The sequence below is a fragment of the Coenobita brevimanus genome, chromosome 1, assembly GCF_032717465.1.
Source record: "Coenobita brevimanus isolate Jiangsu-jjx chromosome 1, ASM3271746v2, whole genome shotgun sequence".
NCBI lineage: Eukaryota > Metazoa > Arthropoda > Malacostraca > Decapoda > Coenobitidae > Coenobita > Coenobita brevimanus.
The window spans coordinates 58,566,309-58,686,035 of NC_136954.1; the positions used below are offsets into that span (position 1 = coordinate 58,566,309).

At 40.8% G+C, this 119,727-nt stretch overlaps 2 protein-coding genes and 1 non-coding gene across 3 annotated transcripts in view; 2 read left to right on the forward strand and 1 right to left on the reverse strand.

The window, feature by feature from the left end:
• The window catches only part of RpL18A (ribosomal protein L18A), a 26,436-nt gene extending 9,047 nt beyond the window's left edge, over positions 1-17,389 (reverse strand). The window contains exons 1-2 of the mRNA XM_080269267.1: positions 17,313-17,389; positions 11,079-11,258 (exon numbers count right to left, since the gene is read on the reverse strand). Of these exons, the coding sequence (XP_080125393.1) occupies positions 11,079-11,258; positions 17,313-17,330 (198 nt within the window). The 5' untranslated portion in view covers positions 17,331-17,389. The remainder of the gene's footprint in view (positions 1-11,078; positions 11,259-17,312) is intronic.
• An 11,409-nt stretch (positions 17,390-28,798) lies between these two features.
• LOC145404584 (exportin-T-like) lies at positions 28,799-106,966 on the forward strand. Its single transcript, XM_080276134.1, has 16 exons — positions 28,799-28,858; positions 32,942-33,058; positions 41,466-41,585; positions 43,821-43,982; positions 47,823-47,939; positions 48,480-48,580; positions 55,885-56,053; positions 67,736-67,815; positions 68,121-68,262; positions 80,152-80,358; positions 82,698-82,880; positions 89,181-89,381; positions 97,788-98,438; positions 101,101-101,310; positions 101,978-102,124; positions 105,927-106,966. Exons 1-16 carry the CDS (start codon positions 28,799-28,801, stop codon positions 106,194-106,196), a joined length of 2,937 nt encoding a protein of 978 aa, XP_080132260.1. The 3' UTR covers positions 106,197-106,966.
• LOC145390419 (5S ribosomal RNA) lies at positions 77,255-77,373 on the forward strand. The gene has a single exon (XR_013895624.1). It is a non-coding gene; the product is annotated as a 5S ribosomal RNA (ribosomal RNA).
• Positions 106,967-119,727: the final 12,761 nt, after the last annotated feature.

The window sequence follows — 119,727 nt, forward strand, 5'->3', positions numbered from 1 at the left end:
AGGAGAGATGGCTATGACGTGGTTCACCAGATTGTTTAACAAAATCCTGGAGGGTGAGAGGATGCCGGAGGAGTGGAGAAAAAGTATTCTAGTTTCGATTTTCAAGAACAAGGGTGATGTGCAGTGCTGCAGCAACTACAGAGGTATAAAGCCGATCAGCCATGCAATGAAGATATAGGAAAGAGTGGTGAAAGCTAGGCTGAGAAGAGAAGTGAGGATCTGCGAGGAGCAATTTGGTTTCATGCCAGGGAGAAGTACTATAGATGCCATATTTGCTTTGAGAATGGTGATGGAGAAGTACAGAGAAGGCCAGAAGGAGTTGCATCGTGTGTTTATAGACTTGGAGAAGGCTTATGATAGGGTACCGAGAGAGGAGCTGTGGTACTGTATGAGAAAGTCAGGAGTGGCAGAGAAATATGTGAGGGTGGTGAAGGACATGTACGACGATAGTCTAACAGCAGTGAGATGTGCAGCAGGAATAACTGAGGGTTTCAAGATGGAGGTGGGATTGCATCAAGGATCAACTTTGACTTTGAACCCTTTCTTGTTTGCAACGGTGATGGACAGACTGACGGATGAGATTAGACAGGAGCCTCCGTGGACAATGATGTTTGCGGACGACATTGTGATATGTAGTGTGAGCCGGGAGGAAGCTAAGGCAGAGCTTGAGAGATGAAGATATGCACTGGAGAGAAGGGGAAAGAAAGTAAGCAGAAGCAAGACTCAGTACATGTGTGTAAATGAGAGAGATGACAGGAGAACTGTGAGGCTGCAAGGTGTAGAGGTGGCAAAAGTAGATGAATTCAAATACTTGGGGTCAACTGTACAAAGTAACGAAGTGTGGTTTAAAAAAAAAAAAAAAAAAAAAAAAAAAAAAAAAAAAAGTGCAGGCGGGATGGAGTGGGTGGACAAAGGTGACAGGAATGATCTGTGACAGAAGGGTCTCTGCAGAAATGAAAGGGAAAGTTTATAAGACTAGTGAGGCCAGCCATGTTGTATGGAATGGAGACAGTACCACTGACAAAAAGACTGGAGGCACAGTTGGAGGTAGCAGAATTGATGTTATTGCGTTTTCACCAGAAGTGACGAGGTTGGACAAAATTAGAAATGAACATATTAGAGGGACAGCGCACGTAAGTCAGTTTGGGGACAAAGCTAGAGAGACGAGACTGAGATGGTTTGGACATGCGCGGAGGAGGGATGAGGAGTATGTCAGGAGGAGGATGCTGGAATTGGAGTTACCAGGCAGGAGAAAGAGTGGAAGGCCAAAGAGAAGGTTTATGGATGTAGTGAAGGACATGTGGGTGGTAGGTTGTAAGAGAAGTAGATGCAGAAGAGAGAGTAAGATGGAGACGGGTGATCTGCTGTGGCGACCCCTAAGGGGAGAGCCGGAAGGAGAAGAAGATATATATAAATACAGGTAAGCCCTTAATTCACGCGAACTTTTTTCACACGATTTCAGTTATCCACGAATTTTTCGTACAATAATTAAAACATAAAATTATAGTATTCAAATAAATAATTTTAATATACAAGAGAAATAAATAAAATACAAAAATGCCTACCTGCTGCCCGTGTGCATAAATATGTGTGTGTGTGTGTGTGTGTGTGTGTGGGAGGTCGGTCTACCACGCACCACACAGTCAGTTTGAATCCAACGGTCGAACCATGAGTGACTCGCGAATCGTTATTTGTGGCTTCTTTTTCTGCCTTCCAGTGATTGCTTGCCTTGTCTGCCAACATGGGGCCCAAGCGTAGTGCTAGTGATGCATATGGTAACACACCAAAACGGACTAGTAAAGTGATGTTGCTGACAGAGAAAGTTAAAGTGCTGGACAAACTTAAGGGAGGAATGTCAGCGACAATTCTTCATCAGGACAATTCTCCGTCATTTATTTACATACCAGTCTATTTAGCAAGTACAGTACACTAGTTTTTTAATTATATGAGTTATAAAATCCCCCTGAAAATTAGTTATTAAAGTATTAATTAATTCATTCATTCACTGCCAGACGCCATGTATCCCAAACGGGGTGGCCAAGGGCTTAGAGTTAATTGTTTTACAGGGAGGGGCACTAATCCTCCACCATTAATCAATAATAATTATATTTATACAATGACAGGAAATCATCCATGTTTTGATGGTGAATTGACTTCGTGATGAATTGTCTTGGAGCCGTGTGTTTGGGGTGAGTCAACTGTTCTTACAATAAAGAAGGCAGAACGTAGCATACGGGAGGCAATGAGGGCTAGTGCACCAGACTGTGCTGAATTGTCTCCACCTACGTCTGTGAACTAGCTCGGAACCGTATGTTTGGGGTGAACGAGTCAACTGTTTGGACAATAAAGAAGGCAGAATGTAGCATATGGGAGGCAGTGAGGGCTTGTGCACCAGACTGCTGAAGTGTCTCCACCTACGCCTGTGCTTGTCAGGTTTCAGTGTTAAATTTCTTACATTTTTGTTGTTTTTCATACGTTATGCTAGTTTATAAGGTGTATGTAGTGCATAAACAGTATTATTCAGATGTAGACATGCGTAATTATGTGCACACAAGAGCAGAACATATACGCGAATTTACCACAAATGCGAAGGGTCTGGGAACGTAACCCTCGCATGAATTAAGGGCTTACCTGTATATATATATATATATATATATATATATCCATCCATCATCAAATCCTACATTGCCCCATGAGGAGCGTTGGAGCCCGGGACTAGGCAGTTGGTCCTGAAAATTAAGATGAGAGTGACCAGCCTCACTCATCCCTGAGTGGCATTACATGAGTAATCAACCCCAACCACCCCTTGGATATAAACCCTCACTGGCTCAGTCCGATTGGAGTGCAATAATACTAAGCCATCAGGCACCAAAATTTGGTTATACTGTATGGTTACCACCCTACGCTCCTCATGGGGCAACGTAGGATTGGATGATGGATGGATGGATGGATATATATATATATACAGTACAAGTCCCATTATTCGGCATCTATGGGACCAGGATGATGCCGAGAAATTAGATTTGCCGAATAACCAAAAACCTACCCACTCAGTACCTTAAAAATATTGGTGAACACTTATCACCACTTATGGTACGGTATTACAACTGTGTTTGGAGAGAGTACTGTATACTGTACAATACTGCAATCAATACTGTACTCTACCTGAATCTGAAATATATATATATATTAGTGAACATATACAAGGGTTATGACACAGTAGGCCTACAAGTCAGATAACAGTTCCTGGATGGCCGAAATGATACGGAATATTACCTACCAGCTCAGTACATCACTTGTATTGGTGAACTCATCACTACTTATTACAAATATGTTTGGAGTGAGTACTGTATATAGTACTTTTTCCGAACAAAATAAAATAGTCGGAAAATTGCATAAAATAAAGGGATCTGAACTGGTAAGGTCTTTCTGATGAAAGTCATAAATTACATTTAGCACTCACTCTTTTTTTTTTTTTTTTTTTTTTTTAAACATGTGAAAGGAGAGTACTGATGGAAACAGTAATGTATTCCATGAACCCCTTAATAACCTCCGACATTGAACAACCCTTTAAAGTACCGATGTCGAGTTAGTGAGCTATGGAAAAACTGTGAACAATTATGGGAATGGAACGAAGGTCACTGGTATGTTTACACGACTCTATGCTACGATTCCAAGCAGTCAGGGGGTCAGTTAATCTCAGATGTTTTCGCCAATTTGGTAAATGCACCTTAACTTTATCAATTCTCCAGTCAATCATAGCGAATCATAGCATGGGTTTAGGGAGCTAAATAACACATTTCTAGGTGCGCCAGACGATTATTTTCACATCTTATAAGAAAATGGAAGAAATTAAATCCCTCTCTGAGTACGTAAAGTTCTTCCATTCTTCTGAAATCAATTTATTTTTCTTAAAGATGGGAAGATAATCGTCTGGCTCATCTAGCAATGTGATACTTAGCTTCCTAAACCCATGCTATGATTCGCTATGAGTCACAGAAAGATTGATAAAGTTACGGTGTATTTACCAAATGGGCGAAAACATCTGAGATTAACCGATCGCCTAACTGCTTGGAATCGTAGCGTAGTCATGTAAACATACCACTGACCTTCGTTCCCTCCCCATAATTGTTCAGTTTTCTTTATAGCTCACACTAACTTAACATCACTGACATCGGTACTGTAAAAGGTTGTTCAGTGCCGGAGGTTATTAAAGGATTAATGGGATATATTACTGTTTGCATCAATGCTCTCTCTTTCACGTTAAGCACAAAAACAAACAAAAGAATGAGCACTAAATGTACGTTTAACTTTCATCAGAGAGACCTTAGAAATTCATATTCCTCCAGTTTATTTTAAAGTATTTTTCTGACTTTAGGTTAGGTTAGGTTTGGTTAAATTATAAGGTACAGTTAAACTCGGTTAGGTTAGGTTCAGTTAAACAGGACAGTCCCTTCCACCATTATGCTGAGGAATAAAAATACTAGAGCTGTCACAGCCATACAGCTAAAAATAACAGGGAAACTGATTTAACAAGTAACATTCATTTATGGGTAATGCATTACAGTGTCAGTGGTTCATGGGCTACTCAATTACCGGTGTCATTTTCAGGAAGGCATCAAGAATGAAAGAATTTCAAGAATTAGCGTGGGGGCTTGGAACGTAACCCTCACTAATATGGTGGGGGTGGTTACTGTAGTGTATGATACTGTGCAATATTGTAATCAATACAGTACTATACCTGAATCTGAATAAAAATATAGAAATTAGTGAACACACAGAAGTATAATGAAACATTAGGCCTACAAGCCACAGATAACACTTCCTAGACTGCCGAGATGATTCCGGACATCTGCCGAACAATCAATGATTTTCGTAAATGGGACTATTTCTCAAAACTGCCGAAATGTCGGATCTACCGAACAATCAGCTGCCGAATAATAGGACTTTTACTGTATATATATACAGCAATCCCTGTACTATCCGGACGCCCACTTTCCGGACATCCCCACTTACCGGACATTGTGGGCCTGGACCTTCGTAACCCAAAAATGGCCAAAAAAAGAAAAAAATCCCCCCCAAATCCTAATTTTTTCCCACCCGTAATTTGAAACTGCCGCGTGGTGCCGAACAGCTGTTACACCACAGACCCTCATCCCCTCCTTCCTCTCCCCTCCACTGTCAGGGTTGCCATTTGGTATTTTTCATTACTAAATGTGGGCCAATTTGGTCATAAAAAATTCATTTGGTAATGAATCAGAGTAATGCATTACCAAACGGATTTTTCACATGCATGAGGATACACAGGATGGAGATGGTGGATTGTTTGGTCTCTCTGATTAATCTGCTAACATACATAGCGTGAAAATAACCAACATGCTGTTAATTATATAGAGTGATTACATGTATTTCTATCTATCTATCTATCTATAGCCCGACGCCCTAATCCCGCAAAGGGTGGCCGCAGACAAAACGCCTCCAAGTCACTCTGTCACCCACCATTTGACTCCCCTCCCCCCAACTCATCCCCCCCTCCCTCATATACCTCTCAACTCCATCCCTCCACCTCATCCTCGGTCTACCCCTCCCTCTCCCTCCCTCCACCTCACCCACATACACCCTCTTAGTCAGTCTTTCACTCTCCATCCTCTCCACATGTCCAAACCACCTCAGTGTATTTCTCCTAATCTTTTCAACCACATCCACATCTACCCCACAACGTTCCTTCACTTCTTCATTCGTCAACCTGTCCCTCCATGTCACTCCACATGCTCCTCTCAAGTAACTCATTTCCACTGCTCTCACTCTTGACTTGTTCCCCTCTTGCAAGGTCCACGCCTCGCTTCCATACGTCAGGGTAGGGATCACAATACCATCATGCAGAGACTTCTTAACTTCCATACTCACTTCCCTATTTCTCATTACTGCTTTCAGCATGCTCTACAACCTTCCTTCCCTGCTGTACCCTTTCACGCACTTCATCCCCCAAAGTTCCATCCTTACTCATCACACTACCCAAGTACTTGAATGCACTCACATTCTCCATATCCTCACCACCATCCAACCTCACTGCACACTCTGTGACTTCATTCCTCTCAAACACCATAACTTTACTTTTGTTTACATTAACTTTCAGCTTCCTCCTCCTACACACTGTCCCAAATTCATTCACCAAACCTTGCAACTCCCATTCATCTTCACTCAACAATACTGTATCATCAGCAAACAGCAACACCGGGAAGCTTACAAATCTCACCCTCATTCGTTAGGGCCACCCCCCACAACCACTGCCCTACCTTGTACCTCCTTTACGACCCCATCCATATATATATTAAACAGCCATGGAGACATTACACACCCCTGTTTCAGTCCCACATTGAGATCAAAGAACTCACTCAGCTCACCAACCACTCGCACCGTAGCCCTAGCTCCCTCGTACATACTCTTCACAGCACTCAACAATTTCCCCTCCACTCCATATATTCTTAATACCTTCCACATACCTTTCCTATCTATTCTGTCATAAGCTTTCTCCAAGTCCATGAAGGCAGCGTACACTTTCCTTCCCTTCTCTAGATACTTCTCCACTAAACATCTTAGAACAAATATCTGATCTACACACCCTTTTCCCTTCCTAAATCCCCCTTGTTCTTCTCCAACTAGCTCCTCTGTCATATGCCTAACCCTATCAATGAGTATTCTACCATATATTTTACCAGTCACACTAAGAAGGCAAATACCCCTATGGTTACCACATACTTCTCTCTCCCCCTTTTCCTTTGTACAGAGGAACAATTATACCTGATTTCCAGTCCTCTGGAACCCTTCCCTCTTCCCAAGCCAATCTACACAACTTCCATATCCACTCCACAACAATCTCACCCCCATACCTAAGCATTTCACCACATACTCCATCAATTCCTGGGGCCTTTCCCAGCTTAATCTTCTTCATCGCTTCCACTACTTCCGACCTACTGATCTCTTCCTCCCTCCTCTCATCTCTTCTCCCAGCCATTCCCCAACCACTTATACTCACACTGCTCTCACTCTCTACATTCAACAAATCCTCAAAGTGCTCCTTCCATCTCCTCAATTTCTCTCTCTTCTCTACCAACAATCTATTATTCCTATCTTTCACTCCCCTACTATTTCCCCTTTCACACATCCTTACTTTCTTTACCTCCTTCCAAAACAATTTCTTACTCTCCCTCCATTTCACACTCAGATTCCTCCCAAACTCTTCATCCACTTTCTTCTTACTCTCCTTCACCAGTCTCTTAACCTCCCTTCTCCTGCTCACATATACCTCTCTCTTCTCTCTCTCATCTTCTCCCCTACCTCTACTCGCCAACCATTCACCATATGCCTTCTTCTTTTGTTCCACAGCTCGTTTCACCTCATCATTCCACCATGCTGTCCCTTGCACACCCTTGCATCTCCTCCTCACTCCACAAACCACCTCACACGCTGCGCTTATCTCTTCCGTGAATATCTTACATACGTCTTCCACCCCTTCCATCTGCTCTAGCTCATACCTTCCCAATCTTTCTTCCACTATGCTCTTATACTCTGTCCTCTTCTCACTATCTTGCAATTTCTCCACTCTTCTCACAGGAGCTGTTTCCTCCTGTCTTCCCCTTACGCCTCCTCAACCACTTTCTTTGCAGCTCTACCTTGGCCATCACTAAGTGATGGTCCGTGACTCCATTCCCCCACCCTCTCCACACCCTTGCATCCAACACTTGTCTTCTCATTCGCTCATCCACACACACGTAGTCTATCATTGCCTTCGTTCAACAAGTTCACCATCCATCCTCCTCATTACTCTCCATGTATACCGGTGGATCATCTTATGACGAAAGTAGGTGTTGGCTATTGCCAACCCCTTACCAGCACAGATGTCCACCAAAGCACTACCATTCCCATCTACTTCTGCTGGCACACCCCACTGACCAACCACTCCATCCACTCGTACATTCCCCGACTTTGCCATTCATGTCTCCAATCAACAGCACTCTCTCGCTCCTCTCAAACTTGTCCATACATGCTTCTACTCTCGCCCAAAACTCATCTTTCACTCTTGCCACTCGATCCTCTGTTGGAGCATACACACATACAATCGCCCATGCTTGTATACCTACTTTCATCCTCACCCATACAATCCTTGCACCCACTGTTCCATACTCTCTTATATTCTCCTTCCACTTCTTGCTTATCATCAGACATACTCCCTCTCTTGCCCTCTCATTCTCACTGACTCCCGCACATATACCTACACCGTATTCCCATTCTCTCATCCTTTCACCTTTCCATTTAGTTTCAGTCAATCCACATATATCCACTTTTGCATCCTCAAGCACCTGGACAATCTCTCTCTCTTTCACTTCATCATTCACTCCTCTCACATTCCACGTTCCTACTCTCAGAATGTCCTTTGTCCGTTCCTTAGTCGTCAACGTATGGTCCGTCCGGGTCCGAGGCGCTTTATTTGCTTTTTTTAGTTAGTTCTTTTTACGGGGTGGGGCACTAACCCACCACCAACCCTTTTAGTCGCCTCGTACGACAAGCAGGGATACTGGGGGAGTATTCTTGAAACCCCCCTACCCCCAGGGGTATATATAATTGTGAAGAATAAATGCTAGCATTACAAATTTGGTAATGAAAATTGAGGCGTTTGGTAATGTTGCCGTTGCGATCTGACAACTCTGTTTCCCCCTCGCACACCAACACCGAAACAGTTATTGCCTAACTTCGATCACGAGTGGTAGCATGTTGTAATGGGAGCCACACGTGCTCATTTTTGTTTGAATAAACAGTGAATAAACTGCAATACCTCGCCACTAGACCACATGGGAATTTACAATATTGTGCAGTGTTAAGAAATTAGAATTTAGAGTGCAAAGGATTAACTGTGGAGTGCAAATGGTGGTTGGAAGTGGCCTGGTGCAATTAACAATGTGCAGTGTTAAACAGTTATAACTCACAGAGCAAAGAATTACTGTAAGTGCAGCACAACACTGGATTACTGTATGTGCTTCAAGAGCATTTTCACCACTGCCAAAACCTTACAAAAGGCAGCCACAAACGTGCTGTAATTACCTTGGATGAGGTACAGTCACTTCTAATTCCTCATTCTTTGGTTCCTTTTCATTTATTTCAAGCTTTATGTCCAATATTGGTGTGAATACCATCTTAAGTAGGTTTAAATATGTGCTATGCATATCCGGTAGGGAGTTATTTATGTGGCTTTCAAAATTAGGCTGGGTTAGGGTCCATAAGTACCAGTCCAGGAGCCAGGGACTTGTAAGTACCCAAAATGTTTAATATTGTATAAACTCACCTCTAAAACCTCATTTTGTGGTTCTTTTGCATTTATTTCAGTCTTTTATGTCCCTTATTGGTGTGATTTGGGTCTTAAATAGATGCTATACATGTCCAGAGGGAGTTGTATAGGTGTTTTTCTGAGTTAGTGTCCATAAGTACAAGTCCAGGAGGCTAGGGCCCACTATCCGGACATGCCTTTGGCTCTATTACATCGGATAGTGGAGGGATTACTATGTATATATATATATATATATATATATATATATATATATATATATATATATACACACCGGTATATATATATATATACATACACACACAGTAAGACCTCACTATAATGGGCTAATTGGGGCTGACCATTCCGAAAAATGCGAAATTCCGATAAAAGCGACATCCGGACTTTCCCCTGCTAACTCGGATATTTTCCGATACATAAGACATTAGTCCAGATCGCATGAACGGTTATTAAAATGTTTTGACTACCTTTGCAGTACTGTACTGTGGTATAACTTCACTACATTAATCAAATGGGATAATATATCTAATAATACTGTATTGTACACTGATAAACATGTATTTTATTTACCTTATCATGGTGAACATAGCTGAAGTGGTCAGGCAGTCCGGACTGCTTCTGTCTTTATCGGACTTTTTCTGACATAAAGGATTTTAGTCTGGTAGCTCCTCCAGTCCGATAAAAGCGAATTCTGGTCTACTGAAGTCTGTCATATTGAGGTTTTACTGTATATATATTATCCCCACAACAGTTGCAAATTATGTGCGATTACTTGTTTATTAACACTAAACTAAAGAAGCATTTAAACAGCAATAAAAATAAACAGTAGAAACAATTAAGTGCTTCTCATAAGCTAAGCTAAGCTAGGATAGGAGGCTCCATAGGTGGAGGATGCAACAGTCAGTCAATTACATTAAGTTCTGCACCTTACAATCCATCTATCTACCTAGCTATTGCTAGACGCCTTAGTCCCGTAAGGGGTGGCCACAAACAAATCGCCTCCATGTCACCCTGTCCCCCGCCATTCCACTGCCTTGCTCCCAGCTCACACCCCCCTCTCTCATATACCTCTCCACTCCATCCCTCCTTCTCATTCTTGGTAATCAATTACACTAAAATGTAACAATTGGAATATAATAAACTAAAATGTAGTACTGTACTTGAAATATAAGAAACTAAAATGTAACCCTTTAAATAAACACTAAGTCACATTTCAATCAGAGTTCAACTTAGCAGAAATTCCGCCCTCTGCAGGGTTGACTTACTGAGGTTTTACTGTATGTATATCACACACACACAGCTATACTGTTTAAATACATTATCTAAAACTGACTTAAGAGTTGTGTAATCACATGACAAAGTAACACAAAAATATAACTTATACCTTTCATATTTTTCTTTTCATCACTTGTTTGTTCCCTTTCTAAGGCATCTTGGTTAAGCCAAGTAACCAACTCTCGAGAACTGACACAAGAAACATTACCAGCATGAGTTTCAGAACGAAAACCAGTGCTGGATATTCCAAGTGCCTTAATCTGCCACATCATTAACGCAAGAAGAGCTACACAAACTCAACTGCTGACTTTGACATGGCATGAAGATATGTTACTGCACATAGCTATATACAACACCTTACAATGACCTGAGGAGAACAAGTGGCAGTTGTTCTATAGTTTTCCAAATGCTACTGTTCATCTTAAAAAATTATCTTATAAAATATGATATTAGTTAACCTTACCAAGTTGATGGAGACAATCTCACCGCTGGCCTTCTTCATCTTCTTCAGCTTGGAGAGGAAATACCAGAAGCGTGACTTGGCTGTTACTCGATCCGGAGCAAAGATACGCATTTTGTACAGCTGGGGCTCAGGATCACTGTCTGAGGGCAGTTTGCGCCCAATCACACTGTACTCTTTCAACTGAAATAATGGGATATGTTTTTTAGTATGGTACTAGTGTACATAGTGAATGCAGCAATATGATGAAATATTACCAAAATAAAGTCAAGCCAGGGTCTACAGCTGCAGACTGACATTATGAAGCCCTAAATCCCTCCTCATGGGAGATTGAATAAAATTATTCTAGACACACACACACAAATACAATGAAAATGATTATCTTCGGCCAAAGGTTATGTAATTTGTATTTAAAAAAAAAAAAAAAAAAAAAAAAAAAAATTCATATCTTTTTATAATTTGTCCCAGATGCCTTGTGGCACAGTACGAGTCTTACTGATTCATTAAAATGACTGCTTGGGGGGGGAAAAAAAAAAGCATAACAAGCAACTGAGGAAGTCTACTCTCTGAACAGAAAAGACATTTCCCTCACATCAAACACAATACTTTAAGCAGATTACTGGAATCATCATCTGCCTGAAAATTTGGTGCCTTAATGGAAAAGGTGTAGTATAGGCTTCTTCAGCCACCGCTGGAGATGGATGCAATCACAGGGTAAAGGAAGAACATCATGACTGGTGAAACTACTTATAGGATGATACTGAAACCTCCATAATGATACATTTGCGACGGAGATGCCATAGAGAAGACCCCCCCCCTAATATGGCGGTACAGTAAAACCTCAATATAACGGACTTCAGTAGACCGCAATTCACTTTTATCAGACTCGAGGAGCTACCAGACTATATTCCTATATATTGGAAAAAGTTTGATAAAGCCAGAAGCAGTCCAGACTGCCTGACCACTTCAGCTATGTTCACCACAATAAGGTAAAAAAAGGGCATGTTTATCACTGTACAGTACAGTATTGTTATATATATTACAGTATACCATTTGATTAATGTAGTGAAGTTATAATACAGTACAGTACCACAATGGAGGGATGGAGTGGAGAGGTATATGAGAGAGGGGGGTGTGAGTTGGGAGCAGGGCAGTGAAATGGCGGGGGACAGGGCGACTTGGAGGCGATTTGTTTGTGGCCACCCCAAACGGGATTGAGGCGTCTGGCAATAGACAGATAGATAGTACCACAATGGTAGTCAAAACAGTTTAAAAACTGTTCATGCAATCCGGACTAATGTCTGATATATCGGAAAAAGTCCGGATTAGCAGGGGGAAGTCCGGATGTCACTTTTATCAGAATTTCACATTTTTCGGAATGGTTTGGCCCCAATTAGTCCGTTTTAGTGAGGTCTTACTGTATAATGTCACAGGGCACACATGTAATAGATGGATGTGAGTGCAACAAACTAAAACAATTGTTAAACAACTGAATGTAAAATTATATTCGCTAAGAACTTGCTGGTGGATGATAAATATGAAAACAGCTGCTCAAGTGCTTAAGAACAGAAGTGGGCATACAGGGAATGAGGAAGGAGGTAAGAGGTTGCCTATTATACTGACAATTATTATTAGATTTAGGTATAAAATTAGATTGTATATAGTACATACAGTATATGGTCTAGCATCTTATGTCTGGGTGCAATACTAGTGGTGATTTGGCAGCCATATGGGTTTATTGCTACTATAGGGTCCATGGGGTGGGGGTGGGGGTGGGGGGTAATGACCATTATACTGTACACTGAAATTTGGTACTCTTGCGAATCTCTCAGATGTGACTTCTGCACAAAGGGAGGGAGTACTGCAAATGGTTTCCTGGGTTACAAGAAACTATTAGGCTTGTCACTCAGTGTTAATAGTGGAAAGAAGAGTAATAAAATGGACTGGAAGAAAAGGACAAAATAGGAAGGGAGGAGGGCACACACAGAAAGAGGAAACAAGTACAGTAGGCAGTATTACATTGGGTGCATAATGGTTGCCACCACCTACCACCTAATGAGATGGGTAGGATTCGGAAATACAACCACAAAGACATAAATACAAATTACTGTATATGAACAGTACAGTACTTGATACTTATTCTGAGGTAACACTGCCATGTTTAAATGTCAAGTAATTGTTAACAATTTCCCACTAACAATGATGTGGCAGGATTCAGAAATTCATTCATCATCCAACCCTACATTGCCCCATGAGGAGCGTAGGAGCCCGGGGCTAGGCAGTTGGTCCCGACATTTAAGATGAGAGTGACCAGCCTTACTCATCCCTGAGTGGCATTACATGAGCAATCAACCCCAACCATCCCTTGGATATAAACCTTCACCGGCTCAATCCAATTAGAGTGCAATAATTACCCACTAAACCACCAGGTGCCAAAATTTGGTTATATGGTTACCACCCAGCATAGTACATGGTTTCCTGGTGCACAGGAAACCATTTGGCTTGTCACTCAGTGTAGTTACCCACAGGCTGAAAAAAGTGGAAAGAATGAAGGAAAGATACATGCATGAAAATAAAACAATGACTAAGTTAACCATTGTTTTAATTGTTTCATCTTGATTCACTCCAGATGCCATATTTGGCAAAAGGAGGCGACAAGATGTAATGATCTGTGCACAAAGTTAAAGGTCATTGATGATTAGCACCAGGACCAAACAAACTGTGCATCACCAGAGAATTAAAAATCATATGATGTTGTATGCTGATAAAAAGTATCAAACTCTGCAAGCAAAAGAGCTGATTCGGTACCTGATTGCCCCTTCATAATTTGTTGCACTGGTACGGTACTTCTCTTATGTAACTATGCGGGGGAGGGGGGGGGTGTAGTGTAGTGTATAATACTTGGTCACAATATCTACATGGCATGATAATATAAGTCTCGGGTTGGAGCTGACAGCATGTTGACTTAAATACCAGAGTTTGAGTCAAAAGATGGCTAGAGGTTTTCCTAGCATGTAAATGCTGCTAGGGATATACGAAGCTTCCCTATGGCTTAAATCATCTGAACTACAGCAACATTATCTTAAACCCTACTGTCCCAAGAGGCAATATGGACCAACTGATAATGTTTACAGAATTGCTGTCAATGCAGTAATGACTTAGACTTAAAATCATCATTATAAGAGTACTGATCATGGAAAGGAGGTAGAGTTTGCACTGTAAGTTTTGGTGAAAAGAGCTGCTGCAATGTGTTTTGCTACTACAGCTCCATCATTCATCATAAGAAAATATCCAGAGAGAGGGCCTTCCCTTATGCATAAACACTCAACTGCCCTCCCAAAGATACACTGTATTAGAAGGGAAAAGGCAGTGGAAACAAGGGTGAGTCTCCAGAGATAAAGGACCAATGGACCACATAGCTCTGCCAGGTAAGAGAGATCTTTGGAGAGATTGCTACATCTCTCACCAAAAATACACTACCCTGGTGCAGGCTTGAACTGTCAACCCTACGGTTGTGACGCGCAAGTGCTACTGCTGAGCTATTCTGGCCATGGAAAGGTGGAAAGAGTGGGATTTAAGTACTGTATGCCTGCATATAAGAAAAACTGAGGGATTACTGAAGAAGCTGGAAAAGGTGTTGAATATGTAAACACTAGTTGCGAGAATGGAGACAACAGATGCATGTTTAGGAGTAACTGTGAAGATGCCTAAATCAAAACTGAGAGAAATGAGGATGGAATTAGAATTCTGTACCCATGGCACCTTCAGAGTGCCTTCAAGGAGCATCTCATATTATATTACGATGCTACTATATGGTAAAAAAAAAAAAAAAAAAAAAAAAAAAAAAGAAAAGGGGGGATGCTTTAAGCTAGAGGTGGGAAACGTTCGGCCTTCGGGCTGTATAAGGCCCGCAAGACCATTTGATCAAACCTGTGAGGCAATTCATAAACTCGCGAACAAATTATATATATATATATATATATATATATATATATATATATATATCTCTCTCTCTCTCTCTCTCTCTCTATCTATCTATTGCCAGACGCCTGAATCCCATTCGGGGTGGCCACAAACAAATTGCCTCCACGTCGCCCTGTCCCTCGCCATTTCACTGCCCCGCTTCCAACTCACACCCCCCTCTCTCATATACCTCTCCACCCCATCCCTCCATCTCATCCTCGGCCTCCCCCTCCACCTCACTCACATACACTCTCTCTGTCAGTCTTTCACCCTCCATCCTCTCCACATGGCCAAACCACCTCAGTGTATTCCTCCTAACACTTCCTATCACATCCACATCCACACCACAACGCTCCTTCATTGTCTCATTGGTCAGCCTGTCTCTCCCATGTGACTCCACAGGCTCCTTTTAAATAACTCATTTCCACTCCTTGACACGTAGGGATGCCAACAGCATCTGGTGTTCCCCGGCGGTCACCCATCCAAGTACTAACCAGACCCTATGTGTCAAGTGGGGTTGGTGGAGGATTAGTGCCCCTCCCTGTAAAACAATTAACTCTAAGCCCTTGGCCACCCCGTTTGGGATACATGGCGTCAGGCAATGAATGAAAAAGGATGAATGATTTCCACTCCTCACTCTTGACTTGTGTCCTTCCAACAACGTCCAAGCTTCACTTCCATACGTTAGAGTTGGTATCACAATACTGTCATGTAGTAATGTGATACCAACTCTAACGTTTGGAAGTGAAGCTTGGACGTTGCTGGAAGGACACAAGTGTGTGTGTATATATATATATATATATATATATATATAAAATGTACTGGGCTACAGTTGATTTTAAGCTGATAATCTTGTAGCCTATTGCCCACAAATGATGTTAAAAATATCCTAATGGCCCTTAATAGGAGAAAGGTTCCCCATTCCTGCTTTAAGCAATAGAAGGACCTTACTAAATCAATTCTTCCTGATAGTCTTATATTTTTCTTATTATTTTTGGGGTTGTAAACAAACGTTTCTTGTTAAATCTACTTCCCCGCCAATTTTAGCTATGTTCCACTGTGATAACTCGTCTGAATCATCAGCGACTGTCCTAACCTAACGGTTTAACAACCTAAATTAGCTTAACTGTACCTAACAATTTAAACTAACCTAACCCAATCTCCATTTGGGTAATGGCAAACAAAATACATTTTAGAGTAAGTCGAATGTTGGTTCCATTGGGCCAGAAATAAATGATCGTAGGTCCAGCTTAAGGAACGTGAGGATAATAGGAAAGTTTTCATCAGAAGCAAGTAATTTACCACCCTGAACACTCAGCAAAATACATTAAAAAAACTAGAGGAATAAGAAATGAATTGGTAAGGTTTTTCTGCTGCTTAAAGTGTACATTTAACAATAAAGTTTGTCCAATCTCCACTGTCATATTTTACAGTGTCTCGCACATTCACGGTTACTCCTAGGAACTCTCCAAAGACAGTGGTAAAGATGATGGGACTTAGAAGATAAAAGAAAAAATTGCTAGTAGTGATTAAAGGCGTGGACATGAAGGAAACTAGACATCACTAATATCATCATAATGACTGAACAATTGGTGAAACAAAATATCAAGGGTGTCCAGCGATATATAGGTAGACTGGTAGTGCAGCTAACAAATTCGTAAGCACCTCTAAGTGTTTCCTCGCAGTTAAATAATGTAACTATCCTAGAGCTGAACTTGTGCTGAATATTTTGTCTGCTAATATAAATACATGAGCTGGTTATGCAAGTAAATTTGTATGACTTTGAAACATATTTTGATTTCTTAATAACTCAACTACTTTCATAAAATGTACTGTACTTCTGAATGACCTACAATAAAAACCCATAACGCTTGTCTGAGTACTGCTTATATGGTGCCAGAATTGCATTTTGAAGTTCTTGCCATACATAAACAGTAGAAAAAACACTCACTCAACCAACAAATATCTCAATCATCCTTGAAAAATGGGCTTGCCAAATATAAAATTTATGCAGTTTAAAATCTCTGTAATGTTTATGTCCTCAGTTTAGCATGAAGTATGTGTAGCTTACAATAACAGCTACAGATAACTGCACACGTGAATTTCACAAACCACCTCTTCAACTTTCAATAAAATTAGCAGCATTATATTCTTTATCTTGTGGCCTGGCTTCATTCAATGAACAGAAAACACACTGAAGAATGCGAGTGTACTGGCAATCACCCTATATCCAGTAATATCCTAAGCAGTAAGTGAAAAAATTTGATTGCATACCAGACCGGAGGCCTTCATTGTCGCGGATCTGTTGAGGAAGGCCTGACTCTGGACGGTCGCCGGAGTTAATCTTCATCCTGTAAGTAAAGTGTTCAAAATAAATGAAAATAAAATCATATCCATGCCATATTACAATAAATGTTAAAAATAATTTATCTTCGGAAACTGCTATTACAATCAAAATAACTAACATCATCCATATAAAATCTGATTGAACTTTCATGCATATAATTGCACTTGCACAGAAAATATATTTTTGCTTTTGTGAGCATACTTTTCCAGATAATTGTAAGTTTTTGTCCGCCAAAATTAAAGTGGAGCGAATCATAGCACTATCGATAATAATCAAGTTGTGTCCATGTAACAAAATATTGCACCATCAACGTTACTGGAACGTAGAAGTGACAACATGGAAAAGCAACGGAACCTCGTGTGGCCGATATAACAACCAATATGACTTCTTGACAAGCCATTTTAAATACTTACAGAAGCTTCACAAGGTTAGGATATACTCCCTGGTGTTTTTAGTATAGACTTTGCCAGTGTGTTTGTGTTATTGATTGAACAAGATGCAGGTTTGTTTACGTCAGGCAGGAGTAAGAAACAGCTGACTGGTGGAAGTCAAGAGGTCAGCAAGTTTGTTTTGCCCATGTTATATTATAGTTGTCAAATTATTACCAGTTCATGCACTTTTTATTAATGGTAAAGGAATTTAGTATTGCTATGAAGTAAAAAACGGTAAATAGGAATCTAAAGGTACAGTAGACTGACAATAACACTAAAAAGGTTACAATAATGCAGTTTGCTTTTGTCAGCTGTTATTTTTAGGATTTGTATTTGGCAAGTAATTGTAAGTACTATAGTTAGTATAGGTTACAGTAATTGTAGAAAAGAGCACTACAATTTTTCAAATAGTTGATTACTGAAGTTTCTTTTGTGAACATGTTCCAATTTATGTTAAGGAATTTGTGTGTGGAGCAAATACCCAGAATTTTATTATTTCAGTAAAATTATCGTTCAAGCCCCTAACCTCCCTTTTCTTTTCTAACCTATCCTAACCAAACCAATCCAACCTAACCTATATGAGGCTGTGCTGTAATAACTGAAGTACCTGGTACTCAAAATTCTTGTCATTGGGAGAACTCTCCATTGGAGAACAGAAAAATGATGAATTCCATCATGGGTTGAAACGATAATAGAACCATCATTTCTTTTTCTTTATTTTTTTCCTTGACATTAATTCATCCAACGAACAGGCTTCTCTAAAACACTCAGTGAAAATCAGCCGACTTAATCTAGTATTACCTTTGAGCAAACTAACCCAGCCCAGTCTTTTCTAACCTAACCTGACCCACAGCCCATAAATAGGTATGATTTTGTTACGTGTTTTTTTCACATTGTCCGACAGAAATCTGGTTTATCTTCTCTAACTTTTCAGTAACTGTTTTGTTTAGTACTTCAGCTAGTAAATAAGGAAGGGAGGGTGAATCTCTGGCTCCTAGCTCTGTGTATCTGTTTAATATATTTTTTTACCTGACTTAATTGAATGTAAGTTATCCTGACGGGTCAAATTTCAACGTAGATGCAATAGTGTTTAGGCTGAGCAAGGAGCTGGAGAACTCTCCCCCATCATAAGTACGGTACTAAGTATCAAGCAAAGCACTCATAACAGAAAAGTCAGAGAAGATCTCTTAATTGGAAAATGTCAGCAAATGTGGGGGGGGGGAAAGGAAGGACTAAAACTTGTAAATTCTATACCGGTAGATTTTGTACATTAACCCCCTTCAAGTCAGAGGACATCATTTGATTTTTATTCTGCCAGATGAAATACTTGTGTGTGTGTGTGTGTGTGTGTGTATATATATATATATATATATATATATATATATATATATTTATAGGGAGGGTGGTGGCTGAATCTGTAGAAAGGCGGCCTGCAGTCCTGATGAACCCAGGTTCGAATCCCGGCCGGGGCAGGGAACAGTTTAAGGATTTGAATTTCATAAAAAAAGCAGACTTTCCTGATCTACCAGAAGACCCGCTGACATGTAAAAGTATCCCCGCTAATACCAGTACACCAGTCCTGTGTATTCAATATGGCCAGTGGGTGTTAGCACCAAAGTGGTGACATGTGGAGGTGTAGGAGGACGACTGGGCCTTGGGATAGGCCACTACCCTCAAGAAATAGGCCCTGAAGCCTTTGCCCAGAGTAAAACACATAGAAAAATATATATATATCATCATCATCAGCCATAACTAGTCCACTGCTGAACAAAGGCCTCCCCCAACCTTTTCCACGAATTCCGTGACTGAGCCAATCTTTGCCACGTTTTCCCTGCAAATTTCTCTATCTCATATCTTCATCTTCTGTCTGGCCTTTTTCTGCTGCGCTTACATTCTTTAGGTGTCCAGTCCGTCAGCCTCTTACTCCATGGGTTATCCCTGATTCATGCTATATGGCCTGCCCACCTCCATTTCTGTTCTTTTATAACTTCTATAATATCTTTGACTTTAGTCTGCTCTCTTACCCAAGTTGATCTTTTCCTGTCTCTTAAAGATATTCCCAACATTGACCTTTCCAATGCTCTCTGAGAATGGATTAGTTTATTTTCCATTGATTTTGTCAGTTTCCAGGTCTCACAACCATATGTCATAGCTGGAATTATACATATACTGTATATATAATTTTTGTTTTCGAAGACTCCATCATGCTTGCATGCATCGTCCTTGGTCACCTAATGGCAGCTCTCCTTGCTGCTCGATCTGTGGCAGCCTCCCTGTTCAGTCCCTTAACCTTGAGGTCACACTCTATGACCTCATCCCAAGTCTTTTTCGGTCTACCCCTCACAACCCCACCCCCAATATTAACACTTCTCACTTTCTGCACCCAGTTATCATCCCCCATCCTCTCCATGTGCCCAAAACATCTCAGTCTACCTCTCCTCATCACAGCACCAATACACTCTAGTCCCATCCTACCTCTCAACTCTTCCAACGTAAACCCAGCCCCACCAGGTCTTTCACACAGGGATGTACTGCACATCCACCTAATCATTGTCATTTCTGTACATTTGAGACAGCGAATATCCTCTTCCTTTACTGCCCAGGTCTCACTACCATACAGTACTACACTCCAACCACATGCTGCATTCAAAGATTCCTTAGCATGTAGGGAGAGCCCTTTCAGTGTCAGGAGAGGCAACAGCTCCCTGAACTTCTTCCAACCACTTCTCACCCTAGCCACAGAGCAAGCTCCAGCCCCTCCTCCAGCACATATCATGTCTCCCAAATAACAAAACTCGTCCACACACTCAAGGGACTTTCAGCAAGTTCAATCCTTTCACGCCTGACAATTTCCATCTGCTCTTCGCGACATGCCGCACCTACATAATCAGCATTATCTCTCAGTCTGCCTCTAATACTGCTACAGCTCGTATGCACCCACTTATCACAATCACTGCAAAAGATGGAATTACTTCTCATTCCCTTGTAGCAAATTGCACATGACCACTCTTCTTTGAGAGTACCACCACCAACCCTGGATATCATCACTTTTGTTTTACAGATACTGTATATGCATTTACTCTAAAGCCCTTGTACCCCATACCATCTCTCCACTTCCTAAATCTTTCTTTTGCCTCCCTTTCATTCTCAGCAGTCAACACCAAATCATCAGCATACAACATCTCCCAGGGGAGTCCATTTCTTCTGTGAGAGGCAGACCAAATAGCCTAAGACCTGAGACAAGGTCATAGAGTGCAACCTCAGGGATAAGGGACTGAATAGGGAGGTGGCCAGAGATTGAGCAGCATGGAGGGCTGCCATTAAATGACTAAGGGTGGTATGTGCAAGTATGTAGGAGCCTTTATTAACTGTATGACACACACATAAACACACACACACAAGTATGTAGGAGCCTTTATTAACTGTATGACACACACACACACACACACACACACACACACACACACACACACACACACACACACACACACACACACACACACACACACACACACACACACACACACACACACACACACACACACACACACACACACACACACACACACACACACACACACACACACACACACACACACACACACCACTGGTAAACCCAAGTTTTCCTTTTTACAGCAATTTTTACCCATGAAATACATGCAAAGAGTTATGGTATCAGGAATATGCAGGCATGATTAGACTGATAGAAAGTGATGAAAAGAGCACAATAAGGAGGAAACACATACCACAGAAAGACCTAAGATGAGCTTGAGGAAAGGGGTTATAAAGGTAGGGGGTGGAGGAAGAGTGATCATCACGGCTTGGGATTAACTTCTTTAGTAGGGCCCCATCTTTGAATCCCCAGAGCCATCAGAAACCACAGATACTGCGTCGTCATTGTTGGTAGAAACCAGCTCAGATGCGCAATAAATTTATATCTATATCTATCTATCTCTGTCTATCTGCCTATCTATCTATCTATCTGGCTGTATATGTTTTAGGTGATAAAAGTGTGATAATTGTAGGAGTGCAGATTTTTCTTCTTGCAGTGTTAACAAAAACTGCTATAACCAAGTGTGTGATAACCAAGAAATCATATTCAATTCCTTGATTATTGACAGCTTTTATACCGTATTTTAATTTTTCTACCGCCATATAGTTATATTCAGTACAAGAGAGAGTCTGTTTAGAAACATAGTAATGAATTTCTTCCTTAGCACTACACTTAACAATATCTTGGATTTACATAACATCATTATCTGTCAGTTCATTACAAATGTACGATCCAGTCTTGGTATACATCACTTTGGTAGGTGATAAAGTAGACTCATGCTATAGTGGACTAATATGCGGAAAGCCAAGTTTGTTAAAGCTGATGGTTCAGTACTGTATATCTGAGAGTTTCCCCTTCTGAGGTGGGTTCTCAGGTATGTTTGACAATTAATAAGTGCAGTAGCATATACTAGTACAAAAATGAAAACTGTACCTGTTTTACACTTACTTATCCCATAATTGCACCCTTTGGCAAATTATTTCACATCCCTGTCACCACTTCTTCAAGACTAGTATAATATTAGTATAATTTGTTGTTAAAACTCAACAGTCATGATGGGGAGAGGGCAGTTTCAGGCCAGGGTGGAATAAAAAAGGATAGGAAATGCATGTATTATATACTGTATCCCAATAGATGGATTTACACTGCTTTTAGGCTCTGCACTGAGTTAACTGTCTTTTATCATCACTGTTGGCAAAGTACCCACTATTGTTTAATAATATCCAGCTCAACCCTGCATCATCCTTGAACATGCTTGGGGTTTCATTCACTCAGGACTTATCTTGAAAAGATTATATTGCATCTCTTGTAAAATCTGCTTCCAAGAGATTAGGTGTGCTAAGCCAACTACATACCGGTACCTTCTTTACCCTTGCACAGTTGTTGACTTTGTACACTGGTTTTATTCGCTCCTGTGTAGAGTACAACTCTTATGTGTGGGGAGGCTTCCCTCATACAGCTCTTCTCAATAGGGTGGAGTCAAAGGCTTTTCGTCTCAGCTCTCCTTCTGTTACTGACTCCCTTCAACCTCGGTTTCTTCGCCGCATTGTTGCATATTTATCTCTTTTCCATCGCCGCTTCAGTGATTGCTGCTCCTCTGAACTGTCTGCTTGCATCCCTCTACCTCTACGACGGACGAGTAGCACCCTTCTAGCAGCAAACTCTCATCCCTTTTCTGTCCAACTCTCTAATTCAGGAGTTAACCGTTATTCCCAGTCCTTCATTTATGCAACAGGTCAACTATGGAACTGTCTTCCTCTGTCAGTATTTCCTACTTCCTGTGATCTCCAGTCTTTCAAACGCAGTGTGTCCAGTCATCTCGAAATGAACGGATCTTGAATTTGGCTTTCTTTTGTATTTTTTTTGTTTTTCTTGGCAGGAACGGTTTGTGGGCCCCAGGCCTTTGGTTCCTTCTTTCTCTCATTAAAAAAAAAGAATTATCTTAGTGGAATAGAAAAAGTATATTATAGGATATTTATTGACAGAGTTAGAGAAATAACAGTGGAATTAGTTGGAGAAGAACAGTAGGTTTATGGAAGGGAAGAAGTTGTGTAGATCAGATAATCATTCTTAAATCTTTAGTGGAAAAGGTTCTAGGGAAGGGAAAGAAGTTGTATGCAACCTTCTTGGATTTGGAGAAAGCATATGACAGGGTGAAGAGACAAGGTTTTGGAAAGTCTTAAGAATATATGGAGTAGATGGGATGTTTTCATGCTGTGAAGAGTATGTATGAGGGTGCTAAGGCTGCAGTGAGTGTGGATAGTGAACTGAGTGAATCTTTCAGTTTGAAGGTTGGATTGAAACGGATGCATCATGTCTCCATGTTTGTTCAGTCTGTATATGGATGGTGTTATAAAAGAGATACAAGGTAGGGCAGTGGATGTTAGAGAGAGCAGTGTTTGGAAACTCTCTGTACTGTTGTTTGCAGATGATACTGTGTTGTTAAGTGAAGACGAAGGGGAGCTGCAAGGCTTGGTGGATGAGTTTGGGAGAGTGTGTAAGAAACAGAAGCTAAAGGTGAATATAGGGAAGAGTAAAGTTATGGTCTTTGAGAGAAGTGAAGTCAGTGAATGTACAGTGAGGTTGGATGTGAAGGAAATGGAAACTGTGATTGCGTTTAAGTACTTGGGTAGTTTGATGAGTAAGGATGGAAGTTTGGAAGGTGAAGTGCATGAAAGGGTACGACAAAGATGAAAGGTTGCTGGTTCCTTGAAAGCAATGTTAAGAAACAGGGAAGTGAGCATGGAAATGAAAAAGTCACTACATGACAGTATTGTGATACCAACTCTAACGTATGGAAGTGAAGCTTGGACATTGTTGGAGGGACAGAAGTCAAGAGTGAGAGCAATGGAAATGAGTCTCTTGAGAAGAGCATATGGAGTCACATGGAGAGACAGATTGACAAAAGAGGAAGTGAAGGAGCGTTGTGTGTGGATGTGGATGTGATAGGAAACGTGAGGAGAAACACATTAAGGTGGTTTGGCCATGTGGAGAGGCTGGAGAGTGAGAGACTGATGAGGAGAGTGTATGTGAGTGAGGTGGAGGGGGGGAGAGGGAAGGGGAGGCCAAGGATGAGATGGAGGGGGGGAGTGGAGAGGTATATGAGAAAAGGGAGTGTAAGCTGGGAGCAGGGCAGTGAAATGGCCGGGGACAGGACGACATGGAGGTGATTTGTTTGTGGCCGCCCCTTACAGGATTAAGGTGTCTGGCATTAGATTGATAGATAGAGAGACTTCAGTATTCGATAAATTGTTACGTGATGGGTTTTCATGATGTAACCCCATTGCATATGGAGGCATGATTGTATTCCCTTTTTTGGTTCACTTGAAGATACAGGAACTACCCTCTCTTGTGGCATTATCATACTGGTTGTATTGTAAGTGGCTTTGAAGAGTGGCAGTGTATTCTGCACATTACACCTTAGTATCTCCTTCTGTGTTATTGATGCAAGTTGTATTAATATTCACATGGTCAGTAACTACAGCCCATTGTTAACATGTAGATTCGTGAAATAAGTCTTTAAGAAATAGGTGTTAGAAAGACTCCTGTGCCACCTAGAATATTGCTGATAGGTCCATGCTCCAGTTGCAGTGTTTTTTTTGTTATTCTTCATAGCCCCAAGATTCATTATGGTAGTATTTATCATGTAGGTCCAAGATCATGTATCAGGTATAGCTCAGAAGAAGGAAGAGGAGGTGAGGCAGCCTTGTGGTGGTCAGTTCCCATGACCTATGACTCCTGGTAATCAGGTCACGCCAGGAGGCGCTGGCTGGTTGGCACAGTGAACCCGTCAAGTTTCCCACAATTTACTGCCTCCCTTGTTGAGCTTGAGATATTTCACAGTTTTAAGTACAGTTTTCATTGCTCACCATTCATCTCTATTCACTCTATACCTTATTACACTAATTCCAGTGTAGCATCGCTAGGAGAGTACCTTTAAAGCATCAGCATATATATTTTTGAATGATACATTTGTTTATAAAACATGTATAGCAATTGCACTACATTATGTACACTGTATTACATTGATTTTCTGAAATTATGGTAGCTAAGTAGTGCAGTATGTCATGTTTGAATGAGTACAGTAGACAGTATTTATATTTATTTATGTGTTATCAGTGTATACATAATTTAGACTGTCTTTGCAATATATGATGTAATATGTTTTGACAAGTGGATATAACTGTAACATGTAATTGTGGCATGACTTTACAGTACAGTTCTATAAGGTAATTCTGTAGTGTGAGTGGCCATGTTTACAGGTGACAGTGTTCCGTACATTGTATAATAACGTTATATATTTGTATGTGCTGTGTATGTGTGTGTGTGTGTGTGTGTGTGTGTGTGTGTGTGTGTGTGTGTGTGTGTGTATTTACCTAATTGTGGTATACAGAAAATGAGCTACACTTGTGGGATCCCGTCTCTGTTTCTCAATAAGTCAAATTTTGTGTGTGTGTGTGTGTGTGTGTGTGTGTGTGTTGGAGGGGGGGGAGCAGTTAGAGCCTGGAGCCAGTGGTAGGAACTGCCTAGCTCGCCCTGGCTCTCTCCTCACCTGTTTTCACTTTGCAGCACAGTGGTGCCTGCTAGCTCCTTGGGCTGTAGTGAGAGCAGTGGTCTTACAGAGTGTGTATAGTGTGTCGGTGCTGTAGATATCACCCTAAATGTATTGTTTTCTCCTTTTGCTGCAGATATTTGGGTATTGAGTTATTTTGTGATATTGCAAAATAATATCTGTGCTTTATTCAGAATGGAGAACTGCCATTAATAGACAGTGCATACTGTGGACTGTGGTGTTATCATGTCATTGCAGTGATTATTAAGAAAAAAAATATTTGGAGTAGTTTTTAATAAAGCTAAAGAATATATTCGAATATGACAGCAGTAGTTATTAAAGGTAAGAAAAAATATTTCAGTTAATTTTCTTAGTAACGGTCATGGCTAGGTTTTAATACTTAAATGAAGGGCCAGTTTAAAGATCTGGTGCTTAATGTGAGGAGAGCAAATGTGACTGTAAGCTGTCCACATTCCCCTAAGTTCCTAATTGTACTGTATTTTTATCTTGGTCCTTCTTACTCTAGCCTTGTCATTTGAATGGAGAATTCCAAAACAAAGTTCACTCGTACCGTATCTTTAGAGCTTCCAGTTAGGTGTTATCTTTGGTGTCTTCGTGCTACTTTAGGCATTGAAATGTCATAGAACAATAGGCAAAGGCTTGCACAAGATGTTATGTCTGGAGTAGTCATACACATATTCTAGTTTAAGAATGTCATGACACATAATGTATCCCAAACAATCTCTTTTTGGCTCAGACAATACAAGAATTTTATGAGTCGAGCATTTTAATTAACGAGCCATTTATCTAACATTATGGAAACTTCCCATGGAAAATTACTAGACAATACACACAGCCCTACCAAGCCTTATATATTCTCAGAACTCAGAGGGCATAGTCAGAAAGCCCAAGAGAATGATCGAAGACAGAAGCTAGGAAGCCAGGAGATGGGGTAGTAAGGAGGTTCGTCGTCACACTACGTTACTCTGTCTGTCCCATCTCAATATAACTGTGTACAATAAACTCCATAACCCAAGTGCGCATATAACTCACCTCACCAATGTTACGAGATAGACAGAGAAGCCATTGAGACAGAGCGGCACCTACCCTACAACAAGCTATCCAACGCCTCGAGACTTATCAACACTGGTTTTCACCTATCAACCTGATTACGCAAATACCTCCCTACTTTATCCTTTCAGCACTAGGCTGCCTCCTATTCAGCATTGAGGAAATCTCTGGTATTGTAGGGACAGATTAAAGCTGTATCTGACCTATTTTGAAAGTCTTCCAAGCTTGTTAAATTGCCTGATGGTAGCAAGAATGACATATAAAGTGATGCAGTGGATTAAGGTCATGAAACAAGAAACAAAGTGCCTTATTGGTTGCAGCAGCGATGTTACGCTGATTAATGAATCCTTGAATCCAGTGAGTTATTTGTAGTTTATTCTTGACACCATTAAGCATTTCATGCTGATTTTTGGAATAATCTACTGTATAGTAGTGAAGGGGTTAATGGAAGCTATATATAACCCTTCCAGTTTGAATAGTCTCTTCAAATCAAAATAAATAATCTAGAAATTGCGAGAGTAAACTAAGGAAATATGTCATCATAGTGAAGGGGTTAACCTAGTTGATTGAGGTATGGTAATTTGACCATGAGTGCATGAAAGAACCACAGACATAAATTAGTTTAACTCTTTCAAAACTGTGATGGCTTTTTCCCCCCCCCCCTTCTGTCTGCCAAACTGACAATTGGATGCAGTTTAAAAGAAATCTCTTGTATTAAAGAAGTTAATGAAAGTCTTATTAAATGCGTCCAGGTTAGTGTCTCTGTAACAAAATAAAATCGATGGCAGCAAGAGTATAGTATAAAACGTCGTTTTGGAATTTTGATTCTGTGTTACACAATTTTCCAAACATGTCATAAACACTCTTTGAAAGTAATACAGTGCTTTGTAATATGTATGTCTGATGTACAGTACTATACTGTACTGTGTAAAAATCCCATTTCATTTCAGTCTTTATTTGAATGCAGCATATTGAATGGTTCAGTATGTAGTTATGTGATTGTCACCATCAGTTGGTATCAGTGGCAGGTTAATTGTAATACATATCATGGTACTGTACTTGTTGACATCTACAGTAGTGGTCTTTTGGTTAGAACAACCCAGTCAGTTTAAGTGATGTCCTTGTTTTAGGACATCTTCCCTTAAATGTACTGGACTTGTTTGCCTAGTGGTGAGTCCCTATTGAGAAGGGTGTAAGAAGGACTATCTGTCACTGGTTTTTACCCGAATTGCAAGCCCAGGCAAATTGGAGCAATGAGAATATATACTACTGGTGAAAACTTTGAAAATAATCTTTTGCTGTGTTCAGATCACTAATCTCATACCACCCATGTTTACAGGGTATACATTACTCTCATGGCTTGTCCCTACCGTCCATTATAGGTCTAGCTCATATTTTCATTTTCCATGCATTTTCTTTGTACATTCTGCCTGACACTTTCATTCTTGGAGGGATAATTTTGAATAAACCTCATTGCACTCAGGCCAGCCATCCAACAACACCCAGTTTTGCAGGGTATACTTTATTTCCACAGCCTCAGCACCTGCCAAATTTCCAGCTCATCCTGTCATTCCCTTGTTCACCGTGTCTGTTCTCCTCTTACCCCCACCTTTCAGTTGACAGTTTCATGGCACTACGCAGGTTTCTTAGTTGATAAATGCACTAGTTTTTGCTTGTTGCCTCTAGGCAAATGTAAAAATGCAACAATTATATGCAGCTTTATGCTAGAATAATAACACTTTCTTGCAGAGTGTGGTGAAGCAGGAGGGTGTGAGAGTGGGTGAGGGAGAGCAACACACTTAAGCCATGGAGGCTCACTTGCTCCAGGGTCTCTGGGCTCCTGACAATCACCAGCAGCATGCTCAGGTCAGTGTGCCTTACACATATATATACAGTATATATATATATATATATATATATATATATATATATATATATATATATATATATGGAGCCTCTGTGGTACAGTGGTAGAGTGTGCGTTTCGTACACGGGTGAACCAGGGTTCGCGCCCCGCCAGGGTCATAAATTTTGGGAGTGTTCACCCGGCCACGTACTACATTGGCGGACACCAGGGGTGCTGTGGTTGAACCAGTGTCGCTTACTATAAAGTATGCTTGCACCCAGTTGGCATGCGCTGGCCGATTACACTTGGTTCACAGACTATACACGCATCCAAAGCCACTCCAACACGACAGTTACACTAACAAGCACTTCTCACCTTACATACAATCTCTGCTAGACAGCCTAAGCCACTTGGTAGAGATACATTGGCTGTATCGTCCCGACTTTGGTCGGTATAGGCCAGTCCTGCTGTGGATACTCAAACGGCTGATGATGATGATGATGATGATATATATATATATATATATATATATATATATATATATATGTACACACACACACCGCAAATTGACTTAGGACCTACATACACAGAATTGCTATGGGAGAGTTGTCTGTCTGCTTTGTGTTTTCACCTCTAACGAAGTGAATTTTTTGGGCAAGAAGTAACTGGCAACTCCTCTGGTGTTGGCAGGTGGTGGTGAAACACTTGGCACGTCAGTGCTTGCACAAAAGCGAGAGTGGGAGTACAGTACAGCAAGCTCGCCCTCAACGCATGGGTTTCGTTCCTAACGTGGCACGTTCGGCGCGAAACCGCGTAAGTTTTAACTACTCCTTATTTTGCTCCCTAGATCTCCCAAACGTGGTCCCCCACTGCCATCTGCCACTGGTAATCAATATGAAGCACCCCAAGTGGTCAGAAGGCCCATCCAATGTCACAACCCACAAACACAGCACTGCACAGCAAAACTCCGACACACAAACACCCAAACATAAGGCAACATTCCGATGCTGAAACCAGTCAGCGTCGGAATGTTGCCCCGTGCCCACGCACCTGCACGTCGAAGCCTTGCTGTGCAGCACTGTACTTGCAAGCCACAACACCAAATGAACCCTCCAACCACCCAAAGTGCCTCATATTGATCACCAATGGCAGACAACAGCAAAACACCACGCCTAGGGAGTCTAGGGAGCAAAATGGTTTCTGGACCATTCGCTGTCAAGCCAGTTCGCCGTCACAACAATAACAAGACAACATAGACTTTGATGGATCCCCCTGAAATATAGTTATTAAAGTATTGATTAATTAATAATAAGTATATTTATAAAAGTATTGATTAATTAATATATTTATAGAATGTCGGGGACTCATACAGGGTGCGAATTGTCCTGATGGGGAATCGTTCATGTTTTGACGGGGAATTGACATGATGGCGAATTGTCTTGGAACCCACCGATCGTGTGTAATCTATAACTGGTTACAAGGCTTTATTTAATGCTTTAACTTACAGGTGCATACCAGAATAGTAAGTATTTAACTTACAAATACAGTACTGTAGAAAAGCAGTACAGCAAATATTTAACAAATAAATAAAAAAGGTAATATTCTGACGCCTATCAGAAAACTGGTCATAAGACTTTATTTCTTGCTTGAACGTTATTTAATAATACTTTAACTTGCACATAAACTTACCAGAACAGTACTGTAAATATTTAACTTACAAATACAGCACTGAGGAAAAGCAGTACGGCGAATCACATCACGTGATCAAAACAAACCGTGTGTGCTGAGCTGATGTTTGAGGATTTGGCCTATCAAAAGCCTCTCTTGCGTAAATATATAGTTTTCGTAATGGTTCTTTAATCTTACGTTATCTTATACATATCCCAGCACTAATCGTGTATAATTGCGAGCGCGTTCGGCAAGAACATGTTCCGGGCGAGTTTGCTGTATATGTTTCCGTCGCTTCGAGCTTACACCTCCTTTTTTTTGTATGCATTACTGTTTGCCCTGTTATTTTCTTAGAGTCTAGTTGTCATGCCTGGAAAGTGCAGCTCAAGGGATGAGAGGGTCCGTATCATTGCGTGGAGGCAGGAGAATGTGCCTGTCAACATTATTTGTGAACGTACTGGATGCGCAAACTCGACTGTCATGAAGAGTCTTGCTGCAGTGGTCAGCCTGCCACCTGATGTCGTACCAAAGCACAAGAATGGCGGTGGAAAGAAGAGGATGACTTGCAGGGGTAAAGATACACTTCTGAAGAGGGAAGTAATCAAGAATCCTCGACTGACAGCAGCAGAATTGAAGAGAATGCATCCGCAGCTTTTACATCTCGGTTCGAACTGTCCAACACTGCATGCAGAAGGAGCTGGGTTTGCCAAGTCGCACCTCAGCCAAGAAACCACTTCTCACTAACCGCATGAAGAAGCAGCGCATTCAGTTTGCCAGGAAGTATGCACACTGGACATCGGATGAGTGGAGAAAAGTTATGTTTTCCGATGAAAGCACATTTCAAGTGTTCCAGGTGTGTTCTTCCAAGGTTCGTCACCCTGTCTCCCGTAGTCGATATGACCCTGCTTGCACGGTGCCGACTGTTAAGCAGCCATAATCAGTAATGGTATGGGGGTGTTTCTCAGGTAAAATGGGAAGGGGAGGCCTCCACTTTCTTCCTAAGAACTTGATGATGAATGATGGCAGGTACATTCATGTTCTGAATGATCATTTATTAATCTTTTTTGCTATTCATTCGTGCGACTTTTTCATGCACAATTCAGCTCCATATCACAAATCAAGAAGGGTGACAAAATGGCTTCAGGATAATCGGATTGAGGTCCTCGACTGGCTTGGCAACAATTCAGATCTAAATCAGATAGAAGACTGCTGGGCAGAGATGAAGAAAATCATGGCAGAGAAGAAGGCACCCAATCTGGACAACCTCCAGGCTGAACTTACAAATGTTTGGTGCAAAGAAATGCCCTTAGATTACTTTAGAGCTCTAAGTGATTCCATGCCAAAACACATCCAGCTGGCCCTGAAAAACAAGGGAAACATGATTTCATGTTAATGGCATTTCATGAACAAACATTGTGATATACTATGATTTCTGTGTTTTTTAATATCTTGGTGGGGGGGGGGGAGGTCCTAAGTCAATTTGCAGTAGCTATATATATATGTGTGTGTGTGTGTGTGTGTGTGTGTGTGTGTAATTTGATATTTGCTATGACATTTATAATGATATCAGTATATATGAGGCATACCAAGAGTATGCCTGTTCTTGGAATGAACAGAAGGTTCAAAATACTTATGTTTAAATGATACGTCAGTGTTGCTCTCAAAAAACTGTTTTTCAAGGTAATCATTCACACACACTGCCTGTGTACCACCTTTGAATATATTAATGGAATTCATCCATCATCAGGCAAGTTGGTCCTGACATTTAAGATGAGAGTGACCAGCCTCACTCATCCCAGAGTGACATTACATGAGCAGTAAACCCCTACCACCCCTTGGATATAAACCTGCTCAGACTCAATCTGATCGAAGCATGTTAATTACCCACTAAACTGCCAGGCACCATAATTTGGTTGTATGGTTACCACCTAGCATAGTAAATGGTTTCCTGGTATACAGGAAACCATTTGGCCTGTCACTCATTGTAGGGTCACCCTTAGGCAGAAGGAAGAGGAAAGAGTGAAAGAAAGAAAGACAGAAGAGGGAGTGTAAAGTCACCCGTAGGTAGAAGGAAGAGGAAAGAATGAAGGAAAGAACAACAGAAGAAGGAAGGAAGGAAGAGAGGAAAGGGCAAACACCAAAAGCAGCACTACATCAAGTGAGTGGATGTATTGCTGCTTTGGGTGTCTCATTATGAAAAACTATGTTGTAAGTACTGTTTTATCCATTTCTTTCAGTGACGTTGGATCTTTTACCGGTTGTAGATTAGGGCAAGGTGGTTTCACACTTTCAAAAAGGGGGATAGGATTTAGAATTATGGAAGGGAAATGTGAAGTGGAATAGAAGAGAGTACTCGGTGGAATGGCTCATTTTAATTTACATGTGATTAAATGCTGGATATGTATACAGTAGTTTGGTTTTCATGTTGTTGGCAGGCATTGGAGTACCTGCAGCAGCTACGTGAAAGCACAGATGGCTGGCAGCTGTGTGGGGCCACCCTCACCTCCGGTGGCCCACAGCTTGACGACAAGGTCAAGTTTGTGTGTTTACAGGTGTGTTAGAATTGTCCTAGTTTGTATGTTTGTTGATTTCTCACAGGATGCAGAAATATTTTTAAGCTGGTTGAAACTTGTGTAGTGTTACACAGATAAATGTAATTTAGTCATTAGTTTTGTGTAATGGAACATTAGAGGTTAATCTGTATACCTGTCTATCTGTTGCCAGATGCCTTAATCATGTGAGGGGTGGCCACAAACAAATCACCTCCAAGTCCTTATTTGTCACTGTTTCTCTCCAGGTAACTTCATATGCTCCTCTCAGATAACTCATTTCCATTGCTCTGACTCTTTTTTTTTTTTTTTTTTTTTTAGTGTCCTTCCAACAATGTCCAAACTTTTCTTCCTTACATTAGAGTTGGTATCACAGTATTACCATTCATTTGTTCACTGATCATCTAATCCAGTGTTGCCCCATGAGGAGCGTAGGAACCCAGGGGTAGGTAAGTCGGTCCTGACATTTAAGATGAGAGTGACTAGACTTGCTCACTATTACATGAGCACTAAACCCCAACCATCCCTTGGATATAAACCTGCACCAGCTCCACCTGATGGGAGCACCTTAATTACCCACTAAACCACCAGGTGCCAAAATTTGGTTATATGGTTACAATCCAGTGTAGTAAATGATTTCCTGGTGTACAGGAAACTGTTTGGCTTGTCACTCAGTGTAGAGCTACCCGTAGACAAATGGAAGGGGAAAGAATGACGGAAAGAAAGTCATAAGAGGAAGGAAGGAATGAAGGAAGGAAGAGAGGAAAGGGCAGGCACCCGAGGACAACACTACATTGAGTGAGTGGATGATGAGCACCCCCACCTGCCACAGTATCTACCATGCAGGTTTATAATTATCAGAAGCCTCAAAATATTTTTAATGTGGAAGAAACTTGAGAAGTTTGTGTGTGAGTGTGTGTGTGTGTGTGTGTGTGTGTATGTGTGTGTGTGTGTGTATGTGTGTGTGTGTGTGTGTGTGTGTTTAAGTTGGGGATGTTTTAATTAGCAGAATGCAAATGCTTAGGGAGTGTCAGAATGTTTGTATCATATGTGAGATTTTACAGAAAAGTAGTTTTTAACATCATCGTCATCAACTGCAGTTTTTATGTTGAATAATTAGCTATACAGACTACACATTTTCTCGGCAGAGTTATTCTTGTGTAAGGATTTTAATGATTGCCTTAAGTTTTTGTGTTGCATCTATTGTGATGCATCTTGCTGCTAACTTAACCCTCACATGACTGAAATTTTGGTGCAGATTCCAATCTCTCATTACCATCAACACGGATGGCATCCAACTGAAATCAACCGCTTGCTACTAAATGACGCAGGTTGCATCCAATGAAATAAGTTGATATGTCTGTTCTATAAAAGCTTTTGCTAGTCTTGTTTACACCACCAACATGAAGTACAAGTATTCAGGAGTATTAGCAAAAAAGAGATAATGAGGTATACTCGATTTTTTTCCAGCTGATGATCCACTTTTGTGAATGTGGCACCTGCGCACTCCAGCTGCGTGATTGGTTGGTTTCAGTTTCATACCAGAAGCATCATATTTACAAAAAACAATTGTACCTTACAGTATATTCCAATTCTCATAACTGCTGTTTTGCATTGTCATTGTACTATACAAACAGACATGAAACAAGTATGTATATGTGTTTCACCCAAACGTTTAATGAATTTGAGGAAGTTGAATTTGAACTGAATTATTTATTGTTGTAAAAGGTATAGAGTTGTTGCATCTCCCTATATTTTTTTTAAAAAATAAATGCATTTGGCAGGGTAAGTGCAAACAAAAGGTATCTTAATACTTTGGCACTTGTTACATTAGACAATAGTGCCATTCTAAGTAAATTAGTTTTATCAGTGGTAAAGTGGTGGAAGCAGGAAGGCGAATGGAACAGTCGCTGCAGAGGAGGGGGAGTGGGGACATGAGAGACAGCCAGGTGGGAAGAACAAGTTGTGTCATCTCGCAAGATGTCAAACTTTATTATCGATCACACCTACTCCATTGCTTCGATACCTTCGTCTATATTATCCGTAAGTATATATATTTATTTATTTATTAGAGATGCAACAAGTCTGTACCTTTTACAACAATAAATACTTCATTTCAAATCCAACTTCCCCAAATTCACTGTTCGTTTGGGTGAAGCACAGATACATGCTCGTTTCATGTGTGTTTGTATAGTACAATGACAATGCAAAACAGCATTTATGAGAATTGGAATATAAGGTATAATTGTTTTTTGTGAATAGGATACTTCAGGTCTGAAACTGAGACCAACCAATCATGCGGCAGGAGTGTGCAGGCGCCACAATCACGAAAGTGGATCTAGCTGGAAAAAAACCTAGTATAATAATACAGTAATTTCATACCATCCAGACAAAATGCTTGCATCCGTTTGGAAATTTTGTTCGCACAAAAAATTTCTGCTTGGATTGGCGGGAATAGCCCGGTGGCACCGCCGTGTCAGGGTGGTTAGTTTACCCGGGCCTATGTCTGCCAGACACCTCCCTCGCTCACTTTCAGTTCCCACGTGGCACTGTAAACAGTTGTTATAGAGGTACACATGGTGGTTTTTGTGATTGTTCCATACCTGCTTCTGGCTTTGCTATTCCTTTCATGCCTCTTCTTAGGGTGTGTGATGATGGCCCCTTCACCAGGGAAAGGGAAGAGGGAAGTGCTGGCTCTTTAAAAGCAGGAGATCCTGGGTAAGATTGATGCCGGATGGTCGACTCATGGGTGTTGACATTGATTTTATTCTAGCCTATTGTACTGTACCATGATTTTATTCTATTTTACCATGATTTTATTCCATTTTATCATTATGTTTTGTGTGCTCACTGCATTTTTAGGTCTGTTTGAGCAGATAGAGTAGTGTTATACAACAGCAACAAGTGTTGTATGATGCACTGTAGTGGCCTTTTACACTGGCGTTCAGAGTTAGGTTATGTACGAATGGGGGTCAGGGGAGAAGTCCACTATCCAGACAGAACCACTACCCGGGCATGCCTTGGCTCTATTATGTCGGATATTATAGGGATTACTGTAAATGGGCAGCAGTGCTTTAGTGGACATTTGTGCTAGGAGGGGGTTGGTGATAGCCAATACCCTCTTCAGGCACAAAATGATCCGTGGGTATATGTGGTGAGTAATGAGAAGGGTGGGTGGTGAACGGAATGAATGGAAGGCAATGATTGATTATGTGTGCGTGGACGACAAGATGACAAGGTGTGTAATGGACGCAAGAGTATATGGAGGTTGGGGGAGTAGACTTTCTGACCACCACTTGATGGTCAGAATGAAGGTCCAGATGAAATGGAGAAATAGAAGAAGGGAAGGACAGGAGGAAGTAGTTCTTACAAGTAGGGTGGAAAGGTTACAAGAGGATGGAAAAAAGGCAGGATATAAGAGGGAAGTGGAGGAGCAATTGCATAAATATGGATTAGAGCACATGGGGGACGTGGAAGGTGTGTGTAAGATATTCACAGGAGAAATCTGTGCAGCATGTGAGGTGGTGTGTGGGGTGAAGAGAAGACGAAAGGGGGTGCAAGGTGGAATGAAGAGGTGAGAGAGGGTGTGGCACAAAAGAAGAAAGCATATAGTGAGTGGATGAAAAACGAGCGTGGAAGAAGTTGAGAGATGGAAGGGGGAGTTATATGTAGAGAGGAATAAAGAGGTGAAAAGATTAGTAAGAGAGAGCATAAGAAGAAAGTGGATGAGGAATTTGAAAGGAATTTGAGTGTAAAGTGGAGGGAATGTAAGAAAATGTTCTGGAAAGAGGTGAAGAGAGTTAGACAGGGTGTCAAAGAATTTAGTTGAGGATTGAAAGATAAAAATGGTAGATTACTAGTGCAGAAGGGAGAAAAATGAGCAGATGGGGAGAACACTTTAAGGAATTGTTGAACATAGAGAATGAAAGTAATGCGAGTGTAAGTGGCTGGGGAATGGCTGGGAGACAGAGGGATGTGAGAAGAGGGGAAGAAATCAGTAGGATGGAAGTTGTGGAAGCGATGAAGAAAGTTAAAATGGTGAAAGCCTCAGGAATTGATGGAGTATGTGGTGAAATGCTGAAGCATGGGGGAGAGATAGTAGTAGAATGGACGTGGAAGATGTGCAGATTGGCCTGGGAGGAAGGTAGAGTTCCAGAGGATTGGAAGTCAGGTATAATTATTCCCTTGTACAAAGGAAAGAGGGAAAAAGAAGTATGTGGTAATCATAGGGGTATTAGTCTTCTTAGTGTAATAGGAAAAGTATATGGTAGGATATTTATGGACAGAGTTAGGGAAAGAACAGAGGAATTAGTTGGAGAAAAACAGGGAGGTTTTAGGAAGGGAAGAGGTTGTGTAGATCAGAAATTCATTTTTAGATCTTTAGTGGAAAAGTTTCTAAAGATGGGAAAGTTGTATGTGGCCTTCATGGATTTGGAGAAGGCATATGACGGTGGATAGAGAAGGATTGTGGAAAGTATTAAGAATATATGGAGTTGATGGGAAGTTGTTGAATGCCATGAAGAGTCTGTATGAGGGTGCTAAGACTGCAATACATGTTGATGGTGAACTGAGTGAATTTTTCTGTTTGAAGGTTGGATTGAAACAGCAATGTGTCATGTCTCCATTGTTGTTCAGTGTGTATATGGATGGGGTTATAAAAGAGATACAAGGTAGGGCAGTGGATGTTGGAGTGGCCCTAGTGAGAGAGGGCAGTGTTTGGAAACTCCCTGTACTATTGTTTGCAGATGATACTGTGTTATTAAGTGAAGACGAAGGGGAGCTGCAAGGCTTGGTGAATGAGTTTGGGAGAGTGTGTAAGAAACGGTATCTAAAGATGAATGTAGGGAAAAGTAAAGTTGTGGTCTTCGAGAGAAGTGAAGTCAGTGAATGTACAGTGAGGTTGGATGAGAAGGAAATGGAAAATGTGTGTGTGTTTAAGTACTTGGGTAATGTGATGAGTAAGGATGGAAATTTAGAGGGTGAAGTGTTTGAAAGGGTACAACAGGAAAGAAAGATTGCTAGTTCCTTGAAAGCAGTGATAGGAAACAGGGAAGTGAGCATGGAAATGAAAAAGTTATTACATGACAGTATTGTGATACAAACACTAACGTATGGAAGTGAAGCTTGGATCTTGTTGGAGGGACAGAAGTCAAGAGTGAGAGCAGTGGAAATGAGGTACTTGAGAGGAGCATGTGGAGTCACATGGAGAGACAGGTTGGCAAATGATGAAGTGAAGGAGCGTTGTGGTGTTGATGTGGATGTGATAGGAAGCGTTAGGAGAAACATATTAAGGTGGTTTGGCCATATGGAGAGGCTGGAGAGTGAGAGACTGATGAGGAGAGTGTATGTGAGTAAAGTGGAGGGGGGAGGGAGGGGAAGGCCAAGGATGAGATGGAGGGATGGAGAGGTATATGAGAGAGGGTGTGTCGTGCCCTCCACTCTCTACTTACCCTTGGTATGTTTCGTACTCAGTCTCGCCAAGTACGGTGAATGGCTGCCACTAATGAGTATTGGTAGCGTGTGGCAGTAGCAGTGGAGAGTGTGGAGACAAGCCCAGAAGGGACCTGTAACCTCGTAGGTTAGGGCAACAAGATATTAAATACCCCTTTCTGCCCCAGACTCCCTCCTTGACTTCCCAAAAATTAACAGTTCCACACTAAGGTTACAAAACACAGAAACAATTTTTACTTTACTTTTTAACAATCTGCTACAAAGTGTTACACAACTTCAGAACAAATTACACAGTTATAACATTAACTTACTATCCCGAGTTTCATCTCGACACAAGGGAAATATCAATCACTTATTTACGACTTGACAGCAAGCAAGTACTTGACTTGATAGCCATATAAGGCTTCAGTCTACTTATTAAAGACTAGACAACCATCTTTGAGTGACAGAGGTTCACTTAAACGTTATAGTTCTTACTCTAAGTTAACTCTATTACTTAATTAGTATTCGCCACGACCTGGAACAACGCGTCAAATAATATTGCTGGTTTTCCCGAGTAGAGACTGCCGATACTTTACTTTACTCTAACGGCACTTATATACCTTGCGTTACTTTCCCGCAAGACTATTCTTCGCTACTTCTACTCACCAGTACAATACCGCGAAGCCCATGGTCGTGGCTGTTCTGGCCGTCTGTCCCAGCTGAACACAAGACAATCCTGTCTGACTGCCAAACCTTCTCTAGCCCCATCTCTCTCATGAGTGTGCTTATAAACACCTCTCATACACACTGAGTCACTAATACACCATACTCCATCCCCGTATACATCCAGCATACACCCTTGTTCTTACGCACTGGCACACCATTATGAGTGAAGATTCACAGATGGCCACCACCCCTGGGACCCCCCAGGGTACCTCGAGTACTGATACATTAGCCTCTGACCCTTGGATCCTCGAGAGCTATGATTAATGTGCATCTTGGGTGTTTTTTCCACCTAGCCACCCTCCTACGTAGTCACCCTCCTTCTCATCACTCCTTTATTTACTTCGTCTATTCTTGTACTTCATCTTCCCCTTCCTCCGCAATTCTCTCCAGCCCTCGCTGTCCCCCAGCTTCCTGTACTCTTTTCCACTCCTGCTGGGCACGTGCCAAAACCTCTGCACCATGCTTACGTCGTAGCGTTCTATATGCTGCTTTCAGGTACTTCTGGCGTTCACAACTCATTCTCCTATCGTCCCTCGCTCCATATTCGTCTGCCCCACATCCGTCTTCTTTCCCACTCCTCCTTTCTCCGCCTTCCTCCTCTCCCCCTCTACTCCCACTTGACCCAGGCCTCGGTCTGAAGGGGCCGTGTGAGTAAGAGGTGGAGATGACGTCAGGAGCAGCGGTATCTGGGTGGGTGGCAAGTACCTGATCGTTGCAAGCCCGACAGGTGTGTGTAAGCTGGGAGCAGGGCAGTGAGATGGTGGGGGGACAGGGCGACATGGAACCGATTTCTTTGTGGCCGCCTCTTACGGGATTAAGGTATCTGGCAGTAGGTAGATAGTAGAAAATAAATAGGTTGTAAACTTTTTTCGTTGTGGTGAGAAGCAGCTGCCACAGCCTGAGTAAAGGTAATATTTTGCTTTATAAAATTGTTCCCTAATTTCATTACAGTGACTTTTTTAGAAACCAGTACTGTTTGTAGGGAAGGAAATTATTTACCTCTCTCGCTCGGTTCATTATAGTGGAAAAGGTATATTTCTGTCTCAAAAAGTGAAATGAAGAAAAGGTTTAGTGAAATAACTCTTCATTTTGTCTCAGTTTTGTTTACACAATTCAGGAGAATTGAGAAAAAAGGAGAATGGAGGTACCGTAGAAGTGCAAATGTAGGTGGCAAAATAAGTAACAACATTTTCTTTATAAGAGCATTCCTAATTGAGATACAGTGGCCTTTTTTTTTTTTTTTTTTTTTTTTTTTTTTTTTTTTTTAGGGAAGGAAATTTTATATAAATTTTTCTCAGCATGTTATTGCAGAACAAGTATACTTTCCATCTCAAGAAGTGAACTGATGAAAAAATTCAGAGAAATAGCTGTTCATTTTACTTTAGCCCATCTTGTTTCTACCACTGACTGTAAGTACAGCTATTCAGGAGTATTGAAGAAACAGGAGATGAGGTAGAAGCAAGGCAAGAGAACAAATAATTATAAACTTTTGGCACATGGCTGTACAGAGGTTTTGTCTGTGTGAGGTCCCACACTGTGCAAGAGGGAGTGCTGAGTGCCAGGCAGTGGTTGGATGTAACTTGCGTCTTTGGTCACAAGAGGATTAATTAACATTACACCAGGAAGTGCGATTCAAATAGTAATGAAGACTGATAGAATGTATATAAAGAAATAGATAAAAATGTACGGTAGACGATAGAGCAGAGGATTAACCCTTTCACCTCAGGTGTTTTTTTTGGCTGGATGTCCCACATACGGGGATTTTGAGATACGTGGAGATTTTTTTTTTTTTTTTAAACATAATATTCTACACCATAAAATAGACCATAATTGTCTAAGTAAAATGATATTTGACACGGTTAAAAAAATATATATATCTTTTGAGCTGTCAAAAACTGATGTTGGATCTCCGCCAAGTAATAATTAGATCAGCCAGAGGCTGCTGCAGCAGTGGAAAAATCTCGTACTGCACTAAGTGACAATAAAATAGTGCTTCCATGATGGCACCCCCCTCATTATTGGTACCTCCTGATACGTGAACCATTATTGGTCCCCCAGTACAGGCACGCAAATATAATAAGTCCAGAACACGTATGTGTGCCACCTGATGGCTACACAGTTTTTTTTCGTGGCATGTATACACGACACCTGATGTGAAAGGGTTAAGAGAGAACTTGTATGTGCTATGATTGTGACCTGCAGGAGAGAATGGATTTATAGTACTGTGCACTAGTAGCTCATGTTACTTCAGGTTATGGAGCATTATGCACGCAACCGCTATGCCAGTGCCACTCCAGAGCAACAGACTCTATTCCGCCAACACTTGTCTCAGTGGATGACTACCCTCTGCATGCTCACAGAGCCAGAAAAGGTGAGAAGCAGTATTTTCTTTTTCACCATTTGGCTGGATGGGATTTCCCTCTGCTGAAAAGTTGTGGAGTATCATCCATAATTAGTGTATTTAACTGTTAAACCACAGGGTTGGATTGATCATTGTCATTTCATTTTCAAGTGAAGATTTGCAACTTTAGAAGTAATTAGATTATTCGTACCAGCCTTTCCTGGTAACAGTGAGATGTGATTGAGAACTCTCCACCCTAGGGTGGAGGGAGAAAAAGTCTTTTCATCTCTTGTCTCTGGTTGGTCAGCTGAGCTCAGTAGAATGGAGACAAATGTTTTACCCTAATATTTCTTAAGGTACTATGTATTACTTCATGGAATTAGCCCAGTCATTATTTTGACTGCATCTTCTTTCACAAGAATCCACACTTGCTTTGTACATTTTCTGATAATGAATTAAACTTGATGAGAAAAAAAAAAAAAAAAAAAAAAAAAAAAGACTAAAATGAGCACAGTTGAAGTCTTGAAATCAGCCACTCACCTGCTCTCACCAAAGATTCCCATTGTTTGAAAGTTTTATGTATTGGTTACAGCTGTTCAGAAGTCAGTAAAGTGAACTCTACAAATATTATAATAAATATAGGTTTAAATTTTGATGTTCTAAACAAAGAAAGGTAAGCTAATAATATATGAAGTAGTAAAACCATATAAATGATGTACTGTATTGTAAATACCCAAAGCCAAAATCAAAGCATATAGTCGGACAAATAAACAAAGTGACCTGGATGGTGTGGTGGGGTGGGATGGGTGAGGTGAGGTTGTATGGTGGAGAGAGAGAGAGACGCTGATACATGAAACGATTATTACTTACAGCGAAGAAAATCTCCAGATAAGACTGGATGATTTGAGTCTTACTATAGAATACAAGATGGTGTAACCTACGGCAAATATATATATTTTTTGTATTTGAGGACTTAGAGAAAAGAGGTTGTAGAAGATAATATGATTGAAACACACTTTTACAATATATAAGTAAGAAATACATACACACATACAGCACAGCAAAGAGAGAGAGGGAGGGACGGAGGGAGGGAGGTGAAGTCTTTCAAACTTAGACGGTACCTCTGCACTTGTCACCAGGTTGACTCCCAACATCACCCAGACACATCCCACCCTGCCACCCACCAGTCATGCCTTGAGGAGAGCAGAGAATGGCCTGGGCTTCACTGCTACCTCTTGTTGTTACAATTATAGTAAATCAGTTGATAGGGAGCAAACAAGAAGTCACAATTTAATCCAGTCATCTGGAATAAGAGTGGGATTTCTCCTGATCTGCAGCCCTTTCCAGCTAATTGCACCATCCAGTCCGCATGAACATATTCCATTGAAAATAATGTCTATGCAGTCATATGGAGAGCCAGGCTCATAGCCATCAGCATAAGATGAGAAAAAGTTGAACACAGAATACTATATTATTTAGCTACTTAGTGATTCATGGCTGAACACCTTATAATAATGTCATCCTGATTTTAAGGTAGTGGTAGCAAATTTTTCATTTGCTACATTCTCTGCCATTGTTCTTTGTTACACATTCCCAGCCACTTATCATGTTTATTGTACGTCATCTAGTACTGTGTTGCCCCATGAGTGAAAGAGAGCCTGGGGCTAGTCAGACTGGTCCTGATATTTAAGATGAGAGTGACCAGCCTCACACATCCCTGAGTGACATTACATGAGCAATAAACCCCAAACACCCCTTGGATATAAACTTACACAGCTCAATCCGGTTGGAGCGTTTTAATTACCCACTAAACCACCAGGCATCATAGTTTGGTTATATGGTTACCACCCAGCATAGTCAATGGTTTCCTGGTGTACAGGTAACCATTAGGCTTGTCACATAGTGTAGAGTCACCTGTAGACAGAAGGAAGAGGAAAGAAAGAGTCAGAAGAGGAAGGAAGAGAGGAAAGGGCAGTCACCTGAGAGCAGCACTACATTGAGTGAGTGGATGGTGAGGGCCCCCACCAACCACTAGCTGCAATATTTGTAATCACTTCAGTTACCTGTACTGTAATTTTTTTGCAGTGATTTATTACTCTTCTTGCACTTTACTCATACATTTTTATGTATACATTTGTAAGACTGAATGTATGATTTTTGCTTAAATGGTAAATAACTTGTGATGGTAATATGACTGTAGATTAGTCTAGGACATTGTGTGTGGAATATTATATGAATTTCATATAATTTTATGAAATTTACCAGGTATTCATCCAGAACAAGACAGCACAGCTTATGTCACTAGTATTTGTGGTGGATTATCCAACCCGGTGGCCTTCCTTCATAACTGACCTGCTTTCTACACTAAACATGGGACCACACGCTGTCCAGCTCTACCTGCGCATTCTCCTGGCTATTGATACAGAGGTAGGATAGTACAATTGTCACTTACTTATTTGTTTTTCAGTGCAGATGTGGCCAATGCTGACAGCATTTTTCTTTGAGTGTAATTTGCCTCATGTATATTTGTCCTCCAGTTTACTCGGCATCATACATATTTTTCTTCCAGTTTAATTTGCTTAAGCCTTTCAGTTTGATGACCCTTTGTTCTTGCTGTCATCATATACAGTAAACTCTTAATTATCCAGTGTATAGCAGCCAGGGGGGTACCAGAAGGTGATGTAGTAAGGGAAATTATACAGAATACCCTTTTCAAACCCCCCAAAGGGGTCTAATCCCACATGAAACCGTTCAGCTTCAGACATAGAATAATGCCCTTAATTACTGTTATAAGCTTAATAAAATGTCACTGTACTGTACTGTACAATGCACTGGACATACACTGTACACCCATCCCCCGGAGACAGAGTTAGTCAGGGCGAGGCAGGTTAGCAAGAAAGGCAGAAACAGGATAGGCACACCTAACCAAGTGTCAGGAGAGGGAGAGAGAGAGAGATGAGTGGGGCACGAGTGACAAATAAAGTAGAAGATGTTAGGGGGATAAAAACTAACCAGAGAGTAGCAGGAGAAGTTCTCAGTTCTGCTTAGGAAGACTTTCCTGAACTGGAGTGGTTAGTTATAACCATTAACCACATTACTAGAGATTCCTCCTGAAGTTGTCCAGTAGTAGCTTGATTGAAATAAAAAATCAGCGATCATGCTGAATGGGGTTAAAGAACTCGGTAGTATTCTTAGTTGTAAAAAGTACCCTGCTTTGACACTTAAGTAAAAGTATTTTTACAATTGCAAAATATTACTCAAAGTTCAAGTCAAAGTACCCAAAGTTAAATGTACACAAGGAAAAGTATGAAAGTACCTTGTTCGTGAAGTACTCAAGTAGTGAAAGTAAAAAGTAACTATTAAATTGTCTCATGTCTCAGAGATTATATACAAATTATAAACTAGTTATTTGGTAAAAGTAAGACACAAAGGAATTGAACATATTTATTGACATATCTTTTGATTATGTTTGATCAGCAACTGATTCTCAAAATTACGGCTATCCAATAATAGCAGAGTGAGCAGACTTATGATGAGGTCTTACTGTATTAATTATTGTAACTATAATCACTATATATAGACTTCATCTACAGTAAGTTTAAAAGCATGGGTTACTCACCTCCGCAAGTTTCTTAAAATTTGAAGGGGAATTGCTATGTGCAGTCACCTCAGTGATTTTGGGTGCACACAGCAAACACTGCAGCTTCACTGATTTTCCCACAGTCTTCTTGTATTTAAACAAAGAGTCCAAGTTTGGCCAAGGGTGGGAATCACCACTGCCTATTTCTCTGGTTGTGGGAGTCATAGTGTGATGGTGGCTACAACAACAGTGTAAACAACTGAAGGCGGGAGGGACGAAAGTGTGGCTGTATCGCTTAGGCAATATGAAAGGAGGTATGAGATTGATCCAGACATGAATAAGTACTTGTGATTGATCAGCTTCCGACTTTGTGTTGTTCTACGTCGTGTAATAGGCTGAAAATCGATTCTTGACTTTGAGATGTAATGAGTAATGACTTCTATTTTTTTTCAATTGTGGTGAAATATAAATAATAGAAAACAACACTTAAGTAAAAGTGAAAATACTGAAAATGTTGATTACTTTTTAAAAAGTAAATACCAAAAAAAGTCACCTAAGTAGAGTACTCAAGTATTTTTACTTCGTTACTTTACAGCACTAGTAGTATTACTATTGGAGAATACTTCTTGACAGTTTTAATGGAGAGCTTGCTTATATAATATTGAATAGTGAAGGAATTTCTGACCTTTTTACTGAGATTGGTCTTCTGTAATCTGAAGTTAAATAATTTAACTGTTGGAAAAATGATATAAAAAAGATGTCTTTTAAAAAAGTTTTCAAACTTTTTAAACAAGGATGACGTCTGGCAGTACATAGATAGATAGATTAATAGCTAGCACTCACCATCCACTCACTTGATTTAGTGCTGCTCTCAGGTGTCTGCCCTTTCCTCTCCTCCATCCTTCTTTTCTTCCATCCTCTTCTGTCTTTCTCTCTTTCATTCTTTCCTCATCCTTTTGCTTATGGGTGACTTTTCACTCCCTCTTCTGTCCTTCTTTCGTTCATTCTTTCCTCTTCCTTCTGCCTATGGGTGACTCTACACTGAGTGACAAGCCAAATGGTTTCCTGTACACCAGGAAACCATTTACTACCTTGGGTGGTAACCATATAACCAAATTTTGGCGCCTGGTGGTTTAGTGGATAATTACGGAACTCCAATCAGATTGAGCTGGTGAAGGTTTATATCCAAGGGGTGGTTGGGGTTTATTGTTCACGTAATGCCACTCAAAGATGAGTGAGGCTGATAACTCTAATCTTAAATGTCAGGACCAACTTGCCTAGCCCTGGGCTCCAACACTCCTCATGAGGCAACGTAGGATTGGTGGATGAATGAATGAATGAACGAAAGGATTGAGCTGGCTGGCGAGTCTCTTGAGTGTGTGGAAGAGTTTTTTTGTTTGTGAGACATGTTATGTGCTGGAGGTGAGACTGGAGCTAGCTCTGGCAAGAGTGAGGAGTGGTTGGAAGAAGTTAGGGAGCTGCTACCTCTCCTGACATTGAGAGATTGGAAGAAGTTAGGGACCTGTTGCCTCTCCTGACATTGAGAGGGCTCTTCCTTCATGCTAAGGGATCTTTGTATGCAGCATGTGTTAGGAGTTTAATGTTGTATAGTACTGAGTCTTGAGCAGTAAAGGAATAGGATATTCACAGGCTCAAACATTTAGAAATGGCAGTGATTAGGTGTGTTCAGTGCATCGCTTTGTGAGAGGCCTGGGAGGACTAGGTTTACAATGGAAGAGTTGAGAGGTAGGATGGGACTGGAGTGTATTGGTGTTGCGATGAGGAGAGGTAGATTGAGGTGATTCGGGCATGTGGAGAGGATGGGGGATGATAATTGGGTGCAGAAAGTGAGAAGTGTTAATGTTGGAGGTAGGGTAGTGAGATTGACCTGAAATGAGGTCATTGAGTGTGACCTCAGGGTGAAAGGACTAAACAGGGAAGCTGCCAGAGATCGTGCAGCATGGAGAGCCGCCATTAGGTGACTAAGGCCGACGCATACAGGCATGTTGGAGCCTTCAAAAACAAAATGAAACTAAACGATCATCATCATCTGGACCTCCTTTCCCACCCTTGGGCTGGTTTAGGAGTAGCACTGTCCAGACAGCCATAGTTTGCCCAATTCAATGGGCCATGCTTCCTTCTACTCATCATTCAAGCCCTCCAAATTCTGGCTTCATCATATAACCCTCGAAAATTTCACCATGTTCTGTAGCCTCACATATTCCTATCTGATAGAGCCAATCCAAACACTGTCATGTTAAAAAGGGGTGCCAAATCCCTGGTTATGTGCCTCTCTGCACAAAATTCCTCCAGCTAGCTCCATCTCTTGTCAGTCCCCTAGCCTCACTAACTTCCATAGTTTTAATGCTTTGGGGATTGCCTTCCTTTTGGATTGTACCCACCTCATTTGTTAGTGGGAAATAAGATTATGATGGTGACATTTAGGAACTCACCGTTGGAATTCATTTTAACGTGAAATATTTCAAGTCTTTACCAAAGAGTGAACATGATAGAAAACCTCAACATTGCTGAACCAAAGTGCGCATCTTTTAAGTAAGGGAGATGAAAGTCACCAGAATGATTCAGCTTTTAATGTTATGCATCCTTTTCATGGAAAGATTCAGATTTTATTGTTGGGGATCTTTTAAATAGTTGTTTGTGCTCAGAGAAGTTATGATCACTCTCAGGTGGTCGACCGTGAAATCATCCATACCCAGGCCGAGAGTGAACGCAACACACACATCAAGGATACTATGAGAGAACACTGTGTTCTTGACCTCACCAACTCTTGGTATGACATTCTGGTGAGTACAATAATTGTTCCTTTATTTTTGTGTGTGAGAAACATGATAGTACTGTAGCATTTACTTAATTTGTTCCAGAATTATCCGTACCTCCATGTTGTATTTTCTTTGTTTTTAATGGTGCCAGTGTTCTGATTTAGTCTGTAGTTAACTAACTTTGCCATCTTCATTTGTGGACTACGGTCATGTGGTAAGAGCAGCAGTATGAAAGTCCATTAAATTTTTGTCCATTTTAGGCACATTGGTCTTTCGAAAACATGAAATATGGACATTTTTGTTAACTTCTTGCAATTTTTTTATACATCAAGGTATAAGAGAAAAAAATAGGCATTGAAACTGTTAAATGATTATAAAAGAAAAATAGTGAGCAGATCTGGATGCATAGGCCAACCACCTACCCTTAGATGTTCAAAACTCTGATAGATCTTGCCTTGGGTCCATACACCCCAAAAAGGTTAATATTAGATTGGCAGTTATTGTGTATTGCATCACTGTTGTTTCTTTTGAGTTACCTGTATAGCTTTTACTGTCTTATTGCAGGTCAAGTATGAAAAGTCTCATCCAGAGTTGGTGTGTCACTGCCACAATGTTATTGGGGCATATATTTCCTGGATTGACATCTCGCTTATTGCCAACGACAGGTGAGAAGCAAAAATTGTTGTCCAAGATTTCTTTTTTGTATTTAATATTGTGGTTATTTCTAATAGTGAAAACATTGTTGGGTAGTTGTAGTAATATACATACACGCCGTCCATGCTATTGTGATGAGATGCATAGGGAAAACCCATCATAGAGCTGGAGTATCGTCAAACGGGGATGTCATAGAAAGTATAGGGATGCATTTGGGAGCCTTGGGATCCCTCCCTCCCAACCAAGTCCAAAACCTTCCTAAATAGTCCAAAAACAATTTTCTAGCTCACTCAAAGCCCCAAATAGCTTTAACCCTGTAATGCACGTAGTACATGACTTGACATAATCGCAGAAAAAATCACCAGATTTATCTATCTATCCATCTATTGTGAGACGCCTCAATCCCGTAAGGGGTGGCCCCAAACAAATCGTCTCCATGTCGCCCTGTCCAGTGCCACTTCACTGCCTTGCTCCTGCCTCAACCTCCCCCCCCTCTCATTTACCTCTCCACTCCATGCATCCATCTTATCCTCGGTCTCCCCCTCCCTCTCCCCCCCTCCTCCTCACTCGCCTACATTCCCCTGGTTAGTCTTTTGCTCTCCATCCTCTCCACATGGCCAAACCACCTCAGTGTATTTCTCTTAACGCTTTCTATCATATCAACACCATGGTACTCCTTCACTTCCTCATTTGCCAATCTGTCTTTCCATGTAACTCCACATGCTCCTCTGAAATAACTCATTTCCACTGCTCCCACTCTTGACTTGTGTCCTTCCAATTAGGTCCAAGTTTCACTTCCATACATTAGAGTATCACAAAATTGTCATGTAGTGACTTTTTTTTTTTTTTTTTTTTTTTTTTTTTTTTTTTTTACATCCATGCTTACTTCTCTGTTCCATATCACTGCTTTTAGAGAACCAGCAACCTTTCTTCCTTGTTGTACCCTTTCAAACACTTCACCCTCTAAATGTTCATTGATACTCATCACGCTGCCCAAGTACTTAAGTGCACTTACATTTTCCATTTCCTCCTCATCCAGCCTCATTGTACATTCAGTGACTTCGCTTCTCTCATAACTTTACTCATCTCTACATTCACGTTTAGATTCCATTTCTTATACACACTCCCAAACTTATTCACCAAGCCTTGCATTTCCCCTTCGTCTTCACTTAACAATACAGTGTCATGTGCAAATAGTAGTACAGGGAGTTTCCAAACACAGCCATCTCTTATTAGGGTCCCTCCAACATCCAGTGCCCTACCTCGTACCTCTTTTATAACCTAATCCATATACTGATTGAACAGCCATGGGGACATGACACATCCGTGTTTCAATCCAACATTCAGATAGAATACTCAGTTCACTATACACGCGCACTGCAGCCTTAGCACCCTCGTACATACTCTTCACAGCATTCAACAACATCCCATTTACTCCATATATCCTTAACTTTTTCCACATTCCTTACCTGTCCTCCATGTCATATACTTTCTCCAAATCCATGAAGGCCACATACAACTTCATTCCCTTCTCTATAAACTTTTCCACTAAAGATCTAAGATTGAATATCATATCTACACGACTTCTTCCCTTCCTAAAACTTCCATGTTCTTCTCCAATTAATTCTTCTGTTATTTCCCTGACTCATTCAATAAGTATCCTATCATATACTTTTCCTGTTACACTAAGAAGACTAAATCACTTGTATTTAATCACAGCTATTCACAGTATAATATAAAGTAACACTTTCAGCCACTCCCATTTGATTTTATTGCTGTTTGGGTGCTTATTATTTTGTATTATTTATGAGAGAGAGAGAGAGAGAGAGAGATTGGTCCCTCCTCTCTCTGCTTCTCCATTCACTTCCTCCCTTCCCCCTCCCTCTCCAGAGAGAGAGAGAGAGAGAGAGAGAGAGAGAAAAACAGAAATGACAGGGCATAAGCAGTCCTTCCTCTCTCTCTCTCTCTCTCTCTCTCTCTCTATTTTCCCTCCCTCTCCTCCTCCATTCCCTCCCTCCCCCTCTCTCTCAGGGGGAGAGAGAGAGAGGGAGAGAGAGAATGACATAGGCAGCGCCCCTTGGAATGCTGTAAACATATGAAGTGATAAGGCATAAGTGGTCCCTTCTCTCTCCCTCTCTCTCCTATATTCTCTCCCTCTCCACTATTCCCCCCCCCCCTCTCTCTCTCTCTCTCTCTCTCTCTCTCTCTCCCTCCCTCCCTCCTTATCCATTCACTCCCTCCATCCCCCTCCCTCTCCAGGGAGAGAGAGAGGGAGAGAATAAATACAGAAATGAGATGAGCGAGTGTAGCTGTCACCAAGCTCCAAGCATCTCAGTCTCACTTCACTTCCTTTTAGAAGTCCAGGCGTGGGGGTTTGGGTTACTTTTCTTATTTTTGACAGTCAACAGTGCAGTAACCATTAGACATATGAGAATGAAATCTACATTATCTGGGGTGTAAAATCAAGCTCTTCAAATGTGTAGGATGAAAGTTTACTTTGGAGCAAATTTTTTGTCTGTTTGTATGTGAGGGAGCAACAATTTTTATTTTTCACCGGATAACTGAGGACTGACCATCAATAGCCGGGGAAGGGTGTTAATTTTTTTTTATATCACTAAGGCGGAGTATCTCATAGAGGGGGTATCGTATAGCAGGGTGTACCTGTATATATCATCATCATCATCATCTGGACCTCCTTTCCCATCCAAGGGTAGGTGAGGAGTAGCAGCATCCAGACAGCCAGAGTTTATCCAATTCAATGGGCCCTGCTTCCATTCACTCATCATTCAAGCCCTCAAAATCCTGGCTCCATCAGATAGGTCACAAAAAATACAGTAATCCCTCTAATATCCGAACGCCCAATATCCGAACATCCCCACTAACCGGACATAATCCTCCTGGGATCCAATATTCCCAAAATGGGCCAAAAACTGCAAAAAATTCGAAAAAAATCTGACTTTTTTCCCTCCCATAATTTGAAATTCCCGCCTGACGCCAAACAGCTGTTACACCATGGTCCCTTCACCCCTTCCTTCCTCCCCCTCCCCCCTCCCCTGTCAGGTTGCCATTTGGTATTTTTCATTACCAAGTGTGGGCCAATTTGGTAATGAAAAATTCGTTTGGTAATGCATTAGAATAATGCATTACCAAATGGATTTTTCACATGTATGAGGATACACAGGATGGAGATGGTGGATTGTTTGCTCTCTCTGATTAATCTGCTACCCTACATAGTGTGAAAATAATCAACATGGTGTTAGTTATAAGGAGAGTGATTACATGTATTTCCACTTGTATATATAATTAGTGAAGAATATATGCTAGCTTTACGAATTTGGTAATGAAAAGTTATATTTGACAATGAAAGTTGAGGAGATTGGTAATGTGGCTGTTGCGATCTGGCAACTCTGTTACCCCACCAACATCAACAGTCACAGCTTAACTCCGATGGAGAGCAGATACTCATAACAGTGCAAGCCACAGGTGCTTGTTTTTTGTGAATAAACAGTGAATAAACTGCAATACCTTTGCCACTAGAACACACAGGAATTTACAGTGTTGTGCAGTGTTAAGAAATTAGAATTTAGAGTGCAGAGGATTAACTGTGGACTGCAAACTGGCGGTTCAAACCAGTCCAAGACCAAGGGACTTGTAAGTACCCAGAATGTTTAATATTGTATAAACTCACCTCTAAAACCTCATTTTATGGTTCTTTTGCATTTATTTCAGTCTTTTATGTCCCTTATTGGTGTGATTTGGGTCTTAAATAGGTGCTATGCATGTCCAGAGGGAGTTGCATAGGTGTTTTTCAGAGTTAGGGTCCGTAAGTACTAGTCCATAAGCTGGGGCCCAATATCCGGACAGGACCACTATCCGGACCTGCCTATGGCTCTATTGATCCGGATATTGGAGGGGTTACTGTATACATATCTCTAATAGTAATAGTCATAAAAGCCAGATTAACTCTATCAGGTTTTTGGGCCAGGCAGATTATGTCTGTGCCAGAGTCAGCCACTCACGCTGACCCACATCTTCGCGGCGCAATATTTTACTTTGATCGCTCTGTGTAAATACACTTTTCATGATAGAATGTTGGTTTTTGTGTCATTTTAAAGCTGAATAGTTTACTTTATTGTAGTATGTTCAAAAAAGGAGACCAAAGAAAATAAAATGTCAAAATGATGAGTTGAAGTTAGGCAAAAAGCAAAAATTTTATACCTTGCCGTAGAAAAATCTTTGGCAAAAAATAATGAGTAAAGATATGTAAATTTGGTTTAAACCATGCAAAAATACAATAAATTACCTTTACAATGATATACAGATTATGGTAATTTATGCATTTCATTGTGCAGTATAGCGAAAGGAAAGAGATGCACAATTTTATTTTAGTCTCGGCCTCATATTCACTTCGCGATGTTTTTCTTTGATCAGTCAGTGTTAATACACGTTTTATGATAGGATGCTGGTTGTGGTGTTATTCTGAAGCTGAATAATTGTACTTTATCGTAGTATGTTCATAAAAGGAAAACAAAGGAAATAAAAAGTCAATGTGACGAGTTGAAGTTAGGCAAAAACCAAAAATTTTACGTGTACCTTGCTGTAGAAAAATATTCACCAAGAATAAAGGTATAAGGAAACAAACCCATGAGTCAGACCAACTGTGCAGTACCGCCACACATAGAGCAACCATTCTGTGACATCGTGCTCGAGCCTCCTTGTTATGATGCGTAAATGCGATTTATGGTGAATATTTTACAAAAGTTTCTCAAAATGACGATTAACCCTTTAACCGCGGGTATTGTTTTGGTCTGACTGTCCTCTCCCGCGGGGGTTTCAGCCTAATGTAAACAAACCTTTTAACCTTAATAACTCTGCACAGAATAAAGCTAGAGAAAAAAATAAGGTACCATTAGAAAGTACTAACCTTCAGCTTTCCATTGATGTAGGTTTCATGACTTCGTTGACTTTCACAGGACTGGCAGTGCCGTTAGAAGTGAGGGGTGTAAAATCACTATTTTTCGCTCACACATCATTACCTTCGCTCATACACCATTACCAAATGCCAACCTCGTTCTGATAATAATACTATAAACATATATGAACACTGCACATACGATAAACACCCACTCTGTGTTCACTGAGGCAGGTAAAAGGCACTGTAATTACCTGCACTTCACTGCCACATCAGCGGTGTTGTAATCACTATTTTTCGCTCACACACCATTACCAAATGCCAACCTCATTCTGATAATAATACTATGAACATATATGAACACTGCACATACGATAAACACCCACTCTGTGTTCACTGAGGCAGGTAAAAGGCGCTGTAATTGCCTGCACTTCACTGCCACATCAGCGGTGTTGTAATCACTATTTTTCGCTCACACACCATTACCAAATGCCAATCACATTCTGATAATAATACTATAAACATATATGAACACTGCACATACGATAAACACCCACTCTGTGTTCACTGAGACAGGTAAAAGGTACTGTAATTGCCTGCACTTCACTGCCACATCAACATGTGTTGTCACTCACACAGCTGGACAGATACTGATGCGCGCTTGGTCAGGGGTGGGGTGGGGGGCCCAGGGGGTGGGAGGTGGGGCCCCAGGGGGGGGAAGAGGGAGGTGGGGGTCGGCTGGAGTGAAAGAACTTAATAGCTACTCTCCCTTGAAACAATTGGCGCACGGAAAAAACGCGGGGTATTCAAAATATTCACAAACATTCGAGAATGACACCCGCGGTTTGGTCCAGTTTTTGCAACGTCATTCTGGAATGACACCCGCGGTTAAAGGGTTAAATGCAACATCTGAATCTCTGAGGCTGGATTGGAAATGACGATTGAAATAGTCATTTGAATCTCAAAGGGTTAATGGATCATGATCTTATTTCAACCTTCTCATGCACAAGGGCTCAGTAAAAATTCCAATGACTTTTCTCTTTTTCGACACAGGTTGCTTCCAAATAAAATCCAACCACTTCCACTTTTTCAACTCGGGTTGTGTCCAACCATATAGGTTGCGATATTTTTTTGCCATGATTTTTGGTTGTGTCATGCAACTTTCTCCCCTGTCCATTTATATGAAATTGCTATATGTTATAAGTGAATAAATGATCTTCCTAATAAATGAAAAAAATAAAAGAGAAAATAAATTACTGTATATCTCTAAATTTTCAGTATTGAATAAATGGGTGAATGAAAAAATATGGCAATTTATTTTTTTTTATTTTTTTCTTCTTTCAATAGGAAGGTCATTTATTCATTTATAACATGTCATAATTTCATAACAATACAGGGACAAATAAGGGCAGGGGAATGCAATGATTAGAAATATTTTATGATGTTGAGCCAGCCGCTACTAGAGCGGCCGGGTGTGGTCAAACACCATAAGATATTTCTGTTCCATATACCCTAAAATCTTTCTGATAGAGCTAGAAGTATAATTTTTTTTTACATATATCACTGCAAATAAATGTTCTGCACCTTTCTCTCAACAAGCATTGATGAAATGTTTATATATCCGTGAGAAATCAGCATTGAATGAACGAGTGAATGATAAAATATGGTATATTTTAATTATTATTATTATTTTTTCATTCATTAAGAAGATCATTTCTTTATTTATAACCTGTAGCAATTTCATAACATCACAGGTATGAATAAGGGCAGGGGAGAAAGTTGAATGGAAACATTTTCTAATGTCATACACATCGCTTTGTAAGGGGGGGGGGGGATATAAGGTCTGGGCCAACCTGTGGGGGGTCATACAGTGCTCGGAAGTGGTTGGATGCAGGTTGCGTCGAAAATTTTGAGAGAGTTGATAATACAGTGGCATTAATTAATCTGGCTAATGTTGCACATACACTGGTCAAGTTACCTTGTTTGGTGTCTCACATATGTTATTATGATCAAATGTACTGAATGATAACCCAGTCTTTCAGGTTGATCTTTTAACAAAGGTTGCTTGCTGAGTTTGGTTCAAGTTCTTATCACGTGTAAATCATAATGCTGTATAGGATGGGTTTGGTAGTTTAGGAAGTATCAAGCCATTGAAACAGTGATCTAAGAAATCAGAAGTAGCCTTTTGTTATACAGACCCAGTTATTAACTCATGTCCACTTTTTTGGACAGTCTGAAAGCAGTGTATCAGTGAGCAGTCAGTCACCATAAGGACTTGTGTAGCTTACTTCAGAATTATTGTATTTGGACCTTAGAATATTTAGTTATACTGTTGTAGAATAATACCAACACAAGAACACTGTATTTGGGATCTTGATAAAGTGCTGCCATCTTTCTTCTCAGGTTTGTTTGTAAACTTGTGGATCACTTGAAGGAACCTTTACTTAGAGAGGCAGCAGCTGACTGCATCCATGAAATAATCACAAAAGGCATGGATCCTGTGACCAAAGCTCAGCTAATAGAATCATTCGTTAATGTATTGGATCAAGCTGGAGTTCTAAAGCCTGTGGATGTAAGTATTGGGAAAATCTGGAAGGGTTAGGGATGTATTCTGTTGGGTTCAAGAGATTCATTCATTGATCATCTAATCCAGTGTTGCCCCATGAGGAGCATAGGAACCCAGGGCTAGGCAAGTTGGCCCTGATATTTAAGATGAGAGTGGCCAGCCTCACTCATCCCTGAGTGACATTACATGAGCAGTAAACCCCAACTGCCCCTTGGATATAAAGCTGCACTTGCTCAATCCAGCTGGATCACCTTAATTACCCATTAAACCAGGTGCCATAATTTGGTTATATAGTTTCCTGCCTGCATATTAAATGGTTTCCGGGTGTACAGGAAACCATTATGCTTGTCACTGAGTGTAGAGTCACACGTAGGCAGAAGGAAGAGAAAAGATTGGAGGAAAGAAAGACAGAGGAGGAAGGAAGGAAAGCAGGAATGAAGAAAGGAAAGGGCAGGCTCTGGAGAGCAGCACTGCATCGAGTGAGTGGATGGTCAGTGCCCCCACCTACCAGTAAGGGCATAAGATATTATTGTTGTGGTAGGTGGAGGCACTCATCACCCACTTGCTTGATGTAGTGCTGCTCTCGGGTGACTGCCCATTCCTCTCTTCCTTCCTTCTTTCCTTCCTTCCTCTTCTTTCTTTTTTTCCTTCATTCTTTTCTCTTCCTTCTGTCTATGGGTGACTCTACACTCATTGACAAGCCAAATGGTGTTGTGTACACCAGGAAACCATTAATACGTTGGGTGGTAAGCATATAACCAAATTATGGTGCATGGTGGTTTAGTGGGTAATTAAGGCACTCCAGTCAGATTGAGCCTGGGTAGGTTTATATCCAATCAGTGGTTAGGGTTTATTGCTCACATAATGCCACTCAGGGATGAGTGGGGCTGGTCACTCTCATCTTAAATGTCAGGACCAATTTGTCTAGCCCTGGTATCCTACATTCCTCGTGGGGCAACACTGGATTAAATGATGAATGAATGAATGGTTCATGATTGACGTGGGCGTGCAACAAGGTTGTGTGATGCCCCCATGGTTGTTCAGTATATATATATGAATGGGATGATAAGAGAAGTAAAAACATGAGTAATGGAGAGAGGGATGGCAGTGGTAATGAATGGTGATGGATGGAATATCTCAAATTTGTTGTATACTGATGATGCAGTATTACTTGCAAATACTGGACAAGAACTTGGTAGACTAGTACAGAGTTTTGCTGATGTGTGTGAGCGTTGTGCCTTGAGAGTAAATATACAAAAGAGTAAAGTGATGGTTATTGAGAGAGAAGGTGACTCCCATTGTGATGTTAAGGTAAATAGAGAGAGACTGGAATTGGTGAGAGAGTTCAGTGATAGAAAAGAGAAGAAAATGTGCTAAAAAAGTGGAAAGTAGTGTGACACAAGGAACAAGAGTAGCTAGTGCTATTATGGCCTTGATAAAAAATAAAGGCTTCAGTGTTGCAATTGCATGAGGCTTTCATGAAGGAGTGTTAGTGCCAGCTTCAACATATGGATGTGAGACTATGGTTTGGCATGATAATGAAAACTCCAGTGTGAGAGCAGTGGAGATGGGACTGCTGAAGAATGTATGTGGAGTACAGAGAGTGGATAGGATATGAAATAATATGATTCGTGAAAGATAGGAGTGAGGGAGTCTGTGGACAACAGAATCTAAGAGAGTGTTCTGAGATGGTATGGTCATTTGGAGAGAATGGGTAACAGTAGAGTGGTGAAAAAGGTATAGCTGAGTGAATCTGAAGGAGGGAGGAGGCGAGGTAGGCCAAGGAGAAGGTGGAGGGATATGGTGGATGAGTGTGAGGAGGAGAGGTATGGAAGTCAGTGAAGCTAGGGGACTGACAAGAGATCAAGCTGGCTGGATGAATGTTGTGAGAAGAAGTGTATGAGCAGGGATTTGGCGCTCCTTTTTAACATCACAGCGCCCGGATTGAATCTGTCAAATACGTTTATGTAAAGATACAGAATGTGGTGAATGTTTTTGGCATATCAGATAGATCCTGGATTCTGGGGGCTTGAATGATAAGTGAATGGAAGCGTGGCCCACTGGAATGGGCAGACTTGGGCTGTCTGGACGTTGCTGCTTGTCTTCCTGCCCTGGGGTGGGAAAAGAGGCCCGGATGATGATGATGGTTTTATATTATTGTTCATTTATCATTTAATCTAATGTTGCCATGTTGCCCCATGAGGGGCATATTATTATTAAAATTATTTTATTTTTAATCGCTTCTCCCCTAGCAATACCCGTATACCACTGTTTTACATGCATGTCATGGTATACTCTCAGGAATATTGGCACAGTTGGCAGAAATGCAATGTGCAGAAATAAACTGATAAGAAAGAGTTGTTAGGGACTCTCCCAAACTCATGAAAATAAGCTTCCAATGTTGGATTAAGTACTGTGAATAACACTGTCAGAGAGAACTGTGATGTTAAACCATTTGCTACAGTGTATGAATTTCATATTTTATTCTTTCTGATGTCAGGGGATGCAATTGTATTCAGCTAGGGCACCCTGCCGCAACAAAAGGGTGAAAGACTGTCTGGTTTAACCCTAAGGTTAGCAGTTATTAACTTAGAACTTCATATTAGCAGACCAGAGAACTTTTGCATCTTAGGAAAATCCAATGAGAGCAAAAAAACATGTAGTTAGAGAAAGTGAAGAGAGAACAACTTGAAAATTGCAAATAATACTGTTGTTTGGTTTATTACAGTAGTACAAGTCAGGAGACAAATGATAGTAAGGGAATAAATGAAAACTGCATAAGGGTGTAGAAAACAGGATATCCATGGGAGAGTATGAAAAATTCAGAGTGAGAGAAGAGTCTTTTTTTTTGGGGGGGGGGGGGAGATTCAGTGGATAGATCTGAGGGAAATGGGAATCAAACTGGTAATTTATATGGCTAACATAAGCAATGCAAGGGACCTCTGGAATACTGATTAAAATTATGCGATACATTTAGGCACCTTAGTTGGATTGAGCCTGTGCAGGTTTGTATCCAAGGGGCAATTGGGGTTTATTGCTCATTTAATGCCATGCAGGGATGAGTGAGGCTGGTCACTCTCATCATAAATGTCAGGACCAACTTGCCTATCCCTGGGCTCCTATGCTCTTCATGGGGAAACACAGGATTGGATGATGAATAAATGAATGAAACCAAAATGACCATCCATCCATCCATCTATCTATTGCCAGATGCCTCACTCCCGTAAGGGGTGGCCACAAACAATTCGTCTTCATGTCACCCTGTCCAGTGCCACTTCACTACCTTGCTCTCAGTTCACACCCACTCTCATAAACGTCTCCACTCCATCCGTCCATCTTATCCTCGGCCTCCCTCTCCCTTCCCCCCCCTCCACCTCATTCACATACACTCTTCTCATTAGCTTCTCACCCGCCATCCTCTTCACATGGCCAACCACCTCAGTGTATTTTTCCTAGCGCTTTCTGTCACATTCACATCAACACCACATCCCTCTGTCACTTCTTCATTTGCCAGTCTGTCTCTCCATGTAACTCCACATGCCCCTCTCAGATAACTCATTTCCACTGCTCTCCCTCTTGAATTGTGTCCTTCCAACAAGGTCAAAGCTTCACTTCTATACGTTATAGTTGGTATAACAATAGTGTCATATAGTGACTTTTATAACTTCCATGCTTACTTCCCTGTTCCTTATCACTGCTTTCAGAGAACCAGCAACTTTTCTTCCCTGTTGTACCCTTTCAAGCACTGCATCCTCTAAACTTCCATCCTTACTCATCACACTACTCAAGTACATAAATGCATTCATATTTTCCATTTCCTCCTCATCCAGTCTCACTGTACATTAAGTGGCTTCATTTCTCTCAAAGGCCAAAACTTTACTCTTCCCTTCATTCACTTTTAGATTCCATTTCTTACACACTTCGAGACTCATTCACCAAACCTTGCAGTTCGCCTTTGTCTTGTCTTAATAGTACAGGATCATCTGCAAACAGTAGTACAGGAAGTTTCCAAAACTGCCCTCATTCATTAGGTTTGCTCCAGCATCCACTGCCGTACCTTGTATATCTTTTATAACCCCATCCTTATACAGATTAAACAATCATGGGGCCATGACACATCCCTTTTTCAATCGAACATTGAAATAGAAAAATTCATTCTGTTCACTGTCCACACGCACTGCAGCCTTAGCACCCTTATACATATTCTTCACGGCATTCAGAAATTTGCTGTTTACTCCATGTATCCTGTACTTTCCATATTCCGTGTCTATCTGCCATGTTATATGCTTCCTCCAAATCCATGAAGGCTGCATACAACTTCTTTACCATCTCTAGAAACATTACCACTTAAAACCTAAAAATAAATATCTGATCTACATAACCTCTTCCCTTCCTGAAACCTCCCTGTTCTTCCCCAACAAATTCCTCTGTTATTTCTCTAACTTGGCCAGTAAGTATACTGCAGTATTATTTTTCCTGTTTCATTAAGAAGACAAATGCCCGTATGATTACCACACACTTCTTTTTCCCCATTTCCTTTGTACAGGGGAATAATTATACCTGACTTCCAATCCTCCGAGATCCTACTTTCCTCCCAGGCCAATCTGCACGTCTTCCATATCTGTTCTACTACTATCTCTCCCCTTTGCTTCGGCATTTCACCACACACTCCGTCAGTTCCTAGGGCTTTCCCCATTTTGACTTTCCTCATTGCTTCCACTACATCCATCTTAATGATTCCATCTTCTCTTCTCACCTCCATCCTCCTCCTCCTCCCTCTCCTCCTCCCTGCCATTCCTCAGTCACTTATACAGTAGTTGCATTATTTTCATTTTCTATGTTCAGCATTCCCTTAAAGTGTTCTCTACATCTGCTCACTTTTTCTTCCTTCTCCACAAGCAGTATACAATACTAAAAATATCATATATACAGTGGAAGCTCGATTATCCAGGTTCGGATTATCCAGGTTTCGGTATATCTGGGCTGTGACCGAATGGTTCAGTGGTACGGTAATACATAAAATTATCTGTATGATAGCTCCAATTTAAACAGCAAGTATCTGGTTGCTACCGAGCGAGCCAGGGGTAAACTAGCATGAGTTTACCCCCAACCCACACCTCCTGCTCACAACACATAACAAGGGTGGTGGGGTGGAGTTTGGTGAGGTGACTGATAACCTAACCTAGCTTAACTAACTTATAATTTAACCTAATCTAACCTAACCTAACCTGGGCCCCAGCTGGGAAATTGGGAAATGAAATCCACCTTTTAGTACATTTAGTAAGTTTCTTCCATTATGCCAGAAACAATTGTAGGTACAGCTTAAGGAATGTGATGATAATAAGGGAGATAATCTTACAGCAAGAGAAGGTAATTTACCACCCTCATAATAGTCAGAAAAATAGAGAAAACAAATGAGGAATATGAACTGAATTTTTTTTTTAATGCAAGAAAGAAGGAACCAAAGGCCAGGGGCCTGCAATCCCCCCACCCCCCCCCCAAAAAAAAAAAAAAAAAAAAAAAAAAAAGAGAGAGAGAGAGAGAGAGAGAGCGCCAAAATCAAGATCCGTTCATTTTTAGATGCCTGGACACACTGCTTTTGAGAGACTGGAGATCATAGGAAGTAGGAAATACTGACAGAGGAAGGCAGTTCCAGAGTTGACCTGTTGTATAAATGAAGGACTGGGAATAACGGTTAACTCTTGCATTAGAGAATTGGACAGAAAAGGAATGAGAGTTTGTTGCTAGACAGGAGCTACGCTCCCACCGTAGAGGTGGAGGGATGCAAGCAGACAGTTCAGAGGGGCAGCGACCATTGAAGTAGCGATAAAAAAGAGACAAAGCTGCAACAGTGTGGCGAAGAAACAGAGGTTGAAGGGAGCCAGTGAGAGAAGGAGAGTTGATGAGACGAAAAGCCTTTGACTCCACCCTATTGAGAGGAGTTGTATGTGGGTAGCCTTCTCACACGAGAGTTGTACTCTACACAGGAGGGAATAAAATCAGTGTATAAAGTCAACAACTGTGCAAGGGTAAAGAAGGTACGGAGTCGGCTTAGCACACCTAATCTCTTGGAAGCAGATTTTACAAGAGATGCAGTATTATCTTTCTAAGATAAGTCCCGAGTGAATGAAACCCCAAGCATGTTCAAGGATGATGCAGGATTGAGCTGGATATTATTAAACAGTAATGGGTACTCCTGTGGAAGATTGTATCAGGTTGATAGGTGTAAAAACTGAGTTTTTGATGTATTAAAAACAACAAGATTATTTTTTCCCCAATCAGAGATATGAGCCAAGTCAGACATTAGGTTTGCCATAGCCTCATCGCTTGCTTGGTGAAGTAACTGCTGAGATGGACATTGCGGGAACCGAATGGAAAGGTGAAGGGTGGAATCATCAGTGTACGAGTGGATAGGGTTAGATGTACAGCTTAGAAGGTCATTGATGAATAAGAGGAAGAGAGTCGGTGATAGGACAGAGCCCTAAGGAACACCATTGTTGATAGATCTAGGAGAAGAACGATGGCCGTCTACAACAGCGGTTATAGAACGACCAGAAAGGAAGCTAGAGATGAAAGCACAGATAGAAGGATAGAAACCGTAAAATGGCATTTTGGAAATTAAAGATTTATGCCAGACTCGATTGAAAGCCTTTGAAATGTCAAGTGTGATGGCAAAGCTTTCCCCAAAGTCCCAAAAGGAGGATGACTGGGAGTCTGAAAGGTAGGTGAGAAGAACGCCAGTGGAACGTCCCTGACGGAACCCATACTGACAATCAGAAAGAAGGTTGTGATAGGAAAGATGCTTTAAAATTTTTATGTTAAGAATTGACTGGTAAGGTCAAGGCTTTATGCTTAGACAAAAATTTATGGGTTTCACAATTTTAGGGGACGAAATAGAACAGAAATGTTTGCTAATTAGAAAAAAAATTACTCTTTCATCCCAAGTGTTCTCATAAATTAGCATTCAGTTCCACATTCTTCATTCGATATCACTCTTCCCAACACATTTCGGACCGACTGAGCATACAGTTATTTCTGCTGCTTAATGTTGAGTGTACATTTACTGCTTATCCTTTTGTTCATTCTTATGTGTGAAAGAGAGAGTACTGATACAAACAGTATTGTAATCCATGAACCCTTTCTTAGCTGCCGGCCTTGAACAGCACTTTACTGTACCGGTGTCAGTGATGTTGAGTTTAGGTGAGCTATAAAAAACTGCAAACAGTTATGGGAAGGGAACGAAGGTCACTAGTATGTTTACACGACTCTACCATCCCAAACAGTCAGGCATTCACTTCATCCCAGATGTCTTCACTGATGTTTACATGCTAATGTAACACGCGCTTTATTAATTCTTTCGTGAATCATAGGAAATCACAGGATGGGTTTAGGGGAAAAAAAAGCCAGGTGCTCAAGACAAGTCTTTTCACATCAGTAAGGAAAAGAATTTGATTTTAGAACTGAAAAAATGGTCCTGATGTCGGCCATGGGAGCACACAAATTTTTGAACCCACAGCCATTTAGGGTCCTAAACATACTCTTTACTCCAAGCAGTAAAAGCAACTTACCAAATCAGTTCTTCTTGATAGTCTGTTATGTATTTCTGATTATATCTGGGTTGATAAATAAATGTTTCTTGTTAAATCTGTAGAGTCACATGGAGAGACAGACTGACAAATGAGGAAATGAAGGGGTGTTGTGGTGTGGATGTGGATGTGATAGAAAACATTAGGAGAAACACTATGAGGTAGTTTGGACATGTGGAGAGGATGGAGAGCGAGAGACTGATGAGGAGAGTGTATGTGAGTGGGTGGAGGGGGGGAAAGGGAGGGAGAGACCAAGGATGAGATGGAGGGATGGAGTGGAGAGGTATATGAGAGAGGGGAGTGTGAGCTGGGAGCAGGGCAATGAAATGGCGGGGGACAGGGCAACATGGAGGCGATTTGTTTGTGGCCACCCCCTACGGGATTAAGACGTCCAGCAATAGATAGATAGATAGATTAAATGTTTCCCCTTTGTTTTTAACTGTTCTGCTGTGACAGCTCTTATTGGATTCATTAATGTATTGGTGGAAGGGACTGTCCTAACCTAAGTGTTTCACTAAACCTGACCTAACCCAGCTTAACTGTACCTAATAAACCTAAGCTCCAGTTGAGAAACTGGGAAATGAAATCCTCCTTTGAGCATGTTGAGTTTCATCCATTGTGCTGGAAACAATCGTTGGTACGGCTTATATCAGCTACCCATCATAGAATAATTTTATACTCAGGTTGCTTCTAACAAGTGTGCATGGTATAATTTGTATCAACATTTGCATCTGTATACATCCATTTGCTCACCTAAGAAGAGTATCTGGGTGAAATATGTGATAATTGTTTAGATGTCGGGACCAACTGCCTAGCCCCAGGCTCCTACGCTCCTCATGGGGCAGTGTAGGATTGGATGATGGATGGATGGATGGATTATCAAAATTCAGAAAAAAAAAAAAAAATGTACATTCAGGCAGGCTGTTTGAGCAAGTGTACCAAGTATTATGACAGGTCATTGATTTTGGGGGGAGTTATGGATGTTTGTGTATGATTAACCCAGGACCTGATTGTAAGAACACTGGTCGAGTGCATCATGTATGCTATTAGTACCCCACCCCCCCAAAAAGAAAGTTTTTTATGATTTTTTATTATGATAATGTAGAGAGGTAAAAAAACAAAGTTTGCATGTCGAGTGACAATCCTGGACCATGACTGTGGATACGAGTCATCTTTACTTCTGCATCATGGTGTTAAAATTTTATGAAAATTTTATACATAGGAGGGATATCTGTTGCTTTATTGCCTTCAAGGTATATGTATATCCTCAGGGGAAAAGGTACCAGTCAGTTTAGGTATATATACATACCACAGAAAGGTCATAACAGCAGCACTACAGTTCATTTAACTTTAGATGCATGTTTTGAAAATTTGAAATTTTTCACATTCAGCAGCTCTTTTTTTTTTTTTTTTTTTTTTTTTTTTTTTTTTAAATGCCAGGAACTTCCTTATTATTAAACCTAGGATCATGAATTTTTGTCAGCTTCTTAAACATTAGTCTGTTTGCATGAAAATGACTTTTATTTATTTATTTATTTATTTTTTTACCCATGTTTTGAGGGTATGGAAATCCATATTTTCAGGGCATGGGACATGTTCAGAGTGCTGAAAAAATACATTTGTAAAAATAATTTTTACTTTTTTTCTGTGAACACCGAAACATTGGAAATCTGGGATTATTTTTGTGATGCTTTGTGTAGGGACTATATATGTGGTAATAATTTCAGGCATGTGATGTGGTGTGTGGAAGGAAGAGAAGACGGAGGGGGGTGAAAGGAACAGCGTGGTGGACTGAAGAGGTGAAACAGGCTGTGGCACAAAAGAAGAAAGCATACAATGAATGGATGAGAAATAGGGGCGTGGAAGAAATTGAGAGGCGGAAGAGAGAGTTATATGTAGAAAGAAAGAGAGAGGTGAAAAGATTAGTAAGAGAAAGTAAGAAGAGAGTGGATGAGGAATTTGGAAGGAATTTGAGTGTAAAGTGGAGGGACTGTAAGGAAATGTTCTGGAAAGAGGTGAAAAGAATAAGACAGGGTGGAAGTGAAGTTAGCTGGGGAGTGAAAGATAAAAATGGTAGATTATTAGTGGAGAAGGGAGAAAAAGTGAGCAGATGGAGAGAACACTTTAAGGAATTGTTGAACGTAGAGGATGGAAGTAATGCGAGTATAAGTGGCCGGGGAATGGCTGGGAGAAGGAGGGAGGTGAGAAGACAGGAAGAAATCAGTAGGATAGAAGTTGTGGAAGCAATGAAGAAAGTTAAATCGGGGAAAGCCCTAGGAATTGATGGAGTGTGTGGTGAAATGCTGAAGCATGGGGGAGAGATAGTAGTAGAATGGATGTGGAAGATGTGCAGATTGGCCTGGGAGGAAGGTAGAGTCCCGGAGGATTGGAAGTCAGGTATAATTATTCCCTTGTACAAAGGAAAAGGGGAAAAAGAAGTGTGTGGTAATCATAGGGGCATTTGTCTTCTTAGTATAATAGGAAAAGTGTATGGTAGGATACTTATTGACAGAGTTAGAGAAAGAACAGAGAAATTAGTTGGAGAAGAACAGGGAGGCTTTAGGAAGGGAAGAGGTTGTGTAGATCAGGTATTAATTCTTAGATCTTTAGTGGAAAAGTTTCTAGAGAAGGGAAAGAAGTTGTATGCGGCTTTCATGGATTTGGAGAAAGCATATGACAGGGTGGATAGACAAGGATTGTGGAGAGTGTTAAGTATATATGGAGTAGATGGGAAGTTGTTGAATGCTGTGAAGAGTATGTACGATGGTGCGAAGGCTGCAGTGCGTGTGGATAGTGAACTAAGTGAATTTTTCTCATTGAAAGTTGGGTTGAAACAGGGATGTGTCATGTCTCCATGGTTGTTCAATCTGTACATGGATGGGGTAATAAAAGAGGTACAAGGTAAGGTAGTGGATGTTGGAGTGGCCCTGGTGAGAGAGGATAGTGTTTGGAAACTCCCTGTACTGTTATTTGCAGATGATACTGTGTTGTTGAGTGAAGACGAAGGGGAGCTGCAAGGCTTGGTGGATGAGTTTGGGAGAGTGTGTAAGAAACAGAATCTAAAGGTGAATGTAGAGAAGAGTAAATTGATGGTCTTTGAGAGAGGTGAAGTCAGTGAATGTACAGCGAGGTTGGATGGTGAGGAATTGGAAAATGTGAGTACGTTTAAGTGCTTGGGTAGTGTGATGAGTAAGGATGGAGGTTTGGAGGGTGAAGTGCTTGAAAGGGTACAGCAGAGAAGAAAGGTTGCTGGTTCTTTGAAAGCAGTGATAAGAAACAGGGAAGTGAGCATGGAAGTGAAAAAGTTACTACATGACAGTATTGTGATACCAACTCTAACATATGGAAGTGAAGCTTGGACGTTGTTGGAAGGACACAAGTCAAGAGTGAGAGCAGTGGAAATGAGTTATTTAAGAGGAGCCTGTGGAGTCACATGGAGAGACAGGCTGACGAATGAGAATATAAAGGAGCGTTGTGGTGGTGATGTGGATGTGATAGGAAGCGTTATGAGGAACACACTGAGGTGGTTTGGCCATGTGGAGAGGATGGAGGGTGAAAGACTGACGAAGAGAGTGTATGTGAGTGAGGTGGAGGGGGGAAGAGGGAGGGGCGAAGAGGAAGGGGGAGGCCGAGCATGAGATGGAGAGGTATATGAGAGAGGGGGGTGTGAGTTGGGAGCAGGGCAGTGAAATGGCGGGGGACAGGGCGACTTGGGGGCGATTTGTTTGTGGCCACCCCAAACGGGATTGAGGTGTCTGGCAATAGATAGATAGAATTTCAGGCAAGTTGATGGAAAATTGTACTAGACAGATTTCGAAAATTCGCAACAATTGACAAAAATCACCTAAAAATCACCAAATTGTATTTTTCCGCCCCCCAAAAAAATTATTATTCCGGGAAATTGGAAACCTTTCCAAAATACATCTCTTGAAAGGTAATGTTTGGGGTAAATTTTTCATTCCTCTCTGACCAATTTTTATTTCACCCAGATACTCCCCTTAAATATTTCACATCATCTTGCTCCTTCACCTCAAATGGAAGCTGTCCCAGGCTTTTCTTCCCATGTTTTTCTGTTTAATTAATCTTTTTCCACCCTCCACAGGATGATGATTCAGACTTTCTGGTCAAACTTGCCCGGCTGATCAATGGAATTGGAGTTCAGCTTATCCTCTCTTGGCAGAAGTAAGTGTTGGCTGCTCAGTATAGTCAGTGTTTAGTATATCATCATCATCATCATCATCATCGTTGTCATCATCAGCATTGGTCATCTTCCACTCCAAAGATCTGACTTACCATGAGCAAGCAGTATATCATCATCTGCGTACATAAAATTTTTCCTTCTCTTACTGCTCATTACAAGCATCATTGGTTTTTACCTGTCAATACTCACCATTCATATCTTTTTACACCTTCCTCATAAGTGGAAATGAGACTGACTGCTAATTTTCTTTGGTCTCTCCATTTAATTTTGATTTTTTTTTATGCAGGTTGGATAAGAAGGAGAGTGAAAAACGTGAGATGGTGAGGCAGGCAGTGGAAAATAAAGTTACACTTCTCCTCACCTTCATGGCTAGTGATTACGATGACATATCTGCAGCAGTCTTTGATTTTGCCCGGGACTATATACAGGTGAGAAACAGCAGTCTAAACACACACATTAATGCACGAATACTGTACACTATCTGTCTATTGCCAGACGCCATAATCCCTTAAGTGGTGTCCACAAACAAATCGCCTCCATGGCATCCGGTTCCCCACCATTTCACTGCCCTGCCCACACACCTTTCATATACCTCTCCACTCCATCCCTCCATCTCATCCTTGGCTTCCCCATCCCTCTCCCCCCCCTCCACCTCACTCACACACTCCTTGTTAGTCTCTCACTTTCCATCCTCTCCACATGGCCAAACCACTTCAGTGTATTTCTCCTAATGCTTTCTGTCATATCTGCTTCCACACCACAACGTTCCATCACCTCCTCATTTGTCAGTCTGTCTCCACGTAACTCTGCATGCTCCTCAAATAACTCATTTCCACTGCTGTCACTCTTGGCTTGTGTCCTTCCAACAAGGCACAAGCTTCACTTCCATACATTAGAGTTGATATCACAATACTGTCATGCAGCAACTTTTTTACTTCCATACTCACTTCCCTGTTCCTTATCATAGCTTTCAAAGAACTGGCAACATTTTTTCCTTGTTGTACCCTTTCAAGCACTTCTCCCTTCAAACTTCCATCCTTACTCATCACACAACCCAAGTACTTAAATGCACCAATTTTTTCCATTTCCTCATGATCCAACTGCATTGTACATCCAGTTACTTCATTTCTCTTGAAGACCATAACTTAACTTTTCCCCACATTCACCTTTGGATTCCGCTTCTTACACACACTTCCAGGCTCATTGACCAAGCCTTGCAGTTCCCATTCGTCTTGACTAAACAATACAGTATCATATGCAAACAACAGTACAGGGCATTTCCAAATGTTGCCCTCTCTTGTTAAAGCTGCTTCAACATCCAGTTCCCTACCGTGTATCTCTTTCATAACCCCGTTCATATGCAGATATAACAACCATGGAGACGTGACACATCCATTTCAGTCCAACATTCAGATAGAAAAATTCACTCATTTCTCTCTCCATATGCTCTGCAGCCTTGGCCCTCTCATACACACTCGTCACGGCATTCAACGACTTCTCATTCACTCCCAATAATCTTACTACAGTATTTTCCACATTCCTTGTCTTTCCACCCTGTCATATGTTTTCTCCATATCCATGAAGAGTGCATACAACTCCTTTCCCTTCTCTAGAAACTTTTCCACTTAAGAATGAATATCTGATCTGCACAACCTCTTCCCTTCCTAAAACCTCCCTGTTCTTCACAGACAGATTCCTCTGTTGTTTTGCTAACTCTGTCAGTAAGTATCCTAACATATACTTTTCCTCTTACACTACAGGTGACTTTACACTCAATCTTCTGTCTTTCTTTCCTTCATTCTTTCCTCTTCCTTCTGCCTGTGGGGAACTCTTCACTGAGTGACAAGCCAAATGGTTTCCTGTACACCAGGAAATCATTTAATACGTTGGGTGGTAACCATATAACCAAATATTGGCACCTGGTGATTTAGTGGGTCATTACGGCGCTCCAGTCGGATTGAGCCGGTGAAGGTTTATATCCACGGGGTGGTAGGGGTTTATTGCTCATGTAATGCCACTCAGGGATGAGTGAGGCTGGTCACTCTCATCTTAAATGTCAGGACCAACATGCCTAGCCTCAGGCTCCTACACTTCTCATGAGACAGTGTAGGATTGGATGTTGGATGGATGGATGGACTAAGAAGACCAATTTCTCTATATTTACCACACACTTCTTTTTCCCCTTTTCCTTTGCACAGTATAAGTCTAATTATTCGGCATTGTACCTGAATCAGAGAAATATAGAAATTAGTGAATGTATACAAGTGTAATGACATAGTAGGCCTACAAGTCACAGATAACACTTCCTGGATGGCTGAGATGATACGGAATACTGCCTACCTACTCAGTACCATATGTGTATTGGTGAACACTGTCATCACTACATATATTATTACAAATGTGTTTGGAGAGAGTACTGTATACAGTACTCCCTCTGAACACAAAATAAACTGGTTGAAAAATACAGAAAATCAACTGGAGGAATATGAAGTGAATTGGTAAGGTCTTTCAGCTGAGAGTTAGAGGTCATTCTTTTGTTCATTTTTGTGTGTATTTGTGAAAGAGAAAGTATTGATGCAAACAGTAATGCATTCCATTAACACCCCAGTAACCCCTGGTGTTGAACTACCCGTTACAGTACTGGTATCAGTGACATAGAGATAGCACAGGCCGTAAAAAACTGCAAACAATTATGGGAAGAGAACGAAGATCACTGGTATGTTTACATGATGCTACGCTATCATCCCAAGCAGTCAGGAAGTTGCTTAATCTCAGATATTTTTGCCCATATGACACTATCTATCTATCTATCTATTGCCAGACGCCTCAATCCCGTTTGGGGTGGCCACAAACAAAACGCCTCCACGTTGCCCTGTTCCCCACCATTTCACTGCCCTGCTCCCAACTCACATCCCTCTCTCTCATATACCTCTCCACCCCAACCCTCCATCTCATCCTTGGTCTTCCCCTCCCTCTTCCCCCCTCCACCTCACTCACATACACTCTCTTCGTCAGTCTTTCACCCTCCATCCTCTCCACATGGCCAAACCACCTCTGTGTGTTCCTCATAACGCTTCCTGTCACATCCGCATCCACACCACAACGCTCCTTTATATCCTCATTCGTCAGCCTGTCTTTCCATGTGACTCCACAGGCTCCTCTTAAATAACTCATTTCCACTGCTCTCACTCTTGACTTGTGTCTTTCCAACAACATCCAAGCTTCACTTCCATACGTTAGAGTTGGCATCACAATACTGTCATGTAGTAACTTTTTCACTTCCTTGCTCACTTTCCTGTTTCTTATCACTGCTTTCATGCACTGTAATTTTATTAATTCTTCCGTGAATCATAGCGAATCATAGGATGGATTTAGGAAGCTAAAAAACACATTGCTAGATGCACCAGACGATTCTCTTCTCATCGTTAAGAAAATTAAATTGATTTTAGAACTCTTTAAACAATTGTTCCGGGGCCAGCCAGGGGTGGTCACAAATTTCTGAACCCATGGCCATTGGGGGGTTAAGTCGTTAAGCCATACCAACGGTTGTTTTTTTCTGGCGCAATGGAAGAAACTTACTCTACCCACCCAAAGGTGAATATTGTTTCCTAACTCTAGGTTAGGTTAGGTTTGGTTAAATTATTAAGTACAGTTAAACTAGGTTAGGTTTAGTTAAACACTAAGGACAGTCCCATCCGCCATTATGCTGATGAATCAAATAAGTTGTCGCAGCTGAACAGCTAAAAACAATGGGGAAACAGATTTAACAAGAAATTTTTATTTATGGGTAATGCATTACAGTATCAGTGGTTCATAGGCTACACAATTACCGGTGACTGTCATTTTCAGGAAGGCGTCGAGAATTAGTGAGGGGGTTTAGAACGTAACCCTCACTAATTTGGGTAGGAGTTATTGTACTGTATGATACTGTACAATTCTGTGATCAATACAGTACTATACCTGAATCTGAAAAGTATAGAAATCACCATCATCATCATCTAATCCTGTGTTGCCCCACAAGGAGTGTAGGAGCCTGGGACTAGGCAATTTGGTCTTGAGATTTAAGACAAGATTGACCAGCTTCACTCATCCATGAGTGGCGTTACGTGAGCAATAAACCCCAACCACCCCTTGGATAGAAACCTGCACAGGCTTAAGCTGATTGGAGCACCTTAATTGCCCACTAAACCACCAGGCGCCATAATTTGGTTATATGGTTACCACCCAGCGTAGTAAATGGTTTCCTGGTGTACAGGAAACGGTTTGGCTTGTCACTAAGTGTAGAGTCACCCATAGGCAAAAAGAAGAGGAAATAGCAAAGGAAAGAAAGACAGAAGAGGGAGTGTAAAGTCACCCATAGTCAGAAGGAAGAGGAAAGAAAGACAGAAGAGGAAGGAAGGAAGAGAGGAAAAGGCAGACAAATTAAGAAATATAAAACTTAATTATTGCTGCCAATCTCGCACTTTAAGGAATTTACCGCTAAATTTGGTCATTACTGTACTTGCAAAATAGCCTTGTTTAGCTAACATGAAAGGAATATCCGCATTACTATTGCTGTTGCATTATAGAATATATATTACTGTATTAATCTTCACCAGAATATCACAGTTCGTCTGGCTTTCTTATTTGCATTTTTGTTTTAAAGATGCTATGAAGCAATTGCTTTACTACATCTTCATATTTAATCCATCCATCATTCAGTCCTATGTTGCCCCATGAGGAGCGTAGGACCTGGGGCTAGGGATGTTGGTCCTGACATTTAAGATGAGAGTGACCAGCCTCACTCATCCCTGAGTGGCATTACGTGAGCAATAACCCGGCCACCCATTGGATATAAACCTTTGCCGGCTGAGTCCAATTTTAGCACCTTAATTACCCATTAAACCACCAGGTGCCACAATTTGGTTATAGGGTTACCTCCCAGCTTAGTAAATGGTTTCCTGGTGTACAGGAAACCAATTGGCTTGTCACTCAGTGTGGAGTTACCCATAGACAGAAGGAAGAGGAAAGAATGAAGGAAAGAAAGACAGAAGAGGAAGTGTAAAGTCACCCATAGGCAGAAGGAGGAGGAAAAAAGTGAAGGAAAGAAAGGCAGAAGGGGTAGGATGGACAAGAGGGAAGGGCAAACATCCAAAGCAGCACTACATCTAGTGAGTGGATGGTGAGCGCCCCCACCTACCACACAAAAAAAGGTAATTAAAACACATTAACTCTTAAAAGTAGCATCATTACCATTGGCCAAATACAGTAATAGAAAACAAAACATAAAGCACAGAATTTTTGTGCTTCCCCCATAAAGCATGTCACATTTGTGCATCCCAAAAAGTATGTAACACTCAGTTATTAAACAAATGTGGTACAGTCGGGGAAGAAAGAAGCTGGACACAATTGGTGGCCTCTGGCAACAACTCCTATAGTAAACACGTAGGTGGTAGCGGATATGCATGAATGAAGGGGTAACGTTTGTATCGAAGTGTGTGATTGGTCGGCACACCACCGTCTGTCATTGCCATGTAGTCGAATATTGGAGAGGGTTTTGAGTATGAATACGCTATGTGGTAGATACAATAGATATTCACCCTGTGTCATAGGACATATAATATCTTAATTTGACAGTTGATTAGCTGTATTGATTAATGTCACTCATATTTAAGGCACTGTGCAGCTGAAAGTATTTGTGGAGTCAAAGGCATCTGTCTTCAGAGTTGGTTCATTATGAGACCGAAGCCTCAGATCCTTGAATAAATTATAATTACTATCAAGCGCAGTACATAATTTATTAGCGAGTTCGTTTGTATGCTTCATTAACGAATATGTCATTGAAATACAACGTTGGTTCTGATAATCTTTATGACTTTGCTACGTTCTGAGTCAGTAGAAACGTTCCTCCCATGAACGTGGACAGAGCTTCATTGAGCACCATCCCTTACCGTGCTGGGGGTGGGAGGAACCTTGAACACATGCACGATTTATTAGTTTCTTCATTCAACTGCTAATGAAAAACTACTATGCAATTGCTAAACAAATGTTTGCTCCGTCCATGATAACAAGAGACTGCTCCTTGATAAGACAGATACCTCTAATACTGAAAACATTCCTTTTAGGTGATGTCCATCACACGTTTTCCCTCTCGAGTTGAGGTGGTGAGTTGGCAGGGTGAAGTATGGCCTTTTCAACGGCACTTCTGTCGCGATTGTTTCGCCCTACAACCTCTCTACCGAACTAGCCTCACATGAGCATCCCCTCCAAGCTAGCTTCACACAAGCACTTTCCTCCGGCATTCTCTTCCCTCACCTAGCCCAACCTTTCACATTAGCAACATGTCAAGATGATTCCTAACATCCAGTTCAGTCACAGAGCATGGCATGGTTTGCGTGCATGTTTCAGTGTTTATACGTATGTGTGATTAGTTATAACTGAAATATAAGAAACCATGTTATGATATTTTTAATTGGAACCTTTTTGTCATATTCGGACCAGCACAGATTTACAGGTGAATAAACTTCCCCTTTACCATACTGATGAATCCAAATGAAGGCCAACAAGTGAACTGTAGCTACATGATGGATTAAAGCAGGTCATTAGACTATAATCCGAGATATATCACACCATAACAAATCGGAAACCAATGTTGTAATAATTAAGGTAGAGCACGATTCCAAAGTTCGTGCAGAGGGCTGATGGCTCAGCACCATAACTGTGTGGAGTATTTAAAAATCTGTTGTTTCGTGTTATCTGCATCATTCCCTGCAAACTACTGCTCGACGTTTATCACAATATCAATCCAACTGGTGTAGGAAGGCAATAATTCCTAATAATTACTCATGCGTATCCTTTTTATGCTTCTACTGCGCCTGTTCTGTCCTCGGATACAAGGTGAATGCACACCCCTTCAGTCTCTTGACTTGCTAGCTTCATATTACCTCAATCTATTATGGTATGAAAAGAATGTGACCTATCATGAGTGAAGCACAATAAATGTTGTAGGACCCATAGACGTCATTTTCATGAACATAATTAAAAGAATCACACATAAGGCAATGCGATGATGTTAAAATCAATAGTTACAGGAATATAAGCTAAACACAGAAGTCAAGTGTAATACTGCAGCTCATTACTGCATCACTGGAAATACTCGTTTGTTGGTAACCTTATCCTTATCACCTTTATTCTTTGCCAGTCCTTACTGAAGGCGGATTGTTCCAAGGTATCAGCAAAATCGTCTACCGTTAAGCATATCAGTATATTAAACCTTTTGCTAGTTCAGTTGTAAGCTTATGAATATATTATGGAGAAGGTGCTTCGAATGTAAAGGTTTTTGCATGCTATATTATACGAGTGAAAAAGAATTTACTGTAATCCGTGTGTGGCACTTGTACTCAATGCATCACAAATTTAATTTTTATTTGGAAAGACATTGTGTGTGCTAAATGGAATTACCGTAATTTCAGCAACATGCTCAAGCTTACGTCACCTTTCATTTAGTGCTTAGGGCTTTACCGCACGTGACTAGTAATTACCAGCGAGATAGCAAACATGGCATTGTTTTCAATTTGTCTGTCTGTGTGTGTATCTGTTAGCATGATAACTTTGCAACCCCTCAAAATACCATCACAAAATTATACAGGTTTGTAATAGGGATGAAAATCTCCTACGAGTTCGGAATTGGAGAAATTAAGTCAAGGTCCGTGGGTCTGTTAGCACGATAACTTCGCAACCCCTCAGGATATCATAAAAAAAAATACAGGTATGTAATAAGGATGAAAATCTCCTATGAGTTCGAAATTGGTGGTAGTAGGTCAAGGTCAAGGTCATATTCCGAGCCGGGCTAGATATGTATAGGCTCGCGGATGGTGTGATTCCCCCTTACGGGGGGCCACTTGTTTACTCAGGCACCAAACACATCACAGGAAGAAAACTCGCAGCGAAAGAGTTAACCATAAATATGCAAGGATGCCCTATAAAGGAACTAGAATCGTGTAGCGTTAGTTAGTATAAAATGCTGACATACTCATCAGGTCTTTTGAGTTAATTATATTGTGTGTATAAATGGTATCACCTGATAACATGTAACCTATGAGTGTGGACATCTTCACTAACTTGAAAAAGCACTCACCATAAAATTAGTTAATTTGAATCTCCTTGATTTGAACTGTGGGGCAAAAGATCATTACTTAACGTGCAAATTCTGTGACTGAACTGGATGTTAGGAATCATCTTGACATGTTGCTAATGTGAAAGGTTGGGCTAAGTGAGGGAAGAGAATGCCGGAGGAAAGTGCTCGTGTGAGGCTAGCTTGGAGGGGATGCTCATGTGAGGCTAGTTCGGTAGAGTGGTTGTAGGGCGAAACAATCGCGACAGAAGTGCCGTTGAAAAGGCCATACTTCACCCTACCAACTCACCACCTCAACTCGAGAGGGAAAACGTGTGATGGACATCACCTAAAAGGAATGTTTTCAGTATTAGAGGTATCTGTCTTATCAAGGAGCAGTCTCTTGTTATCATGGACGGAGCAAACATTTGTTTAGCAATTGCATAGTAGTTTTTCATTAGCAGTTGAATGAAAAAACTAATAAATCGTGCGTGTGTTCACGGTTCCTCCCACCCCCAGCACGGTAAGGGATGGTGCTCAATGAAGCTCTGTCCACGTTCATGGAAGGAACGTTTCTACTGACTCAGAACGTAGCAAAGTCATAAAGATTATCAGAACCAATATGAGTGACATTAATCAATACAGCTAATCAACTGTCAAATTAAGATATTATATGTCCTATGACACAGGGTGAATATCTATTATATCTACCACATAGTGTATTCATACTCAAAACCCTCTCCAATATTTGACTACATGGCAATGACAGACGGTGGTGTGCCGACCAATCACACACTTCGATACAAACGTTACCCCTCCATTCATACATATCCGCTACCACCTACGTGTTTACTATAGGAGTTGTTGCCAGAGGCCGCCAATTGTGTCCAGCTTCTTTCTTCCCCGACTGTACATATGGACACTCACCATCCACTCGATGTAATGCTGCTTTGGGTGTTTGGCCTTTCCTCACTTCCTTCCTTTCTTTATTTCTTTCTTTCCTCTTCCTTCTGCCTATGGATGACTTTACACTCTCTCTTTTGTTTTTTGTTTTCTTTCATTCTTCTTCCTTCTGCCAAAGGGTGATTCTAAACTGAGTGACAAGCCAAATGATTTCCTGTACACCAGGAAACCATTTACCATGCTGGGTGTTAACCATATAACCAATTTATGGCGCCTGGTGGTTTAGTGTGTAATTAAGGTGCTCCAATTAGACTGAGCCTGTATAGGTTTATATCCAAGGGGTGGTTGGGGTTTATTGCTCACGTAATGCCACACGAGGACGAGTGAGGCTGGTCACTCTCATCTTAAATGTCAGGACCAAGTAAGCCAACGGCCATACCACGTTGGGTACGCCGCTTCCCGTCCGATCAGCGAAGTTAAGCAACGTTGGGTCTGGTTAGCACTTGGATGGGTGACCACCTGGGAACACCAGATTCTGTTGGCATAACGTTCTCCCTACGTGTCAAGTGGGGTTGGTGGAGGATTAGTGCCCCTCCCTGTAAAACAATTAACTCTAAGCCCTTGGCCACCCCGGTTGGGATACATGGCGTCTGGCAATGAATGAATGAATGAACTTGCCTAGTCCCAGGCTCCTATGCTCCTCATGTAGCAACGTAGGATTGGATGGTGGATGGATGGATGTGAACACATAGCATGTTAACGTCTAAAAACTAACCCTAATCTTGGCAGTCAGCAATACATCAGTCACTTAAAGTACAGTACATAAATACTGGTCATTACCTTAATAATGAAACACAGCATTATATACTCAAAAGTACTTAAAATCTTGGCTGGTCTGCCATTAGCCATAAATGAAACAGCATTTATACTTAAAAGTACGTTATGAGTACTGTACGTGACATATTGGTCATTAGCTAACTACAAGCCAGAGCAGCCTACAGAGTTGATGTGTAGTTGTAAAAAACACTTGCATTAATCCTTGAGATTGGATTCAACTCACAGGTAGTCAAGGATTGTTCCTTATACAGTATATATCATGATTAAAACTGCTTTCCATGAAGCAGCTCTAATAGATAAGTATAGTGTATGTCGACCAAATACAGAAGTAGTGGAGTGTACTGTAGTGGCTCATGTTACATAGTAAAAAGTATAACTTTTCGAGAGTTTCTATTTTTTTTTGGGGGGGGGGGAAGCTTTGCATTGAAGCTGTCTGGTTTAAGTAGCCATGCTTTTTGGTCACTGTGTTTCCTGCCATGTTAAATATTCATTCTGAAGTTACACTTGAAGCAGGACATCATTTACTTTGTGTGTGTACATAGGATTGCTTGTACAGTAGACACACACACTATCAAAAGATGTTCTTGTTCACTCTGCGGTATATCATCTTTCCTGAAGTAATGAGAGCAGAGTTGCAAACCTTGTGTTGTCTAGTAATGAGAAGCTTAGTCAAGATCTCTGTGTATCGTTTTTGTCAAATAAAGAATTGTTTCGCTGTAGAAGCTTAGCTTTAAGTTTTCAAATTTTGTCCTATCCCATCATCTGAGAGTTGCTGTCCACTTATTATCCCCATTTACTGCCTTCTTATGACATGCAGTAAATAAATTCTTTATTTTGTTGAGTGAGAAGAGTGTCTAAATATTATAACTTTTTTGCTTCTTTATTTTGACTAGAGTGAGAAGAGTGACTAAATATTACTTTCGAAAGAATTTAAGAAATAACTGTTGTGGGCCATTAGCGCTTATGTCGACAGCTTGTGTGTACACCATTTACAGTATGTGCATAAATTCACACAGCCATCACACTTGAACACCACCAGTACAGTAGGCCCGGTAAATCTTACTTTCAACTCTGCCTTGAGGGTTATTTGCAACCCCTCTCCTCCTCTCCCCCCTCCCCATTATTTTTTTCTCCTAACCTTTCCCACTCACCCACCTTACTTTCAAGTCAGTGTATTCAGCCATGAGGCTTATTTGCAACCTTCCTCCACCCCTTTTTTTTTTTTTTTTTTTTTTTTTTTTTTCCCCACTCACCTCCTTATTTTTCTGAACCCTTTAATGGCTTTCAGTAAGACATTTCATAATCAGACTGTAAAACTGTGCCAAGGTAACAACACTTTCACACATGATCAGGATAAGCAATAAACAAAATCTTGAATAAAAGGCATACTAGTGTTTCTTCTAGCTTTTATCTGATAAGAGTAAAACTTGGTATCGGAAAAAAGGCTCAAATGGGCAATATATTAGTTCGACGAACTGTATCAGTTACAACACTAATTGCCTGGTCCACCTCTTCACTATCACTCGAGCTATTGGTTGTCATGGCTATGTCACACCACTCGGCACATAATGCTAGCTAATTTGCATTGAGGTGGTTGGGCCTAGTGAGGTGGGAGAGGAATCAGACGATTTTTGAGACATAGTAGTTTACTCTACGATAGCAAGCGGGAGGCTGGAAAGTGATATTCATGGAGATCAGCTGATGCACTCCCAAGCTTCTGGGGACCAGTAATACATGGGACTTTCAGACTGTGGCAGGAACTTGAAAGTGGTATCTCAGTCACTTGCAACACCCTGGTGAGCCAGTACTGTATTGTATGGGAGCTTCCAGCACCCGCCTTTTAGAGGTTAACCCTTTCACTATGAAGGGTCTCTTATAAGCCGAAAATAACCTGACAGTGCCAAGGTTATAATATAAAAGGCGGCATCATACTGAAGGGGTTAGTGGTGATTTTTTAATTATACACTTTTGTTATTGTCTAGTGGTAGCAAGATGGTACTGGTCATACAATATAGTTATGTTACATTGTTAATGGGGTTAGTTCATAGAAATCATTGACCCTGTTGATTTATTTTCCATTTATAACTCCTGTGCCAGTACTAATTAGTTCTCAGAATGCTTTATCTCTGTTTCTGTTTGACCATATTTATTTTTTAATAATGTTATTGAAGGCATTGGTATTCAGATGTTCAGACTGCAGGTTAATTAATTTATATCGGACAGCCCACCAAAAGTTGCACTTTTTTTCTTACTTTTAAATATTTTCTGTACTGGGATTATTTAAAATTTTGGATCCTTTTGGCTGTTCATCATTTAACTTTCATGCTTCAGAGTGTATGTGAAAACAGAAGTTATAATGATTTGTTTTTAGCTTTTAAGTTGTTCATCATCCATACAGCATTTGTTAGTGGAAGTTTTGAGCTGATGTTAAAATAATGGTTATGATAAGGGTTATAATACCACAATAATGCATCCTTTCTTACAGCTCATCAAACAGACAGGGGAGATGACTGCTGTTGAGAAAGGGTTGCTGGAGAACATGCTGTATGTAGTTATTTCTAAATCTAAGTATGATGAATCCTACAACTTCACGCAAGCTGGGGAAGATGAAGCCATGTTCGATGAATACCGCAAGAAACTGAAGGTCGTGTTTGATAATTTGGCTGCCTTAATTCCCGAGTTGGTACTGCAGGTGAGGAAAGTGAGGAAATTTTTGTAGGTAAGATGTTGTGAGGAGAAGATGAGAAACAAACTAGGGGAGAAAGTAAGGCACCAGTGTAACAGAAAGTTATGTGGGATTTCAAGGCAATATCAAATTTCACTTCATTATTGAGTGAGGAAAAAGGTTAGGATAAAGGTGACTCACTCTGTAATTGAATGCTCATTATGAGAGGGTGTAAAGATAGCTACCAAGCCTACCATCATATCTTGGTAGGTACTACTGGTACCATGAAAATGAAATGTGGCAAGACTTGGTAAGTAGTCACACGAGCATCACTTTTAGGCAGGAGACATTCTGTCGCAAGTACAGTCACTTGGTGATCATTCTCCTGAGCCTTTTTGCATAGAGTTAGAGTCCAAGCTGAGACTTTTACAGTGTTAGAAATCTTAGTACACATCTTATATTTCTTATTTTCCAACAGCTTCCGGCAACTGTTGGATCTCTGCAGATCAGTTTTGAGTTTTTTAATGTCCCTGAAGTGGTTAGTTCTGTAGTTGTGGCCCTAGGCTTATCCGAACAGAATGAAGATGCATACTAGTAGACAAGAGTAAAGTGTTAAGTTTTTAGAGAAGGTGACTCGGTGTTTTGCTGGGGAACAGAGACATTTTATTAAATACCCTGGTGCAGTGATATGATTCAGGGACTGAAGAAGTTGTATACATGCGTTGGTATGGCCTGAATGTGAAAGGTCAGGACAGATAACAGTTGAAGTGAACTTTTTAAAGGATATGCTGTATGTAGGTTGTGTAATTTAGATAGGATTAAAAATAGAGTGAAAAATTAGATAGAGGAGTCTTGCTCAAAGAGAGTTTCCTTTGATGGTTCAGCTACATTATAGCAGTGGTGTCAAACTTGGTCCTTCCCAAGGGCCACACTTCGGTTCTGTTGATTTTCCAAGGGCCACGCCTATGTAATGGTGGATAATACCAGTTAAGCAAGCATCAATTCACCCAAAATTGTGGTACGTGTGTCCCTGGGAGCCTAGACCAGCATATCCAATTTTATCAAAATAGGAAATACAGTTTCTAGATTTCCATCAGATTATCTATCTATCTAGCTATTTCCTGACGCCTCATTCCGGTAAAGGGTGGCCACAAACAAATCGCCTCCATGTCTCCCTGTCCAATGCCACTTCACTGCCTTGCCCCCAGCTCACAATCCCCTCTCTCATATACCTCTCCACTCTATCCTTCCATTCCTCCATTAGATTAGTGAACTGTATTTGCTCACTGTACTATACATTATTACTTTAGGGTGTATGGAAATTTTAAATTTGCAGTAGAAAATTGGAAACTTGTTGAATGAAAACAATACTGGGTTAATATATAATACAGCAGAGCCACAACCTGTGCAAACGTTTGGAGAAGTTTGGTACGTCTTCTAACCCTTACAGTGGCACTGGGCTTCTGCTTCAAGTTATTCATAATAATTGAATGAAAGTGTCATGACATACAGTATTTGTTTACCAATAACTTGTTCAAGTAGTATTTTTATCAATCAAATTATCAATACAAATTTCATAACAATGCTGTAATATTTGTTCACTTGATCATATGACAGATTTCATGGGATTTTCTGTTTGTTTTTTCTCTCTCTCTTTTTTTTTTTTTTTTAAGTCATCGAGGGCCACTCTTTTCTTCTTCGAGGGCCACGTGTGGCCTGCGGGCCACCAGTTTGACACCTCTGCATTATGGGAATGGATATGAATTGAATGGCTTTAGGCTGAGAAGAAACATGTGATGCCAAGAGTAAGATGGCTAGATGTTTTCATTGGTGATTTCTCAAATCAAAGCAAAGTAAGGAAGTTAAAGCAAAAGAATTGGTGAATGACAGATATGCATATGGCAGAACTTGCACTCCATTTTGTTTTCTTTGGTGATTTGGGAAAGCAGAGTAAGGAAGTTAAAGCAAAAGAATTGGTGAATGACAGATATGCCCATGACAGAAGTTGCAATCCACTTTGTAACAGGAATTGACTGAATGTTCTTTGCCTAATATTGTGAGATGCAGTTTCATTAAGTAGAGCACATTTATGTAGGGGCAAAGCTGAGAATTTAGAGGGCCTGAATGATGTGTGACTGGATATATGGCAGTTTCACTGGTCATTTTGTTGATAGTTGTACTTTATACTTTCCTTTTCCTCCATCTGGATCATCTGTACCCTTGGAAGTTTGGTTAAGATAATGACGATTATGTTTTCTCATAATTTCCTTATGTGTCTTCAGCCTGAGGTAGAAAAAGAGTCATTATCATGATGGTGTTAACATTGATGATGGTGAGTACTGTAGTGTTCAATTTACTATTGTCAGGTGAGCAAGGAGTATGTGGTGACTACACTGAACCGGTGGCAGAGCTCTCCGTATGAGGATGTGGAGGCAGCTGTTTCTCTCATGTATAACCTGGGTGAAGCTCTCCCGGCTTCCCATGGCAACCATTTCTCTGGGCCATCCCAGGTTGGTGACCCCTTTCAGGTTGGTGCCCTTTCTGCTTTTGTTACCTTTATCATACACCTCAGATCACTTTAGGATCAAGTTTCATTTTCCTATAGCAGTGTGTAGTTGCTAACTGATTTTCATTCTAGCTTTTATGCTTTATCAGCCATTTCTTGTATGGTACGGTATGCTAATAGTGTTGCTAAATTTATTCATTTTCCAGTTATGGTACTTTATTTATGATACTGTACAGTGAGCCCTTGGTTATCAAGGGAGTAGGCTTTAGCACCATCCAATCAGGGTGATACTCCCTCAGAGGATGGGAATGCTGGTGATAGGGAGAGCTGGAGCTCCTGTTTCACTAGCCCTCAGGGTACCCTGACCATCCCCCTTTCCTGATGTCTTTCAGTGTGACACTAACATGGAGAGTAGGCCAGTATAGTGGGCCAGTATAATCTCCCAAATACTTTTCTCTAACTACAGTATCTTAAGCATCACTTTATATGCATTTTACGTACCACACTGTGTAAACCATTATGTTACAGGGGTTGGCAGCAGCAAGGGCATACAGGCAGTTTACTTAGCCCTTGTTATCTAGTGGCAGACCTGAGAAAAGGGGTGGTGCTTGGTCTGCCAGTGCAATTTTGGGACCAGGAAGGGATGATATCTAGGGCTGGTGGCAGTACTGTCAGAGTACTGGTCATGTGCCGTTTCCACCAAGGGTGTGGGAAGTACTGTAGCTCTGTCGTGTGCAGTGTTTGTGATAATTGGGTGCATAAGAGATGTAGAGGTATTAGAGTTGGACTTGAAAATAATGCTGATTTTGTGTGTGTGCTGTGTTGGGGAGAGCATATGGAGATTGTCAGGGGTGAAAGGATTTATCTTGCTGGATTGTCGTAAGTGTGTGGAGTAGTTTTGTTATTTGGGGACCGTGATAATTATGTGCTGGAGATGGGAATAGAGCTAGCTGTGACTGGGGTAAGGAGTGGTTGGAGGAAATTCAGGAAGCTGTTGCCATTCCTAATACTGAGAGGACTGTCTCAGTGCTAAGGGCTTTTTGCATGTGACATAGGAGTGTAAAGGTTTATGGTAGTGGCTGGTGAGGCCTGGGAAGTAAGTGAAGAGGATATTCATAGGCTCAAATGTACAAAAATGACAGTGATTAGATGGGTGCATAGTGCATCCTTGAATGCAGGGCTTGTGGGGCTAGAATTGTGACCGAAGAATTAACCCTTTGACTTACCAATGACGACCTGGATCATCATGCATTTGTTAACCTTTGACGTCAGTATGACGACTTTGCCTGTCATCCGATGTAATCTCTAAAGAAATATTTAGGGAGTTGACATTTTTGTTGGACGACGGGCAAAAGTGGGTGGAGCTAAGCCTGCCAAAGCTGGTGCATGCGTGCTCACTTGGTTTGCTTGGCTCAGTGTAGTGTGAGGTTCCTCACAGGTAGGATGTACACCTCTTGACCTCCCACCGAACACTTATGCTTCCTTTTTTCCCAGATACATGTGGCATTATTATTTAAGAAAATAAAACAAATAATACATTATTGGAAAGGAAATTTATTCTGCTACATATTGAAGCAAAAAATATTTTTACTTCTTGAATCGTTTTGCTTTGGCAAATATTTTTTTAAAGGACAGTGTAAAACTTAACATGTCAGCTAACTTCCACTCACTTTTTTTGCATTTTAATTTGTATATATTGTCTTTTTGGACAATATACAACAAAGCAAAACTCTTCACCTTCAAAGTGAGACCAAAGTGGCTTTTCTACGTTGAATAATAACTTTTCTACGAGCGTTAGAAGTAAAATATCTCTATGCGACTGGTCTGAAAGCTCTTGAGCGAGAGTTACGCGCACGGCCAAAATTTATGCTTCTCCCTTCATGGGATAGGGTTAAGAGGAAGGATGGGACTTGATTGTATTGGTGATATGATGAGAGGGGGTGGATTGAGGTGGTTTGAGCATGTTGAGAAAATGGAGGATGGCAGTTGGGTGCAAGAGGAGAAGTGTGGATGTCAGTGGTAAGGTTATGAGAGATAGGCCATAAAAAACCTGGGACGAAGGAGGCTTCCAGAGATGGAACAGCATGGAAATCCACTATCAGGTGACCAAGACCAGCACATGCAAGCGTGTTGGGGCCTGTATAAACAGTACGATACAGTTGCGCATAATTGGTACTGAACACAGCGTGTTATAACGGAATCAAATGATTATCAATTCACAGAACCTATTGGATTTATCCTAATTAGTACCAGGCACCCCAAGTGCAAGCCCTGATTTTCTATATTACAACAATTTAGATCCGGAGAACACATACATACTATGATTAGTACCAGAAACACAAATTGGCATGGTTAGGCTAATGGAAAGTGATGAAAAGGGAAGTGAGTATGGAAGTGAAAAAGGTACTACATGACAGTATTGTGATTCCAACTCTAACGTACAGAAGTGAAGCTTGGACGTTGTTGGAAGGACACAAGTCAAGAGTGAGAGCAGTGGAAATGAATTATTTAAGAGGAGCCTGTGGAGTCACATGGAGAGACAGGCTGACGAATGATGATATAAAGGAGCGTTGTGGTGTGCATGTGGATGTGATAGGAAGCGTTATGAGGAACACACTGAGGTGGTTTGGCCATGTGGAGAGGATGGAGGGTGAAGGACTGACGAAGAGAGTGTATGTGAGTGAGGTGGAGGGGGGGAGAGGGAGGGGGAGGCCGAGGATGAGATGGAGGGATGGGGTGGAGAGGTATATGAGAGAGGGGGGTGTGAGTTGGGAGCAGGGCAGTGAAATGGCGGGGGACAGGGCGACTTGGGGGCGATCTGTTTGTGGCCACCCCAAACGGGATTGAGGCGTCTGGCAATAGATAGATAGATAGACTTTAAATACCAGCAAATGCATACTTCATCCTCATATTTCAAATGTTTATTGCACTATCAACTGTCAAAGAGCTTAAAAAATTGTTACCCCTCGTGTTTAGAGAGAGAAGAATTGCACCAAAGTTAATTTTGGTCTCATATTTGAAGAGCTTGATTTTACACACCAGCAAATATATATTTCGCTCTCATACCAGTATGTCTAATGGTTACCCTACGGTCGACCGTCAAAAATTTTTAAAAAGCCACCCGTCACTAAGAGCAAGAATGAGACAAAATAAGGGGGAATAAGGAGGCGGAAGGAGTGTGAGGGGGAGCATCCAGAGGGGGGGGGGGAAGGGAGAGAATATGCCTGCCACACAAAGCCAATATGGTCAAGAGGGAGTATGGGGATTGATTTGGGTGGGAGGAGACATTGAGCTCAGGGCCCAGTGGAGCAGAGGGAGATGGGGAAATGGCAGGGGGGAGGATCTTCCCCCACTGCATCTCGGGGGACCAGTCAGGCTGGACACCACCAGATATTGTACTTTTCATTGGCTAGGCTCCATATATGTCATGAAAGAGGCTGGGACACCTCATGCTAGTTTTTGGGAGCTTATGTATAATTGATGATGATAGGACTTTACGCACCAGGGTCTAAACACATCAGTAGATGATCATTGGACTTTAGGGGTTAAGATTTATAGTCTTATTGTAATTTTGGTGTCATGTCAGTACAGTATACTACATCCCAATATTAATTTCATTTGTTTTTTGGAAGGTGCATATTAGATGAGCATGTTGGTGATAAATGTTTTGACATGTACCAGTATACAGGTAGTTACTTGTTGTCGTATTAGAATTACAGTATTGAGAAAAACTTTTGTTCCATTTTTTTCTTGATGTTAGATATGTATGACTAGCAAGTTTGAGGGGCTCTAATGATGTACTTTATTAGGTAATCAGAGTTTTGCTGTGTGATACATTAATGTATCCCTCAGAAAATTCTGTCAGGGAATAATGTAGTTACTGTGATGCCTGTTTTTTTCCATTTATTCCTTCCCTTTTTTGTAATGATTGTTTTGAGTGTAGGACCATTGATAATGTTAACTAACAAATGATTCAGCTGTTTGTATATGCTTCAGTAAATGTTATTATTTCTTCATTGTTTAGAGCCATTGTTAAATGAGAAGAAAAAGGTGCTTTAGTTGACTGTACTTTTTATTTTGAAAATTAGTATCTTCTGCACTGATAACGGTGGTATGGGATTGACTGTTTTCATATTTTACAGTACAGTATCTTGTTTGTCATTACAGCATTATGATAACCTGGGATCATTAACATCATAATGCATTTTTAGTGGTAGGTAGGGACGCTTGCCATCCATTCACTCGATGTAGTGCTGCTCTCAGTTGGCTGCCATTTCTTCTCTTCCTTCCTTCTTTCCTTCCTTCCTCTTGTGTCCGTCTTAATTTCTTTCCTCTTCCTTCTGTCTGCTGGCAACTCTACACTGAGTGACAAGCCAAATTTACTACACTGGGTGGTAGCCATGTAACCAAATTATGGCACCTGGTGGTTTATTGGGTAATTAACCCCTGAAGTATTAAGCTCGTAGATCGATCTTTTTGCGCAGTTTCTTAAAAGGATGAGCAATGCCGATCGTGCAACATCCACAAAAAACTGACCACAGCTGGCTTCACCCCGGCTGTGGCGTAGATGGCTTCTAACCAATTAGAACTAAGTACTGTACAGTATTGGACATACCCGAGGGGGGACCCAGGGCCATACCCAGGCGGAGGGAGTGTACACCCCACCTTCCTCTTGCCACATCCCTTTACCCAGCTACCTTGTTACTACCATACCTCCCATCTTTCTTACCACCACCACCACCACCCCTTCCACACCCTCCTCATGCATCCCCCCCTCCCATGTGGATCCCCCCCCCCAGTCATATGGGGGGAGGGTATTTCCCCCGTACCCTCCCTCCATGTCCCTTTACTCCACTGGGGCCCTTCCTTTGCAACTGGTGGTGGTCTCCTCCCATCCCTCCATCCCCATACACCCCCTCCTGGCCTTACCACCTTCCCCCCCACCCCCTAGCACACAGTATCTTTACCTCCCGGCCTTGAATATTTTGCATATTTTTTACGCTTTGTGGTGCGTGTTTTTGAATCATTACCTGTAATTTATTCATGTCTTCATACAGATATGCACACCACAATTATTTTATGTTTTATTTGTTTTTTTTGTGTTTTTTGGGGAAAAATCCATTTTATCTGCCTATTTTACCTTCTTATGAATATAATTGTGTACCTGTCAAAGATTATAGCGTATTTTCTCCATTCTTGTGCATTTCTTTGTACATTTTATATGTCTGAACATATGGTACCTTTTTTTCAGACATACCATAAATATTTAGCTGTCTTTATTTGAAACCCACTCGAAATAGAAATTTTATTTTCCCTAGCTAGATTGGACAGCTCGGAGGGGAGGGGAAAGGGGGAAGGGGAGGGGAGGGAGGGGATTGGAGGTATGGGGAGAGGAGAGGAGGGGAGGATAATTTTTATTATTTATCATATTTATTGGAGGGAGGTTTGTCACCATTTTATTTTTTCCCAAGCACATTACAATGGTTTATAACATCTGTACACACCAAAAAAAATTGATTTGGTGATTTTTGTACGTATTTTTGTGAAGAAAACAGGTGCGAGCGGCATATTTTCTTTCTCGCAGGGGTCATGATGGGTAACTTTTATCAACTTTGACGGGCCATAGCTTGGTAACTGTTGGGTCTAAGAGGGTGGGATTTGCTTTTTCAGATGTGTAAATTCAAACTCTGTAAGTCGGGCATAAAACTTTTAACCTTTGAGAAAGTCGAAAAATAGGCCTATTTTTGCATCCTGGGGGGTAGTCGAGGTTGGGGAATTGCGTACCCTAGGAGTTAAGGCGCTCCAACTGGATTGAACCTGTGTTGGTTTATATCCAAGAGATGGTAGGGGTGTATGCTCACGTAATGCCACTCAGGGATGAGTGAGGCTGGTCACTTTCATCTTAATTATCAGGACTAACTTACCTTGTCTTGGGCTCCTACTCTCTTCATGGGGCAACACAGGAGTAAATGATGTATGTATTCATTTTTTTTTTTTATTCCATTTATTTTCCTAATCCATAGAAATAGGGAAATACCTGCATAGGATTGGAGAAATGGACTGCAAGCCCCATTATTATTATTTATGTAAGAATGTGACAGTTCCACTGCAGTGTACAGTGCATCTGTTGCTAGGGGGCTCACTACATCATCAACGCAGTAGTGGGGTTTGTACTCATTGCTTCCTTTGTCATCTAAGTATGTTCAGTAAGGGAGGATAGAGCCATACTGTGTGTATCCTACTCCAGACAAATAAAAGTAAGTGTGTTGAAAGGATTTTTTTTTTTTTTCATTTGTAACTGCTAATAAATCTGTTCCATATTGTCTTTTCACGGTAAACATAGGTAAAAACATCAACTATGCAAGAGATGATGCAGCTGCTGGTTTCGTCAGGGGTGTCAGGCCATACCCACCCAGCAGTGTCACTCCAGTTTTTTGAGTGTGTGGCACGCTATGAGAAGTTCTTCACCTGTGAGCCACAGTTCATTCCCACTATATTGGCAGCCTTCCTTGACACACGTGGCATGAGGAACCCAAACCCAAGGGTAAGTTGTATAAATTGTGTTTGGATTTCATTGTACTATTAATTGTACAAATGGAAGAATTAAACACACATGTGGAAAAATTGTTTATTCATAGATACAACAGTACAGTAACGGCCAAATTTGAACCTTTTTCAGTATAAATGGAGATAACATATGTGTGTGTATAGCAAGGTGAGGGGCTGGGGATGGGAGAGGTAAGGGGTATGGTGCTGTGCTGACTGCTGACAGCAAACATGGTGCTTGCAAAATATTTCAGACTTCTTTTTTTGTGTCAGGGCAATATAAATTTGGCTAGAATAAAGTACAGTAAAAGTCCTATTATTCGGCAGCTGATTGTTCGGTAGATCCAACATTTCGTCAGTTTTGAGAAATAGTCCCATTTATGAAAATCATTGATTGTTCGGCAGATGTCCGGAATCATCTCGGCATTCTAGGAAGTGTTATCTGTGGCTTGTAGGCCTAATGTTTCATTACACTTCTGTATGTTCACTAATTTCTATATTTTTATTCAGATTCAGGTATAGTACTGTATTGATTACAATATTGCACAGTATCATACACTACAGTAACCACCCCCACCAAATTAGCGAGGGTTACGTTCCAAGCCCCCACGCTAATTCTTGAAATTCTTTCATTCTTGATGCCTTCCTGAAAATGACACCGGTAATTGAGTAGCCCATGAACCACTGACACTGTAATGCATTACCCATAAATAAATGTTGCTTGTTAAATCAGTTTCCCTGTTGTTTTTAGCTGTACGGCTGTGACAGCTCTAGTATTTTTATTCCTCAGCATAATGGTGGAAGGGACTGTCCTGTTTAACTGAACCTAACCTAACCGAGTTTAACTGTACCTTATAATTTAACCAAACCTAACCTAACCTAAAGTCAGAAAAATACTTAAAAATAAACTGGAGGAATATGAATTGCTAAGGTCTCTCTGATGAAAGTTAAACGTACATTTAGTTCTCATTCTTTTGTTTGTTTTTGTGCTTAACGTGAAAGAGAGAGCATTGATGCAAACAGTAATATATCCCATTAACCCCTTAATAACCTCCGACATTGAACAACCTTTTACAGTGCCGATGTCAGTGATGTTAAGTTAGTGTGAGCTATAAAGAAAACTGAACAATTATGGGGAGGGAACGAAGGTCACTAGTATGTTTGCATGACTACGCTACGATTCCAAGCAGTTAGGCGGTCGGTTAATCTCAGATGTTTTCGCCCATTTGGTAAATACACCGTAACTTTATCAATCTTTCTGTGACTCATAGCAAATCATAGCATGGGTTTAGGAAGCTAAGTATCACATTGCTAGGTGAGCCAGATGATTATCTTCCCATCTTTAAGAAAAATAAATTGATTTCAGAAGAATGGAAGAACTTTACGTACTCAGAGAGGGATTTAATTTCTTCCATTTTCTTATAAGATGTGAAGATAATCGTCTGGTGCACCTAGAAATGTGTTGTTTAGCTTCCTAAACCCATGCTATGATTCGCTATGATTGACTGGAGAATTAATAAAGTTACGGTGCATTTACCAAATGGGCGAAAACATCTGAGATTAACTGACCCCCTGACTGCTTGGAATCGTAGCTAGAGTCATGTAATCATACCAGTGACCTTCGTTCCATTCCCATAATTGTTCACAGTTTTTCCATAGCTCACTAACTCGACATCGGTACTGTAAAGGGTTGTTCAATGTCGGGGGTTATTAAGGGGCTCATGGAATACATTACTGTTTCCATCAGTACTCTCCTTTCACATTTAAAAAAAAAAAAAAAAAAAGAGTGAGTGCTAAATGTAAGTTATAACTTTCATCAGAAAGACCTTACCAATTCAGATCCCTTTATTTTATGCAATTTTCCGACTATTTTATTTTGTTCGGAAAAAGTACTATATACAGTACAGTACTCACTCCAAACATATTTGTAATAATATAAGTAGTGATGAGTTCACCAATACAAGTGATGTACTGAGCTGGTAGGTAATATTCCGTATCATTTCGGCCATCCAGGAAGTGTTATCTGACTTGTATGCCTACTGTGTCATTGCACTTGTATATGTTCACTAATATATATACAGTACTGTATATATATATATATATATATATATATATATATATATATATATACTGTATTTCAGATTCAGGTATAGTACTGTATTGATTGCAGTATTGTACAGTATACAGTACTCTCTCCAAACACAGTTGTAATACCGTACCATAGGTGGTGATGAGTGTTCACCAATATATTTAAGGTACTGAGTGGGTAGGTTTTTGATTATTCAGCAAATCTAATTTCTCGGCATCATCCTGGTCCCATAGATGCCGAATAATGGGACTTATACTGTATTGGTTGTTGAGAGGAAAGATGACTCATAGTGTGATGTATTAGTGAATGGAGAGGGAATTGAATTGGTGGAAGAATTTAGGTACTAAAGTTCAGGGATAGAATATAGAGGTAAAAGTAAAGGAAGTTGAGGGTAGAGTGATTTAAAGAAGAAAGTTGTTGGTGGTATGAGGCCCTCAATGCAAAATAGGACTGATTATGGAGGTTATGAGAGGATGACAGTTAATGCTGTAACTGATATGATTAGCTGAACCAATATATTGTCGATTTTAAAACTTCTGAGATTGAACCGATACCAATTTGTATGATTGATGCTCGTTTTGTTTTTGAAGGCTCCAACATGCTTGCGTGTGTCAGCCTAGGTTACCTAATGGCGGCCGTCCATGCTGCTCAATCTCTGGCATCTTCCCTATTTAGTCCCTTCACCCTGAGGTCACACTCAATGACTTCGTCCCAGGTGTTTTTCGGGCTTCCTGTCACTACCCTACCCCCAACATTAACAGTTCTCATTTTCTGCACCTAGTTATCATCACCCATCCTCTCCACATGCATAAACCATCTCAATCTATCTCTCCTCATCACAGCAACAGTACACTCCTGTCCCATCTTACATCTCAACTCTTCCATCTTAAACCTAGCCCTCCCAGGCCTTGCACTCAAAGATGCACTGCACATCCACCTAGTCATTGCCATTTCTGTATGTTTGAGCCTGTGAATATCCTCTTCCTTTACTGCCCAGGTCCCACTACCATATAGCATTACACTCCTAACGCATGCCGCATACAAAGATCTCTTAGCATGGAGGGAGAGCCCTCTCAATGTCAGGAGAGGCAACATCTCCCTGAACTTCTTCCAGCCACTCCTCACTCTTGCCACAGAGCAAGCTCCAGCCCCATTTCCATCATATAACATGTCTCCCAAATAACAAAACTCTTCCACAAACTCAAGAGACTCGCCAGCAAGCTCAGTCCTCTCACACCTGGCAATATCCACATGCTCTCCCCGACACATCACACACATGAAATCGGCATTATCTCGCAGTCTGCCTCTAATACCACTACATCTCTTGTGCACCCACTTATCACAAACACTGCACAAGATGGAATTACTTCCCACACCCTTGTGACAAACTGCACACAGCCACTCTCCCTCTTCTTTGACAGTACCGCCCCCAGCCCTAAATACCATCACTTTCGTTTTATCTGCACTTACTCTTAAGCCCTTGTGCTCCATACCATCTCTCCACTTCCTAAATCTTTCCTCTGCCTCCCCTTCATTCTCTGCAAGCAACAACAAATCATCAGCATACAACATCTCCCATGGGAGTCCATTTCTGAAGTCATGTGAGAGGGCTTCAAGTATAATGATAAACAACAAAGGTCTCAAGACTGACCCCCTGGTGTACACCAACATTCACGAAAAGCTCATCACTCAAATCTCCATTCACCCTTCCCTGGGTGTGAGCACCCATATACATGGCCATAACCACCCTAACCAGCCACTCCTTGATCCCAAGCTTTCTCATTGCCCACCTCACCATCTCTCTAGGGACTCCAAATCAAGAAAAACAAAATACAGTTCCCTTTTCTTTCCTATATATTTTTCTTGAAGCTGTCGAACAATGAACATGGCATCAGTGGTCCCTTTTCCAGGCATAAACCCAAACTGCATCATATCAATATTCATACTTTCTCTAAAATACACCTAGAACTCTCTCCATTACCTTCATTATCTGGTCTAAAAGCTTTATGCCTGTATAATTTCCTCTTTCGAGGGCATCATCTTTCCCCTTGTACACATTTACAGTTACACTCTTCAGCCAATCATCTGGGACAACACTTTCATTTATAATCATTTTTATCAGGTCAGTGACTAACCTCATTCCTATATCTCCTGAGGCTTTCAATATTTCAGTAGTCAACCCAGACACCTACTGCCTTCCCCACCTGCATCCTGCATATTACCCTACTCACAGCAGCAGTGTCAATCAAAGGCCAAGGGCTAAACACTGGATATGCCGGCTTCAAACCTTCCCTGTCCCAGTGAAACTCCTCATTCAACAACTGGGTGTAATGCTCTCCCTATGCATCTTTAATATCTCCACTGTTCACCACAACCCTTCTGTCATTATTCTTCACACACTGGTCACCTATGATATCCCTATTCTCCCTCTTTATCTGATTTGCCACCCTAAAAATCATATTCTTCCCATCCACATGATTTAGGTTATCAAGTAAAAGTCTCTGTGACTCAGACTTGGCCCAGTAAACCTCTTTTCTATCCTTACTTTTGGCAGCCAGGTATTTCACATTGTTACTACCCTTCTTCCATTCCCAGAAAAGCTTTCTTTTCTTTTTAACTGCAGCTTCTATGCCCCCTTCCCACCACCAAGTCACTGTATGTCTTGGTGGGCCTCTTGTCCATCCACACAGTGAATCAATATTGTAACTCTTTATGTGGTTGGTCTTGAGGGCTCTGTACTGTTCATCAACACTTCCGTCCATGTCTCTCTGTTCAGCTACCACTCACCTCATCTTGCTCTAGAAGGCATCCCTTACTGCTTTGTTTTTCAACTAACGTATTTTCCTCCTAGGTGTATAGGTCCTCTTTTTTCATCACCCTCTCCTTAAGCACCATGTCACATAGCAATAACTTGTGTTGTTGCTAATATTACGCAGAATATAATCGTAAGGCCTGTAAATAAGTGATAACAGTTCTATAAAGTGGAAATTGGTATAATGGTAGTGGAAAAGTATTATGTAAGTAGAGAAAATGAAATGTATGTTGAAACAACAGTCATAGCGAATTATATGTGACCGATTTGGGCGATTTCGCTTTGCTCAGTCAATGGAACAATGCTTATTTCGCCTATATTTTTGTGTGAAAATCAATATATTCTTGTACTACTTGTTATTTTGTTCCAGATTAATAAATATCTACCAAATCTGTGTGATTTCCAATACGTACCTCAGCCATAGAAAATGGGACAGCAGCTGAGTGCATTTACAGAATACGGTACCAGGTGCACGATTGCTTACCTGTTTTTACCATTTCTAGTCTCAGGTATGCGCTTTCTCTGTGATCTGCCATCGTTTCTTACCGAAAGCGGAGGTTTGAGCCAAAAAAAATATACATACATATCCAAAATCTGCCGGGATTGGGGGAGGTCAACGGTGGAAAATTGGCCAGGATGGGGCGGGTTAATTCATACCCAAATATCTGCCAAACTATAACAGCTAGAGAAAAAATTAAAGATACATAAGACTCATCAACTCTTCCTCTTTCAAATGAAAGTATCCCCACATCTCCAGGTGGTCCCATTGATGAGTAAGGATAAGTTAAAGTTCAAAGGGTGTCGGGAAGACACTTGTGGCTATACACGTCAACCAGCGTTGCTCCATTCCCCAAATCATGATGGTTATTCATGTCAACCAGTGCATAGGAATTAAGTATGTGGGTAGCATGACGAGCGGGGATGGAAGTTTTAGAGGGTGAAGTGTTTGAAATGGTACAACAAGGAAGAAAAGTTGCTAGTTCTTTGAAAGCAGTGATAAGGAACTGGGAGGTGAGCATGGAAGTAAAGACGCTGCATGACAGTATTGTAATACCATCTCTTAACTAATGGAAGTGAAGCTTGGACCTTGTTGGAGGGACAAAAGTGCGGGAAGACGCTTGTGGCTATACATGTCAACCGGCGTTGCTCCACATCCGAAATTGTGACTGTTATACATGTCAACCGACGCCTTAGGGGTTATGTACTTGGGTAGCATGACGAGTAAGGATGGAAGTTTAGAGAGTGAAGTGCTTGAAAGGGTACAACAAGAAAGGTTGCTAGTTCATTGAAAACAGTGATAAGGAACTGGGAAGTGAGCATGGAAGTAAAGTCGCTGCATGAACAGTATTGTGATACCATCTCTTAACGAATAGAAGTGAAGCTTGAATCTTGTTGGAGGGACACAAGAGTGAGAGCAGTGGAAATGAGTCATTTGAGAGGAGCATATGGAGTCACATGCAGACAGGCTGACAAATGAGGAAGTGAAGGAGCATTGTGATGTGGATGTGGATGTGATAGAAAGCGTTAGGAGAAACTTATTGAGGTGGTTTGGCCATATGGAGAGGATGGAGAGCTAGAGATTGATGAGAAGTGTGTATGTGAGTGAGGTGGAGGGGGGGAGAGGGAGGGGGAGGCCAAGGATGAGATGGAGGGATGGAGTGGAGATGTATATGAGAGAGGTGGATGTGAGCTGGGAGCAGGGCAGTGAAATGGCGGGGGACAGGGCGACGTAGAGGCGATTTGTTGGCAGTCACCTGTAATGGGATTCATGCTACATTTGGTCATTACTTGCAAATCAAATTGTTTTCCTAACATGAAATGAATATCTTTATTACTAATGCTGGTACTGTATTATAGGCTTATATATACTAAATTACGTCAAAATATCACAATTCCTTTTGCTTTTTTACTGTTTCATTATAAGGAATTGTAAAGTGATTACTGTACTGCATCTTTATATTTTCTATAATAAAGACATATTAACACTAAAAAGTAAGGACCATAATATCTTTGCCATTGGCCTAGATAGAGAATTTAACAAAGCATACCAGTGTAACTTTTTGTTTCCATAAAATTAAGTAACAATAAATCATTAAACAAACTGTACACATATAATATTTTAACTCCTTAAAACTAAGCCAAATCTTGGCAGTTAACAATATATGAAATGAAATAAATATGTAAACTTCTTGTCATTACTCAAATAATGGCACAGCATTTATTCTTAAAAGTACTTTAAACCATGGCCAGCCGGCTATGAGCCACAAAATGAAAAAAATGCTTATACTTAAAAGTACATGACAACTTGGTCATTACCAAACTACAGACCGGACTAGCCTTCTTAGTTAATGCATTGGCTAGTGGTAAAAATATACCTGCTTTAATCCCTGAGATTGGATTTAACCCACTAGTTGTCAAGGATTGTCCCTCATTGTAATGTGGTTTTAATCAAGATATTATTTGTCATGATTAAAATTCAGCATGAGTGGCTAAGCACAATGTATTCCAACCACATACATAGGTGGTAAAGTGTCCTGTAGTGGCTCATACTGCACACAAAAAAAAATTCATGCTTTTCTAGAGTTGTCAAGTATAATTTTATTCACCCTGAAATCCTAAATGTTGAAGGTTTTCTGGTTTATGTGAGCACAACTTTTTGGTCAAATGTCTCCTGCCATTCAGAGTATTCATTCTGATGTTACGCTTGAAGCTAAGCATCATTTATACACACAAAGACTAGTAGCTTCTGCACAATGGGCCAGACATACACACCACCAGAAGATGTTCACACTCTGTTTGATTAACCATCTTTCCTTAAGATATGAGTCCAAAGTTGCAAACATTGAAGAAGCACCGGCAAGCTCTAAAATGTATGTAAAATTCTTCTGTCAACTACAGGATTGTTTTGCTGTAGAATCTATCTATCTATCTACTGCCAGATACCTTAAGCCCAAGAAAGGCAGTGATAATGAAGTTGTGTATACTGTATTTTTAAAATGTACTGTATACATGATACTGAGGATGAATAGAATTAAGAAGGTGGATTGAAATGGTAGACAATTGAGTTAGAAAGTAATATATAGTTGTTAAGGGTGCTTAGAGTTAACAAGGAATTGAATTGTAAAGGATGCTTAGAATGAACAAAGAATTGAAATGTATGGATGAATAATGTATGAATGATTATGCATGACAAGGGTTGCACTTATACCCCCCCCCCTCTTTTTTTTATAGCTTGTCAGTGTAATCACATCTAAAAGGATAAAGCTTGTAAAAAAAAGAAAAAAAGTGTGAATGGGTTTAGCTTGTTCGATGGACCCAATATTTTGAAGGCATGGATGATGTGTGAATGATTGTGTGGCCCATATCACTAGTTTAAATGCTTTCTTTTGAGTTATTTCCTTTTTTGGATACCTATACTCTCATAGGTGGAAATTAGGATTTGGTAATTTCTATTACATTCAGTCTTTCATTCTTCTTTTGATTTTTTTTCTTTCTTGCACCAGGTTCGCAGTAGGACCAGCTACTTGTTCTCCCGAGTGGTACGATGCCTCAAAAGCCACATTGTGGGTTACACTGATGACATTTTGAGTCAGTTGACTGACCTACTAGTATTAGCTCCTCCTGACAATGGCCAGATACCACCTATGTTGACACCTGATGATCAGTTATATGTTTTTGAGGCAGCAGCCATGCTGATTATAGCTGGGAACACAGAAGCCGGCCGCAAGGAAGGACTTATGCGGAATCTTCTCTCCCCAGTCTTCACTAAAGTTTCCTGCCTAGCTGAGAGACTGGCACGAGAGCAGGATCCTATTAACCAGATGAATATAGCTAAGAGTATTTGCCATGCTACAGCCGTGACGGCCCGCACTTCAAAAGCCTTCTCCAACCAGAACACTATCCAGGCATGTGGATGTGTGCAGTTGTACCTGGATGCACTGCAGCTGTTCATTAACTGTTTAAATGTTGGTGTTGAGCGTGAGGTTGTAGGTGCAGGCGTTAGGCAGCTGATGCACAGGTTGGTTGTGTGTCTGGATGGAGAGAGCCTGCTTCCTCTCCTACCCCCAGCCTCACAAGCCCTCCTCCACACACCATCACCTGCTGTCCTCACTGACTACCTTCCTCTCATCAACCAGATCATTGCAAAGTTTCAGGTAAGAAGGATATGTGCATATATAGGTGTGTATAATATAGTACTTTGAATCTGTTCTACATAGACCAATCCCAGCTGAAGAGGACATTTTGCCAGCTGAGAGAGATTTGCAGATAGAAACAGGGGATATAACTTTGGAAGAGGTACCAAAATCTATAAAGGAGTTAAAGAATTTTAAGGCCCGAGGAGAGGATGGAATATTCCCTGAAATGCTTAAGGTGGAAAATGACAAGTTGATGAATGCGCTTTTGAAACTTTTTTATGTGGCTTGGGATAATGGTGGAATTCCAGGAGAGTGGAAATATAGAGTGATTATAAAAATACCAAAAAAGGGAGATTTAAGTGTGTGTGTGGCAATTGGAGGGGGATAACTTTGACACCTGTAGTTGCAAAAGTCTTTTCCAAAATCTTGTTGAACAGAATAGAGCCAGTAATTGATAAAATTTTAAGAGAAGAACAAGTGGGATTTGGAAAGGGTTGAGGTTGTAATGATCAGATTTTTATTGTAAGGCATGTAATGCAACAAGCTAATGAGATGAAAATGCCACTTAGTATGTGTTTTGTGGATTTTGAAAAGGCATTTGATAGTGTTTCACGTGGAGCTATGTTGAAAATTTTGAGATTCAGTGGTATACCAGAAAAGTTTGTAAATATTATTAGAAGCCTGCATGAAGGTACTTTTTGTAAGGTACTGGTGGGTGGTTCTTTGAGTGATCCATTTCAAGTTAGGTCAGGAGTGATTCAAGGAGGAGTTCTTGTCACTATTGCTGTTTGTTTTGGTTATGGATTATGTTATGAAAAAGGTTGTAAGGAGAACAGGTGCAGGAATTAACTGGAAAGAAAATAAGAAGCTGATGGATTTGGACTATGCTGATGATATTGTACAGATTTGCGGAAGTATTTACAAGATGCATAGGGTGCTTGATTGTCTGGTGGAGGAAGGAGAAAAAGTGGGATTGGTAATAAATTGTGGAAAGACTGAAATTATTAATATGAACGTGGAGAACCAAATCGATTGTGTAATTGGGAATAATGTGGTGAAGAATGTAGAAAACTTTAAATATCTGGGAATGATTGTATCATCTAATGGATCATTGAACAGTGAAATTGAGGAGAGGATTAGACAGGCTTGGCGAGCTGTTGGAATGTTGAAATCTATTTGGAATAATAATATGCTTTCAGTACATACTAAAGTGAAAATTTACAAGTCCATGGTTAGACCAATTTTAATTTATGGCATGAGTCATGGTACAGTACAATTGCAGCAGATCAGAAAGTATTAGGATTTGAGAATAAAATACTGAGAAGGATTCTTGTGGTAAAGTGGCAAGACAGAGTTACAAATGCAAGAGTAAGGGACATTACGAGAGTGGAACCAGTTAATGAATATATGAGACTGTCTTGCTGGAAGTGGTTGGGGCACATATACAGAAAAGAAGGTAGTTTAATACAGGATGTGCCAGAGTGGACTGCTAGAGGAAGAAGTGGTAGAGGTAGGCCGAGGGAAACCTGGTTGAGGACAATGAAAAAAGAAGCAGGAGAGGAGTGTTGGTGGGACCTGAAGGAGATGGCAAGAGACAGATATTGGTGGAGAGAGTTCATCAAGGCCCTATGCATCCCGTGGGGTGCCACGGGAAATGATTGATTGATTGATAGTATGGTATAGTGAAGCTAACTCAATTTTTTTTTTTTTTTTTTTTTTTTTTTTTTTTGTGTGTGTGTGTGTGTGTGTGTGTAAGGGCATTTGGGATTGGGAGATAGTGTTTAGACAAGCATTCATTTGAAGACACATAACCTCGACTGAGCATAAAGCAAAGAGATTGTAGTAACTTATGGTCATACTGTACGGTAAATTGAACTGTTTAAGAGTGTTGTGGATGTCTCTGTGCAGCAAAGTGTGGAAGTAAATGTAGATAAAAAAGGTGACACTGTGTTGTGTAGGTGAATGAAGAAAAATGAACTGGTGGTAGATTTAATCCCCTCCCCCCCAAGGATGTCATCAGATGTGAGAGCATCCCAGACAGTGTTATGCAACACTTCCCATGACGGGAGTGACATCCATTGGCCCAGTGATCATGTACAACCCTTACATTTACCACCTAAAGCTAGCACAGTCTGCATCCAGATACCAGATCTGACGATTTGTCCATGTTTGTGTCATAGACTCGAGGTGAACAATTTTTCATGCACAAAAGTGCTTATCATTTACTCCTCATCAGTGTGATTTTAAAAGAAGCCAATTGTGATTTCTTTATTGTTACAGTCACACCCCTTTATGCGATGGTTGAGTAGATTGATGGAGGAAAACCTGCTTTTTAGATGTGACATATGTCTGAATAATGTCTCTCCAACAAGTATTATGAAGCACAATTTTATGTTGTCATTTGCCTGTGAGGTTGAGTGAAAAGTATTTGAGTACAAATGGTGAGCAGATAGATTTAGGCCATATCACAGGACTGTTGAAATTTCTGCAGTTATGTTTTTCTCCTTTTTATGGATGATAACCACCTCATTTATTAATGAGAAAATAGGGTTAGGATAATAGCATAATGATGTACTGTAGCCTATTTGTTTCTTAGCTTTATAGCATTGAAAAGTTGTCAGCACTGTTGAAGTGTATGCTGTACAGAGTTGTAGAGTATTTTTCTCTGTGTATTTTACAGAAGGAAATTAGTCCATTTGTGCAGACCATCTTTGTACCTCTCGTTTCGGCGATCTTCACAGCAGTTTCAGAGCCAATTGAAGAAAATGATGAAGAGGAACAGCGAACTCGACGCCTTCTGCAGCGGAGTTATTACCTCTTCATCACCACTATTGTCTCCAACCACCTCCTTTCCATCATGGCTGCTCTAGATTCGAGCATTTTGCAGCAGGTACTATACTAGCTGTATAAAACATGTAAGAGATTTTTAAGGTTGCAGTTAGAGGAGGTTGTGAACAAAGTATTTTGGTGTAGGGAGGGCATTAACTATTTTATATATAGTAGTATCAGGCATCCAGTAATAGCAGGAGATAAAGAGTATAATGTTTAAGCTCTAGGGGATGTGTGTTCAGAAATTACTCTGGAAACAGTGCACAGTACTTCTTTTCCTACTTTCATCTTGTTGAATAGAGGAGGAATTTAGCTGTTTTGACCTCTGTGATGAATTTGGTTGTGATGCCAGTGATCATGGAAGTATGCTCATTAACTCTCATAGACAAAGAACATACTCAGGAATTTATTCTGGTTGCTACCAGATAAGTTTATTCGTTAAAGGAACTCCCAGTCATGGAAAGAGTTTTAGATTTTCACAGTCAGCACATTGTTAGGCAGTGAATGTACTGTGACCACATCGCACAGAGTTTGTCACTCTTTTTTCAGATGCATCTTAGTAAAGAGAATCCTTTATTGACAGAGGAACCTACTTAGAATCCCTCAGCTTAGGAATATTAGTCACCAGAATAAAGTGGGAATCATAAGAGGTTAAATACTAGGGAGACACTTGCCCCTGACTTAACATCATAATTGTTCTCTTAACCATGTCATTATTTTCTGTTCAGGTTTTGATGTCAGTGGTACAAGGAGCTGTAGAGTTTCCTGATCCAGTGGCCCAGAAGAACTGCTTTGTCATTCTACGCAGACTAACTGAGGCCTGGGGTGTGAAGGACTCTGGCCCACCAGGGTTCATTGAATTCCTTTACACTCAGGTAAGAGCAGTTTCATTCATATCTAGACATCTTAGTGCCATTAATTGTTCAAGGAAAAGACCATACTCTTATTTGAAAAGTTGTTTTTTGGGGAGACAAGGGTTGGCCAGACCTGGTCCCTCTTCAGGTGTGAGGATCCAAGTTGCATGAAAGCTGTTGTATTTCTCCAATCAACAACTCTTCCAGCCCAGTGATTCATTTTAGAATGTCACTTAGGGAGCTGTCCCTGGCGAGGAGTCTACACATGGTGGTGATGAACTCCCTATGTGGGCAGCTGTGACCAAACTTCATACTGTATTTCCCTGCACCTCACGAAAGGGAAGAACCCTGGTTCATCCATGGTGATGCACTATTTGCCTCAAGAGGGTGCTGGTTCCCAACATGGTGGATGTTTTGTGCTGTACATGGAAGGGCCTTGTGCACTGGCCACGTTTTAGTGACTGGTGTTGCCACTGAAAAGTGGTTGGGGGATACTCCCACCACCTCGCACATGGGCTACTATTTTGTGGCAGCCACTTGTGGTTCCAGCGTGGATGTCAAGTAGGTGGTATGTCATCACTATGCTACTTAGGAGACAGAGAGAGAGAGAGAAGAAAAATTTGCATTGTAAGAGCTTTGTTATACAGAATAGGTTTCCTGTACACCAGGAACCCATTTACTATGCTGAATCGCAACCATATAACCAAATTATGGTGCCAGGTGGTTTAGTGGGTAATTACGGATTGAACCAGTGCAGGTTTATATCCAGTGGGTGGTTAGGGTTTATTGCACACGTACTGCCACCCAGGGAAGAGTGAGGCTGGTCACTCTCATCATAAATGTCAGGGCCAACTTGCCTAGCCCCAGGCTTCTACGCTTCTCATGGGGCAACACAGGATTGGATGATGGATAGATGGATGGATATATATACATTTACAGTATATATGTATACATACTGTATATATATAGATATACTTGAGTAATGGAGAGAGGGATGGTATTGATAATGAATGGTGATGGATGGAATATCTCAAATTTGTTATATGCTGAAGATGCAGTACTATTTGCAAGTACCGGACAAGAACTTGGTTGACAAGTGTCTGTGAGTGTCATGCCTTGAGAGTAAACATAAAGTGATGCTTATTGAGAGAGAAGGTGACCCCAGGTGTGAATGGAAAGAGACTGGAGTTGGTGAGAGAGTTCACGTACCTGGGTACAGTGATAGAAAAAAAGAGGAAAATGTGCAAAAGAAGTGGAAAGTAGAGTGACAGAAGGAACGAAAGTAGCTGGTGCAATGAAGGCATTCATAAGAATCAGAGGCATGAGTGTTACAGCTGCACTAGGCCTACATGAAGGAGTGTTGGTGCCACCTTCAACAAATGAATGAGAGACTAGGGTGTGGCATGAATAAGAAAAGTCAGGAGTAAGAGCAGTAGAGATGGGACTGCTGAAGAATGAATATGGAGTACAGAGAGTGGATAGGATATGGAAGAATGTGATTCTGATTCGTGAAAGATGCAGAGTGATGAAGTCTGTGGTCATCAGAATTGAAGAGAGAGTACTGAGATGGTATGGTGACGTGGAGAGCATGGATGACAACAGAGTGGTGAACAAGGTATATCTGAGCGAATTTGAAGGAGGGAGGAGGCAAGGTAGACCCAGAAGAAGGCAGAGGGATATGGTGGATGAGTGTTTGAGGAAGAGAGGTATGAAAGTTGTTGAGACCAACAGACTGACAAGAGATTGAGCTGGCTGGTTGAATTTTGTGCGGAGAAGTGCTTGACCAGGGATTTGGCACCCCTTTTTAACATGACAGCATTTGGATTGGCTCTGTCAGATAGATATATGTGAAGGTACAGAACATGTTGAAATTTTTTTTTTTTTTTTGGTGTATCAGATAGGGCCAGGATTTCAAGGGCTTGAATGATCAGTGAATGAAAGCATAACCCATGGAATTGGGCAAACTTTGGCTGTCTGGACATTGCTACTCCTCACCCTGCCCTGTGGTGGGAAAGGAGGTCCAGATGGTAATGATGATGACTTACCAGTTGTTACTCACAATAATTTTATATATAGAATGAGCTTTCCACTGTATTGTTATTCCAGTAAGAGTCTCTCCCTGGTTTGTTGTTATTTGGTTCAAAAGAAAGAATTATTATTCCTTTGTGTATGATGTTTAATCATAAAATAAGCTCAGGAACACCTGATGAACGCAAGTGCTTGTCTTAAGAAGATTTACGCTACAATACAGATTGCAGGGGATGAGTACAGTAATGATAAATTTACCTATATGATACAATATTAAAATATATTTTGTAAATATTTGCTAATGAATTGTATGTAGTACAGTAATCCCACCATTTGTGGGGGAGGGCTCCATATGTGCCGTTCACCATTTGAGTGGATAGGTAAACCATACCCATAATCAGTATTCATGACAAAAAAAATTATGTGCATGGGAAAGTATCAGAAATTTTCCTCCGAGACACTGGCTGCTGTGCTTTGACATTCAGAGTTCTTTTTGGTGACATATATCAACATGGATGGTGATGTTTACACCAGTTGTGCACCAGATAACCCTTTTCTCTCGTATTTATCATAACTAGAGAGCAAGCATTCCTAAAGTATTTTGTCTGAGAATACGAAAGTCTGATAATTAACCATTCCTAACCATCGGTTTTTGTCCTTGTGAATGTGACACTTCTCCTAACATTTCTCGTTTTAGTCAAATTTACCCTAAAATACTGTAATTCTCTTAGCACCTCAGTTCAGAGTTAAGAATTACCCCAGTGAAATAAAAAGCTTACTTCCATCAGTGGTATTTACTGAGGCACTTTATAAGCAAGTGTGGAATGCTTATAGCTTTATGGTATTAGGTTTTGAGGTTGTTTGCACGTGTAAGCAGGTTTCCGCAAGGCATGCCATTACCATAGTAGCTGATATGTAGCCAGTGACCTATTGCACTGGCCCGTTTGGTCAGAGTGGTAGGGTATATTAACAGCTATTTGGGAGGATTCAATGCAGTAAGGCATTGTATTATGCAGAAACCTAAAACAGAAATGCAATGTAGTTGTTAATTGTGGTGTTAAGTGCACCGATAATTGATGCACGATAGCTTCAGCCCCTTTTTACACCAGCTACTAGTGAAGGTAGAGACAGGCCTTGGCAGGCTCCCATGTTACTCCATCCTATCATGGTAAGTGATCACCACTTATTTCTCACTTTGTATACCATAATTAATCTGCTGTATGGTCATTGGTATCCTCAGAGGTTGTATATTTACTACATTGTATATTAGGTATGATGGGGGGGCACGTTGGCTCAATGGTAGAGCATCAAGCTCGTAATCGGGGGATTGTGAGTTTGAGCCTTGCCCGGGAATGCCATGCCAGGAGCGGTAGCGTGCTCCTGTAACCTAGCGAGGCTGTATGGCCACAGTTGCCTAGCTCAGGGATTAAATCCCTTTAGGTATGATGGGGGGGAGGGCAACTTTTTTCAAGAGGTCTGAAAGGGGGACTTGGGCAAAGTTTTGTGCTGTATTTCACTGTACTGTATCAGTTAGCCATATTACATGGATTTCAGTGATACTGTATGTGTAGTTCAATTTCTATGGTAAAATTCAGTGATACATTAGCCAGGCAGATGGAGAGGTCTCTGTATTTGTGTACTGTTACTGATAGTCTTCTGTACATTAGTGCAGTGTGTTGGTCACATCTAACAACCCTTGAATATCATAAGAACTGTACTGAAAGTTATACTACTTAAGTTGAGGATCAAGAGGATGGTCTGTAGGTAAGTAAATTAAGAGCATGGTCTGTTGCAGGTTGTCCCAGCTTGCTTCTTGGCACCGCTGAAGACAACATTTGATCTAAACGATGCACAGACGATCCTTGCTCTACAAGAATCAGCCACCTGCCTCCAGACCATCTACAAAAAACGTGGAGATGAACTGATCACTTACCTGCGCTCACAGTACCTACCCAAGATGGACCTCTCTCCAGACTTGGTTAATGAATACTGTCAGGCATTAACCTCTGATGCTAAGGTCTTTAGAAATTATAGTAAAATTTTCTTTCAGCGAGCAAAGTCATGAGCAATCATATTTTATGTGAATCCTGTTTTTTGTTTGCATGTCAACATTTTCTTCCCTAAAGTCATGTTATGTCCCCAAGAGATTTACTGTTGTTAAATAAGGGATAAGTTACTGGGGAGATAATTCTAGTCATATCTGCTGATACCCAGTAGTGGATGAGTTTAATATCCTACATGACTGAGGTTAGTCTTATGATGTTAATTGGATATCGGTGGATTAATTCTGCCAGGAAATATTATTATTTCTTAGCTCAGAATATTATCTGATTTATTGTATATTGGAATTATATTAACACTTTCCAATAGTACATGCAGTGCTCTGAGATACTGAAGTACCTCATGAACAGGGCACTCTTATAAAGTTAAAGTAAAGCAAAGTGAAGTAAGAGTAAACTGATATGGATATTTTACTGGGTGTTTATGGTAAAAAGGGAACATAGTGATGAAAGGATGGGTTGTATTTATTTGTGTTCAGTTAAAGGTAATTGGAGTAAAGTATTGGAAGGTGAATTAAATTTGGGGTGACTTTTGTGCAATTGGCAGTATAAAAAAAAAAAAAAACAAAAAAAAAAAAAGCCAAACATAAGGATTTAAAGTAATGTGCAGTATAGCAATTCTGAAATGATAATAAAGTACCAGTATGGGAGAGCTCTGAAGGAAGTATGGAAAGTGAATTAAGGGTAAGGTGCCTTGTTATAAATACAGTACAAGTAAGACCAAATGATCAGTCATGAGGGATGTGTTTGACTGTGATAGGCAGATATGATTAGAGTGCTCAAAACTTGTAAATGACTTACTGAAACTCATTTATTTATATAAAATAAATAATTTTAAAAAGTATTTTTTATGAGTTAGAGCCAATTTATGTAGGTTTGTGGGCATTTATTTCACATGTGGGCTTGTGTCATGACACCAATCACCTCGGTGTAACATCATCAGTCTTGTACCAGTGTTACACAATTTATTGGCAACATTTCCTCAAGTATTTCAGGCCTCTTTTTAACATGTGGGTGGCATAATCAAACCAGCCCAAATGGCACCTTCTGTTATTGAATATCTGATTCAGATGACATATTTTGTTAACTTGTTCTTGCTGTCTCCAGAATGTACAGAAGTGAGAATGATGAAATGAAGGAGAGTCTTGCTGAATGACAGAACTGGGCCAGGTGTGCTGTGAGAGAGATTTGGCATAAGAAATAACAGAAGGGTGATGCAGACTGGTAGGGTGAGATGGTTTGGATGTCCAGAGAGGAGGGAGGAGGATGAGTGGCTGTGTAAGGTCAGAGTTACCAGCATGGGGGAAGGAGTTCCCAGAGGCAGCCTGAAGCAGATGTAGGGTGAGGTTCTTTGTGGGGATATTTAGAGTGAGGGGACTGAGCAACAAAATGCTTTAGGATGGTGACAATGGAGAGCTGCCAATGGATGAAAGAACATACATGATAGCTTGGTCAGTCATTTCCATGTAACTATAAGAAGGATCTGTAGTAGTGATGAGGTGATTGCTATATCTAACTCCTCCAGTTTGGACCATCATCCCTAAAGTGAATATGTTTGTTTGGAAGTAGCAAGAATTAAGAGTATCATTGGATTGAAGGGGTTAAGCTTCGATATTCATGACAAATACAGATGGCTCATCCAGTACCATGTGGCTCTTACAGCTGGTATGGTTTTTGCTTAGTCTGTTGAAGCTGAATAAGTGTTGATTATAGTCAGTGAGAAATGTTATAATGTTGGTGAATTTTTACCCCTTCAATCTCGTGAAGTATGTGTTGTTTTATTCTTGCGACTATTAGATTATTTTTTTCTGCTCAGGAACAGTCCTCATGTAGTAAAGGGCTTCATGAGGACCGTATCGAACCTCTCCAGCTCAATATGTCTACCCTAAGCTGAATAATGTAGTCTGGGATAGCAAGAATAAAATACCTAGGATGTCATCGAAATAATTTCTTGAGCTTGGATTTGCATTAGATCTGACAGTTCATAGTCTGTTCAGTGACTATGGTCTCAGGAGTTCTCGACATAGCTAAGTTTATTTTAACTATATTTTCCAGAAGCTGCTGTTGTGTCAAAAATAAATGGTTTGCAGCATTAGTCCTTTAACCCATTCAGTATGGGGACAGCTTTTTCATTTTTTAAATTTCTGTTTTCAGACACTTCTACTCAGTTTGAGTGACCATTCTAAGTGAAAAATTGTGATATAACTGTCATTAACCTCTTCACAATTAGAGGGTTCTCCTGAGCTGAATATAATTGTTGGGTAGCAGAGAGAATTAAATGAAAAATATGTTATTGTATTAAAGGGGATAAAGCAGAAACTATTTTTGGAGTGGTTTATTGTGGCCTCCTTGTCTGAACCTCTTCAGTCAGTGAGGTCTGCCTTCAGTTAAAATCACTGAGTAGTAGCAAGAAGGAAATAACATAGTAATGGTGTAGAGGTTATTTGGGACAGTTTTTAACTTCTTCAGGTCAAGAGGTCTCTTTTAAGTTGAGTACCATCATTAGGCTGTAGCAAGAATAAAGTATTAAAATATGAAACATGTTGTGATGCTGAAGGGGTTAAAGAAGAGGCTAAAGGTGGCCCCTTTCACTAATGTGTCAAATCCTGCCTTAGGTAATTAGTTCCTTAACCTGTAATACTGGAATTTCAGTGTCATAGTCACAGTGTATAATCTGGTAAGACTCTGAGGCATTACTTCATCTTGTAGACGTAATCCCATTTTGTATATTATATTTTCTCTTGCTTCACAGCTATGTTGCTTTTTTTTTTTTTTTTTTTTTTTTTTTTTTTTAGGGGCTTTTCTATTCCCTCCCCTCCCTTAAGGCTTGGCTCATAACTTGTCTCTATTTCCCCCCCCCCCCCCATCATCTTCCTCTTCCATGCCATAAAGTTGGGAGCATCATGAAAATTTTAATGTCAGTTCTCGCCCTGGTGATGGTACTTTAACCCGTAAACTGCAATTCTATGAAAGATGTATGGTGAGCAGATGTGAAAGGCATCTTGGATGTACATTTTTATTTTTATTATTTTATTATTATTATTATTATTATTTTATTATAAGGTGGATGTGCTTCTAGGTGACCACAGGTAGATGACCTATGACATGTGCCATAGTAACCTGTCTCATTCAATCCAGTCTGCCTCAACCCACTCCCATCCTGTTGTGCCCAGTTTCTTTTGATAGATAATTAGTGGCACACTTGTGATAACCCCCAGAACTGTCCCCAGCCATCCTGTCCCCTCCCCCGCCTTCCTTCATTATCCTTCAGCCATTCTCTTCCCTCCTCCAGTATCATCTTCCTCCCTCTCCATCATTCCCCCCCCCCTCCATCATTTCCTAGTCATCCCTTTCTCTCTCCATCATTCCCCAATCATTCCTTCTTCCCTCCATCATCTCCCAGTCATTTCGTCTCCATCATCCCTTCTCCTTCCATCATCCCCCATTCATCTGTTCTCCCCTCTATTCCCCAGCTATCCTCTCTCCCCTTCCATCATTTTGCAGTCATTGTGTCACCCCTCCATCATCCCCCATTCATCCTTTCTCCTCTCTATCATCCCCCCAACCATCCCATCCCATTCCATTCCTCCAACTTCCCCACCCATCCTTCGATATTCCCTCCTTTCCTTCCCCCCCTCTTCCCATTCTTTCTCTCTCACTCACTCTAAATCATCACTGTTATTTTATGAGAGATTGTCATCATAATCATTATTGCCATTTTCAGTATCTTCATCCATAACCCATTTTCCCACCTAAAGATGAGGGGAGAGAAAAATAAACAAGGAAAATACACACACACGCGCATGCACACATGCACGCACACAAAAGAAAGAGGGAGGGAGGGAGTACCATATTTGGCATTTTTTCCTCCTCCAACCCCTTTTACTCACTCGTCCCCCTTCTTTCTTCTTCCACCCTCCTTACTTCCCACCCACCTCCCCTTAATTTACCTCCCACCCACCTTCCCTTACTCCCTCCTCCAACCCTGCCCCCTCCCCATCACTCCCTTCTACCTCTTTAACACTGCATGTTTATGCAGTAGGTGTTTTTTGCTCTGTCCTGTAGAGTACAGTGTGATGTCCTGGACTTAACTGACTTTGGCATAATATTTGTTATGTCCTTATTTCAGCATATACCTGCACTCTTGTATCAGTAGAAATTGTTCATGGTGAAACTGAAGAAGTTTGTGTTGTTGCTGCTTTCTACCTGAAGATCCAAATTATTTTTGCTCTTGCCCTGGCTGAAGTATGGTGTATATTTGTATAAAAGTTTTTATCATCATCATCATCTGGATCCCCTTTCCCACCCTAGGGCAGGGTGAGGAGTAGCAATGTCCAGACAGCCTAAGTTTGCCCAGTCCAATTGGCCACACTTGTATTCCCTCATCATTCAGGTTCTATCTGATACGCCAAAAACTTTCACCACATTTTGTATCTTCACATAAATGTATGTTATTTCAACTCATCCAATTAGAATACATTGTGGACCTCATCAAATTAGAATATGTTGTGGACAGAAACAAATGCAACTCCCAGTGCTTCACTGTAATTCCTTTCTGACTAAATATGGGTGATATCGATCCGTTGATCTGTTATTTAGCATAGCGATTCTTTCCAATTCAAGGTGGAGTGTCACATGTGCTGATCTTTTGAGAATGAGGGTGGAGCAAATGTTTGGATTTGTAGCCATGGATTTGGAAGTATTTGTTAATATTTATTCTTATTTTTTTAGTTTTTCCGACAGATGAATGGCCTAAATATAAAAGAGGATTGTCATTCTTTAGTGCTCCCTTGTAGTGAATGAGGCAGATGGGAAGCAAGGGAGACAAACAGTGCAGTTCCAAAGTGTGGTCAGTCCAGAGCTTTAAGATGTGTTATATCTGGTGTGACTTAGTGTTTACTAACATCCAGTGGTGAAATGTGTACCTGTGCATGGAAGCCAAGAACCTGGTGATAGAGGTCTGTACAAGAAAGTGTTGAACCCAGTGATGGAAACGTGTACTTGAAAGTGACAAACCTAGTGATGGTAGTGTTTGCAGGGAAGTGTGTTGATAGTTATTTCTCAGGACCACTTTTGACGCTGCTGGAGTGTGTTGTTTGATAGTCTTAACCTCATTATTGTCAGAGAACTTTGTGGTTCTTGTGCCATCATGAGGCTTTTGGAAAGTGAGAGTGTTGGAGGAGGATCATGGCTGTTCTTGCAGGCATGTTTGAAACCTAAGATATTGAGAATTGGTGGTGGCAGAGTAGTAAAAAAAATTTTGGTGTGGCTTATGTATGCAGGGTTACCAGGAAGGATTTGTTCCAGAAAAAGATTGTTCAGCCATACAAGTGAATGTGCTTTGTGCATTTTGTTGGTGATATGGAGTTACATAATGAATTTTTGGCTATAGTTTTCATGCTTTCTTAGTTAGGGAATGCAGATTAAGGGCACACAGTTTCATTTAAAGTATTGTTTACATTTTACTGTAGTATATATTAATCTCTGTTTGCTGATATGTTGCATATTCTTATTTTTATAATCTTTTAATGTTGTTTAATTAATTGTTAAAAGAAATTCTTTGAGAGGTTAAAGAATGCAACTGTATGGAATTTCCATACTTATTCATTACTGTGGGATTAATGCCATATTTCAGTCACATTTTATATAGGTGTTTGAAAGGCACAATACATGAAATTCCTTAGCTTTTGTGACAAAGAATATTTTAATCATAGGCTGGCTAATGAGATGATTAATAATGAAGGAATCATTATCATCATCATCATCCGGACCTCCATCCCCACCCTATGGCAGGGTGAGGAGTAGCAACATCCAGACAGCCAAAGTTTGCCCGATTCAGTGGGCCACGCTTCCATTCACTCATCTTTTGAGCCCATGGAATCCTGGCTCCATCACATAGGCCCCCCCCAAAATTCATCATCATTTTCGTTAGCATCACATATACCTATTTGATAAAGTCATTCCAAACACTGTCACGGTAAAAAGGGGTGCCAAATCCTTGGTCATGTGTTTCTCCACACAAAATTCCTCCAGCCAGCCTGGTCTTTTGTCAGTCCCCTGACCTCACTAGCTTCCATACCTCTCTTCCTCACACAGTCATCCACCATAGCCTTCCACCTTCTTCTTTGTCTACCTTGCCTCCTCCCTCCTTCAAATTCACTAAGATATACCTTTTTCACCACTCTTTTGTCATCCATTGTCTCCACATGAGCAAACCATCCCAGTACATTCTTTGATTCTGGTGTCCACAGTCTTCCTCACTCTGCATCTTTCACAAATCACATTATTTCATATGCTACCCACTCTCTGTGCTCCACATACATTCCTCGGTAGTCCCATCTCCACTGCTGTCACTTTTGACTTCATTTTCATACTACACCATAGTCTCGCATCCATATGTTAAAGTTGGCACTTACACTGCTTCATGTAAGCCTCGCACAGCTGCAAAACTCAAGCTTCAGTTTCTTATCAAGGCCTTCATAGCATCAGCCACTTTCCTTCCTTATGTCACTTTGGTTTCCACTTCTTATGCACATTTTTCTCTCTATCACTGTACCCAGGTATTTGAACTCTCTCACCAATTCCAGTCTCTCTCCATTCACCTTAACATCACACTGGGAGCCACCTTTTCTCTCAATAACCATCACTTTACTCTTTTCTGCATTTACTCTCGAGGAATACAAACTTTAATTTTGATCATCTAAAGAGTGTGATTTGGCATATACACCTTTCTGGCCTAATAACCTTGATAATCTCTTGTCTTGTTACTGATAACAGTTAACCTTATATTACCATCAAGATGTAGAAGCCTGAAGCAGTGCTACTGTAATCCAGATCATTCTCAGTCATATCAAATAAATTTAATTTTCATTTGACCTGGGAACATTTTAAAGATAAGTGAATATGATACCTCCCTGGTGGCATTAAATGACTGGAAAACCTATGGCCACCTTTTTAAGATTTATACATAGCTCATGACTGTCACCTTGACTGATAACCATGGACCTTAAGTGCACCAGTCCACTGTGCAGTATTTAGTAAAACTGTTATCTGACAAAGTTTAAGAAAGGGTGCTTTTTTGCTCACCATGGGAGGATTGCGATATTATGAAGGAGCAGTTTACGAGTTAAGGTTATGCTATAGATGACATTCAGCATACGGCAGTACCTATATGGTTACACCTCATATACCTTCCTTGATCAACATAGAGCATTTGTATCTTATAACATATATATAACATAAACCCCATGACTTGTTATGTGGTAAGTTTTTGTAAAAACAGTTATACACACAACTTATGGATACAGAAAGCGAACACTGGCAGACAAAGAAAGATGTTCTGTATTTCCAAACAGTTTCGGGAACAGCTGTTGCCGAAACTGGGAAATACATCCTTTTTTCATCTGCCAGCGTGTTTTTTTTTGTATCGTATTTCGTGTTCACGATAATGTGACGTCAGCTGATGCGTAACTTATGATTTGGACATTTTCTGGGTTAAATAGAAAAGCACAAGCAAAATAAAATAACTACATTATTGCCATATGCTGATGTCATTCCTACCTTCTGTTTTCACTGAACTTTCATTTAAGCATTACAGTTTTAACCTGACTCAATGTACATTATTATTATTATTATTATTTTAATGATGTGAAGGTATTAATTTATTTGTTCTTCATCTTGAACACTTCAGTCAATCCTGTTAGAGGCTATGGTTCCATATCTTCATCTCACTAACGTCAACCAGTCCTTTGTTAATTTTCATAATTTACATTCCTCTAAATGGCTTTCATGAGTTGAAAAGAAATGTCGATGGTGCCTTACGTTCTTGAGGAAAAAAATACTGTGTTTAAGCACAAATGCTATGCTCATTGGACTCTGTTGCAGTTATACTTAATGCTTATGTTATATTGTTATCAGCATCTTGGAATTCATGTCACAGATTAATTCCGAATATCCAGATACTGTATAACAGGTTGGGTTTGTTGGAGGCTTATTTGTTATAATTTTCCCATTCAGACATTTTGTACTAAGTGGTGGACATCCAGAGTTTAACACTACAGTCTGGTATGCTGGCTGTTGGAATATCAAAAATTCAGGTAAAATAATGCCCTTTGAATAGCACTTTGTTACAGTATTTGGATAACTGGAATTCTTCTGTGTTGTGTATATAATAATCCAACTGAAGAGTTCATTGGGAATACCAGTATAGGGTTTGCATTTGCTTAGAGTCATTAATAAACAGGAAAATTGGAAGTGTCTGTTAGTACTCAGCTATATGCTCCATCTGGAATATTTTATAATAAAATATCTTCGAGCATTATTTCTTTACATGGTCATTTATATCACTGGCAGCTTATTCTCTCTGACAAGGAGAGTATGTTTTCACTCCTGTTTGTTTGTTTGTTTGTTACATTTGTTTGTTAGCAGTATTACTTGAAAACTAAGAGAGAGTTGGACCAAGTTTGGTGGGTAGATAGCCCATGCCCCAGGGAATAATTGATTAACTTTTGGGACTGATCCCTTGGTGGTGTAGTGGTTAGAATGCCACGATGGGAGTTACAACCTTGATTACACGAGTACTGCATATGATCCTCAGAGGTGAGTGAATATCTTTCTCTCCAAGGAGGAGAGTATGTTTTCACACCTGTTTGTTTGTTTGCTAGTTTGTTTGTCTGTTAGGAGGATTACTCAAAAACTGAGAGAGATTTGGACCAAATTTGGTGGGTAGATAGCCCATGTCCATGGGAACAATCGCTTAACTTTTGGGGCTGATCCAGATCATATCACAGATTCTGGATCCAGATCTCACTTCTTGCAAAACCCTAATCAGTGATGAGAAACCCTAGCCCATTATGAAGAGTGGTTTGGAAATTATGTCGTCCTTGTTGGAGAAGTGCACTACATTGAGTGCCCCTCTAGTTTTGTGTAATGTTGTTCAATAGTGTCACACATTAATTTAAAGGCTGTAATTAGTGAATGAGAATGTACAGGACTTGGATGTATACAGTATACAGTAATCCCTCAATTATCAGGATGCTGTGATTTGGCTGTTTAAAACCATTATTTGTAATTTTTTCCATTTTATCCGAACAAAATGCTTGCATCCGGGTGGAAATATGGCCACGTCAACATTTTCACCTGGGTGGGCCTTTTTAATGTCACTGCAAGATATGACCCTGCAGTGGTGATTGCTTGTCTGTGGTTGATAGGTCTGCTTGACTATGGTAATTGCTTGGCTGTGGTTCATAGGGCTGCTTGACCAGACAGAGTAGTGTTAAACAACAAGAACAAGTGTTGTAAGATGTACTGTAGTGGCCGTTTACAATGGCTTTCAAAGTTAGGTTATGTACAATGGGGGTCAGGGGAGAAGTCCACGATCTGGACATGCCTTTGGCTTTATTACATTGGATAAGCGAGAGATTACTGTATACTTAAATACAGTGTATATATATATATATATATATATATATATATATATATATATATATATATATATATATATATATATACTGTATATATATATATATATATATATATATATATATATATATATATATAGGATATATATATAGGATGGATATATAGCAGCCGTGGCTCAGTGGGTTAGAGCGCTCCGATCTGACTGAAGGGTCGGAGGATCGAATCCACCCAAGGGTCATTGGTAGACATCAGGAAGGGCATCCGGACATAAAATGCTACACGCTCCAAACCAAAGTCCTCTACCCAGGGGCAACGCCATAGCCCTTATCCAAAAAAGGGGTACCTGGCATAAAACTCACTCTATATATATATCTGATTCTATGTGTATGGCATGTCAGGGTGAGCAGGTGGAGATTGTCAGACGTGAAAGGATTGAATTTGCTGGTGAATCTCTTGAGTGTGTGGAAGAGTTTTGTTATTTGGGAGACATGTTGTGTGCTGGAGGTGGGGCTGGAGCTAGCTCTGTGGCTAGGGTGAGAAGTGGTTGGAAGAAGTTCAGGGAGCTCTTGCCTCTCCTGACATTGAGAGGACTCTCCCTACGTGCTAAGGAGTCTTTGTATGCAGCATGTGTTAGGAGTGTAATGCTGTATGGTAGTGAGACCTGGGCAGTGAAGGAGGAAGATATTCGCCGGCTCAGACGTACAGAAATGACAAGGATTAGATGGATGTGCAGTGTGTCCCTGCGTCCAAGGCCTGGAGGGGCTGGGTTTACGATGGAAGAGTTGAGAGGTAGGATGGGACTGGAGTGTATTATGTTGTGATGAGGAGAGGTAGATTGAGATGGTTTGGACATGTGGAGAGGATGGGGGATGATAATTGGGTGAGGAAGGTGAGAAGTGTCAATATTGGGGGTGGGGTTATGAGGGGTAGACCGAGAAAGACATGGGACTAGGTCATTAAGTGTGCCCTCAGGGTTAAGGGACTGAACAGGGAGGCTGCAATGGATCGTGCAGCGTGGAGAGCCGCCATTAGGTGACCAAGGCCGACACATGCAAGCTTGGTGGAGCCTTTAAAAACGAAAACGAAACGATATCCATCCATCCATCCAACCATCATCCAATCCTACATTTGCCCCATGAGGAGCATAGGAGCCTGGGGCTAGGCAGTTGGTTCCGACATTTAAGACGAGAGTGACCAGCCTCACTCATCCCTCAGTGACGTTGCATGAGCAATCAACCCCAACCAACCCTTGGATATAAACTTTCACCAGCTCAATCCGATTGGAGCGCAATAATTACCCAGTAAACCACCAGGCGCCAATATTTGGTTATTTGGTTACCACCCAGCATAGTAAATGGCTTCCTGGTGTACAGGAAACCATTTGGTTTGTCACTCCATGCCCTCCCTTGCCCGATGGTGATGGGTTTTGGGGGGTTGGAGGAGGATGAGTGCGTGCCCAGGGGCACCAGATGTCCCCTAGCGTCGTGGGGGATACTGTGGCCAGGACTAAACCAGGATCAGGCAAGGAACTGAGTTAGTATTGAGAGTTGTTTGCCAATTATAATTTTTTTTTTGTTTTTTCCAGAATTCCATGTTTTTTAACTAAATTTCTGTTTAGATTGATTTATAAACTGTTTTTAGATTTAGATTAATGTGCTTTAGTCATAGATGGGGTGAACACTGTCAATTTTTAGAACAGTTTGATTTTTTCCAGACCTATTTTGATGATATTCAGATTTTATTTTTGGGTTATGGGAGTAATTGCTTTTAGGCTTGATTTACCTAGTTTCAAAGCTATTGGGGGGTTTAGGTGGGCTAGAAGCATCCCCATACTTTCTATGATATAACGTCCCCAATTAACGATACCCCGGCTCAACTATGGGTTTTCCCAAATGCATTCCTTCGTAGCAAGGACGGCCTGTGTATATATATATATATATATATATATATATATATATATATATATAATATGGTGGTTGGTGGTGCCAACCACCATCCACTTGCTTGATGTAGTGCTGCCTATTTCTTCACCTTTATTATTTTTCTGTCTGCCCTTCCTCTTCCTGTTTCTCCCATCTTTCCTGTCATTTTTTTTTTGTTTCATTACGCTTCTCTCCTTTTCAGATGGCTTTACAATGAGTGACAAGCCTAATGGTTTCCTGTAAGCCAGGAAACCATTTACAACGCCGGATGGTAACCATATAACCAACTCAAATGTGTTCCCTACTTGTCAGCAAGTGGGTTGGTGGAGGGTTAGTGCCCCGCCCCGTAAAACAACTAACTCAAAGACATGGCCACCCGTTATGGGATTATGGTGTCTGGCTATAGACATATAGATGGATTCAGTATTATATATAACTATATAAATGAAAGTGATTAGGTGGATGTGGAGTGCGTCCTTTAATGCAAGGCCTACGGGAGCTAGGTTTACGAAGAGTTGAGAGGAAGGATGGGACGAGTGTATTGGTGTTGTGATGAGGAGGGGTAGATTGAGATGGTTTGGGTATGTGGAGAGGATGGGGGACGATATTTGGGTGCAGAAAGTGAGAAGTGTGAATATCCGTGGTGGGGTTGCGTGAATGAGACCGAGAAAGACGTGTGGCGAGGTCATAGTATGTGACCTCAGGGATAAGGGACTAAATAGGGAAGCTGTCATAGATCGAGCAGCATGGAGAGCCATCGTTAGATGACCAAGGCTGATGCATGCAAGCGTGTTGGAACCTTTGCAAGCGATACAATATGAAGTGTCGAATAGTCGGAGGCCAGCCCCAGCTCCTCAGCCCAGGATCCATCCTTCAACAAGTCAGCCATCGTAGTCATTGAAGGTGAGTACATATTTTGTTGCCCTATGCCTTTCTGTTGTCATCGTCTTATGTCTCTTGTCCATCTGAATACAGTACAGTAGTAGGTTATGTATTTGGAATGCATATCAGGAAACATGTTTGTCCATGCAAGGGTTTTTTGAGGGAAGAAGTAGAGGTGGGGTTACCAGATTAGCCCCTATAAGAATGGGTTTGACTTGTCTGTCACGGGTGGATCCATCATGTGTGCTGCACTCGGTGGTAGTAGTAGTAGTAGTTGTTCCCTAGGCAGTCTGGCCGAACAGCCCTGAGCCCCTAAGGAAGGCCATGGCCGAGACCAGGCTTTCCCACAGAGCTCTGAAGGAGCGTATGTTGTGTTGTTGGCGTAGGTGATTGTGTGCAATGCAGTCTTCCATAATGTGCATAATAGTATGGGATGCTGTGTTACATCCTGGACAGGCATCAGCGACGGAGTCATCCAGCCTCTTCTGGTAACTTAAGAGGGCTGGATGATGCCCACATCTCAGCCTGGCCAGGTGGACCCTGTCCTCACGAGGGAGATAGGATTCAGAAGGGTGGATATCAGGAGGCCGTGCATGCAGCTGTGTGATGTCTTTCAGTGACTGAATGGAGCAGCGAGTGATTTGAATATGGATATGCTTTTGGAGGCTGGTCTGAGGCCGGCGAGGGGGTAGAGATGACAGTATTTGTGTATGATATCATGTGCTGGGTGTTGTTTTGATGTTCCTTGGTGTGTATGGATGTTGTGGGTTTGTGGAGGCTGCAGCAATAATTTGGGTGCCTCTCATGTCTAGGTGATCCTTGACTTTGAGGACTTTGGTTTCTTGATGTAGGTGGTCTGTGGGTGTAGTTGCTGTGCAGCCTGTGAATATTTTTTGGGCCTTGTTCTGTATGGTCTGTAGAGTGTCGTAGTGTGTTTTTGTGAGGTTGGGAGCCCAAGCAGGGCTTGCATAATTTATCACTGAACGTATAATTATTGTTTGTATACTGTAGTGGTGGTTTCTTTGTTGTGTCCGAATGTTTTATGGGCAAGTGACCTCAAGGCATTGAGTCGTGGTGTTATTTTATTTTTGATGTTTGTGAAGTGTTGTTTAAATGACATTGATATATTGTATGTTACACGAAGGATTTGTGTGTGTGTGTGTGTGTGGTAGGGGAGTGTTGTTTATGGTGAGTTGTGGGATGTGACTGTGTTCTGCTGTCCAGTTTGTGAGAAGGGTCACAGTAGTTTTGGCTGGGACTTTGAGCCTGTTTGTGGTGAACCATTCGTGTAGTGTGTTGCGGTAAGGTTGGA

What these genes read in the sequence shown, in the direction of transcription:
- LOC145404584 (XM_080276134.1), top strand. Translation starts at nt 28,799, where the DNA reads ATGGAGGCTCACTTGCTCCAGGGTCTCTGGGCTCCTGACAATCACCAG. An exon ending in TGCTCACAGAGCCAGAAAAG is followed by an intron (nt 41,586 to 43,820) that starts GTGAGAAGCAGT and finishes GAAATTTACCAG; the next exon opens with GTATTCATCCAGAACAAGAC. An exon ending in TTCCCGAGTTGGTACTGCAG is followed by an intron (nt 80,359 to 82,697) that starts GTGAGGAAAGTG and finishes TACTATTGTCAG; the next exon opens with GTGAGCAAGGAGTATGTGGT.